Source organism: Podarcis gaigeae (assembly GCF_964106915.1).
Source record: "Podarcis gaigeae genome assembly, chromosome: 12".
Taxonomy (NCBI): Eukaryota; Metazoa; Chordata; class Lepidosauria; order Squamata; family Lacertidae; genus Podarcis; species Podarcis gaigeae.
The window spans coordinates 21,738,480-21,872,292 of NC_139688.1; the positions used below are offsets into that span (position 1 = coordinate 21,738,480).

General features: G+C 43.0%; 1 protein-coding gene across 1 annotated transcript; it reads right to left on the minus strand.

Moving 5' to 3' along the window:
* Positions 1–1,181: 1,181 nt before the first annotated feature.
* Positions 1,182–106,840, minus strand: MYO3A (myosin IIIA). Its single transcript, XM_083704604.1, has 36 exons — positions 106,411–106,840; positions 101,306–101,488; positions 99,560–99,694; positions 86,153–86,257; positions 85,263–85,362; positions 70,965–71,041; positions 68,331–68,476; positions 66,771–66,836; positions 64,224–64,379; positions 56,639–56,738; positions 55,044–55,160; positions 54,511–54,615; positions 54,337–54,420; positions 53,615–53,817; positions 52,643–52,741; positions 52,397–52,511; positions 49,535–49,661; positions 47,512–47,722; positions 45,619–45,766; positions 40,276–40,429; positions 38,886–38,974; positions 37,864–37,993; positions 33,879–33,958; positions 33,676–33,717; positions 32,968–33,045; positions 30,411–30,616; positions 28,271–28,382; positions 25,430–25,592; positions 24,047–24,133; positions 21,884–22,007; positions 19,177–20,599; positions 18,622–18,760; positions 9,471–9,580; positions 7,607–7,647; positions 3,910–4,053; positions 1,182–1,631 (listed from the first exon to the last, which is right to left on the minus strand). The coding sequence occupies exons 2-36, from the start codon at positions 101,471–101,473 to the stop codon at positions 1,517–1,519; spliced, it is 5,499 nt and encodes a 1,832-aa protein (XP_083560730.1). The 5' UTR covers positions 101,474–101,488; positions 106,411–106,840; the 3' UTR covers positions 1,182–1,516.
* Between the last annotated feature and the right edge of the window lie 26,973 nt (positions 106,841–133,813).

The following is a 133,813-nucleotide window of genomic DNA, read 5'->3' on the forward strand; positions in this document are numbered from 1 at the left end:
TGCTATAAAACCCTCATTTCACTCATTGGCACAGCAGTCCAGCAATGTCGGCCAGCCTTTGCCAACCTAGCATCCTCCATCACATGCTGTCAGGGGCTGATAGGAGTTAAAGCCCAAAACATCTGGAGGGGGCCAGACTAGCAAGGGCTGATCTAGGTCATTAATATTCCCCAGTTGACAGATAGGGAACAGGGAGATCGTAGCTTCCTAAAAGTCATCTCCTGAGTTTGTCTCTGTTTGACTGTGGCTCAGTTGCCCCCTTTGGTCTTGCTTCTTCCCCTCTTTTTTGTAGAAGTATGCTAATGAAAACAGAACCTACATTTTAAAGGGGATTTTCAGTTTCAGCAATTGAACACCCCTCCTTCCAGCAACTTTCAAATGTACACAGTAAAAGAAAGAAAAAGCATCCACTCACACGCATACCAATGGAATGGAAAGTGAAGAACTGCTTTTAAAATGGTTGTGTGTATGCCTAAAGAATGGCAGAAGGGCTGGCTGGCAGCACAAACCTCAAGTAGCTTCTGAGAAAACACCTGGTTTGAAAATGGAAGTCACTGTCTCTTCCCCTCTGTGCAGAGAACCTACCAGTCAATTATAAATCACTGGTGCAGAAACTGGAATGCTAACAGCATTCAATATTTCCATTTGTTTCAAAATAGGTGAAATTATTGAAGAATCCATTTCTCTCTCTTTTGCCCAAAGTAACCAGCAGGCAATAAACCAATTCATATTTCCCTAACCGTTGTGAATCCCAACAAAGACTAATGGTTTTCAGGAGAATCTGGATCTATACCAAACAGATTAGAAGCAAGAAAAAGCAGGAACACTTGTCTACCTACAACCCATAAGAAACTGAATGGTGTTTTGCGTTCTTCCCACGGAATCCTTCTGGCAGAATTTTGGTAGTAAACACACTTTGCATTTCCTGTTTTTTTGGTTACGAACGGGCACTCAGTATGCTGAAAGCTGGTCCAAGTTGGTTCCTTGTTAAATTGTACCAGATGTTTATGGTTTGCTTTTTGTTTATGTATTTGCGTGAATTGAAATAGCTCCATTTTAACAAGGTATAATGTGTCTGAGAGTTTCAAAGGTCAGCAGACAAACCTAGTCTAAAGGAAGACCCACATTTGAGTTTTCACTGTAGAAAAATGATAGGGGAGAAAAAGAGAAGAGAACAATGATTTGCTTTTTCAGTTATCTGGACTTTTAATAAGTTACAGCATACTAATAAAATAATTTTTCACACAATTACATTTTCTTTATTTTTTAAAAAAAACCCCACCTAACAAATTACAGTACTCTGTAAACCCTGACATCTTTCCCTGTAAGGCGCTACAATCTTGTGTGTCCACAAACGTAAGCACACAGTTGATTTAAAATGCCAGAGAGAATTGCGGGGCGGGGGGAGAGATTAAAAAGAAAAGGACACAGTATAAAACCATACAAAAAAAAAAAAAAGGAGGAGAAGCTTATGCTTATGAAAACCAAAAAGCAGCAGCAGCAGCAGCAGCAGCAGCTAATACTGCTGGATAAGGCGCCGGCGCTGAGAGGTCTTCCGTAACAATTTTTGATAGTCATAAGGATTATCCTTGCTTTTGTTCTCTTCCACTGGAGTCTCTGTGACCCTTGGCCTAGGAAGAAGGGAAACAGAAGTGCTTTTGCAATAAGAAATCAACACATTTACTTTGGAAAACTTTGTTAATCAACTACTTAACCTTGACCTTTGGCAATAAAACAAACCAAACCCTCACCCCTCTTCTCCCTGCAGCTGTTTCACTCTCCCTCTCCCTCCCAGCCCCCTTTTGCAGCAGGTGGAAACTGCACAATGTATGCAGTGAGAGAGACATCACATAAAAGCTGGGAACTAAAGCAGGGTGCAGTGAAAATGTTGACTTGGCAGGGAATGATCCTCTTGGTACGATCCATCAGCTGTGTTATCTGTCTTCTTAACCCCAACTATGCTAAACCATAAGAAATGTAAGACTTTATGGACCAGATCCAGATGCTCTTTGAGGAAACCAAGATATTACAGAGCACCTCTCACCATATATTTCTTTTTATTTATTTTATTTAGACCATTTCTATACTGCTTAATATATAAAAAGTATCTCTAAGCAGGGTGCAGAAATGTAAATCAACAAAAGGCAACTTAAACAACAAGAAACACAGTTACATTCACACACATTTCTAATAAATATAGACCAGTATCAATTCATTCTCTTTCTGATACACTTCCCTTCTCGGCCTTCTGGCACTCAGTCAGGACTCAACCCATCCACTCTGGCTCTCACCCAGGGCCCAGACTCACAATTCATCCACAAAACCTCATGTAGAAGAGGGACCCCGGATACTGATGACATCACCCTAACCCAGGGGTCAGCAAACTTTTTCAGCAGGGGGCTGGTCCACTGTCCCTCAGACCTTGTGGGGGGCTGGACTATATTTAGAAAAAAGAAAGAAAGAACGAATTCCTATGCCCCACAAATAACCCAGATATGCATTTTTAATAAAAGGACATATTCTACTCATGTAAAAACATGCTGACTCCTGGACCATCCGTGGGCCAGATTTAGAAGGTGATTGGGCCAGATCCAGCCCCCGGGCCTTAGTTTGCCTACCCATGCCCTAACCTCTCACTTTTGGCTTGCTTTGTATGGGAGGGCATCAAGGTGGGTGGAGCTTTATAGGGTTGCCCATAGCTGGGACCCATTCAGCAGTATCCACACCCAATGATGACTGGAGCATCATACCTCCAGATCCTTTTTCTTTTCTTTTCTTTTCTTTTTTCTTTCTTTCTTTCTTTCTTTCTTTCTTTCTTTCTTTCTTTCTTTCCTCCCTCCCTCCCTCCCTCCCTCCCTCCCTCCTTCCTTCCTTCCTTCCTTCTCTCTCTTTCACTGTGAATGGGGCCTTTTCAAGTGACTGTCCTATGGACATGCATTTATTTTTCTTCACCTCTGAGCTCCAGTTCAAGAGCCTAAGGCTTCTTGGTTCATGAAGGCCTTTGGACAGGCTGAAAGAGAGCACTAGAAAGGCCCGGCTCCTACTGTGAACATGGCTCGTGGCTTGTGCCACTGTGACTTTTGATTAGGGATGTCAGAGAACTCTGATGAAAACAGGAATGGAAAAGGCCAATGTTAGCTTATTTGTTCCATGGCCAGAATGGAAATCAATCCAGTGAATGCAATTGGTATTCGCTGTTGCTTTCGGTTCACAAATGATACGTAATTTATTACTTTTGCATTGTGATTCCTTTGCATGGAAATGACTGGGGTGGAATAATGTAATGAATTACAAAAATTATATAATTCTGCCACATCACAGAGCAAGATGAATAATTTAGCTTTCGGCATAAGGTGAACTGCAATGGAAGAGAAACAGTGCATCATGCTATGAATTTAGGACAGAATGGAAAACAATGCTTTCTTACATCCCTGCTTTCAGTCATGCAGTCTGTTTACATGAATGCAAGACCTGAATGTACAAAGATGCAAAGGACTGCAGCCTGGGTCTACCTTTTAATATTGATTTTTGCTGTATAAAGTATAGTTCGAGACCAGTTAAGCGGAGCTTAGACCTCACTGAAATAAAGGAAACAGTTTAGTCTTGGCCTGAAGCCTCCTGATGCTAATAGGAACTCGGCATACAATCCATATCTATAAGTGTCTTTGAATAACATTGTGATGAGCTAACTTGTGTGTACCTCAGAAAAACAGGATGGAAATAGTTTAGATAAAATACAATATACACGTTTGCAAATTAAGCTGTCTGTAGTTCCTTCTTCTGGCTAATCTGCATGATCCAGTTGCAGCTAAGCAGCTAAACTACTGATTTCACTGGAAGACTTGAGGATAGGTCCCATTTAATTCAGTGGAATTTTAAAGTGTTTGACAATTGTTTGGTATAACTTACCCTTCACTAACGCTTAATGTTTCAGTTCTGGGCTCTGTTGGTGGTGTCTTTTCTCGTGTGCAGGTATTACTTGCATTTGAGATTAAATCAGTGGATGAAAATTCTTGGTAATAGGGATCTTCTACATCTAGTATCTTGCCCAGACTAAAACAAACAAACAAACAAACAAACAAACAAACAAACAATATGGTATATTCCTATTCTGTGTCATCTTATACAGTCAAAAGACATTCTGCAATGGAGATGTCATATCTTGGAATATGCAGAGATGGCAAAATTGATGGCACTGATAAAATATACACATTTAGAATATGTTAAAAAAGGCTGGAAACCCTTTCTAGTCTATATAAAAAGTTATTTCCCATATGTGAAGACCATAGTGGGGTTTGAAGTGTAAGAAAACAGCAGAATATATTAAGAAGCGTGTTAGAGAGGATGAAATTAGATAAGACAGAACCTTAAGACGCAATTGTATGTAATTTGGGTTATAAACATCAATGTCGGGTGAACAGGAAGTCACTAATTTTGTGAAATTGGAATATAATATAATTGTTGAGCAACAAATGTAACTTTCTATATGGAAAAGAGAAGAAATTATGATTATAAGAATACAATGGAAATGTCATACCTTGCTTGGAATATATCTGCAAAGCAACAGAGCAGTACAACAAAAGACAGCTAGAAAATTGCTTTTCAATATAAAAGTATGTAAAGCTACAGTCATTATTTTTTATCAGCTACTTAAAGAGCTACATCACATACCTTATATGGTCTACAAAGTATTCATTCAAAAATCGGCAGTGGGATAATATGCATGTTTATTGATAATGGGGGCAGGAGCATCGTGTTTTTAAAAGGCTTTGAAAGCCCGTTTGTGAGCATCTACTTTTAGTTATATCCATACAGATTTGAATTTGGGAGGGGGCAGTGGAATCTACTATTAATGAGGAAATGGATCCCTTTGTGTCCAAAGCGAAAATGGGCAGGAACAAGACTTGGAGCGATCTGTCTGTCATCTCTGCATTGAACAGTCAAACATCCTTATGATGGAAATATGTTTTTCTACCAGATATTTTTTAATGACCATCTTCTAACAACGCTGAAAGGCTGGGCAAACTTCTACATCCTGCAGAAGGTCTGATCCAATAAAAACATCTCACATTATTTTACTCATTCTGTATGTAACACTTTTCTGGGACATACAGACATAGAAATTAGTATCTGTGGGAAATGGACCTGAGGTCGTTATTCAGTCTTTGTGCATTGCTAGGTTTAAGGACAGTTATTAAAAAGCACTCCTGAAAATTATATTGTGCCTAAAAAATGTAGTTCTTGAGTTCCAGACAGATGCAATGGGAATCCTCAGAATTCTGAATAAAAAATTGCTCCCCCAAGTCTTACTGCAGGATAGAAAAGCAAAACACTGGTCATTTAAAACACCCACTGCTGTTGCCAGAGATGGGGTCTTTTGGAAGGTATACAGAAAATCTGCGCTGGGTGTACTTCAGCGCTGTATCAGGACTGAAAGGCTCTACAATTATTGGGCAATTTTCCGCAATGCTACTCTTACTGATATAATTAGGGCTGTATTAGAACTCCCTTTATAAGCCCCTATTTCTAAGGATTTATGCATTTAACACCAAAATGCACTCCACTTTGCAATTTCGTAGGCAAGGCTTCTGCTAAGCCAAGGCTGCAAGGCATTGAAATTCAGCATTTTGCGGTATCAGTGAAAATGTGACATTATCAGAGGCAAGTCAGGCTCAGAAATGAATGAATGCCTTAGGCTGATCAATAAGGAGCACAGAGATAATCACCATCTCTATGTTTAACTGTTTCAGCACAGGGCCGGAGAGCGCTTATAAAATAAAAGAATTTGATTCATGTACAGCACCTCCTGCCACAATCCATGCCACTGATTTTTATTTTATTTTCTGTAAATTATTAGTAGATCTTGGTGGACGGTACTGGAGACCACAGCAAAGTGAAAGGCGTGCTGGTGTTTGCACAGTTAGAGGAACCCTTCAACTGGCTGCAAGAGGGTGATGAGGGCTTCAGTCAGTCTGACGGCAAAGAGACCACACTACATGTTGCATACCCCACAACATTTCTCCAATGAAAATAAGGATGCCCTAAGGAAAAGTGGACGTGGGTGGCGCTGTGGTCTAAACCACAGCGGCTAGGGCTTGCTGATCGGAAGGTCGGCATTTCGAATCCCCGCAATGGGATGAGCTCCCGTTGCTCGGTCCCTGCTCCTACCAACCTAGCAGTTCAAAAGCACATCAAAGTGCAAGTAGATAAATAGGTACCAGTCTGGCAGGAAGGTAAACGGCGTTTCTGTGCACTGCTCTGGTTCACCAGAAGCAGCTTAGTCATACTGGCCACATGACCCGGAAGCTGTACACTGGCTCTCTCAGCAAATAAAGCGAGATGAGGACTGCAACCCCAGAGTCGTCTGCGACTGGACCTAATGGTCAGGGGTCCCTTTACCTTTACCTTAAGGAATAGTGGGGTGTTCTGGGATCAAATCAGAAACCAGGACGGCTTCTGTAAAACTGGGTCTGTCCCTGGAAAATAGGGACACTTGGAGGGTCTGCGTAAGAATATTAAAAAGCCCTCTTGGATGAAGGCAAAGGTTTGTCTCCTTGAACATCTTGTTCTCATAGTGGGAAGCTTGTAAGCAGGACATGACTGCAAGAATAGATTGTGATTCTCAGCAACAGGTATTCAGAGGCATACAACCTCCAACACTGCTAAACACTGGAGTTTCCTGACAGGAATCCCTAACGTAACATGCTTCTTCAAAGGCAGCCATGAGGAGTATGGCTGATGGCAGTGGGGCGAGGAGGCAAAGACCCAATGTTCCCCCCTGTGCCTTCGTTGTGGGTCAGATCCCCTGCCCCCTCAAATGCTGTTAGCCTTAGAGGAGAAAATGTAACATGTATAAAGATTGTAAATGAAAATATGGACATTTAAGGATCATCAATATTTTTGTTTGTTAAGCATTTTCTTTGATTTTTTTTAAAACTAACCTAATTTACAGATAGGTGTGTGATGCCACAGTGAAACTGTGATATAATTTTATTTATCTTAAACACTGATAGACCACCTTTGAGCGTCAAAACACTCTCAAGGGGGGCGGGTGTTCTATAGAATATATTAACATTGGTAACAGCAACATCAAAAGAACCCCCCACCTCAAAAATGTGATAACCACTTATGGAATCAGCCATGGCACTGAGAAACATTCACCTCAGTAAAATACTAAACTCCATTAAATATTACAGCTAAAACCAATTCAATTCAGAAACCCAATAAAAATTATTTAAGCAAATGCAACAGAGAACAAATGAGTCGTTAAGGCTTTCCCAAAGGCCTGCACCTTGGCCATGACTAGATTATGCTTGTCTACCCTTATCCCCCACAATTTATTTTTATTTTTTTAAAAAATTGGTTTCCTGTTCACGTCTTTCACAGTCTCCCTGGGGCAAGTAGATGGGATGCATAAATAAACCAATGTTCAGAATTCAGTAACAAATTTTGTCCTAATCAAAAGGCAAGAATTCGACCCTGCAAATGTTTGTCTTCAGCAATGATCACGTAACAACATTCCTTTCCTTAAATATCAATTAACAATTCCCCCTTGTTGTCACACCAACATACAATTGTGCCTTTCTGGAGCAACAAGAAAAGCTACCTGTTTTTTCTTGGTTTCCGCTTTTCATCCTGGACTGATTTCTGAAAACACAAATTTTGGAGTGGTTATAACTATGATCATATAGTCTGTACAAATGTTGATTTATGGTCCTTTTCTGTGACCCAAAGATGTGCATGGTGGTCTCATCCCCTCCCCTCTGAGACCCACTCCTTCAGGTTACAGACTCTTCCATGCCACTCCTGAAACTGGAGGGAATTCTCTGTGATTTCTTTTTTTTTAAAAAAAACTGATTTAAGATTCACAGATGGCTTGACCTAACCCTCCAGCCCAACCCCACTGTCTATATTTCAGAGATGCCACAATTTTTTTTGTAAGCCACACTAACTGCTATGGTGAAACACTGAAGCATGCAAACACAGTGGCATTTGAGAAGATGTACCTGGTGAAACATCAATTCTTGGACAATTGTAATGTCCTCTTATCCTCAAAAGCTTTTAAACCATCATTATTATTACTTTAATGCAATATATTTCTTAACCACTGTATGCTGAAGAGTCTGGCTTTGGATGCCATGCTAAACCAAACCATGGCTTAGCTCAGTGCGTCGTAGAGGCAAAATGATTTGGGAGGAGTGAAGCACCTGTGATGTCTTGTCCAGGACCAGCATGCTAAGCCATAAAGTAAAGGTAAAGGGACCCCGGACCGTTAGGTCCAGTCGTGGTCGACTTTGGGGGTTGCGGCACTCATCTCACTTTATTGGCTGAGGCAGCCGGCGTACAGCTTCCAGGTCATGTGGTCAGCATGACTAAGCCGCTTCTGGCAAACCAGAGCAGAGCACAGAAATGCCGTTTACCTTCCTGCCAGACTGGTACCTATTTATCTACTTGCACTTTGACGTGCTTTCGAACTGCTAGGTTGGCAGGAGCTGGGACCGAGCAACGGGAGCTCACCCTGTCGCGGGGATTCGAACCGCTGACCTTCTGATTGGCAAGTCCTAGGCTCTGTTAACCCACAGCGCCACTCGCGTCCCTATGCTAAGCCATAGTTTGGGCTTAATGTGACACACAAACCATGCCATTGTAACAGACATGGAGCGTGTCCATTCTCTCTCTCTCCCTATTATGTCACAGGATATGATGCCACAGGATACATCACTGTGCCTTTCATCTCATGCCCTTGGCTTACATCATTGTCTCCCAGTGGTATGGAGGAGAAACAAACAGGGCAAGGATGCCACAGCATCAGGCATTTATCATCACAGATGTGTGAGAAAGAGGGAGCAAAGATACGTGAAACGGTGGCTGCTCCAGAACATCTAGTTCCACCCTTGTTTTGCTCTCCTCTTCTTCCAATTCCTTGGCTGTACTTTTGAGTGCCAGCAATAGCGGCAGCCTGACTAAGCAAATGTATTCTGTCACCTGCTGCTAAGTAGGTCAATAGTATGCATGTGCCTCTAGCAAGTGGGCTTAATTGCTCTTAAGAGGAACCTACAAAACAGCTTTTTCCATTTCCTTCTGACATATCTGATCATCGTCCCCCCTCCCCTTTCCCCTTTTAAGCAGCAGAAGGGTCAGATTTGGAAAGCTGTGCCAGATAGTTGACCTCAGTCCTCCCCTTTTGCGATTACCTTTCACTTTGAGAAAATAAGTTGCAGCGCTACGACGGTGACTTGGTGCAGATGCTCAGAAATAATGGGATTCCAAAATGTGGAATTGCAGTGAACATTCTGGTTTCGGGGTACATATCTAAGCCTTTGAAGGCCAGAGTTTTGGGGATTGACCTTGGAAGAACATACATCACACCAACATTCAACTCACCAATATTAGTCTTGAATTAGAGCTGCTCATTCAACTACAAGCTAAAGGGGCAGATTTTAGCCATATCGTTTGACAGTAATGCTTACATGTATGAGAGTGTAATATGTTGAGTCTTCAGGGTTGTTTAGTGTCTTCGGTTTCTGGGGCCTCCTTGGGCTCCTTTGCACAGAGTGAACATCCTCTGATTTGGAAGCAACTGCAAGAGAGGAAAATACCTTTATTTTACACAAGAGAAATATGGGCAGGATTCCTGCACTGAAGGGATTTGGACTAGATGATCCTCAGGGTCCCTTCCAAATCTACAGGCCTACGATTCTATGAAATCCTTTAAATTAAGGCAGTGCCCTTTAAATTACGGCAGTGCATATTTCCAAGATCTGCTAACACCATCAAAACCTATAGAAGATGGCTGTCTCATATCATTGTTTCCCATGGCTGCTATTACGACATTTAAAGAATTAAAAAGATGGCACAGGTGGAAAATTCTTTTATGTTCTTATATTGCTTCTGGAACAAACTCCGTCATGTGCACACGCTGCAACAACTATCTCAGCTTATGTTTAGGGGTTCTACATGTTCAGCAAAGCCACAAATAACCAGTCACTTGACTTATGCCCTCAAGACAAACAGCGACAGAAGCTTTTGTAAACTGGAAGCAGCTAGCCAGACACCTCAAGGTTAGGAAAGGGGAAGAAATTGGTCTGTGTTTTAATGTGACCTTACTTAATTTATTCTTCCTGAAATGGTACACAAACCGAAACACAGCTATCCTTCAGAATTCTCTGAATTTGCTGATACAGTTCTTCAACCCCAAAGTACGACATTTGGAGTGTGTATTCAGAAGGGACTCTTGCCTTCAGAGAGCATTTTCTCCCTCTCTTTAATTCAGTGGTTTAAAAAAAGTTAATAAAGCAGAAAACTGAATTAATGCATATTTTAAAATCTGACGAGTTTCCAAAAAAAGAAAAAAAGAAAAAAGAGGTGGTGTGCATTTGCGTTTATAGCTCTTGACATTATCTCAGTGCAAAGGAGTAAGACCTGGGCACTGTTCCTTTCCAATCAGCTACAGCCATACACTCCAATTTTCCACTCATATACTTCAAGCAGTTTTCAATAGCTGGTAACCTCCCAGACTGCTATTCTGCCTGGTCTTGCCCAAGCTAAGCCTCTCAGAGACTGATATTTAGCTTTTCATTTACACCTGGAAATATACATTCAGATCTGAAAAGGAAATATTGCAGAGTTTAGCCTTTATTTATAATTGCAAACATAAACCTAATTCTTCTAGAGGTGGTATGCCTGTGTCTGGGACATGTCACTTCAGGCCACAGGTGTTGGAATCTATCCCGGAACAATCTCCAAGACATCTATACACATAGGAAAGCAGTATGTCAGGGAAAAGGCTCAGATCATGCATTGCTCTTTGGTGTTTGTTTTGTTTTATGCAGAGGGATTTTTTTCTTCTCTAGAGAGGGACAGAAACCCCCAATGACTAGGACACAGTTACAAGACCTTCAAGCAGAGACACATTTAGGGAAGCACAACAGGTTTGACCGCACTGGGTGTGGAGTCTTGGGGGGAGGGCACAACTAGGATGTAGAATGGAAGGCAAGAGGTGGTTGTGGTGGTGCCAAAATTTAGCATTGCAAAGGGCGGTCCTGAAACTTCAGGCCCAAAGGTCCTCCGCTACTTTAATGTTGCAATATTGAGTTGTAGTCAGCTATGTTCTACTCAAAGTAGACCCACTGAAATTCATGGACCTAAGGTAGTCGTGTCCATGAATTTCAATGGCTCTGCTGTGAGCATAACTAGTGTTGGACCCAATCTTCAGTCTGGATTGTGCCTGGGACAATCGCCCCCTTTGCCCAACTGAAGTTACACCATCTTAATGCGACATACTCAAATGAATGGCACCCAAGCTCTTGACTGAGTTCACCTTGGTTTGACCTATATGGATAAGAAAAGGAAGTATTTGCTCTCTTATGCTTTCATCCCTGGTGGTAAGGAAAATGCTTTTCATCCACCACCATAATACCATTTTAATTAAGAAAGTGGCACAAGCATTTATAATCAAAATGATCAGCAATACATCAGTGTAAGCACCAGCAAAATTAGCTGTATAACTTTTTCTTTGTTATGTGTGATAAATGCAGCCTTGGAAAGGTCACTGATATATTGGAGGACCAGAAGGAATAATGTTAATTTACAACGTAGTTGAGTAATGATTACATTTATTGTTCTAGCTTCTTATCTGGAATGCAGACGGTGCCTAATTTAATGAATAGACAATTATCTCTTAACATTTTGCCTTTTGAAGAACAATGGCGCTTTTCTAAACCAAGGTGTAGTCAATTTACCTTAGACAATGAAATTTCAATGCAATTAATTAATTTTACTACACTGAAAGCAAATATGAACCAGAGTCTTTAATTTAAAGTAGATAGTCAGTGCTAGATTAGAATCTCACTTAAAACTCTTTCATTGGGACATATACATACACATACACACACTCGTGCTGTTGCAGTGTAATGACTAAGGCCACATTCAGATATCACAACAAATCGTGGTTTGTAGCAATGAGAATATGCTGTAGTGAGCCCCAGGGCCCACATCCTCAAATTTTCCTTTCCATCTCCTTTGTACCTGGGAGGTGAAAATGTGAAGGTTCTCTTAATCTTTGGAATCAAACCACCATTTCCCATTTCATATAATATGGGGAACCACAGGCAGTTAACAAACTGGAATATCAAATAATGGTTTGAGATCTTGGCTTGTTAACTATATTTGTTTAAGCCACAGTTCCCTGCATTCAGGTGAAACAGGAAACTGTGTTTTGTTCCAAACCATGAATGGAAGTTTCAGACAGTGGGGTCTAAACTGATTATGGTGACCTAGGAAAATTATGAGAGTTAATATTATGTTAATATTCGTCATACCAATTCCATGTACTGATAAATGTGCCCCTGTGCAACCAAGCGCAGGACAACAATGCTCCAAGACCTCCTCTTCCTTAAAGTGGCTATTTAAAAACATTAAATTCTCAGCCATAACACATCAGCTTGTTTCCCTGCTACCCTTTCACCTTGGGTGGCCAACAAAAATAATCTACAGGAAATATAGCTAAAATCAAAAGTTAACACAATAGCCATCGTGGGTTGTCAAAGATGAGTAATGTGCTCCTATTCATAGCTAGAGGCAGACAAGCATTCCTGTTTGGCATACAAAGTACTATTTTTGGATTCACATATCACAGCTGTAAGATGACATACAGAACAAGTGAAGTTGAAGGAAACATGTACAATTATCACTTGAACTATTACAGTAATTATGGAAATTGAAATGCCAACTGATTTAAAGGAAAACAAAAGATTAGCAGTTGTTGCCGCTTGCTGATTAATGCCTTTATCAGAAACGGGTTCCACAAGGATGCTATTCAGCAGGAAATTTTCTTGAAAAAAGTATTTGCTTTCTAAAGGGTAGGAAAGAAGACGTGTTGGTTTTAATTCATACTCCACTTAGAGGCAGGTCTTTGTCCCTGATAGGTGGACCAGCTGAAAAAGCAGAATCATTGCTGTGGGGGGGGGGCAAATATTTTTATTTTGTTTATTAATGAAGAAAAGGTCAGGATACCCATTTCATTGATTGTACAATCAATGTTTCTAGTTATCACCTAACATATTACTTCATCCCCCCATTACAGTTTATTTTTAAAAATCCACAATAGATCATAATCTCTATATTACAAGACACTAATAACGGAAAAAGAATGTATTGCTATTATTTTTTTTAAAAAAATATAAACTGCCCATCACTGATTCCAGGGCAGTATACCAAGAAATTTAAAACTACAGAAATACAATATGGTTAAGAGGAATAAATCCATTTAGCATGCTCAAACTTTCTTAAACTAATATGTGTGGGCAAATAAAAAGGTTTTATTTTAACCTTGCATTGAGAAGACAACTATGCCAGCATCAGGCATGCTTCCATCAGGAGGCCACTACAAAAAAGGCCCTCTCTGCTGTACATACATATATAATATACTAAAGAAGGGACATGGGAATACAACTGTGCAATGATATAAGAGCTCAAATTTGTGACTTTTTGGAACTGTTATAATGCAAACTATATTGTTTAGACGGAACAAAAAAGGAGACGGGTATCATTTCTCCACTTGTACAGTTGACCCCCATCCTAGATGCACAGTTGTGCTGCAACTACTGTAAAAGGTAAAGGTAAAGGAACCCTGGATGGTTAAGTCCAGTTAAAGGCGACCATGGGGTGCAGCGCTCATCTTGCTTTCAGGCCAAGAGAGCTGGCGTTTGTCCACAAGCAGCTTTCTGCGTCATGTGGCCAACATGACTAAACCGCTACTGGCGCATGGAGGACCGTGACGAGTGCCAGAGCGCACATAAACGCCACTTACTTTCCTGCCACAGCGGTACCTATTTATTTACTTGCACTGGTGTGCTTTTGAACTGCTAGGTTGGCAGGAGCTGGGACAGAGCAACGGGAGCTCACTCTGTCACGGGGATTCGAACTGCTGACCTTCCAATCGGCTAGCCCAAGAGCCTCAGTGGTTTAGACCAAAGCGCCACCCACATCCCACACTACCTGCATGTTTACTGGTTGTGTTCAGGGACATGTGGAAAACACTCCAGAACAGTTGCTTACTTTTGGGTTGAGTATAGGACTAACCCCAAGCTAATGGCACTCAGTACTGCTTAAGAACATAGCTATGTAGCATTTATTTGTGGGGTGGTGGTGGAGGCAGGGGCTGGTGCACTCATGACACGCACTGGATGCCTACAGTCCACTTCAATCTCTCCACTAATTCCAACAACCAAGGGGAGCAACTGTGAGCCCAGCATGCATTCTGCCACCTTAACAGCCAGATTTTCAGGGCTGATGACGAATCAATCTAAGATAAAGTTGCTTTCATTTTTTTTTTAAAAAAAATACCCAATAGTTTATGAGGGTTTTCACATCATTACAATAGAACAACAGATTTCATTAGTCTCCCTCCCCTAGCCCAGCTTCCCCCTTCTTTCCAAGCTTGACCCCACCCTCACTTTTTAGCTGCAATAACATTTCCTATTTGTGCATTTAAATGACGTTTATGGGAAGGTGCCCTGCCGGTGTCTTCAGGAATTCTGAAGCAGGTAGTTGGGTAGCTAAGCTAGTTAGGTCTTGTTTTTCCAGTTCCTCCAAGTCTCTGCTGTTACCTGGGAGGCAGAATGGAACTCTGGCTGCCCCCAATTGTCAGGCCTTAAAGGATGGGCTCAAGTCACTTCCAGGTGAGCTGTTTATTGAGCATTCATCCTGATTTGCTTGGAGCGCAATTAGACAACCCTGACTAGTCAATGGCAATTCATTCGGAGTTGGATATGGGAAGGTTAGAGGCCGCCAGGGCTTTTTTCCAGCTATAATTCATTGGAACTTCTCGGCAGCGGCGCCTGCCCTGTGGACTGCCCTCCCATCAGATGTCAAGGAGATTAAGAACTGCACAGCTTTTAGAAGACATCTGAAGGCAGCCCTGTATCGGGAAGTTTTTAACCTCTGACGTTTTATTATGCTGTTATATTCTGCTGGAAGCCACCCAGAGTGGCTGGGGAAACCTAGCCAGATGGGTGGGGTATGAACAATAAAATTTATTACAAGGTGTGACTGGAAAGTTCGATGAATGGTCACAGAAATCAGATAGCGAGAAATATTTGAACATGCAATCGGCATTGGAAACCCACGAAATGCTCACAAATGTGTATGGAGATGAAGCTGTAACTCGAAAGACAGCGTATGAGTGGTTTAAGTGTTTCTGTGAAGGGCGGCAAACCACTGAAGATGACCCTCAGTCTGGCAGACCATCGACGAGCAGAATGGAGGCAAACGTCAACAGAGTTGGTGAGTTATTGATGTGGGATCGCCGTTTGTCCATCCAAATGGTGGCGGAAGAATTGCATATTCTGCATGAAATCGTTACTGAGGTTACTGAGTTGTCCCACCCTCCATATTCTCCCGATCTGGCCCCACCAGATTTATTTCTTTTTCCAAAACTGAAATCTGCACTGAAAGGGCACTGATTTCCCAACATTTCACATGTCCAAGCTGCTGTGACGAGAGAAGTGAAAGCAGTACGAAAAGAGGACTTCTCCAAAGGTTTCCAACAGTTCCACAAATGTTGTCAACGGTGTATTGTATCAGAGGGGGCCTACTTTGAAGACCTGTAAGGTACGTATGTTTGAATATTTCTTGCTGTCCGATTTCTGTGACCATTCACTGAACTTTCTGGTCACGCCTTGTGTTATTATTATTATTATCATCATCATCTCCTACCAGCACCTCTCAGGTGGGTTCCATTGCCATTATAAGAAAACAAGGGAGGTGGGAGGTGTTTATAGTGAGTTCCAGGACCTCTGGAAGCTGCTGTATCAAAGTGAGCTTTATCTCACACTTTACAGTGCATCTTTTTCCTGCTCTTGTCCTTATCACCCAAAGCCTGACCTTTTAAGGACGCAGGTTGGTTGCACAAGAGCTCCAAATCAAATGAGCAACCTGGATGTGTCAAGGTGCGATTGAATCCCATCCCAACATAATGACAAGTGTGCTCTCAGGGCCATAGCTCAGTGGTGGAGCACCTGCTTTGCATGCAGAAGGTCCCAGGGTCAATCCCTGGCATCTCCAGGTAAGGACTAGGAATTCCCCCTGCCTGAAATCCTAGAGAATTGCTGAAAGTCAGGGGAGACTAGATGGTCCTTTGGTTTGGCTACCAGTATAAGGCAGTTTTGGATGTTCCTATGAAGTGCTCACAGAGGACTTCATTACCCCTTTCTCCCACAAAGGCCTGCACTGAATACATTTGTTTTAACCCACCACACCAAAAATGGGCCAATTATACTTCTTTCAGAACATCAATGCCTTTCCAAAGGGCAACAGAACGTGAGACATAATGCCTATGATTTTGTGCCTCTGGGGCTCCTAGACTGTTTTTGCCAATAATTGAATGCTTGAAAGGTGCTATTATTGCTCCTGATTCCACTCCAAAAAGCAATTAAACCATGCCTTTCCTGGGCAAAGAAAAACAATGAAAGACAACTTTAATATATATATATATATTTTAAAAGATACCATTGCCTTTGATATCAGGCTTCTCAATCAAATTATTGCTGAAAAGATAACTACCCTGCAGGTACATAAAGAAAATGAAAAAGTAGCATTTTTAGAAGGTTTAAAATGCAAAAAAGAGAGAGCCTCATTTAAAACAATATTTTTAAAAGGGCACCTAGACCTTTTTTTTTTTTTTAAAAGCAAACTGCTCGCAAAAGCATTTATTCAGTGAAGGCCATATTGTCCCTGAGTCCAATCAAATTGCTGCTGAGTTCAGAAACATTTGTCCCATTCTTATTTATATGCAGTTTTAAAAGGATAAGGAGAACAATTTTCATTTGCCATATTGTGGGTAAGAAAAGAAAGTATGAGGTAAGGGATGGGAAAATAATACATTCAATGCATATTACAAAGAAAAGGTAAATTTTGTGTGTAGGAGAATTTTTTTTTTATTGTAATAGACGTAGATTTCATGAACATGCATTATAAACAGGGTTTCCAAGATTGCTATACAAAGGCTACTTGGACCAAAATATTCACTTTTAAGTGGCTTTAATCTAAGGCTGGAAAGCAGACAGGCAGTTTAATTTGGTTTAATACCTGCTCAATGGTTCAATCCTATGCATGCGATTCTCACTGAGTTCAATAGGACTTGCTCTCTAATTCAGCCTTTCCCAGACTGGTTTTGGACCACAACTCTCACCACCAAGTTTTCAAGGTATTAAACACCTTGAGTCCCTTCTTTCCTTTTCTGCCATGTGTGAATGGAAAGGAGAGGAAATGTAGTTTTAGCTATGCATTCTCTTATCCCTCTCACGTGTGTTCTATGAAAAGTGGCATTTGCTACTTTCCCAAAATATTATTTTGAACATTTAATCCGTATTAGCTGGGAATGATTACTCATGCTGTCAGGCCTCACTTTAAATTTAATCCTAGAATTCGGCTTAAAGCTTAAAGTCATCGGCAAATAGAGCATGATGAAGGTGAAAGGTCCTGCCAAAAATAATGAAGAGAAGCTTTTGATTCACTTTTCTCTCTCATGGGTTTCAGAAACGAAGAATAATTAAGATAACCAAAATGCAAACTTCAATTTCCATCGGCACTGGATCTTTTCATTATGCAAAGGCATTGCTAAGTGGCAGCAAAATTGTACACATATTTGTTCCTCACAATAGCTTGGTCCACATGTAATGCGGACCATAGGATAACTGGAAACAGAGGAGCCTCTGTGGACCTGAGCAAACGGAGAGACATTCACCCTCCCTACTTCCTTTCCATTTCCTTCTGCACACTGAGGCCAGGAGGAAGACTTCTGTCAAGTTTAGCTGTACTTTCAGACAATTTGAGCTTCCTCTCATGTATGAACCAGGAATCCTGGGTTTAATGCAGACTTTGGTCTGATGCTAAACAAATCAACTTCCATCCATGAATCATGAAGTTGGGTTGGATGTAATGCTAAGCTCAGAAAGTCTGAAAATGGAACTGAACTTGGCAGACTAAACTGCTCCTGGCTGTGCAGAAGGAGAGGGCAGGTAAATTGCACATGTCTGACACCTTGGAGAGCCATAGGTAAAGGTAAAGGGACCCCTGACCATTAGGTCCAGTCGTGGCTGACTCTGGGGTTGCGGCGCTCATCTCGCTTTATTGGCCGAGGGAGCCGGTCATGTGGCCAGTCACGTGGCCAGGTCATGTGGCCAGCATGACTAAGCCGCTTCTGGCGAACCAGAGCAGTGCACGAAAACGCCGTTTACCTTCCCCCCCGGAGCGGTACTTATTTATCTACTTGCACTTTGACGTGCTTTCGAACTGCTAGGTTGGCAGGAGCAGGGACCGAGCAACGGGATCTCATTCCGTCACGGGGATTCGAACCACCAACCTTCTGATCGGCAAGTCCTAGGCTCTGTGGTTTAACCCGCAGCGCCACCCGTGACCCTTGGAGAGCCATACATGTAATCTAAAGCCAGGCATAGGGAACCTGTGGCCCTCCAGAATTTCTTGGAGACGCATCAGGAATGAAGAGTTGTAAGGCCACAGGTTCCCCATCCGTGTAGTTGCAGAGTATATTCCATTTAGTCAGATTAATATTGCCTTTCAATGCTGAGAGTGATTTTTTTTTAAAAAATTATTTTTTACCAGGCTGGCACACACGAGGAGAGAGGTGGCCATTTGTTTGCTTGTCTTTGGAGAGCATCACAGGCCTCAGTTGATGCGACAGAATCATTTCGTTCAGCTTCTGCTGCAGCACCAAATAATCTTCTGATAATTTTGATATCTAGGAAATAAAAACACCAAGCTTTAATGCAAATCAATGCTGGGCAGTGGGAGCAGGAGAAGCAATGATGGAGAGGGAGGGAGACAGAGAATTTTGCTTTTGTAGATAGGTATCCTGACAACCTCAACAACCCTTACTGCTGAACTCATACTACTTTCAAAGGCATTACTATTGTTATTATCAAGCATATTTTTAAAATTCAGAACAGGAGCTGATTTCACCAACCCTTAAATACACCTCGGGATGTGCGAGGATATAGAAAATAATCTACATTACAAAGGTAAAAATCGCATTCATTGCTCTACCCACTTTTTCCTCTGGCCCTACCTGTCGCTGGCATGTGGCCCTCAGAAGGCTGCCCAGAATGGAATACAACCCCCAGATTGGGAAAAGTTCCCCAGCTCTAATCTCCTCACCTGCCTGGAAAATGCTGCCAGATCAGACTTGTCCTTCTCTGGGCCATCTTCTGGAACATCATTTGATCCCTCAGCCTCAGCGCTGGATCTCTGCCTCGCTATTGTTGCCTTTGGACCAGGATTTTGACTGCTCCCTCCACCATTCCCCTCATGGTGTGCTCTCTCTTGGTTCCCACCCGGCAATTTCCCTTCTTTCCTGAGCTGTCCTCGCCTTCGGTATCCTCGATAATTACTCTGAATGACTAAGGCTGCCTTCTCTTTGTCTCCCGAGATTTGCTTGCTGGCTTCAATATGTTTCTGAGAGCCTCTCGCAGAGCTTTTCCTCACACTTGCTTTATTTTCAAAGGGAGGCGGCTGGCCGTGTTTCAAAGAACCTCTTTCCAGGTGACTGCCATGGGGAACAATGGGAGATGGCCTTTGCACCTCCGAGCCCCTTCTTCCATGCAGAGTTGGCTGGCTCAATTCACTTGCCTTTCTGATAGATGCTTTCTTAGGCAAGCCGTCGGAAATGGCCTTTTTCTCACCTTCCTCTGGGAGCTTTTGTTTCACAGAAGACTGCCGTTTCCTGGGAAGTACTTCTTCCTTCTCCTCTGGTGCCTTCAGATCTAAGTCAGAGATGCTCTGAGTAACAACATAAGCTGCACTTTTTTGGTCGACACCAGCTTCTGCTTCTTGCACTGGTTTGAGGTTCTGCTCTGAAGGTGGTTCTGGCCCTGCCACATTCTTGCCGCCCTGCTCCTTGACCTTCTTTCGTTCTCTGTAACCGCGGTAATTACTCTGAAGGATGACAGCGGCTTCCTCTTCACTTTGGGGAGGAGACTTGTTGTGTCCAACAGCCGTGTTACTCTCTATCTCTGTAAGTTGTACATCTTCTTCAGTCTGAGGTGGTGACTTGGGCACAGCAGCTGCACTGACGTGGACCCCTGGGGGTGAGGTCTGCCCCTTATCTGTACTTCCCAGTTTCTTACACTTCTCATCCTTAAACTTCTTCCGTTCTCTGTAACCCCTGTAGTTACTCTGGAGAATAACAGCCGCCTCCTCTTCAGTGTGAGGCGGTGACTTGAGCTCAACAGTTGCGTTGACCTCAACCTCTACAGGAGAGCTTTGCACTTCATCTGCATCTCCCATTTTCTTACAATGGTCCATACCGGCTTCAGCTTCTGGTGCTGGTTTGAGGTTCTCCTCTTGAGATGGTTCCTGCCCTGCCACGTTCTTGAAGCCCTGCTCCTTCACCTTCTTCCTTTCTCTGTAACCACGGTAGTTGCTCTGTAGGACGACAGCGGCCTCCTCTTCACTTCGGGGAGGAGATTTGTTGTGTCCAACCGTCGTGTTATTCTCAATCTCTGTAATTTGTACATCTTCTTCTTCCTTTTCACTTGGGGTAGCTGCTGTTTCAGCCTGTTCCTTCCTAAGAAGTGACTCCCTGACAGAAACATATTATATTTAGGAGATATTGTATGCATTAAAAGGTTAATATGATATGTGCAATTTTAAAAATGAGAAGAATATAATTATTTATTATTTACACCCCGCCCATCTGGCTGAGTTTCCCCAGCCATTCTGGGCGGCTTCCAATCGAGTGTTAAAAACAATATAGCAATACAGAAAATGTTGGGGGTCCTTTTTTTGTTGTTGCTTACAAGAGGAAAGAGAGTAGGGGGGGAAACAATGAAGAATGCCCCCTACTCAAAGTAAAAAGGTAAAGGGACCCCTGACTTTTAGGTCCAGTCACAAACGACTCTGGGGTTGTGGTGCTCATAAAAAAACCCAGCCATTTCAGATTGTTTAAAAGATAGTTGGCATCATTCACAACGAGGTTCCCCAACCCTGCCCTAGTACACACATTTCTGTATACATTACATGGCTGGAGAACTGAACCTCAAAATATGGAGAAGTACAAATTTCAAAGTATAGACTAAGTTTTGGTCCACCTATCAGTTTAAAAAACATGACATAAGTTTCCTTTTTGATGTGAACTGAAACAATTTCCCTTTCTTCCCTACCACAAACTGTGGTTACTCCTTTCCCCTAGAGATACAGATGGCATTTCCATCACCAAGCACAAACTTTTTTTTAATTCTTTCAGGATTTGGGGGTAAATAAATTATTGAGGCTTACTGCCTTTTATTTTTTATTCTACTGTGTTTTGTCAATTGTTTTAAATTAATGCATAAGTTATGTATTCAACTGACCTCCCTGAGATCAGGGAATCTGCTCCCGAAACTTTTTTGCTCCTGAATCTGTTTTAAAGAATAGATACATTTGTTGCAGTTAATTGTACCCTAGTTTGAGTGTTAGGTAAGGAGATTATTCAACAATATTTTCTTGTTCATGCTCCCCCCCCCCGCCCCCTGTGTTGAGCTCTCAATATCTGGCTGAAAGGCCTTTTCTTGTTTTAATGCAAATGGAGCCAGGAATCCAATATTCAGATTTAGAGCTACCAGACCTTTTACAAATCAGATGTGGATAAAATGTTAGCAGTCAAATATCATTTATTTGCATCCAGTGTTTTTAATGGAAATCACATGCCCTTCTTTGACACGTCCACTGAAAACAAAATGCAATATAATGAGATATATCTCACCTTGTCTGCACGGAAGAATGCAGTTCGTCATGGTCTAGGATATATTGCTGCTTTCTGACTATATTTTATTGCAGAAGGAGACGGCATTTAACAGAACAATCACAACGAGAAAGCAAACAGTACCTTTTCCTTTTGAAGCTCCTTCGCTCCCTGTATCCCCTGTAATGACTCTGAATTGTCGTTGCTGCTTTAGAATTTGCTTCCTTTTCTTCCTTAATTTTCCTCCTGATTAAATATCCTCTTGCAGCTGATGTAAATTGCAAGAGGAACATAACTCAATAATTTGTTTATTCATTTGAGCTATTCATATGCTGCAGCCTCCCCCAACCTGTTGCTCTCCAGATGTTGTTGGACTACAACTCCCATCAGCCCAAGCTAGCATGGCCAAAGGCCAGGGATGATGGGAGTTGTAGTCCAAAACACCTAGAAGGCACCAGGTTGAGGAGGGATATGCTGCTTTTCAGGTGGACTTCATAAAGTGGTTTACATAAAAATATATATATTAAAAATTAAGCAGTATCAAAATATATTCGGAGCTGTGTGTGTGTGTGTGTGTGTGTGTGTGTGTACACACACACACACACACACACATATATAATCTTGAAGAGACTTTCTGCCTCTTCTTTCTCACTCGAAGGCAAGATAGTTCCTCATGTGGCAGTTTGGATAGGGAACATCATCACCAACTCCAACAGTGTTAAATAGCACATTATGGATTTTGACTGAGTTGACCCTAACAAAGAACTATGCCTGTTTATTTCAGTTATCTGTATTCTGTCCCCAGAAGCGGAGGACTCCTTTTTCATCAGAATGTCTTCTTATTTAGCTCCATATTTACGTGAAACATGTTCACTCCCGTATCAGAAAACTGGACTGGTTTGTCCCACACACTTGGCCTGGCAGAATCTGATGGTGGAGCCCTAAGAATGGTACATTGGACTATACTGCATCATATTGCAGGTAAGGGGGGAGGGACTGATAACCATTTTTGCATGGTCTCCTATGCAAATAAAATGATAGCCCATTGGGAGGGGGTGGGGAAGTTCTCTCCCAGGCCACTTCTAAATGTGATAGCATTGCAGTTTCAGGGAAGTTTCTTTCCCATAGAGAAACAGTCATACCTGATGGATTGATCATGCTGGCTAATGGGAATTGAGAGTTCAGTAATATCTGGTGTTTCTCACTCCTACATTAGAGGGTTCCTTAGCATTGGACTGGCTACATCCAAATAGGCAGGGAGGGTTGGAGAAGAATTCCTTTTTTTTTTTTTCCAGCAGAGCAATCTGATCATCTAACACTCCTGAAATTGCTTCTGGATATCTCAGTCAGATTATGCACTTATCCAGATTTTGTAATGTAGCTCCTTTGCACAAAAGGATGCACAAAATATGTATTTTACACATTAATGCATACAATATGTGCTGTTTTATGGGGGGGGGGAGAATGGAAAAGCACTTTAAAATGTGTGTTTTATGTAAAGATGTGTATTTGACCACACATTTTTTATTTTTATTTTTAAAAAACACCCACCAACAAACCTGCATGAAACAGGATAGAAATGACTGGTGGTCGAGCACCAGTGACACTGGAACGATATAAAATTAGACTACAGCAGGTTTAGTCATTGCCTCTTCTCAGCAGGGCTAAGGAAGCTTCCTGCTCATGCAGAGATTTTCCCTGGTGAAGACCAGTCTATCATGACCCTGATTCATGTTCCCTGGTTCTGGTTCCTGACTCTGACCTCCAGCTTCGCTTCTAGCTCCCATTATCATGTTCCCCACTATCATGGCTCAGCTCTTGACAGACACAAAAGAAATCAAAGCCGGAAGTTGCAGATCTCCCATCTAATCCAGATACATAGCCAAGCATACTGATGGTGTTACCCTCAACCTTTGAGAAGAGCTTCGACGAAATACAAGCCAAATTCTTTTCTAGCCTACCTACCTAGCTAAAGATGTTCAGTAACATCTTGGGGGGGAAACCCATCTGAATGTCTCACACAGCACAGATAAGTGGTGAAGTAAAGTAGGTTTGCTTTTATTCCCCACCCCACTCAAAATTCTTAGACCCTCCAAATATCCACGTCCTGCTTTGGAGGGGAGATATTAATGCATAATAAACACACAACACTGGTAATGACTCTTTTTGGATAATTTAATCATTTGCTGTGATCTTTGTATAAGGCATTCTGCAGCTACGGTAGATACTATCATGTATGTTTACTCTAAGCTGTTTTCATTTTTCGAAATCAACAAGAATTATTTACAAATTATAAAAAATACTTGCCAGCCTGTAGCTTGGTAATGCACATTTCGATTTTGTATGCTGCCTTTGCATTTGAATACTGCTTGCGAGTAACATATCCCCGGTAAGCTAAAGAGAGATAGTGAAAGCTTTTTTAAGCAGACACAATTATTTTCATTGCTCAGAGTAGAAACAGAGAAGAAATACATTCGGAACCAGGTATATAGATGAGATGTTACGCAGGTTCCATGCTCATGATAAGAAAGCACATTTGGATCAATATAAACACAGTTTTCTATGATCAAAATCAGCCTTCCCCCAAATTGGTACCCTCTAGAAATTGTTGGACAACAACTCTCACCAGCCATGGCCACTGTACATACTAGGTGAGGCTGATGAGAGCACCAGGTTGAGGAAGGGTGCTCCAAGTTCAGGACCAAACTATTAGTATTATTCTCTTGACACAAAAGCCCATTCAGTTTTAATAGGGAACAAATCTTAAGTGTGGTGAATGGATCAAAGTTCCACCCATCACATTAAAAGCGTGAAAGCATTAACCATCAAAAGGGCAGATTCTCCATATGTTGTGATAAAAGTTCTGCTTGTAGTTAACACAATAAAATCATAAGAACCACCTACTGGATCAGACCAAAGGCCCATCTAGTCTCGCAGCCTGTTCTCACAGTGGCGAACAAGGTACCTGTACAAAACAGGTCCCAATACTGATCCTTGAGGAACTCCACTTTCTATTTCACTCCATTCAGAGAACTGTCCATTTATTGCTACTCTGTGCTCCCTGCAACTTAACCAGTTCCTGATCCACTAGAGGACATCGCCTCTTATTCCTTATTTGCTAAGCTTACTCAGAAGTCTTTGGTGAAGTACTTTGTCAAAAGCTTTTTCTAAGTCCAGGTACACGATGTACTTGCCTTGTCTTATACAATGAAATTTTCAGATGGTCTTACGCTTAGATTGCTCCTGTTCTTAAAATAACATGTCATTCTTTAAATGGGGCCTGCCATTATATGCCATTAAATTAAAAATACAATTTTCTGAAAAATAGCCCATGCGGAGTGGGAACACAACTCTAGGGTGTGTGTGTGTACCCATTAACCCCATCCCAGCTACAACTGAACCTTCACCAGATATTCCTCAGGCCACCAGTTCAAGGTGCTGTGGGCTTCACTCTTGACATCACCATGCAATATATAAATATATATATATGTTAAAATATAAAATATCACCACTCAGGATGACTAACAACAGCATAAAGGTAACAAAACAAGATAAAATATTATCCAACAACCAATCAACCGCAACACAAGGAGCACCTGCTGTGTTACACCGAATTTATTTCACATCTATATGCACAGAAATATGAACAAATATTTGCACATAATTATGTTTATTACATTGAACCATTACCTGCTTGTATTTTAATTGCACTTTCTTCCCTTTTCTCCTTTATCTTTTTGTATCTCTTTGAACCAAGCCACCCTCTGACATACGCTTGAATCAAAACAATCCTGTTAATGGTCTCCTTTCGCATTAAGTTCAGCTGCTCTACATGATAGTATTTGAGAAATACCTGTAGGAGGTAAAAAGAGAAGAAAGAACTGCATGGAAGGCTGATGACTCCTTCCATCCATAAATGGCACCCCAGTGTTGGACTCTCCAGAGTTTAAAATAAGCAGTTGTAGATCTGCCTTAATAATGGCTATTTGTTCTTGAGGAATCTCTCTCTCTATCTCTCTGTCAATCCTGGGCCCCATCAGAACAGGGAAACTACTGACAAACACAATAACTTTTAATTCCAAGCTGGCTGAAGTGCATGTGAACTTGCATACCACATCATAACAAAACATAATGTACTTATCCAACACACTTTCCCTCTCCTTGGATCTGACTGTAATGGCGGAGCAGTCAGAGAATATGGGACAGTCTCCTTAGGAAGGCATTTAGTTGCACCCAGTAGAGGGGGGGGGGGAGCTCGGAGCACAGGGGAGGATTAAAGCTAAAACAATAAAGAAGGAAAAATGGAGGTAATAACAGTGGTCAGCAAGGAGGTTTGGAAGGAGCAGCCGGCCCCTGAAATTGTGGATGCGTGGGAGAGGGGGGGAGCGCAGCATAAAGTCTGTTAAGGCAGAAAGGTGAAACGTTGCCCCCCAGAAAATGCCCTGACCACGTGTTCCAAAACACCAATAGACCAGTAGAGGAGGATGAGTTAAGATGGACCCTCCTGCCTGCAGACATTCAAAGCAAACACACAGACACCAGCAGAATACACACCACGACCATCTTAAGGACAAACAAAAGGGAAGGATTACAGCTAAAGCAATAAAGAAGCAAAATGGTGCAACAACATGATTTTAGTTAAATAAACCCCAAGGGGCAGAAGCAGCTTTGCCTGGCAAAGCCCGTCAACAAAATACTATTTAAAAGGCAAAGAGAGGCTGGGTTTAAACACACAGAGTCGGCAGGCAAAAGGAGGAGGAGCGGCAGAAATGCAGCTGGAGAAACTGGGAGAGGATAAGCAACATTGTTCACAACCACGCACAAACCACTTTAACAACTATAAATGGTGCAGCAATGGCAAAGTAAGGAGCAGAGCTAGCCTCGATGCTATGTATTAGTTGATATAATTGACCCCACCACAAACACACACACGCTGTGACAAACCCCAGGTCGGCAGTGGTGCCCCATAACAGCTGACTAGCAGCTGAGATTCAAAAGACGTTTCACAGCTCCATACATTCACAGGCAGGAAAATTTAAATACAGCAAGCACAGCGATACTGCAAGCACACAGGCACACACACAGACTGTCCCTCCTTAGATCGCCAGGGCGCTGAGGAACAGCACACACACATGCACACACAGAGTGGCTATCCACAGGTCGGAGGAGACAGCTAAATAATACAAATAAAAGGAAAGTAACCAGGCAGTGAAGAATACTGCACTGTGGCAAAAAACAAAGTCGCTAACCCAGCAACAAGTACCCAAAAGAAAAGGAGGACTTTAGGCAGTATAGTCGGGAGGCAGAGAACACTAGAAGTAAAGTCTTAAAGGGTAACGTAGAATTTCCGGAACTAAATAAGCTCAGCAGACGGAAACAATGAGAATAGGCTTTGGAAATCTAAATGAGAAAATAAGGAAGAATGAGGGGGAAGCATTAGGGAAATACAAGGTACAGGCAAGGGGGGTTAGCTTGGACAACGGCAACCACATGGCGAAAACTCCCTTTAAAAAAAAAGTCCTCTTCAAAGTACAGGCTCCACGTGGTCGCTCAGCTGGGCACGTGAAAGAGGAGATCCTGATGAGATGACTCGCCACGGGACAACGATGAGGAATGAGGCCAGGGAGAGGCTAGTGCTGCAGCAAAAGGCTGCTGAACACGCCCCCTCTGTGGCACCTGGTTGGATGGCCACAGGAGGGGGCGTGAGCACCAGCCAGGTGAGCTGGAGGCAGGGGGCAAATGCCCCCCTGCTGGGCGGTGCTCGGGCTCTCGCCCACAACCACTCCCCTCTCTTTCAGGGAGGAGAGTCTTTATCCAACACACTTTCCCTCTCCTTGGATCTGACTGTAATGGCGGAGCAGTCAGAGAATATGGGACAGTCTCCTTAGGAAGGCATTTAGTTGCACCCAGTTATACGGGTGGAGCTGAGATCAAAGGATCTGGGCCCAGTTACTGCTTCAGCTCCAACATGATGTGAGAATTTAGACTGGACAACTTTTAGTTTATCTACCTTTTACTCACCCACCTGCCCAAAGAAAAGAATGAGGGTGTAAGGTGATGTTTTATGAAGTGCAATGCACACATGATTGATAAGAGCAATATATCTAGTGCTAGTGAATCTGTAATCCTCAACAAGAGACTGGACGCCACACCTTAACAGGCCCCAGTGGAATTTATTTATTTCATAAAATGTATATACTGCTTTTTTTTTTTTTAAAGCCCCAAAATGGAATTTTCTGTCTTCATCTTTCCTGTCTTCTCTGCAGCCCATAAGATTACAGTAGGGAAAGACTTACTGTACCCAATGTACAGTAGGTGGTACATTGGGTAGTTTTGTGAGAAGGGCATGGATGGATCTGTGAGATGGACAAGGAGCTTTTGGGACCATGTTGCCCTTAGATCCCAAGCCACAACAAGATGTAGCCTCATTCCAACTTGTATTAGCAGAAGCAACTCTTTTCAAATCCATCAATATAGTCATTTATTCCATTTATTTCAACAGGGGCTGCATCTAATGAGCAAAGATACTACCTTAGTTTTCCCAAGTATCCAGTTATCAAGCTGGGCTTTTTCCAAGATGGCAGCGCACGTTTCAGGGCTTACAGGGGGTTTGTCACTTGATTTGTAACAAAGGAGATAGTATCTAAGACAGAGAGAGAGAGAGAGATAAACCCAAATCCTTTAGTATTGCATTTGCAAAAGACATTCAGTGCCAATCAGTTAACTTTTATTTCATTCATACAAACTGTGAACTTAGATGCAGAACAGTCCACATTTGAATTGATCAGCACATTCAGAAAAACCATGAGGTACAGCCCCCAGTACGGTGCCACGTTATGTCAGTGGCGAATGGCAAGTCTGAATGGTCTCCAACATAAAAACGAAAGAAGTGTATATACCAGATATCAAATATACCAGAGAGAAGGCTAAACAACAAGTCTTCTTCCTGACAAACACAAGTTTTGCACAGGAAGCAGGTTTTCTGAATGGGAGAGCATTCTGTCATATGTTTCCCCAGCTGCCTTCTGATGTGGTGCAGGCTGAGAGCAAGCGTTTTTCTGAATATATAGATTTAGGCTTCACTCCAACTCCAATTGGCGCTGTGGGTAAAAGCCTCAGCGCCTAGGGCTTTCCGATCGAAAGGTCGGCGGTTCGAATCCCCGCAGCGGGGTGCGCTCCCGCTGCTCGGTCCCAGCGCCTGCCAACCTAGCAGTTCGAAAGCACCCCCAGGTGCAAGTAGATAAATAGGGACCGCTTACTAGCGGGAAGGTAAACGGCGTTTCCGTGTGCAGCTCTGGCTCGCCAGAGCAGCGATGTCACGCTGGCCACGTGACCCGGAAGTGTCTCTGGACAGCGCTGGCCCCTGGCCTCTTAAGTGAGATGGGCGCACAACCCCAGAGTCTGTCAAGACTGGCCCGTACGGGCAGGGGTACCTTTACCTTTTACCAACTTACAATGCTCCCAACTTGCTTCTGAGTCAAATGACTCTTTAGAGCTAACCTTCACCACTCGCACACACAATAGAATAGCACAGGGGTCAGCAACCTTTTTCAGCCGTGGGCCGGTCCACCGTCCCTCAGACCATGTGGTGGGCCGGACTATATTTTTTTTGGGGGGGGGAATGAACAAATTCCTGTGCCCCACAAATAACCCAGAGATGCATTTTAAATAAAAGCACACATTCTGCTCATGTAAAAACACACCGATTCCTGGACCGTCCATGGGCTGGATTGAGAAGGCGATTGGGCCACATCCAGCCCCCAGGCCTTAAGGTTGCCTACCCCTGGAATAGCATAACTGTTCTTCAGTGTATTGTTGGTTGGCTGTATTTATTGTTTTCACTGCTCCTAATTTATTGTGAAGGAATTGTTTAAGCTCAATTTTACTGTATCCGGAAAGCTGCTTCTTTGTACAGCACAGGATGTTTAATCTGTGCGGCATTCCTGAATCAAAATGCAATGCCTGTTCTCCAAGCACATTTCACCCCCCACTTTTTCAGAAGCTTTCCCGGCATCAAGGGATGATTCACACATGCTTGTCAATGCTGGTTGACTTTAACGGCAAGCGATGATTTGCATGTGTGAACAGATAGCTGGAGGGATGCGGGTGGCGCTGTGGGTTAAACCACAGAGCCTAGGGCTTGCCGATCAGAAGGTTGGCGGTTTGAATCCCTGCGACGGGGTGAGCTCCCGTTGCTCGGTCCCTGCTCCTGCCAACCTAGCAGTTCGAAAGCACGTCAAAGTGCAAGTAGATAAATAGGTACCGCTCCAGCGGGAAGGTAAACGGAGTTTCCGTGTGCTGCTCTGGTTCATCAGAAGCGGCTTAGTCATGCTGGCCACATGACCCGGAAGCTGTACGCCGGCTCCCTCGGCCACTAAAGCGAGATGAGCGCCGCAACCCCAGAGTCGGCCACGACTGGACCTAATGGTCGGGGGTCCCTTTACCTTTTACAGATAGCTGGAGATGTAATACTGCAGACAAAACATCTGTATTACCTTGTATCACTGAAAGGGCAAGACTTTTCAGTGGTGACATTTCCCACCTTTAGCTGGCAGTTGGCCCATGTTCAGCAATCCAGTGTAGAAAAGCCTAAGTGAACCAGAATCTGGTTTGGTACTAAAATGTCACTTCTGGACACAGTCTACCAAAACAACATTTGTAAAGGACTTACCGCTCTATGAAGTTAGCAAAGAGAATACGGTGAGAATAACCCTGTCTCCGGATCCGTGCCGTTTCCAGAATTCCCGTGTAGCGCAGCTGTACCAATACCTTTTCTCTGTCATATTTGTTTGCCTGTCGATCATTGTTCGGTTTAATGCAGCGCACAAAGTGAGGTTGGCCAACCACCATTTTAGATAACAAATCCATGAGCGAGTACTGAAAAGGAAATACGGGGAGAAGCCTTTGGAACCCCTTCCTTACAGTAGCTTTCTTGTGAATGCTCAAAAGCTTTGTAAAACTTGTATTCTTTGAGATCTTTTTGAATTTTCCTTGCACCAAATTAAGAAGATTATGGGCCTGCCCACGGTTTCTGTAGGCAATTATACAGTACACTGTCTTTGCGGTACCCCTGTAATGCATCTGGTATAACACATGTGCAGAAAATTCACCTATAGCAGGAACTAGTACACTTGCACTGTTCCCATGCTGAAAACACCTATATCCTATCACAGGCACATAATTTCACAATTGATTACTGCCTTAAACTGTACTTTTATGGCAAATTCTAGACTCCAAAAGCAAGGTTTGCTGCCCTAGTAGTTGAAGGTGTGCAATCTACATTTATTAAATTTATTAAATAAATAACACTTTTTCAAATAGGTTGCATATGAGCTTTTGATTGTTCCAAAGAAACTGAGAACATTCATTGTGTTGACTTTTCCAACAGGTAAGTAAATCGTGGGGTTGCTTTATGTACTGTACTGAACTGGTTTCTAAAACAACAATGAAATTTGTAAAAGTTAGTGTTGTAAATTGCTATGTAGATTCTTAATAAAGGCTTGAAAAGCAGTCCCTGCAGCTTATAATTTACATTTGCCAGGGATGCTTGTGTCATCTTCTGGCTGATATGTACACTGTCACTTTGAAGCAATACTTCTTGGTTGCATACTTCTATGCTCAAAGTCATGTAAGAAATCTGAGTATGACCTTTAGTGCTCAGAATTATTAATCCTATTTTGTTGTGGCTCGTGGCTTAAAACAAAACATTATAAAAGGGTCCTGTGGCCCCCTGTCTATTCTGCAGCCTTTATGAGCAGATGGGCGATGTAATTGCCTGTTGACAAGAAATTGTTAATGGCAGTTATGGCATAAAATGATGTTCTGACAGGTGTTCTGGAGAGTGTTTCCAATGGAGATTCTTATGCAAAACCAAGGAGCTAATTGTGCATCAGGTTGACTCAAAGGAAAATAACAGCAATAATGGAATAGCGCATTATTCAAATGTAAATTCAAAAAGTGCATTATGTTCTCTTTTGGTTGTGTACTGTAGAGTACCAATTTGGATGCGTACCACAGAATTATAATATTATCAGTGACATAATAATGAAGGCCAGCCAACATGGACAAAGCGACTGTTAAAATGTTTGGCAGTGACACATTTAAGTGCTGTTATGAACATTAAACATGCTAACAAACTACAGCCAGACTCTTTTTCTGACTGTCATTCTGTCCCTGTGCATTTCAGCCTCTTATATAAAATAGGGTCTGTTCAACCAATAATATCAACTATATTGTATTTTGCTTAGGGCAGTGAAGCTCCTGTCTCCCAATTGGCTAAGCTGCTATAGAAGCATAACAGCTTCAGCTTTCCTGGGATCTAAACGGTTTTTGTCATTTCTATGTGAGGAAAGGAAAGTTGTCAGTTTGATTGGGATTGAAATCCATGGTAGCCATAGAAAAAAGAGCTAAAAAAACACTTCCTGTGTTTTTCTCCTTCACTAGAAGGACCACCTCTCCTGGTATGTCCCATGGAGGACCTTACGGTCTTCAAACAAAAACATATTGGAGGTCCCGGGCCACAGGGAGGTTAGGCTGGCCTCAACCAGAGCCAGGGCTTTTTTGGCTGTGGTCCTGATATGGTGGAATGCTTTGTCACATGAGACTAGGAAGATATCTCCTGAAATGTAAACATCTGGAAAATGGCAGGGTATCAGTTTGAAGAAGAAGAAGAGTTTGGATTTGATATCCCGCTTTATCACTACCTGAAGGAGTCTCAAAGTGGCTATCATTCTCCTTTCCCTTCCTCCCCTACAACAAACACTCTGTGAGGTGAGTGAGGCTGAGGGACTTCAAAGACGTGTGACTGGCCCAAGGTCACCCAGCAGCTGCATGTGGAGGAGCAGGGACATGAACCCGGTTCACCAGATTACGAGTCTACCACTCTTAACCACTACACCACACTGGCTTGAGTGAACCAGGGTGCCCTGAAGTGTTTTTCCTCAGAGAGAACCTGTGGCCCTCCAGATTCACCCCCCCCACTACATACTGGTCATGCTGGCTTGGCCTGATGGGAGTTAGAGTCCAACAACATCTGGAAGGGGACAGGTTTACCACCCCTGCTTTGGATATTCTAATGTCAGTCTAAAGGCTTTCAAGTTCCAAGCGAATTATCTTATCCCTAAGGAGAAATAGAACTATTGCATCTATAGAGACGGGCCCAGAAATCAGCAGGCTGGCTGCTGCATAAATCATATATATTAAGAGGAAGAATAACAGCTAAAGCTTACTCTGAAATATGAAGCAACTGTCTGCGTTTTCATATTGGTTGTTTCCCTCGGATGATGCGTGGAATCCTCCGGCTCACTCTATATGTATCAAGAAAGAAAATAGCACCTCTTATCTATACAGTGTCTGAAGCTTATTGCACCAGTTCAACAAAGTGTCCTCTTAAAGAACACTATTAATAATAAAAAAATAGTCATCCTAAGCTGCAGATGCTACTGAGTAATCACTAGGAAAGTCAGAGGTTATTACACTAAAAACATTACAATACTTTATCACACTGTACACACATGCAGAAACACACACATATACTGAACACAGTTTGATAACTGAACATACAGATAGATATCTGTTGCAAACGCATTTGAAGGAAAAATAGTTTTTCTAGATTTCTCTCTTTCTTTTTTAAAAAAGATTAGGACTGTTAACATCCTACAAATAATAATTCTGCACCCTTGTCACAATGGTTGTTTTCAACAGAGCCTGATTAACCCCACAGCCAGAGCCTTGGTATGCTCTCATTTTAAATAAACATACCAATCAGGAACACATTTACTTGGAATTAAGACTTCAGTGTAGTCCAGGGAACATACTTGCAAGGAAGCAGGCTTAGGGATGAGTGCTAAGGACAGTGACAGCAGAGAATTAATTTAGCTTTCCCTGAAGTAGTTATAAAAATATAGTCAGAAAGAAGGGAAATGTAGGTTTTTTACCTCACGGAAGGAATACGAATTGCACAACACAAAGAAATCCAGCTAAACAGAAAAGAAAACAGGAGAGAGAAAGAGAGAGGGAGAGAAACCAAGGTAGGGGTTACTTGCTTACTTTTTTTGGTTTTGTTTTAGTAGCAACAACAACATTGCCCCTCTCGACTTCAATATACAGGTCCAGGCGGCTGCCCATGCGGTTTCCTTACCTTAGTTTGGCTGATTGATTTCTGTGGCGTCCATGTCTGGTAATTTATCGCACTCTTGGTTTTCGTATGTGCCAAGTTACCTAAGAGAAGAAAGAAGGCACCTTACTCAAAATGTCCACCCCTCTATATATTAGTCCAGGGATGAGCAGAAGGCTGATCTACTGGGATAACTCTGGGAGACTTGCAATTGATCCGAAAGATTTCTGACTCCCAACTGTTTGACAATAGCAGTGGCAGAACGACTAACTCTCCCTATGACTGATGAAGTGGAGAAAGCTTCGGCAGAGGTCGCACACTCAGGAGGTCAGAGCCTCAACACTCGCTTCCCAGCAGTGGTGTTCTTGCTGTTTACCGGAGGGAAAGGGCTGAGGGAGCAGGGAGATCAGGAGTGTGCGGGTGCGCCGGCAGGAGTGACAAATTGTTTCCACTGGTGCACTTGCACTGTGCAGACCTCCTTGCTCCCTCTCCCTCTGATAAACAGCAGTGACACTGCTCCCAGGAAGTTAGCATTGTGGTTCCACCCAACTGGGCAAGCTGCTTCTGAGTTTGGAGCAACCAGGAATAGCTTTCTGGGTGGAACAAGGGTACATTCAGCTCAGTTCTGGTACTCAGAAGAAACCCCTGTGCTCAGCATCTGCTTAAGCAGCACCATATTCTTTAGTTCCAAGTGAATGTATTTTGCCTCTCAGGGCTCTTGTAAAAAACAACCACCACCAGTAGTTTCTCCCCCTAAAAAATGTTTGGGGTACTCTCATTTTCCTACTCATATTGAAATACTGTTCCTCACTGAGGCCAAACTTAGATTCACAAAATGTTTAGGGGTATGTGTCCCCCCAGAAGAAAGCACTGACAACAACACAGCAGATTCCATAAGATTGAAGTCTGCTCTCAATGTATGATCATTATTAACAAATTTATAGACCAGATGAAACTTTTTATGTATGCAAGCACGGCTGTGCAGATTCTGTTAGTCCAGAAATGGAACTATGCTGAGAATAAGAAACCAGGAAGAGGAGGTCTTTAATAAAGAATGGGGAAAGTTTATAATTTATTTGAAAAACTATTGCAAACTATTACACACATTGGTAAGATTGACAGAAAACTTGTATCAAAAATTTGAACTATGGAATGATAAACGATTTATCAGAATAGTTATGAAAGAGATGCAAAGGTGAAAATCATTATATTAAGATCCACAATGGGGGGAGGGAAGTCAAAGGGGACAATATGTTTATTTATCTTTTAATTCACTTGTTTATATAAAATAGAAAATACAAAAATAAAATTTATTTTTAAAAACATAATACATGTAGCTTTCAATGAGCCACAAGCACATTCCTCGTTTCCCTTTTGCTTGCGAAGAGAGAAGATCATGAATACTTGGCATTTACGTTTATTCTCCAAATCTTATTGATGTGATTACAGACACCAGAGCCCCCCTTATCACCCTCGCCTTTTGTGGAACTGCACTACCTTAGAGAAGTGACTGGTGTGTTCTGCATCATTTTATCATACAATTTTATGATGGCCTACTAAGCTCTAATATAAACAAGGAACAAGTCTTAGAGTGCATTGCCGACATGGTGCAGGAAGCAAAGAGGGAGGCTATATTAATGAGCGTTTTAAATGCCCTTATAAAGGGTTTATTTTTATGTTTTGCATTTATATCCAACTTTTTTCTCCAAGGAGCTGGAGATGGCATACATGGTTCTCTCCCCCCTCTCTCCCCCCACAATAACCCTGTGAGGTAGGTAAGGCTGAGAGACAGTGGCCCAAGATCACACAGTGAGCTTCATGGCTGAGTGGGGATTTGAAAACCTAGTCGCCCAGATCTTAGTCTGACATACAAACCACTACACCACAACTGCCTCCATCCCCTGCAACTCTATTGACAGGCCCCCACCTGGTCCCAGAGCCAAACCCCAGCTGCACCATTGCCTGCCTCCTGACGGACAGCTGGAGCAGGCTTTTGCTAAACTTTCTTCTTTGTGTGGACTATGGTAGCCTGCAATTCAGATAGGGCAATGCGGACCATCAGAGCCTAGTCTGCTTACTATGTGATTTGTGGGGACTTGATGCACCCAGTTTAGAGCATTTGCACCAAGAATTTTTAAAACCCTTGACTATAAAAAAATTCTAACCCCAAATGCCTTCCATAAAGTGACTTCCTCATTACAATTCCAGAAGTGGCTTCAATTATGCAGAATTTAAATATAAATTAATCTTGCAGTTGGGTACTTGGGGGAAAAAACACCACCATATACACTTGTGGGAAAACTAATTATGTGCTGGCTGCTGAAATAATTGACAAATAGTGCATAAGCATAATTTGCATTTTTCATATTCTCATGCCATATTTGAGGTGAGCAGTGACAAATATGACCAGAATGGCTGACCAGCATTGCCGTCAGCTTCCTTTTCTGGTCTCAGCTCTGCCCCCGGGGCCGCAGCCGATTGGCTGGTGGTGAAGGTCATCTGGATGACCCACAGCCTACGGGGACAGCCCAGGGGTCAGAGCCACGTTGGCATGACCCCCTGGGTCAGGGGAGCCAGTGCTGGGTCACAAAAGCTGCCCACATCATGACTGGTGAGTAGTCACTGCTGGTTTATTTATATGTGTGGTTGGTGGATAATAAACATGAACCAAGCACTATGCATCCTTGGGGGGCAGAGGGTACAACTGGAGCCTGAGAGAATGTCAAATGTAAAGAGAAAGAAAGTATCTTTTTTTCATATGTGGTACCACATATGGTCCTATAAGATTGCAAAAGCCTTCTGGGAAATGATCCATAATGAATTGAACAGAATGTTGAAAAAAACTTTTGTTAAAAAAACTAGAAGCTTTTCTTCTAGGTATACTTGGAAAAGAGGTGCTGAAAGACCAGAATAAACTATTTATGTATCCAACCACGGCTGCCCAAATGATATATGCCCAAAACTGGAAAGAGGATTTGGCCCCCAAAAGAGACCATTGGCAATTAAAACTGATGGAATTCACAGAGATGGCAAAACTTACTGGAATATTAAGAGATCAAGACAATAGACTTTTTGTAACAGAACGGGGAAAATTGAATACATGGAAACAAGTTGGAAACAATTAAAAATGTTAGCAGGATTGATATAAACAAGAGCAATAAGAAATTTATAGGAATTATAAAGGATAAATTTGTAAAAAGGATAAATTTGAATATGCAGTAAGAAAATGACAGAAAAACAAGAAATTGCAGAAGGGGAGGGAGGGAAGTCGCAGAAAATATTTTTGATTTGTGTAGATTTATATTCATTGTTGAATATTGCAAAATGGAAAAAAATATATTAATAAAATAAAAGAATGTCAAATGAAGAGTTCATATTTTTTCTTTTGAGTCCTTCCTTCATTATACTACAGCCAATTTCCCCTGCAACATACTGCTACACAAGTGTAGGGGCATAGAGTTGCACCTTACATTTTTTTTACTGGACGTTAAGCAAATAAGTCGTTTCCCCATGACTTTTCAGCTCAGCTGCTTTGCCCACAAGAGGTCAAAGGCTGATCTCTTCACATCTCCAAGTAGGTATGCCAGAGACACTTGCGATAAACCCTGAAGAGTGGCTGCCAGTCAGTGTAGACAATAGCAAGCTATATGGACCAATTATCTGACTCAGTGTAAGGAAGCTTTCTTGGTTCCTAGTCTCTGAAACCCATGGAAGTGCAACAGCTGAGGCACAGGGGTTCTGCAGCAGACCGAACTGTGTGGAAAGAGTTCCCAGAGGGTAGGACATGTGGAAGGACGGCTTGTAGGGAATGTTTCCTGGATGAGGGCAACACATCCGCTGCGTAGCCTTCATTCCACTGCTCCTTTCCTGTGGTGCTCAGTAACGTGGCAAATGCCTGCTTCCTTCCATGGTAAGGTGGAAGATGCTAGCCCAGTTGTGAACAAAAAGGCAGGCAGCACCTAACACTGGACCTGTCAAAGGGTAGCATTAGTACTGTAAGACACATTACCTGTTTTTGTAAGAGGGTGGATTACCAGCTGCCGAGTCAAATAGTTTTCCGAGGATCGCAAGAGCAGTACAATGTCAGCTGGTAAGGTGTCTCGGTTTTTGTTCAAGAATCCACTTGCGTTATATAGAACCTATTTTTTTTTATTTTAAAAAAACAGGACAGCAAACGTTATACAGCAAATTTCCTTATGTTGACCAATACTTCCATGCATTAGGCCTAGTGGTTCCAGTATCAAACCATTCATTAAAAGCTACAAAGTGGTAACAATCTACAGCAGTGGTGGTAGTGTGGAGATGCTGAGCTGTTCTCCTGACACCGTCCTTGCTGCTTACCTGTATGGGGCTGTGAACAGGGTGGTGGCATGGTCAAAACTGGACCTCTACCACCCACCCAACACTCCTGCCGATGTGCTCATGTGCTGCTGACATTCACACCGGCCTGCCTCATCCCAGTGCTGCTCAGGTATGCTGCAGTGATGCTGGTGTTAGGAGGGCACGTCTGCCTCACCACATGCTTGGCTACTGGTGACATATGAACTGGGCCTCAGGCTGTAATCAGAAAGCTGAATCACTTGCCACCTCACCCACCAAGTGATCATCAGCATTCTTCTGATCCAAAAAACCCTAACATGCCTACAATGGGTCTGTCAGTGAGTGAGGCGCTGCTTCAGGTAGTTTCCAAATTTGTATTCCATTCCTTTGTTTTTACAGTTGCATTGCTTATGCATGCCTTAAACAGCAAACAGGATGCCATGACTGTTTGTTTTTGGGCTGCGATACTGAAGGATTTCTCTCCCAGCAAAACTTTTTTCCATTTATTGGGAAGAATATAAATGATTATTCTCAACCAATTATTTTTAATTATCTGAAGTCTCATGTCCTCATGTGCCAGAAAGTAAACATGTATCATGATATATTATTGAAATTATGCAATTTGACAGAGTTCTATAACCTGCTTTGGAAGAATTCTGCTTTGATAAGTAGCCTAAAAATTATTTTTAAAAACCAAACAAATAATTTTACCTTCCCTGCATAATGGTAAATCCCAAAGGTCAAGTCTATTCTTTTTGGTCTCCAGAAATATTTTGATTTCAGGTTGTCTTCAAATTTCTCTGTAAGGGAAACACACAGGTTTTCTTCTAAGGGAATAACATAAATGCACTTATGCCCATGGTTGCTTTCCACCACCTATTCCTTCTCCATCTGCAGATGAGTGGGCATGTGCAGATGCTTCCATAAAAATGTCTAATGCCATTTCGGTGGTTTCTTCTCAATTGATGTCATACAAATGGCCAACTGGTGGTGGTGAGCATAAGACGATTAACTGCAGAGTCTAAAATTACCTGGCTGCACTACTGCATGTAACTCACCCCTGCTGTAGACAACACTGAGCTAGTTAGTCTGAAGGTGTCTTTCAGTAAAAGGCAGCTTCCAATGCATGCTCTTCCCAAAGGGACAATAATAATAATGAATAATAATAAATTTTTATTTATACCCAGCCCTCCCAGGCCGAGACCGGGCTCAGGGCGGCTAACACTGAATATAAATACAGTAAGGTAAAGGTAAAGGTACCCCTGCCCATACGGGCCAGTCGTGACCGACTCTAGGGTTGCGCGCTCATCTCGCTCTAGAGGCCGTGAGCCGGCGCCGGCCGAAGACACTTTCAGGTCACATGGCCAGCGTGACAAAGCTGCAACTGGCGAGCCAGCACCAGTGCCGCACACGGAAACGCCGTTTACCTTCCTGCTATAAAGCGGTACCTATTTATCTACTTGCACTTAGGGGTGCTTTTGAACTGCTAGGTGGGCAGGAGCTGGGACTGAACAATGGGAGCTCACCCCGCCGCGGGGATTCGAACCGCTGACCTTACGATCAGCAAGTCCTAGGCACTGAGGTTTTACCCACAGCGCCACCCACGTCCCTATAAATACAGTAAAAACATTCAGAACAAAAACACAAACAAAAAAACCCCAAAACACACACACACACGCACACACACACACACAGTTGATTAAAACATAGGTTAGAATACAGTTTAAAATGCAGCCTCGTTTTAGTGGTAGCCTATAGATCAAAGCCATAAGGAGAGAAAACGTCAAACATTCTCCGGGGCCAACTATTCATGCTTGTGCTACATGGATTTTTCCCAGCGAGGGAAAATTTATATACAAATCCAGGGGTTCCATTAAAATAAGTAAATAAATAAATGAGACACAGAATTGCCACTGGCACCCTTTGGTCTATTCTGATTGGCAGTGGCTGTCCAGAGGTTGAGACTGAAGTTTTCCCCGCCCCTAGTTGGAGATAGCAGGGATTGAACCTGGAACCCTTTGACAACGGAATATGTAAACACAAGGAAATGCTCTTTAACTTGGACCAGTGCACCTTTAAGAACAAGCTGCAAACGGCTTACCCACAAGCGTCTGATCAGTGGCGCGAGGAAACCGGCTTTCCTCATCAAGCAAGGACAATAACCCCATCGGTTTTTGCAGGAACATATCTAACAGGGGCCTGTTGTCTTCATACTCAATAACTCGTGCATCAACGCCTTCGTACAGGTATTCATTCTGCAACAGAGGACAAAACGTGCTTTGCTGAGCAACACTGCAAAGTGCTCATGTAAATGAAGAACACAGAAGGGAGTCGGTGCTTTTAGCACCCCCATCCCCGGAAATAAATCTCTTCTGCAGCAAATCTTTCATCCTTAGTTTGGGGAAAACTAAAGCCCCTGTTTCCCGTCAAAGGCATTTTTATGACCCAAAATCTCCACACTAAGTATTTTTAAACCTACAGACATGATTCTGAGATGACTAAAATATCGCCATGATCCTCACATGCACCAGAACAAACACTTCTGTGTCGTGCTGATAAAAGGTGTTCCTAAAATAGTCAATTCTTGTGAAAAGTAGACAGGTTGACAGGGTTGAAAATGCAGGGGTGTGTGGGATATTAAACCACTATTTATGAGTTCTCAGTCAGCTTTTGTATGACGAAAGCACAGTGTCCCCACTGATGTGACATGCTGACAGGAAATGGCCACCACGCAATAACCTCCCATCTTCATTAAGTCTCTGGATTCTCCATCAAGATTACCAAAAGCAGCATCAGTGAGCACTAAAGGTGTAGGTGAGGTTAATACCTGCCTCTTACAGTAAAGCTGTAGAGGAGTACATTGAGTGGGAGCTGGTTTATGTGATTTGTGGTGGCTGGTGATTCCCCAGCGTTTTCTCAATGGGCCGAAATTGGCGTTTTTGCTCCAATTAGCAGGATAAGTGCCAATTTTCATTATATTTTAGCAATATATTCTATCTTGTTGGGTTGTTGTTGTTTTTTGTAAACCTCTTTGGAAACTTTGTTGAAGGGTGAGTGGTTAATTAGAATTATAAAATTGTAGAGGTGAAAGGGACTGCTAGGGTCATCTGGTCCAACCCTCTGCAATGCAGGAATCTGCTTGAACATATGACTCAGATTAAGAGTCTCCTGCTTTCCCAACTGAACTATGGGTGGTATCTCCACCTCTTTATATATATAAATGCAAATATGTGATAGGTTGTCATAGCCACTATGATTTTTCCAGTTAGCATTGCATACATAGGAGCTGTTACATTAAGTGACCAGTGCAAAAGCAGCTACAGCAAATAGCTTGTATCCGAGCCATTCAGGTTAATACAGTAGTCTCCTTCTCTTGGTTATAATGATATGCGTTACGTGGGTTAAGTGCATTTTACAAATATAAATATATTCTGCCTCTAAAGCAAAAGACACATTAAGCAGCAGAGTAGCCATCTGGAAACCACTTATTCAAAGTGCAGTTAAAGGAGTTATTTTAGATTATAGCGTATTCCAAAGGGACAAGCCTATTTATTACCTTATTTGGCACTGTAAAAGCCTACTCTTCCAGGTGAGAGCTGTTTTTTCCTCACTTATTCTTGTGGTATGAAACTGGGAAGAGTTTTTACTAAGCCACCCTTGAAATGGCAGGATGCATGCTGTGAAGTGGGGGAGGGGTGGAGGGAAAGAATAACATCTCTCCTTCTTCCACTGTAAAGGGAGACTTCTGGGGAGTAGAAAATGTACCCTTTATATGGCAATTAAGCTGCACTTTGGTTCAGAGCAGAGAGCAAGCTCCGAATCTACAGCACAGTGGAGGGAATTTTCAGGCAGGCAGTAGAGAGGTCCTTTCCTTTCTCTTCTTCCTCCACAAACCCTCCCCCAATGCTCTCCAAGTCTCCTGATTTAGGCTGCTAAGAGCTCATATTAAGAGTCTGGGGATATCTAAACTTAGGGTTCTTCCAGATGACCCTTTTCAAGCATTCATCATGGCTTGCTTGCACAAAGCTTGTGGGAAGAATGTAAGCAGGACCAGAGCTCAACAACTGAGATGCTTGACATATAGCAACTGTTCCATGACAAGCATCCATCCTGATTTGCTTGATGAACTTCTCATTTGTTCACCCTACGTGTTCCAGTGCATTCCACTGCCATTTTCCTAACCGCAAAAAAGTCAATTTCTTTGCAAAAGCGGATTTGTTGTGCTGCGGCAACAGAGTGCTTTAATCCACTTCAATGGCACAAACCCAGCTTGCCCTGGTACGCTCTTGAATTCCTCCCACAAAATACTGACGGTCTGGGGGGCAGCATAATAAAAAAAGGAGTTTACTAGATTGAGGCTTATAGTCAGCAGTTTCTGTAACATTTGCTCTTTTCCTTGACTGGGGAATCTTTTCCTAAACAAATACCCCACTGCCATTTTAAACTGTTAAATATTCATTTTTCACCCTTTTAATAAGCTCCTGAAGTCTGTTCACTGACCCTTCAAGTTCATTAGCATTTTGGTAATTGCACTATCTCATTTGGCATCTGTCTTAAAAAATCAGATTAAACTGTACAGTCAGACTAACCCCCCCCCCACACCTTTTGAATTGCAATAAATTTCAAAACTGAAATAAAAGCAAATTGTCATTTCCCTCTCCCACAGAATATTCATGGTTAATATGCTTGTTGGCAAATGATTATAAAAGTTCCAGGTTTTTAAAGAGCTGCTCTGTATGATATTCACTTTAAAAAAAATATTCTGCTGCTGAACTATAAATTACACAGTACACCTTATTCCTCATGAAAACAACATAGCATTTGCACCAAACCTATTATCACTGTGTTCTGTTGCCTGGATACTGTAAATGGGAAGCCTAATGTAGTTTTAGACGGACATTTAAATTGCAGAAAGCAATCATACAGTTCTGCATAGAATGTATTATAAACAAAGCATTTTACAGTCTTTGGTTGTTCGTTGGCTCTCCAACAGAAGCTGCGGGTAACTTCTCCTAGATATAATTGGGTATGGGTTCAAAATTACCAGGCTCACTTTCACCACACCAACCCACAACCTTTTAGCCTTTGCGTTAAATGCTCTTTTTACATGTAGAATGACCTTGTCCTTAAAAATTAGCGGGGTAGACAAAAGAAAGTACTTCATGCACCAAATCAGGTACTCCCTTAAAGAGGAAATGTATTGCAGTGAGACTTGGAAAACCGACACCCTGTGGTGGGTGGGTACGATTGGTCAGCCACAACACCCGATTGGTAGGTCCCTTGAAGCTGTGTACAATCTGGCCAATGGGACGCAGTCCAAACAGTTTGAGGGACCTATTTATGCCCATGCACGTGACCCAGAGCTTCCTCTTTCGGTGTGTGCATTCGGAACACCCGCCCACCTCTCCCTACTTTTAGGGCTTTGCGCTTGACCTTGCTATGCCGTCGTGTCGTCTGTCGTTGGGACAGGGGCACAGCAGGAATTTCCCCCACTTGGCTGATTGGCTCTTGCCATTTGGGTTTTGCCTGCTGCATAGCAAATCGTCACAACTTGTAAGGTTGCAGATAAGCTCTGGTTCATGTGATAGGGATGGGAGAACACTCTCTCCATCCCTATGTGAAGGGTATTCTATTAGAGGAATCCAGGGACTCAATGGTTTGGTCAACCCCTGAGAGGGGGTTGTGCCTGTGCCTGAGTCCAGGGGGACATTTGGGTGGTGGAGGTAACCCGTTCCCAGCTTTCCACTTATCCAGGTGTTCACCCTAGGTTGACCTATGCTGGAACCCTGGGTCAGCGCTACCTGCATGGCAGGGAGCTAGTCGAACCAGAGCCTATGCAACCAGTCACTTTCTGTAATCAATAAAGTTGTGGCCTAAATTCTGCCAAAAACAAAATTTTGAGTCAAGTGTGAATTTATTTAGGGGAGAGGTTTCTGGGTCTGAACTCGCAAATAGTTAAACTATGAAATTCACTCTCAGAAGTAATGGTGGCTACCAACTTGGGTGGCTTTGAAAGAGGACTAGACAAATTTGGTTACGGTAAAGCTATCCATAGTTGTGAGCCACAATGACTTCCTCATGCTTCTATTGCTGGAGGTTGCAAACCTGTGAATACCAGCTGTTGGGAATCACAGGTGGAGAGAGTGGGGCTGCCCTTGGTCAGGGGCTTCTGATGAGCATCTGGTTGGCCACTGTGAGAAGAGGATGCTGGGTAAAAGAGAGGCATTTCGTTCTTATGTCCTTAAACGGGACTTGGGTGCTGCTGTGGGTTAAACCACAGAGCCTAGGACTTGCCGATCAGATCGGCGGTTCGAATCCCCACAACGGAGTGAGCTCCCGTTGCTCGGTCCTTGCTCCTGCCAACCTAGCAGTTTGAAAGCATTTCAAAGTCCAAGTAGATAAATAGGTACCGCTCCAGCGGGAAGGTAAACGGCGTTTCCGTGCGCTGCTCTGGTTCGCCAGAAGCGGCTTAGTCATGCTGGCCACATGACCCGGAAGCTGTACGCCGGTTCCCTCGGCCAATGAAGCAAGATGAGCGCCGAAACCCCAGAGTCGGTCACGACTGGACCTAATGGTCAGGGGTCCCTTTACCTTTACCTATGTCCTTAGACACCTCCCAAGCAGGGGAGGTAAAGAGACTGAAAAGGTCTGCTTGGTCACACTTGTCAGCCCTGCTTCCACCAGAGAGTCTTGCACCTCGGGGGGCCTGACATGTGTTGCACATGTGCTGCTGCATAGTTAGGAGGAGGCTGAGTGCAGTGCGATTTCCTCTCTTGTGTTCAGGAGGAGCCAGCCACTGAACTGTGCCTCGCTTGGCTGCGCACTCAGCCTCCTCCGCCACCTCAACATTGAGGCGGCCCGGCCCTCTGCCAGCCGATATGGAGGGGAGTAAAAGACACCTCCACCTCTAGGAGTTGGCATGCCTAGCCTCCACCATATTCCTTGGGTTGCCATACATTCAGAATGTGTGAGAAGGAGTCCTATACACATAGATTAGTACGCTCATTAAGCATGGGGCTGAGGGATGCATTAGCTGAGAGGCGCTCTCCCTGTCGGTGTGCAAAAGGTGTTGATTCGAACACTTGAGGCGGCATTCAACCAGTTTTACTCGAAGTTAGACCGAGTGAAGTTAATGGACCTAACGTAGTCATGTCCATTGATTTTGATGGGTGAACTCTGAGTAAAACATAAGCTGACTGAGAGTCCTACCTCTGTGTTTGCCTTTAGCGAATGCATCTTTTTTCCCTCCTGGTTTTTTGAGTGGCCCGGTAATTCAATAGGCAATTTGATGCTGTAATTTCAGTGATGTCTTTATGTGATTTTAAAAACTGACCAACTCTTTTGGTTTTGTACGATGCTTTGAGCTGGTTGTTGTTTTTTTTAAGCAGCATAAAACACTTAAGATAAACAAACACAACACAGACACACAAATTATAGCACCCACCTGCTCCCATGCAAAGACATGTTGGTTGAAGTAGAACTGGATCTGCTCATTGGCAATGTTGATGCAGAGCTGTTCAAACGAATTCTTTTTGAAGTTTTCAAAACCAAAGATGTCAAGAATCCCAATGTTCAGCCCTTCGTCATTTCCGCTGAAATGTACAGAATTTGCACATTAGATTCTCCAGCGCCGTTTGGTTATTTCACATCAGCTTCAACCCCACAGCTACTTCAAAAACATAACTATTACATGTCTGGTTTAACACAGCTGGGAGTCAGCAACTGGGCAGGGTCTCCTCCAGTTTGAGGTGTTGACAGAGTCTAATGTGCTATGTGCCAAGGAGAGTTAGCCGGAGACCGAATGTCTAACTACAAGCCCTTTATTTCTGAATGTAAGAATGGCCACAAGATCAGCCAGTCCTTGCTCCTGGGCAAAAAGTGTTCATAGAAGGCACAAGTATTTGCATATCCCGTGGGTTAATTTGCATTGCAAATCTGAATTTACAAAGGCATCTTGCTCTACAGCAATGTATCCCGGCTGAATCAGGACAAAACCCCCTTGCTTAAAATATATGTAAGAGATTGGCAGCAACAATTAAACGAGGTATTTAAAGAAGATAAAAAAAGGATTCAGCTATACTTTATCTAGATTCCAAAGTGAAATCTTTGAAGATAATACAAAACTCCTAAGGAAAGCATGTAAGTTACTATTAGAGTGGGAAACTAAAGACGAGGAAGTCAAAAGTGTGATGATAAAGTGGGCACAAGACCTGGGACACAATATACAAATGGGAGATTGGGGAAAATTATGGAAATCTAATTTAAAATTTGCTGATTGCATATTGTTAAAAGATAATTATATGAAGATGATGTATAGATGGTATATTACACCTGTAACAATGGCAACAATGTATAAAACAGGCTCTAAAAATGTTGGAAGTGTAAAGAAAAAGAGGGTATGTTTTTACATATGTGGTGGAATTGTAAAATAATCAAGAAATATTGGGAAATGATATATAATGAAATGAAAAAGATGTTTAAAATAACCTTTGTTAAAAGCCCAGAAGCCTTTTTATTAGCCATTATAGGTTAAGACCTTGCTGAAAGGTGAAAACTAGTCCAGGGTCTGCTGCTACATTACATTGGTTTGGTCCATTTTCTGCAAGGTGGAGAGGAAGGAGCACATCTGTTTGTGCGCTATGCAAATGTTATCACTAACCAGACAAATGCCTGAGCCTAAGATAGCAACCTGTAGTGAATTCTCAGGGCAGGTTTATCATGAATGGCACATGAAGGCAGATTGAAACTGCTTTCACTGCAGCTGCTGCAACACACAAAATAGCACTGCATGGATCACTCTGATCACACTGTCGGTTTTCACACCTTTGGCAGCAGCTGCCAGAAACACCAGCTGACAGCCAATCCACATGGTGAACTCTTCTTTTCACCCTGCTGCAGGCATAAGCTACCACACACAGAAGCCATGGCCAGTGCATATCACAGGCTCCTTGCAATGTGTAAATCAGACCTTATACTTGCATACTGGAAGGAAAGGAAGAGGTGAGGCTTCTATATGCATGGAGTGGTGGAGTGAGCCCAAACTGTGAATTTAAACCTAAGGGAGGGATAAGGCAAGGGATGTGGCTAAAAGAGACATGTTTGTGCTGCTGAGAAGAACAACTACAAATAAACTGTTCGCTCTTGTTCTTGCTTCGTTTGCAAGGGCTTAGAATAGAATATCTTAAAAGTTGGGTTTGGGAATAGCTAATGAAATTGGTACTGTATTCCATTTGAAATTTCTGGTCTGGATGACTGGGGTTGCGGGACATTCCAGATACTATGCATTTCACATTGAAACAAGGTTCTGTTTCTTACGAGAGAGAAAAAAACCCCTTACCTTAAAAATGTACCTGGCTTGAGCAGCGCATTGATGCGGTTGACTATCCAACTAAAGAGACGCCCGTACAAGGCTTTGGCTGTGGCATCTCTTACATCGAAAGCTTTTTCCATTGTGTTGGGCCGTATAATAGTTTCCCCTCGGGCCACCACACAATGAGAGGTTAGAGCTTCTTGCAGTTCATCTGCCTGTATACACAGCAAAGATGCGGCTGGAAAACGGAGGAAAGGTGTCACATCCATAATGTATCAAACATTTCTTAATTTTATATGTAAAAGCTCCCTACAACAGGTGAGGGGGACCCCTGGACCACAGACTGGATACCACACGCATTTCATTAAGCACGCTGGGTCCCCTTCTGCCCATCAACTGTACAGTGGGAAGCAGCTGAGAAGGAAAAGGGCTTTGATGTTGTGCAAAGTATGAATACTGCAGCTCCTTGCTCTGCAAGAAGATCAAAACAGAGGGGGAAATACACCAGCAAAGAGGTAGACGTGTGTTCCTTACAAATATACATAAAGAGTCTTTGCGTTTTGCAACTGCGTATTTGTAATTTTCATGATGCAATTGCATTTGGCTGTTTGAGGCTTTAAATAAGGCAGGGCTTGATTTCACCTGTGCTTTTCATTATTTGCATTCTTCTGTAAGGGCTATTGAGTTCTTTTGGCTTCATGCGATCTGGGCCAATAAAGGGTGCTGTATAGGGTCCCTGCCAGTTTTATAGCCTTGTCCTCATGATATCACTTCCCAATGGCTATATCTCCCTTTATCCATGATCACTGAAACTGGGGTGGGTTAACAACAGGTGATCCTTCCCCAAATGCTTCCCAAATACATTGTGCAAACAACAACAGCACACCAACAAAATCACCCACAACTAATCAGCCCAGAAGGCACCTGACCGAACTGGGAACAGTGTTACTAAAGTCCACAGAGCTCACCAAGTTACTATCATGCTAGAGCGCATCTACTCCGCCACTGTCTCACACCAAGGGAGGACCAGCCTTCTGTCAGTTACAGACTCTCACTCTGAAGGCATCTGGTGTCTTTCTTTGTTGCACAGGCTCTCACCCTGTGCAGGAAACCAGACATGCACCTTAGGCCCTCCCACTATCTAACCTCCTCCAGGTTTATGTTGGGAGAAATAGAAGGGGGTAGTGTTCTCACTGTTGGGACTCCTGAAGAGATGAAACTCTATGGTGTCACCCCTGTTGTGTAGACTCTGCCAGCAAAGGGCTGCAGGGCTTCTATGTTCCCTGACCCAGCAAGGAGCTGATGCAAGAGGCTGCAAGATTGAGTGCAGCTTCTCTCTGGACTATGGACCAGGCAGGTGGTCCCATTCCTTACCACACTTATCAGGGACCTCAGCTGTCCCCAAAGCAAAAAACTAATCACCCAGATGCTCAGGTACTCAGCCTCAGGAAAGATCTTCTCCAGTCCCCCAGTGCTACAGCTATTCATCTCAGGAAATAATCTCAAGGTTGAGGGTTACAGGAGGAAAGTCCCTACTCAAACTCTAGACCAGTGTTTCCCAAACTTGGGTCTCCAGCTGTTTTTGGACTTCAGTTCCTATAATCCCTGACCACTGGTCCTGCTTAGCTAGGGATGATGGGAGCTGTACATCAAAAAACTGGTCTAGGCTTTCAAAAAATTCATGTGGCCTGTTGTGGGAGACACTGAGCTTAGCTCAGCTGGTAGAGCATAAGACTCTTAATCTCAGGCTCATGGGTTCAAGACCCATGTTGGGCAAAATATTTATGTATTGCAGGGTGTTGGACTAGATGATCCTCACAGTCCTTTCCAACTCTACAATTTTATGATTCTATGAAAAAACAGGCCATCCCAGCCCCATTAGCTGCTTTAAAAACATGTGAAGTTTGTTAAGAGGCTGGGCCCACGCTGTGTAGAGCTTTTCAAGCAATGAGGTAAGATTTCTGCAATGTGCAGATAAGTCTGGAGCTCATAATTATGGAGGCAGTTCACAAAAGGCATTTAATTATTATAAAAAGGAAAGAAAACTCACAGTTCTCCAGAGGCGTTGGATTGGAAATGATGCTCTTGTCAATCATGTACTCGGTTACTACGGAAGAGAATTCGATGTTGCCCACGTTTAAAATGGCAGCAAGGATGCTGTATACGCTCCCTAGTTCCTGAAAGACAGATGCACAAAAACATTCCAATTCATAGCCTTATAATTGACACCCCAGGCAACAATCACAGCATTCCATTTCTTCATTTTAATATCCATCTTGCATTTAGAGAACCAGCGTTCTACCAGGGGCTGCACCCTCTTCAATTTGCTTTAACTTTACAGTGCAGCTTGAATGTTTTTTTTTTTTTAAAAAAAAGGTATGGCGTGGAGGTTATATAGCTAACAGAGTAAGAATAGTTCTATTCAGTACTCAATGGGTATGTTTTTCTGGGTCTTCCCCCCCTTAGGGATTTTCTTCTAAACATTTTTTTGATTCTGCAAATCTTAGGGGTAAGGAAACAAACAAACAAACAAACAAACAAACAAACAAACAAAAGACCTACTACCCATGGGCTTGTGTTTTGATTCTTTTTCTTTTGAAGAAATAATCACCCACTATGTCTATTTGTAAATTATTATGATAAATGGAATGAAATCATTATATTCTGATTACATTGACTTCTATCATTACACCATGTTACATGTATTGCAGCTAACATCTTTTGTACCCTTTCCTGATTTCTTGTAAGGCGTGATTACTTTTATTCCCAACAGCCCTTTTCCTGCATCATGTGTGTGTGTGTGGTGTGTGTGTGTGTGTGTGTGTGTGTGTGTTATCATGTAACCTTCAGTTTGATTTTAAAGGAGCAAAGGAATATATAGGCTATGTGTTTACAGCACAGGGACCTCCCACTCTGTTAAAAAGGGAGAGATTTTCTGAAATGCTTAGGGGGTTGTTTTGACCATACTGCAATCAAGTTCTGCCCCAGAGCCTTTCTAAACATAGCAGAATCTGGAGGAAACAGAAGTCTAAAGAAGACATTTCTGGGGGCTTCACTTTTCACGCACTGCCATGTAATTTCCCCCCATCCTGTGCACCCAGAAAAGCAGAATGCTGTCAATGGAGAGGCAAAACCTGCTGTTTGTGTGGCTATAGCTCAAATTCCCTCTTAAGGGAGCACAAATTAGACAAGCCAGCCTCTTCTGTTTGGAAACAGGGTACATGAAACCTAGAAAGAAGACATTACAGCTCATCCCGCTTGTGTGTGCTTCAAGGGCTAATTTTGTCTGATGAAAAGCTTGTTGAAATTACAGTCTTTTGTACTAGCTGGTCCGAAAAAGCCAAAGCTGACACTGAACACGATTTCATGGCAGTGTTCACAAATCACAGTAAGGCATTAACTATGCACAAGCAAATTGGACAGGAGTTGCTCCTCCTACTCACACTGGGACAAAAGAAAGCACAAGTCCCTGGATTAGCTGCACATATTGTTACACGCCACCCCAAACTCTGAGCAGTGCAAGATTCTGGGGGTTCCAGGTGCTTATCTAGGGCTCAGATTTCCTTTTGGGAACGAGGCACAGCAGAGACTGTGGTGTCTTTATGATATAAGGTTTATTTACACACATCTACAACCTGAGCCTTCGATAGAGGGGCTCACAGCATCAACACCAAAAGAGCGTCTTGCTTCTCCCATAGCCACAGCCTTGGATTCTAGCAGAAATCAGGCCTGGCACTCGCTCTGCCTTTCCAGACTTCTATTGCATCCACTTTCTAGCTCATATCACTCAACTCTCTGCTTTGTCTTTCCAAACAACAGACAGCTGAGGGAGGGAGGCCTACCCATTTGGCCTCTGGCACAGAGTCACTCTTTTTGTTCCCTTAACAAACCATACTTAGTGGGCATTACTAGGCTGGCTTGGGTATTCCAGCAATTGAATCCATGCTGGATCCAGGAATTAGAAGGGAAGCTCTGACATACAGCCTATCTGTGTGCCCCCCCCCCAACTCATAGTAATATGAGCTAGGAATTGTAGTTTGTTTTGCTACCAATCAACCGTGCTCCATAGTCAACTGATTATGGTTTGTGCAGACTCACAACTTAAAGCCACCACCAGCTGCCACCTTTGGGGAAGTACTCTAGAATGGGGTGGTCAAGCTTTTCTGGACTCACTCTTTGGCTAGAAACTGAGGGCTAGAATCTTAGACATACAGACCCTCATCCTCAGCTAATCCATGCAGATCAGCTGAGAAGGGGGTGTTACATACCCTCCAACATTTCTCCAATGAAAATAGAGACGTCTCATTCCCTACTGATAATTTTACTATTTATACCCCATGCATCTTGCTGGGTTGCCCCAGCTACTCTGGGTGGCTTCCAACGTATATAAAAATGTAATAAAATATCAAACATTAAAAAACCTTCCCTATACATACCCTCCCATATTTCTCAAATGAAAATAGGGACATCCTACTATACCCTCCAACCTTTCTCCAGTGAAAATAGGGACATCCTAAGGAAAAGCAGGACATTTCAGGATCAAATCAGAAACCGGGACGGCTTCTCTAAATCAGGGACATTTCAGGAAAATAGAGACAGTCTGGTGTTATTTCCCTCTCTCTGCTCATCAAACAGCTGATCTGATGACTGGAGAGGAGGTGATTTGCATTCCCATCAGGGCAATGGGTTTCAGCCACTCTAGAACTGTGTCAAATGTATTCCCCTTCTTTTTGCCACTGCTTCCAAAATTAGTGGCATCTTGGGGGGAGAAATTAGTATGGGGGTTTAATCAGGCCCCTGAACTGGGAGTGAGACACCAACTACTCTAGAAATTATTGGCAACCTTCATACTGTCAATCAAGCCCTACTTCTCTCTCTAAGGTGCACAAGTTAAAATATCACTGACACTCACCTCCATCGTAAACCCAATCACCTTGAAGCACTGCTCAATTAATTCAAACTGGGATTTGTAGAAGCTATTGTTCATGAAATCTTGTACAGTTCTGAGATGTTCGTTTTGTAGATACCTAGAGGGATGATGGGGACAGGGAAAAGAGTATGAGAAATTGTGAATCCACTCTATGTTTCAAAAGGCTCAGTCTAGCAAAGGCTGCCCACTTATGCATTTATCCTAAAGAATACAAATGGAATGTTATACCTGGGAGGTTTATTTTCTGGCAATTTGTAATGAGCTAGTTTTTTCTTCTCAGCCAAACCAGCATAGATGTAATAGAAAATATGAAAATTCTTCTCTCCTCTGAAATGGAAAAAAAACACAACACCACACACCTCAATATGGCAATTATTGAAACACAATCAACATTGAACCAGTAACGTCTAATTTCTGATTGTCTTCTACTATTATAAAATTTATTTTATTTGAAATGTTTTCTCACTGCCTTTCAGGCAACAAGCCCTCCTAAGACAGCTTGAAGTAGAATTGCAACAGCTAACAAATGCAATAAATGGTAATAGTAATCATAGAAATAGCTTAGCCCAACTCAGGTGAATGCAACATCATGATTCCCAGTCCACTGTTAATGCTTAACCCAACTATATCAATGTGTTGGTCATCATAACGTTTACACATAACTTAGATCAGGCTTCCTCAAACTCGGCCTTCCAGATGTTTTGAAACTACAATTCCCATCATCCCTGACCGAGTTTGAGGAAACCTGGCTTAGATGTACAGGCCGAAGCTACATGGGCATTAGCCTACATAAAATGTAAATAATAATAATAATAATAATAATAATAATAATAATAATAATAAACAACATTACACAGTTCAGGTTATGCACAATGCAGTTTCAGAGGCTACATCCAAGGTGTCTGATTGGGCTAGTCCAGGCACCCCCGAACTCGGCCCTCCAGCTGTTTTGGGACTACAACTCCCATCATCCCTACCTAACAGGACCAGTGGTCAGGGATGGTGGGAATTGTAGTCCCAAAACATCTGGAGGGCCGAGTTTGCCTATGCCTGCTAGACTTTAGAGTGCCTGGGCTAGGCAGATGGAGTCCCACCCCAATGACATGTAGGCTGTACCACCCTTAGAGTTTGTTTGAACCAAGCCTCCCTCTCTCTTTCTCACAGCCAGAAAAGCACCCCCTTTGTTTTCCTTTTACTTACACAGCTTGATGTATGACTCTTGACTTTTCTAGGAGGTATTCTGAAATCAGAGCACTTACAACAGTTCCACTGGAAGTGAACTTCATTTCTAGGTATTTCCCAAATCTGCTGGAATTATCATTAATAATAGTGCCTGCATTTCCAAAAGCCTCCAACAGATTGTTGACTTGGAGAATTTTTTCTTGAAGTGTCCTGTTATTAGCCTAGATACGCATTCCAAAATAACAACAACGACAATAAGGAAAATGCACAGAACTTTAAAACACAAACGTAATTTTTCAGAGCAGTGACGGAATAGTACTCCTTTCCTCTGTGGGGTTGTTAGAATCCTCCTTATCTGGGGATGTTCACCATCAATAACTAGCAGAAAGTAAGGGCTAGTTCACCTATTAGTCCCTTAACTAGGGGAACATATTTATTTGAACCACTCTCCATCCTGTTGGGGATTTGATCATGTCTAAGGGTGTAAAAGGAAGATGTGGCAAAGGCTTTATTTACAAGTTGGTGGCTGAGCTGGCATGGTACAAGATGGCAGAAGGCAAAGACCAGGCATAGGCAAACTCTGGCCCTCCAGATGTTTTGAGACTACAATTCCCATCATCCCTGACCACTGGCCCTGTTAGCTAGGGATGATGGGAATTGTAGTTCCAAAACATCTGGAGTGCTGGAGTTTGCCTATGCCTGGCAAAGACATAAATAAGGAGGTCTAGGATATGTCTTACCCTTCCAAGGACAGTCAACTGCTGAACCAGAAGATGAGCACTTTGTGTCTTCCCTGCTCCACTTTCTCCAGATATGACAATACACTGAAGGCAAGAGTGGAAGAGCACATGCTATAACCGACTATCTTCACAACCCAGAGGGGTATATCAAACCTGGCCCACCATTACCACTACCTGATCAGAGCTGAATGTGACCATGGACTGGTATGCGATATCAGCCACAGCAAAGATATGAGGAGGGTTGGCAGTCCGTTTGGCCCCAATGTACAGTTTGGAATGCTGAAAAGTTAAAAGAGAAATGCTATGTACTCCTCTGTTTTAAGACTATCATCTTGTGTCACTGGCCTCATGAGACTGACCAGTTATGAGCAGTGATGTTGCCAAAATTTATAATTACCTGGTTCGGAATGCTCATTTGCCTAGCTCTGAATGCTCAAAGGCAATATTCCACTCAGTGTTCTCTTCCAATTCAGAGTGGGAAATGAGAATTTGCACAACTTCTTCCCTTGTGGCCTGTCTTTAGTCCAAGTGTAGGACATCAATCACTTCTCTGACAGTTCTAAGAAAACAGCTCCAGGGAAGACTTTGAAAGCTCCAGGGACATGTGGTCAAGCCCAGTGACGTTACCAAGGTGTGTGTGTGTGTGTGTGTGTGTGTGTGTGTGTGTGTGTGAAATCACTCAAAATTGCAAGATTTTATTTTCCTACCTGAGTAGCGTAAAGGTCTAAGTTGCGGAAAGGATTGACTGCAATGAGAATGTCCCCCACGTAGGTGTAGATCTGATTCTTGGCGTAGCTCTTTTGCAGTTGCTCTGTTACTGTATTCTGTTGGGGGCGGGGGGGGGGGCAGAGAAGGACATGTCTATTGGTGTCTGGTTTTTAAAATTTATTCAAAGGAATTAAGAACCAGGACTTTCGGGCATCTTGATACTACACAGACATCAGAAACGTTTTGGTGTCTTGAGCCATATTGCCAACATGTAGAATTGTGTGTTCCCTTACTATGTGCTCATTTACCTTCAGTTCTGTGCATCTGCATTAGTGATTAGTAGCACAAAAATGTATTAGAGCCCCAGGAGACCTCCTACTATGTCACACAGTGAGTCCACCCAGCTCAGTATTGTCTGGAATGACTGGCAGCATTTCTCCAGGGTTTCTGATAAGTGACCTTCTCACTCAGCCCTACCTAGAGATGCTGTGGTTTGAATCTGGGGCCTTTAAAGCATGCAAAGTATGTGCTCTGTCACTGAGTTATGGCCCATCCTAACTGTGTCTGACTTGCTCTATCTAACTTGTCAACTCTCACCGCCATTAACTTTCCAAGAGTCTCCTGAAATCTATTTAAAATTAAATGGTGACACCAAGGATGGAACTTGGAACCTTTGGTGTGCGAGGCGTGTACTCTACCACTGAGCTATGGCTCCTTCCACTGAGTCTACTCACTCTCATATAGAATACGCACTTGGGGATCTCCATCATTTCCTCAGTTGCCTTATTTTGTCATTTTCCCCAAATAAGAAGTAACAGACTGACTCTAATCTAATTTAGCCACTTCAGGTAACATTATGTAGGAGACCCTAACATATCAGGCCACAGTTCGTGGATATACAGCACTTGTGTTGGCCTTGTGTTGCCCATGATTTTACCTTCACTCTTATCATCCACCATGTTTTTATACCTGCCTTGCAAAATTCACACAAGACCAGAGAGAAGAGGAGAATTTTGCTACTTCTTTATCTCATTAGCTACACACGCTATCACATTTAATGACTTTTGCCTTTTGGCAAAAAAACAACTTCTTAGCATATGGCTCATCATAGTGCAAATAAATGTTTGGATGAGAACCTAACACCTTAGATTAATTGCATCCATTAGTTCAGCTCCTGTGCCATTAATTGGCTAATGTTGGCAAAGCTGTTTCAAAAGTATAAAACACTCTAGAAATCGACTAATAATGACGAACCACTGGCTTGGTGAGTATCAAAATCAGAGGCTAACAGCATTTCCAGGTGGTAGGATTGATTCTTTAAGGCTCTCCAAATGTTGTTGTACTCCAGATCCTATTAACCCCAACCAGCATGCCCAATGGTCAGGAACATCAGGAACTATATAGCCCAATAACACCTGGTCCTATAGTCCACTGACCCCCATGAGGGAAATACAACCCCATCCAGAAATTTAAACCACAGATTGTCCTATCACTGAAGACTATTACCCAGGGTGGGTGCCTGTTCTCAGCATGCAGCTTCCCCAATCTACAAAATCCCCTAGCATTTTTTTCTTTACAAAAAAAAATGTCTTACCTCATCTAGTACTTCCAAGGTTGCCAGATCATCTACATCTTCCTGGTTGGTAACTGGAGACCTACTGTAATTCCCTTTCTTAGTATGAATACGCTCAAATCTGTTCAAGAAAACAAAAACATGGAAGGATGCTTCTACATGCAAAGAAAAATGCAGGAAGAACAGTTGCGACATTAGCAATAACCCTGTCCACACCTTCTACTCATGTTTAGAGCCAACCCAATGAGTTGAGGAGAGCAGGGGTAATGTTGCTAAGCTCTGTCCCCATCGCCATCTCTCTTTACAGGCTGAAGGGTGTGAAACAGGGGCCTCCTGAAGAAGAATAAGAGTTTGGATTTGATATCCCGCTTTATCACTACCCGAAGGAGTCTCAAAGCGGCTAACATTCTCCTTTCCCTTCCTCCCCCACAACAAACACTCTGTGAGGTGAGTGGGGCTGAGAGACTTCAAAGAAGTGTGACTAGCCCAAGGTCACCCAGCAGCTGCATGTGGAGGAGCAGGGAAGTGAACTTGGTTCACCAGATTACGAGTCTACCACTCTTAACCACTACACCACACTGGCTCTCCTGTATTTGTCAAGACTTTTTGCTATTCAGATCCTTGATCTTCCACCATAGGAAGCTCTCTACTTCAGATGCTTCCTCTCTAACTTGCGGAGGGTGACAGTAATGGTGACAGTGGGTGGAGCTTATGCACACCATACATTTAAAGCACATTCAAAGCATCTCTGCCCCTGAAAGACTCTTAGGAATTATAGTTTACCTTTCACAGAGCCACAATTCCCAGCATGTGCACACACATCTGCTCCCAGCCCTGACCTCGGATCCCCAGAACAAGATCTTATGCACATTCTCACAAAGAACACGAGAAAAGCTCAAAGGTGACATGAGCCGCGGGCACCAAAACGTCTTTTGATAACGCCCTGCTGTTCAAATGAAAGGTCACGGTACGTTACATGTACATCCTAAGGAACTGCAGGCGGGGGAAAGTATTATGTTGAGGCTGCAGGCATTTCAATATGGGCAAGTGATGTTCGGCTTTCACACAAATCTGTAATTTCTGAATCCATTTGCTCAGCAACGCTGTACATGAAGGTCATCTCCTTTCCAACGCCTGTCCTGTCAGCAGGGTGACTTTGATCAAGCAGCTGCCCACAAACGATAGATGCAGGAAGTGACAGCTTATCTTTCCCATTCTATTCTATTCCCCTCCCCCCACATCAAGAAAGAATGTAGACCTTGAGTCAACTTGTCATTTCCCATTCCTAGTGTCAACCATTACATACTGTGATTTTTTTTATTATTATTAAAAATATTGGAATCATGCTGGCAAATACATAGAAGTGTTGCTAAAATAATTGCCATTATGGTATATCACATTCAACCCACAGGGTTTAGCAACGGCTGTAGCTGGGGAGAAACAGAAATAAGCCAAGAGGCAAGTGGAATCTTCTGTTCCTCCTCTTGCATTTTCCTTCTACCTGGGCTTTCCTCTAAGAACGCCAATTTCATTCCACCCGTTTCACGTTCACTGACGCTGCTCATATATTCAGCTTTCAGAGGGAGTTCTTCCTTACTGATGCTTTTATGACTAGCTTTAGAAACCAGCTTCATCATGCAACGTATACAGAAGAGACAGATATGAGAACACAATGTTTTCCCTGCTCTAATGTGAAAGGGCATGGATCCCTCGAGGGGTGTGAATGATGCCGCTTCTCTTCATTTGCCCCCAAAGAGTTGATAAAAATAATTCTCCCATCTGACGTTGGCGGATGGATTTCCAACCTCCCCCCATCCTGCTCACGGGCACTGTAAACAAAAATATCACTCGTTTTCCTATCTTAATCTGTGGAATTTTATTCTTTGCATTTGCCACAGACGTTCTGTTCTAAAGGCACTTCCAAAGACCTGACAGGCTGATTCATCAAGGCTGTATCGACAACAGAATGACTCAAGACAGTTATTGTTTCTGCTCAGTTTCTCTCCTCCCTGCCGCTACCCCCACTTCATCCCTGCCTTTCAATCAAAGCAAAACGAGGCCACTGGAGCTCTTTCAGTTTCAATTGTCAAAATGAATAAAAGTGATCTTTGATGGCTCCAAAAATAGCATGGAAAATGCCAAATCCTTGGCAATTTGTTGCCATTTGTAAAGTAATTAGGCTGACATTTATCCCATCGGATCCCAGGGCAGTGTGCAAATGACAAAAACCAAACAACAGTATGATGCTTAACTGTGGGTGGTGTTCACCATGGTTTATTGTTTTAACAAGTGAAACAATGGCAGTCAGAGTAATCTAAGGCATAGTTTAACTGTGACGTAGGTTACCAACATCCACGGTTAAGCATCATACTGTTTTGCTTTGGTCATTTGCACATACACTGCCCTGGGATCCTATAAGAGGCATAGCAATCTCAAAGTCTTCTTCTTCCTCCTATTCCAGTGGTGACTGAAATCTTGGTATTAGCCCACCCAAATCATTGGGCAGGTGTGGATACAACTACCTACATCTCTTTCATATGGACACACTGTGGGATGATGCAGAATCCATTTGCAACAAGCTTTTATTTTCAGAATGAAACCTGGTCCTCAATAAGCACTTTTTGTGGGAGCTTTGGGGGGGGGCGGGAATATGCAACAGATCTAGATGGTGTGTGGGCTACATAGAAAAAACAAGCACTCAGCCTCCATTGATTCTGGAATAAAAAGTCACATGTACACGGTAGTCTTCTCTCAACACATATTTCCCAACATCTATTGGTCACACCCAGCTCCTTTAACACATCAACAAGCAACATGCTTTCTAGATCTTTTTTTGTTTAAAGTTCTCCCTGTAAATCCTGTCCAAATGCTTGTAGGGCTGGTTTATGTGTGTGTGAATAATCTTTTGTAGTGAAACCTAATTGGATCAGCTACAAAAACAACAACAAAAAACCCTAAAGCAGAAGCATCACTACAATCCTTCTTGGACTGGCAAACACAAAATGGGCAGATGAGACAACAGAAGACAAGCTGATCTTGCCAGATAATGCTTGATGGAATAACCTCCTTGTTTGAGTGTCACTTTTAGTCATCTAATTGCAATGCACTGGAGCATGTTAGGATGAGCAAGGCTGCTTTATATGGGTGAACTGTGGAGGAGGAGTGGGAGTGTTGTAAAAGCTGAAGGTAGCCTTTTGCAAACACGTTGAAAGTGTCGGAAGATCGCTGATTGTGAACACTGATGTGAATGTGATCAAGGAACATCCCATGGATTATTATGACCTCAAATCAAATACAGGAGAGGGGTGAAGTCAAAATGAAATCTGATTCCATGCGCTGGAAGAGTCTTGGACCACAATAAGTGCACTTTAAAAGTGAGTGGACCACACAAAGCACCTTAGAGTAGGGCTGCCATTTCCCCAGGCATTACTAGGATTTCAAAGGTGGAATTGATGTCCGGGAGAACTTCTGAAAAATTGGGGGTTTTCTGGCAATTTTTGGGCTCAACAACTTTGGGATTTGTCTGAAAAAAACTCAGAAACTTTCAGAGTGTCCTGTCCTGGTTTTCACTTTTTGAAATATGGCAACCCTACCTTAGAGGTAGATATGAGCTTGACACTCAGGAATCAAAGGTCACAGAAATCACCTCTCAAGGGTTGGTTGCCTGTGCTGCAGCTTCACACCAGAGTGTAGCATTGGATATCAAGTAGCAGAGAGCCAATGTCTTCAGAGTAACTGGGGGAGGTGCAGGTTTTAGCCCTTATGGCTCTGGTGTTAGTCTTCAAAATGTGCAAAATCTGGTAGAGTTCTAGGAGTCTCTTAATCCCCACACAACGCTGTGAGGTAGGCGAGGCTGAGAGGCAGTGACTGGCCCAGAGATTTTGGGTATAATATACAATATGATGATTGGATGAAATTATGGAATGAAAGGTTAAAATTTACGGCCTGTACTGCATTGAAGGAAAATATAATGAAAATGGTATACAGATGGTATATAACACCAGTAAAACTGCCCAAAATGTATAAAACATGTAATAAGTGTTGGAAATGTAAAGAAAAAGAAGGAACATTCTATCATATGTGGTGGGAGTGTAAAAGGGTGAAAGGCTTCTGGGAAATGATATATAATGAACTGAAAAAGATGTTGAAATATACGTTTGTTAAGAAACCGGAGGCCTTATTACTAGGATTGGTAGGTAATGAAATAAATAAGAAAGATTGCAAACTTTTCCAATACGCAGTAACAGCAGCGAGAATACTTCTGGCTCAAAGATGGAAACAGGAAGAAATTCCAACGGTGGAAGAATGGAGAACGAAATTGACTGAATATGCAGAATTGGACAAACTAACAGGGAAGATTCGATACCAGAGAGACCAAAAGTTCATCGAGGACTGGGGGAGATTTACAGATTATCTGAAAAGCATATGTGATGAACAGATAACGCTTGTTGGCTTTCAAGAGACTCTGTGAAAAATTAAGAAATATTGTAAAAAAGAGAGTAAGAAGGGAGAGATGATATTTAAAGGCAATATTAAGTTTAGAAATGCATTAACAATATAAATTTAAACAAAAGATTGGCAGAGAAACTGAGGGAAGTCAAAAAATCGACGAATGTGTGATAAAATGTGAATTGATTGTATAAAATTGTTTTGAAAATGAATATATATATATATATATATATGCTTTCGTAGATTTTCACGGGTACAGGAATGCAGGTTTTGGTGTCCTCGGGTGTCTTCCCGTGTAAAAGTTGGGGTGTCTAGGCGACGTTTCGACGAGGTCTCACTCGTCATCTTCAGGCTGGTGCTTTCGGCTTCTTGTTACTGGAACAGAGCGGGATCTCAATGTTTGAGTTCCTATAAATACTGTAGAGGGGGTGTGGTGTCTAGCCTCCTGCCCAGAGGACACCAAAACCTGCATTCCTGTACCCGTGAAAATCTACGAAAGCAAATATCTTACCTCTACGGGGAGGAAACCTTCCTGAAGATGACGAGTGAGACCTCGTCGAAACGTCGCCTAGACACCCCAACTTTTACACGGGAAGACACCCGAGGACACCAAAACCTGCATATATATATATATATATATATATATGAATGAGAGGCAGTGACTGGCCCAAGGTCACCTACTGAACCCTGGTCTCCCGGGTCCTTGTCTGACACTCTAACTACTACTACTACACAACAATGGCTCTCATTTTGGGCACCTATACCTTTGTATTTCATTCAGTGCAATTTGCATTTGAAATACACATTCAGTGTTTACTACTTGTATGTTTTTTACAGGGACAAGTGACCACTTGTCCCAGTGTGTGTAGTGGTGTAGTGGTTAAGAGCGGTAGTCTCGTAATCTGGGGAACCGGGTTTGTGTCTCCGCTCCTCCATATGCAGCTGCTGGGTGACCTTGGGCCAGTCACACGTCTTTGAAGTCTCTCAGCCCCACTCACCTCACAGAGTGTTTCATGTGGGGGAGGAAGGGAAAGGAGAATGTTAGCTGCTTTGAGACTCCTTAAAAGGGAGTGAAAGGCGGGATATCAAATCCAAACTCTTCTTCTTCTTCACATTATCTGAACTGGAATGCTGTAGGAGGAGAAAATGAAGGAAAGGCTGCCATGAAGTTATTGGCTAGCTGGCTTGTCAGTCAGAACTGGGGCAGAAGGTAGCTGCTTGGAGGAGGGACCTTGAAGTGCATGATTTGCAGGCAAAAGATCCCTGGTTCAGTCCTTGATATTCTCCATGTGGGACTAGAAAAAATCCCCCACTTAAAACCTTCACATCAAGAGCTAAATAGAAGATGGATAATACTGATGGACCAATGGTTTGACTCTACACAAGCCAGCCTTGCCTCACATGATCAAACTGAGAAGAGGAGGGAAGATTATTTTGATTATCCCCAGTTTTGTCACTGTCAACATTAAATAGCAGCACTTAAGCAACTGTGTTCTACACAGTGTTCACAATTTCAGTATTAAGGTTTGCAGCTTGCATCAACTCATACATATAATTTGATTTCTTGGCTTTGAAGTTCAGGCTCTCTTCTTAGTCCAATGCACTGGATTTGTTCTTGGCCACTGGGACTTTATTCCTGCAACAGCTTGTCACTTCTTGGTTAAAAGAGTTTTTCAAAATGCTAAGGGTAATTATATTCATTTGCAGGGGGGCGGGGGGGGGGAATGCATCCTTATAAGATAAATTGCAGACTATAAAAAGAACAAAATAAATCCTCAGATCTCACTGGAAGATTGCAAAAACAAAATAAAACACAAACCCAAAAACATTAAGCCACCAAAAATATCAATAAGAAGAAAATCAGCTAATCTTAATCAGATTTCTCTATACAGCTCATTTGATGTGGGAAAAAGGAGACATTGACAATTGAGACTGTTAAAATAGCACTGCCTTTTATGTTCTATGTGCTATTTGATCCCCCTCAAAAAAACCTATTATCTGTTACCTTGAAGCAGAGTAGAAATATATCAATATTCACCAATGACTAAGTCTTACATTCAGAACATTACTTTGATGAACTTGTTTCAGAATTTCTGAAACAGAGCCAAAACACTTTGGGCAATTTCATACAAGGCTCGAAGATTATGAATGCTTCATAATGCATAATTACTTTGCTAAATACTGTTGGAACAAGGATGAAAATATCCCCGTCTAAAAGTGGCATTATTTCTGGCAACACTTTTCCTTTCCTTTGGAGGAAATGTTTTGCCAGAAATAATGCAACTTCATAGAGGGGGATATTTTGGCCACAGTTATTCATGTGGAAGAGCTTCAGTGGCCTCAAACCTGTGAGAACAGTTAACAGACATCACTAAGCGTGTATTCCACAGCTGAGCAGATATGCATGGTGGACCACTAAGGATTGCCTGACTGGGATTGTAAGAGCAGGGAGTTCCCAACACCTGGCAAACAGCCACACGTGAGCAGTTCGGTTAAGTCACATATTATGCTTATCTAATATTACATAATCTGTTCAAGTCTTAGTTGAAATTCCAGCTTCCTCACTGGTTTAGAGATGCTTGCTACTTAAGTGGGTTGCATTCATAAAAAATGAGGTTGTTGCTTAAAATAAAAATTTGAAGAATAATTTAAATGGTCTTCAAGATCACATTTTCCCCCAGTAGTGATGTATGGAAGTGAGAGCTGGACCATAAAGAAGGCCGAAGAATTGATGCTTTTGAATTATGGTGCTGGAGGAGACTCTTGAGAGTCCGATGGACTGCAAGAAGATCAAACCTCTCCATTCTGAAGGAAATCAGCCCTGAGTGCTCACTGGAAGGACAGATCCTGAAGCTAAGGCTCCAATACTTTGGCCACCTCATGAGAAGAGAAGGCTCCTTGGAAAAGACCCTGATGTTGGGAAAGATTGAGGGCACAAGGAGAAGGGGACGACAGAGGACGAGATGGTTGGATGGTGTTCTCGAAGCTACAAACATGAGTCTGACCAAACTGTGGAAGGCAGTGGAAGACAGGAGTGCCTGGCGTGCTCTGGTCCATGGGGTCACGAAGAGTCGGACATGACTAAACGACTAAACAACAACAACAAAGACCACATTTTGTTACATGCAGACAGACCCTCCCCCCCCCAAAAAAGTACCTTGCTTTTTCTGTGATTCCCATTTGCTGGTGAACATCAATGAATTCCATTAGCTGCATCTGCAAGACAGTCTCTTTGTCCTCCACTTGCTTCACAAAGTCATGTTGCAGCAGGTCAGACACTGTTGGGCGTTTCTCATAATCTTTGGTCAAACACCTGCACCATTGGAAAAAGCACAGCTTTTAGGAAATGCAGTTATGTGATAAAAAGACAGGCGGTAGCAGAGAACTAGGGAGGAAGCCTGATTTCAAGCAGTGGGGCATGGAAGAGTCCTGTGGGTGTAGTGACCTCCCCTATGGGAGCAGGTGGCACTGTGGTCTAAACCACTAAGCCTCTTGGGCTTGCTGATCGGAAGGTCAGCAGTTTGAATCCACATGACACGGTGAGCTCCCAATGCTCTGTCCCAGCTCCTGCCAACCTAGCAGTTCAAAAGCATGCCAGTACAAGTAGATAAATAGATACTGCTGTGGCAGGAAGGGAAACGGCGTTTCCATGCGCTCTGGTTTCCATCACGGTGTTCCGTTATGCCAGAAGCGGCTTAGTCATGCTGGCCACATGACTCAGAAAGCTGTTTGTGGACAAACGCCGGCTCCCTTGGCCTGAAAAGCGAGATGAGCACTGCACCCCATAGTCGCCTTTGACTGGACTTAACCGTCCAGGGGTCCTTTACCTTTAGTGACCTCCCCTCCTGGCAGCACCATGTTCACCAGCATGAGAACATGGCAGGGTGAGGGGCAGAGGAGCTGTGGCTTAGTGATGTTGACTCCAGGCAACTTTTTATGTCTTCAGCTCCCCTTTTAATTGGTGCTTTTATAATGTTGCTGGATTTGTGTGTTTCTTGTTTGTGGTGTGGTCAGTCTGGATGATACTCATGGGTGTCCCTTACGAACTTGTGATCCAGTGTAGGGGAAGGTAAAATGTATATGAGGAAACCAGCAAGATTTGTTGAGGTGACAGCCTCCTCCATCCTATGATCAGGTTGCGCATACATTTAAATGAAACCACCCTAAAGACACAATACAGTCATACCTTGGTTCTCAAACTTAATCCGTTTCGGGAGTTCGATTAACTCCCAAAATCGTTCAAAAACCAAGGCACGGCTTCCAATTGGCTGCAGGAGCTTCCGGCTAAATCGGAAGCCACATCGGACATCCAGCTTCCGAAAAACGTTCAAAAACCAGAACACTTACTTCCCTCTTTTCGGCGTTTGGGAGCAAAAACGTCTGAGTACCAAGGCGTTAAAGAACCAAGGTATGACTGTAGTCTCCACTAACCTACATTCCAAGGAAACAAAATTTTGGGCAAGCGCAGGCACCCCTGAGTCTCTTGCCATTCAGAAATTGGAGTGCGCACAACAATATTGTTTTTCTTTTGTACAATGCTCAGAGAACAATATTCATAAGTTCAATGGGCAAACAAACATACTTTTTTTTTAAAAAAAAGAGGAATATGTTACTGGAATAACATGATTTACCTAGTACCTGTCTCCTCATGCCCTTTTTTGGCAGTTTCTAGGTGTGGGCTTTGTATTCTCTCTGTCACATCCACAACAGTAGTTTGCTAAGGGTGGTGACCTCACAGAGCTACAATTGCCAGTTCTCTTAACAAACTATTATAATTTCCAGGATTCACTATGATGGTTAGGAGTGCTATAAGGTGGACGTGACCCAAAAAAAGGTGGTGTAACCCACCAATTCCCTGGGGATTAGTCTCTAGCCAATGGACCAACATACACAGAGCATAGGAAGCCACATTATGCCAAGTAGGACCAGTGGCCCACCCAGCTTAGTATCATCCACAACGATTTGCAGTAGCTCTCCAGGATTTCAAACCAGGGATTTCCCCAGCCCTTCCTAGAGATGGGATGGAGTCTGGGAACTTTGGGATGCAAAGCATGTGTTCTACCACAGAGCTACAGCCCCATCTCAGATCTTTGCCTCTGTCCATGGTGAAGCTACTGCTATGGCTCTAAAGAGCATTATGTACTCCCAGATATAGTAAAAACAAGAGCATGGTCTGAGGGCCCAAGATGGAGCCACCTTGCTAATGTAAATCAGGTCTATGTCTGCCTGGGTAGGAGACCACCTATGAAGCCCATTATGGAACCTCTGTGATGTCTTCAGTTTCATGATGGACGAATGGTAGGATATAAACGTCCTAAACAAAAATAATAAAGAATGAAACCTATGCTACAAAGACATTGCTTTAAAATTCATAGTTTCTGTATATTGGAAATTGCTCTGAGTTTTCTGAATAGTAGATCCTGTGTAAAAATTACAATGGTTTACCTAAGCATTAATGGTGTAGGAGCAATAAAATTGCTAGTCCATTTGCAAAGCTAAGCAGGGTCCTACCTGGTTTCAAATTGGATGGGGAACTGTATTGTAGGGGATTGAACTAGATGATCCCCATGGATCCTTCCAACTCTATGGCTATCTGAATATTTTGGATGCTATCTGACTACTGTAAATGTGGCTACATTATTTTTAACTGCATGGTGCTCCTTTATGCATTGATTTATTTTTAAATGGCTCCATTGTCACTCACTTGCTGATAAAGTCATTGAATTCAGATGACCATATCTCTGGCTGCCGCAATGTAGGAGGCGGATTTCTGTGGAAGATGACATTAAAATAGGTTTACATGTAGAATTACAATAAGCTTGAATAAATTTTCAACCAAATAGAGTGAGAGAAGTCAAGCTGAGTAATGGATTTCTGGAAGAGTCATTAAAAAATACACAGATTTCCTCTAGCTTAAAAGGAGCATTGTTTAGAAAAGTATAATGCACCACTGATTGTCTTAATGTTATAAGTCTTTGGAAAAGGGGGATTTAAAATCTCTATCAAATAAATCAAGAACTGCAGTAATTTTCTAGCATTCAAACAAAATGATACAACTAATGACCTATTCATCATTATTTATGTGTGGTGGCAAGTCCCCTGCAGTCCTAAAAGCAGTAGGCTTTACAATTCTTTGGTTTGCTAACACTGTCATGAAATTCAGTTGGATTAAATATCCTCTTGGAGTTCACTCCAGCCAATGACAAGAGGCTGAAATGGTTGAACAAGTTAATTTTGTTAAGGAAATGGGTCTGTTAAGTGTCTTCTTTGTTATGTAAGCCAGGGCCAGAGTGTTGCCACAGAAACTAAATGGTTGGAGACAATTCTGGAAGGTGAACAAAAGAGTCCATGTGTTTTCTATCATCCTCCCCTGGCTGGAGTGATGCTATCATAGTGTCTATATGTGTTTGAGAGAGAACAACAGACTTGCAGTCATGGAACTGGGTCTGAAAGAGACACAGAGAGGCTGATCTGCTCTCTGTGAGAATCCAATGTTATAGCACAGGGTGGGGGGGGGGGCACAGAGAAGCTTAATGGGGAAGTGGGATCAGTTGGAGAGTTGATGCTGTGAATCTTCAATCGTATGCTCAGCCTGAATATGTGTAAATAAAATCACAAAAATGTCGTAAGACTCCAGTGACATTCATTCCTAGGAAACCAACTCAGGGTACATACAGGGACTCTGTGAAACCTCTCATTAATGGGGGTACACATAAAAAAAATTTGTCAGGATTACTTCTAATTCCATTAGGATCATAATCCACCTATTGGTCAATTGCATGACCCATGAAGAATTCTTTAACATCTAAGAAACAGGTACATGTCTGGCATCACCACATGGGCCTGCCTCTGCTGGGTCAGATGTACATGGACTTCAACTCCCATCATTCCTGACTAGTAGCCATGTTGGTCCTACCACATCGGCTGCTGCTAGTTTAAATGGTTAAAATGGCACCCAGCACTATATTTATGCATATATCTACTTGCTGCCAAAGTAAGTATTTATTCATGGCTTCCCAAAACAGGTTAAGTCCTAGAGTCCAACATCTCTTGGCTAGAAAGTTCCATGCAGGACCCAATGAGCTCGGTTTTCTTTCTCCAATTAAATTTGAGGGAAGAAGTAGACAACGCTACCACAAGAGCCTGCCATTGCGTGGATGAAATCACTGAATACATTTTACAGAACTGTTATTCCTCCCCCCACCCCCACCCCATTGTGGTCAGGTAGCCTGCCCAATGAAAGATATGTGGAATAAGACGGTACCTTGGTATTTTGAACAGAGCTCTCATAGGATGCAAATCAGCCAGTGGTGGATCTCCATCGCCTAACTCTATAGCGGTGATCCCAAGTGACCAGGCGTCACATCTGGCATCATAGGAACTATCCAGCTGCTGCTCACATGCAATTACCTGTTAAAATATAAAATTAAATAACAGCATCTGAACTGGAGGTGCTGCCAGAAAGGCATTTCACAACCATCTTGCTTGCATCTGAAACATGTTCCTAAGCCTTTTCAGCAGAGCTATGAGAACAGGCCATAATTACAGGCTTTTTAACCTATGAAGTGGATGTATGCTGAGGAGGCAATTATTTAAGCTGCTTTCTGGCCTTCCACACTGCCTGCCAGAGAATGACAGTTGTGAGGCCGAAGCACCTCAAACCGTGACTCTTGTATGGCAATAATACGCAGAGGGTGGAGGGAAGTGCTCATCCATGTTTCCGCAGCTGTCGCCGTGGCAACAAAATGTCTGCCTCAGCAACTAGCTTAGCCTCCCCTTTAAAAAGGGAATTGAATATTACTTCCTTCTAGGATGGATTAGTAAAATCCAGGACCAGGTGAAGTCTTTGATACTGGGTCCAAAAACAACTACTGCCTTGAACTACAACTGTAGCAAATAACTGAGGAGGTCTCAGCAAGGCACTGACCTCATAAGCTTTGTAGTGGCAAAATGGCCTCTTCATCACATTTTAAGGATGAGGCGCAACCAGGCTTATTCCAGAAAAGTTACCTCTGCCTGGGCAGGTTTCTGGGTCCTTGTTCTACACTAGGCCTAAACAACTTCAGATTCTCTAAATGAAATACACCAAAGTTCAAAGAAGTTCTGTTTTTACCTGCCTGGTACTGCCGACCATGGGACACAGCTGGGGGAGGATTGGTTTAGCTTTAAAAGAGGATTGTGCAGATTTATGGAAGATATCAGCAGGCACACTGACTCTAGGGGGGGGGGGTCAAAGGCACCTCAGCTCCCTCAATATTTGTTTTAAAGGGAGTCAGCCCTTTAATGCGTACATGTGATGTCACATGTGCATGTGATGTGTGCTGGGCCCCCTCAATCTTGGGGGCAACCTGGTACTACTGGCTGCCAATAGCTACTAGCCCAGAGACTATTCTCCCTCTACCATCTGAGGAAGTATACCTCTGAATGCTAGTTGCTGGGAATCACAACCGGGGAGAGTGATGTTGTGTTCAGGTTCTCCATGCAAATTTCCCATAGGCATCTGCTTAGCCCCTGTGAGAACAAGATGGAGGACTAGATAGAGCTTTGGCCTGCCCTTACAGTCTTTTGTTGGTAGGTCATGTTGTGTAGGATGGGACGCGGGTGGAGCTGTGGGTTAAACCACAGAGCCTAGGACTTGCCAACCAGAAGGTCGCGGTTCGAATCCCCGTGACGGGGTGAGCTCACATTGCTCAGTCCCTGCTCCTGCCAACCTAGCAGTTTGTAAGCACGTCAAAGTGCAAGTAGATAATAGGTACCACTCCGGCGGAAAGGTAAACAGCGCTTCCGTGCGCTGCTCTGGTTCGCCAGAAGCAGCTTAGTTTTGCTGGCTACATGACCCGGAAGCTGTACGCTGGCTCCCTCGGCCAATAAAGCGAGATGAGTGCCGCAACCCCAGAGTCATCTGCGACTGGACCTAATGGTCAGGGGTCGCTTTACCTTTACCATGTTGTGTAGACGTCCCCAGAGTAGCAGTCCTTTTGTTAACATTCCATTGTGATCCATAAAGGAGACCAATTTCATGAAAAGCATTATTATTTCAACCCTTCAGTGACCGAAGTACCAGCTGGATAGCAGAAACTAACAAACCTCTGCATTGCCTCCCCCCTGCCCTGAGTTTCAGCCCCAACAAATGAGCAAGCGAAATAAACAGAGTGTTGGCTTGTTGTCTCTTTTGACTATACATTTCATCACACATTGCCGTTCTCTGAAATCCCCTGGGATACTCCGTTAAACATTTGGTTTGGTGGCTGAATATTGGGAGAGGGAAAGAAAACATTTGGTTTTCCAGGTCTTATTTAATTTTTCCACGCGGAAATTTATGCAGAGAAGATGTCATGCATCGAGTGAGCTGAAGAGGCAAGTGAACATATTAATAAGGCTGCAGGGACACACCATACATTTAATGTTCATTACTTCTCCCAAAGAAACATGGGAACTGTAGTTTGTTAAGGGTGCTTGGACCTGTAGCTCTGTGAGAGGTCAACCAAAACTTCTAGGATTCTAGGGGTGGGGAATTCATGTGTTTTAAATATGTGGTGTTTATGCAGCCTCGACACTTATTATGTATGAAACCTGACAGGGTTATATAGATTTCTGCAATAAACCTATCAACACCAATTTAAACATGAACGAAGTTAACTTCACTGCCAGGGATTTATTTTACTGGACCCAAATGAATAATGCCAAAACATGAACTTGGCTGCAGTCTGTTTTAATAGTCTTAACACAGATCAAATGCAAAGTCCCCCCCCCTCCCAAATGGCATAGTGTCAGAACAGAGAGAGCTAGAAACTTGGGGTGGGTATAGCAAAGGATTTAGAAAGTGATAGATAGAAAGAGAGAGAGAAGCTCATACAGACACAACCCTATAGTAGGAGTTAATAATATTTCATCTAACCTCAGGAGCCATCCAAAAAGGAGTTCCCACAGATGTGTTCCGACGGAGACGACTGCTGGTCAGCTGGGCTGATACACCTAAAGGGAACAAGCAGATTGACACATCTATGCTTAATGAATTCTATGCAGAGAGTATCACATCTATTGTTCTCATAATTTTGTTCCAACATGGCGTTTCTCATTCAAAAGCTTAGCAGCATTTTTTCAGCTCTCTGCCAACAAGCAAGCAAGAAGGCTGGTAAATGTCGCATGCCCTCCTTTCGCCACCCACCCTGAGTTTCATTCACTGCCAGCGGCTTGAAAGGGGTTTGAATTTAGTTCTAAATTCGGGTTTATACAAGCAATCTGACTGCACATTTTTTGGGACCGATGATTACAGTTTTTCTGTTTCCTATTCTTAGTGGGAGGAAACCACAACGGGCATTTGAGGGAGTCAAACTCGCTCTTTCGTTTAAGGCATACTTTTAAAAAAAGAAAAAGAAAGACATTAGCAATACTCAGTGCTTTTTTTTTCTAAAAAAAATGTTTAGGGGTACTCTCATTTTCCTACTCATATTGAAATACTGCCCCTCAATGAGGCCAAACTTAGATTCACAAAATGTTTATGGGTATGAGTATTCCTGCGTCCCCTCAGGGAAAAAAAGCACTGGCGTTACTCTTTTAAAGCCAGCACCAGGAGTGAAAGAAAAAGAAAACCTCAGCTACATTAATAGTTTGTGCATTCATTTCATTTCATCCTCAGAAAACATCTGAATTGCACGCATCCTTCTGCTAAAAGCACGATTAGTCGTAAAAAATAAAAATAAAAAAACCAAGATGCATGAAAACTGCACTGAGCAAGGCTGCTCAATGACTCCTAGCACATTTCTGCTAGGATGCAATGACAGGCTGAAACACATCTAAATGTGTACACCATTGAAAATCCGCTCACATGGAACACAAACTGTTGTTAAGACCTACACTCTAACCTGCACAAATGGTTTTAAAACTTTTGACTTTCAGGGGATTTGTGCCCCATTGATTTCTCATGCAATAACACAAACAAACCTAGTTTAACGGCTTAAAACCAAACAGGAGAGAGACCGATGCGTAAACAAGAGAAATAAAAATAGTAGCCTGCAAGGCTAAAAATATCTCCTTTCTACAAAGGTTTGCTACAATTAACTTACTCATGGCAGTTAAACCTATTTCTTGCTGCAGCCGCCTTCCCAGAAAGGGTCACGAGGGACACAGAAACAGTCAAAGAACCAGCGTGGCTACTGCCATGCCTACATACTCCTATTTTTCCCATTCTTAAGCTTCAGAGAAAAGTTTTCTAAGAATGTTGGAGCAGTGGCAAAGAAGGCAAGGAAGAGTTATTCAAACACCTCTGCTAGGAGACCAGCTGCTGCTTTTGCTTCTTCTCAAATGTCACCAAACATCAGGCTGCAAAGCAGAGGGAGAGAAGATGTTCCTCAGTCATAGAACCATAGAGTTCGAAGGGATCCTGAGCATCATCTAAGTCCAGCCCCTTGAAATGCAGGAAGATGCAGCTGTCCCATACGGGGATTGGACCTGCAACCTTGGCACTATGAGCACCACACTGTAACCAACTGAGCTATCCAGGCATCACTGTGCAGCAACCATTCCATCAGGCTACCTGAACTGACCCCCCTCCCAGCTGGTTGTTATAAGAACTGTCACTTTAAGAAACTGGGGCCACAACTTCTCCCCTCCCCACATACTTTTTTGGTTGTGTCTTTTAGATTGTACATGCCTGAGGACATTGTGTTCTAGTGGTTAAGAGCGGTAGATTCGTAATCTGGTGAACTGGATTTGCGTCTCCGCTCCTTCACATGCAGCTGCTGGGTGACCTTGGGCTAGTCACACTTCTCTGAAGTCTCTCAGCCCCACTCACCTCACAGAGTGTTTGTTGTGGGGGAGGAAGGGAAAGGAGAATGTGAGCCACTTCGAGACTCCTTCGGGTAGTGATAAAGCCGGATATCAAATCCAAACTCCTCCTCTTCTTCATAGCGCAGAACTTCAAAAGCTGCTCTGGGAGCCTTTTCAGCTAAAGCATGGGATTCTCTCACCCTTTAAATGTACAGTATTCAGATAAATACATAATGAAAGATGCATAGCGTCATGGAACAGGGAGTGCCACATATGGGGAGTCACTACTAAAAAGTCCCTGTCACACAATCTTGGGAAGTTGGAGACTGTGCTCCATCTGAACTAATATCAGGCCACAAACACACCATACATTTTAAAAAAGAATCCTGGGAACTGTAGTTTGTTAATAGTGCTGGGAATTGAAGCTCTGTGAGGATTCTTTGGGGGAAATAATGTGCTTCAAAAGTATGGTGTGTCCACAGCTAGTCATTCACATTTTGCAAGGGTATTCAGTGACCACTTCCATGCCCTTACAATGGCAATCCTATTGCAAAGGACACAGGGAAGGCAGATCTGAGAGTTTCTTCCAGCTAGATCGCACCCTCTCCCCGTTGAACCTTCAACTATCAGCTGCCCTGCCAGGACAATCTTGATAATATTTCATATATTGCAATCACTTGTTGTGATTCTTAAAATGAATTTCGGTGTAACTTATAAGCTGCTTTGCCAGAATTTCTGCCTCGAAAGGTGGGATATAAAGGATTGTGATAAATAAACATAATTGGGAAAGGGGGAGATGCCATCTTTTCCTCGCCTGCTATAGATTGTGCTCCTGAATTAATTTCATTCACTTAGGCTTGGCAAAGGCAAAGACATGGACAATCATGCCCAAGAAGCAACTGAGTTATTTTTTATTATGCTTCTGTTGTCAAATTTGATTACCATAAATTGCCTTGCAGAGGAAAGGGCAAACATAAATCTAACATTAATTTGCAAGAGATGCTCAGTTGAAATCACGGCCCATTCAATTATTCTAAAGTGCCCCAAAAATATTGACAGGGCACGTGGATCTCATATATATATATATATATATATATATATATGCTTTCGTAGATTTTCACGGGTACAGGAATGCAGGTTTTGGTGTCCTCGGGTGTCTTCCCGTGTAAAAGTTGGGGTGTCTAGGCGACGTTTCGACGAGGTCTCACTCGTCATCTTCAGGCTGGTGCTTTCGGCTTCTTGTTACTGGAACAGAGCGGGATCTCAATGTTTGAGTTCCTATAAATACTGTAGAGGGGGTGTGGTGTCTAGCCTCCAATGTTCTGGGCAGAGAGGAAGTTCCCAGGCTAGTGTGCTATATATATATATATATATATATATATATGTATGTGCAACACAATGCATGTTTTAAATCTGAATGATGAAAAGTGGCTTTCTGAAAGCTGACTTTTAAATTTATTAGCATTATTCTTAACCTTTCGCTCTTGGCAGCAAGCTGGCATTTCAGTCTGTGTCATCTGCTGAACAATATTTCCTTAAGCGCTTGCCTCTTGCAAAAGGATGGTGATGTTATGCCACACTTGGCTGTACTCTCTTTCAGCACCTTGTCAGCCAGTCAAGAATAAGGCCAGGCTTGAAAGTTTTCTAACAGCAGCTTTTCTGAGGGGAAGGCGGGGAAGAGAGGTCGAAATTATTTTTGGAAGAAATCTAAAAATACAGCAGAGAAGCATATGGATCAAAACCACAGTGCAAATCTTTTGCAGATGAAAGGTTTCCCAGAGCTAGACAGTTATGCCAGACTGAGCAACTGAAACTTAATCCAGATAAAACCAAGGAGGTGCTGTGGGTTGTGAGCTTGACTGAGAACAAAGCCATCACTCCTGCAGTTGTATGTTGTTTGGGAAAATGGGTAACACTGATGCCTGGTATTACCACACAGCATCCTTGGATTCTCCTGAAGATACAGGGCAGCTTTCATTACAATTAGATTTTCTAGAGTCATAGAATTGTAGAGTTGGAAGGGAAGCCAAGGGACATCCAGTCCAACCCTCTGCAATGCAGGAATCTCAACACGTGGTCACCCATCCAATTTGAAACCGTACTGGGCCCTGCTTAGCTTTGTAAAGGTGTTAGCGGTTTTATTGCATGAACGATATACGATATACAATATATTTATTGTCATTGTCCCATACAGAACAATGAAATTGGAAAACTACATAAAACATTCAAAACCCCCTAAAAACTCTGAAACCCCATTTTAAAACACACTATACTATACTAGAAAAACCCCTAAAAACTCTGAAACCCCATTTTAAAATACACTATACTATACTATAGAATACACTATACTAAAAAAATACACTATACTATAGAGACCCCTTATGCTGCGTTTAGAACCAGAATTGCATTTGCGTAGAAACTGTTTCTCAGGCGGCTAGACCTGGCCTTTATAACCCTATACCTTCTTCCAGAAGACAGAAGCTGAAAGAGATCATTTCCGGGGTGCGTACTATCCTGCACTATCTCTGCCGCTTTCTTATGGCACCTGGCAGCATAGATTTGATCTAAGGTGGGAAGAGTGCACCCAGTTATTCTCTCTGCAGTCTTTACAACCCTGTAAGAGTAAGTTGTTTTTGCTGCACCACTCCCCCAACTGCTCAACTTCCTTCCTATAGGCCGTCTCCCCTCGTGATTAAACCAACCACCGTTGTATCATCTGCGAACTTAATGATCTTATTACTGGGGTATTTGGGGGCACAGTCAGCTGTATAGAGCGTATATAAAAGCGGGCAGCCAAGCAATGTGCAACAAGGCCCTCTGTGATGGCACCAAAACTGGGGAACTAGGGGAGCTAACCTTGTTTCACCCTTATTATCTTTGAGATGACAGACTGAGTGTGAGGCATTGCTACCCATCTTTACTATTGGATATGTAAAGCGCAGTCTTTTAAAAAGCCTGGTCTTTTTATTATTCCAAAGCAAACTTGTCCAGAATTGCCATGCCACACGCAATGGACAAATTATCTGGTGTGGCGCAACAACTACACAATGATCCCTGATTGGAATCAGCGAGGCAGGCAGTTTTATTTACTGATACATGAGACCATGACTAAAAGTAATCACAAAGCCCTTCTCTGACTCACGCCTAAACATCAGCTAGGGGGCACAGAGAAACGTCTTTTTCTTTTGGAACAATTTCAAGTGAAATTGCTTTAACTAATGGTTACGCCTTGCAGAATGATTCACACAAAGTTTACAGATAGTGAAAGCCAACAGCGTTCTGAGTACAAAAGGATGCCAACTCATTGCTTCAAGACAACAGAGGCTCTGTCAAACCTTTGGAAAGCTTTCTGAATGTCACTATAGGCAGGAATAACGTGACACTGGATGGAAGATTCATAGCAGAGATTACAGGAAATCAGAATTATAGAGCAGGGGTGCCCTTGGGAGCCTCCCTAGGCCTGTTCCTCTCCACAGACCAGGCCTCTTGGCAGTCCTGTTCTGCACCCTTGGGTGTTTCTGCTTGGCTGGAGTGTGTCCTTGGACTCTGATAATGCCTCTTGCTTGCCAGGATGCAGGGTGGAGATGTGTCTCATTTTTGCATGACTGCACTGTAACCTACTGCACAAAGGAAGAGTCACATCCATTGCTTTGCCCTCTTTTGCCACTGGGCCCACCAGTCACTGCCACACAGCTCCCAGAAGGTGTCCCCATGAGGGAACGTGACCCTTGACTCAAATAAAGGTTCCCTGCCCCTATCATGGAAAGCACATTTGCATTGGAACTCCTCTCCTCCAATAACATGCTTGAAAGCAGTTGTTTAAAGAAGTGTAGGCCTGATGGGGGTTCATGGTAGGACTTGGCTGGCACACCTCTCTCTGGGTCATGCAGACAACACAGTCTATACTGGCTCTGCTAAATTCTCCTTTTGCTGAGCAGTCAGATTATTTTGTGTGGGGATGAAAATTAGGATTTGCAGACATTAGACGCATGGAATGTGCACATCTAATAATTGAAGAAGAAGAAACCCGAAGGATTTCCCAAAACCATAATGTGGCATAGAAGGTGTCAGGAATGAGCCAGCTCCAAGTGTAACTTTGTATCCAGCTGCTGAATACAGTCAGGAACAGAGAAGTTTGGAGTCGACGCTGGCTGGGCAGAGCACACAGCTGCCAGAGTCGACTCCCCCTGATTTCGGATGACCGGTTACCAAAGGAACAACTGAGAGTGGGCTGGAACACAGCCAAAGTTCTCAGGAAGCTCAAAAAGGCGCAAACAGCCACAGAGACAGTTTTTTAGAACAAGGGAGAGGCTGTAGCTGACACAATAAGTCTGAGGCGGTAGCGAATAGTGGGGCTGCTAGACAGGAAGCAAAATAAGAGACGAAAGGGTTGGAAGTTTAATATCTTCTGTTGACACCGGTAGGAGTCTTCATGGGTCATCTTGAGTGATAATAATGGCGGCTTGGCTAGAGCTGTCCAGAGCTATCTGTTCATTTTTGCAATGAATCCTCCTTTTTAATTACCTACGCTTACCGTGTTATCAAGCCAGGAACCTAGACTCCTGACAAAAGGGCATCTCAATTTATTTAAGTTTCCCCACTGACACCTTACGCACACCCACACCCCTGTCAAAAACCACAAATCCAATACAGCAAGTGAGGGAACGACCTAGCATCAAGAACGCTTCTGAGATGACCGACAGTAATCATACAAGTGACTCTGCCCATTTGCTGGGCAGAGTGCACATTGGTATGAATCTGACGTACAACTGGCCTGCAGCATGTTGCAGATCCCAGAATTTATACCAAGGCAAGTGTCTGACTTAAAAAACCAATCTGCAGGTCTGCACCAGCACAAACAGCAGAATACATCTGCATTATCTGCACAATGGTTTTCCATGGAGTCGTGTCAGCAATGCTCCAGATATACCCAGAGGACAGAGTGAGGCATTGGGACAATAAAACAAATCAGGATAGGTGAAGCAAACGACTTATGGCATATATCATATGAGAAGATGAACAAACCACATGCTCACGAATCATCTGGAGTTGAAAGAATAGTCACAGTAAGCCTTAGAGGTGATGGTTCAAATAGACAAGGAGTGTAAAAGCAACTCCTTGCCCCCTGAGCCATGCTTCCAGAGAGGACACCAGTCCACCTGAATGTTTTCCCAGGCCTTTGAGCAGAGGAATCCCACCTGAAGGCAGGGGAGAGAGATTCCAAGCAGGAGGAACCACCCAACCCAAAGCTCTGCTGGACTCATGTTGGTGGAGAGGATGTTTCTCCATTATTTTCTTCTTCTGTCAGCCTATTGCTTTTGGAGGGAGGGTGGCATTTCACCTCCCATTGGTCCCAGAGCTGAGATACTTTCCCTCTCACTCTGGAGATGTTAGGCAGAAATGGGAGGGCCTGGAATTTTAGGTGTGTTTTAGCACTGACACTGTCATTTTACTAGCAACCATTGTCCTCTGTCCTTCCTTCTTACATCTGGGACCCCAAGAGGTGGGAAAAACGAAAGAAGATGGGCATGTTTGGTTGAGCTAAACCTTTATATGAGTCTCCAGCTTTATATGAATTTGTCAGTAACCCACAGGGTTTACCTAAGACATTTTGCTACCTGAGATGTTCCCTTGCCTGTTCTATGTACTGAAGTCAACTGGTCTGCTAACTGAATCTTATTTCAGCACTGGTGACAAGGACAGTGTCTTCCACCATACCTGACAGCAGCAGGCTAGCTTAGAGGGGCAGCTTAGCCCACAAAGGACACCCACTGCTGCTGCTGCTGCCCACCCACGTCCAGCATCTGCTGCCTGAGGCTGCTGCCTCATTCTGCCTAATGGTAGGACCAGGTAGGACCTGACTCTTATACACCGCTTTGCTGCCATAACATCTAGATTGGCTCCAAGTTCCACAAGCAGCTTAGATAAATTGTTTCAGTTCAGCATTCCCCTGGTACTTGCGACACGCCAATGTCAAATATTCTAAATAAAAAGCCAATTATCTTCCCTCAGCTTCTCAGAGATGATTCATAGTGGAGTCTGAGCCTCTGGTTTAGTCACGCTGCTTGATGCTTCAAGCAAAGCTGTCCATTTCTGTTCTTTTGATTTGGTTCATTCTTTAATTCATACCCTCGACTTTACCTCATTGGATTACTGTAATTGTTTCCTGTTTGGTTTACCTGGGTCTTATCTCAACCCTTTCATTTCAGTGACAACTCAACTGAGTTACAGGCAAACCACGGTTTGGCCACCACCGTGATGGTGTCTCAAGCTCATATTTTCTCCTCTTCCCATGGCACGTTCAAGTTTCCCTCTGCACTCCCTAGCTTGGATGGACAACTGTTTTATTTATTTATTTAGAGCATCTAAATTTTAACATGTATTAGTATTTTAACTTTTGTATGTTTTAAAGCAAGGTTGTATTTTTTCCTTAATTTTACTGTTTCATGTTTTGTAAGAGTTTGTTTGTTTTTTTAATATCAAGGGGCATATAAATGTAATGGATGAATGACTGACTGACTAAAATACCCTGCTCTTCAGTCAAAAAAGACCCCCTGAGTGACTTACATACAATCAACTACATGAAACCAGGATTTTAATTTGTTTTTTTAAGAGAAAGAGATGAAAGGTCAAGTTAAGCTTGTTGTTAAAGAAAAGAGCAGGCAATGTTTCTTCAAAAGCCACATGTGCTACTGGTTCAAACCTACTTTAGCTATAATCTGGGACTAGATGAGAGACAGAGCAAGTATTGCTGGCACCTGATGTTATTAGCACGGCTGTCTCATGAAACTCCTATAAGGTTGATTCAAACAAAGGAATTCTGACAGATTCAACTTCTCATACAGAGGTGGGGAAGTTGCACCTGCTGGAATTTATTTTTCGACTCAACAAAGAGAAGGCTCAGGAGCCTTGCCTTCCAGTAGATTCACCATATTCCATAAGACACACTTTTTCCCTCCTAAAAAGTAGGGGGAGTGTGTGTGCGAATGCAGGTGGGAGGCAGGCAGGAAAAGCCCCCGCACACACACTCCGTGGGGCTCTTGCGGGCTTTTCCCCGAGAAGGGAGTGCTACTCTTGGGGGAGCCTTAGCCAGGCGCAGCCTCTCCCAGGCTTGCTGTCCTGGCTTCTGGGATTCAGAATATATTTTTTTTCTTGTTTTCCTCTTCCATAAACTAGGTGCGTCTTATGGTCTGGTGCGTCTTATAGAGCGGAAAATGCGGTGATCATCCTAGATATTACTGCAAGATATAGTATTGCAGTAAATTTTCTCATGTAGTAAATACACTTCTGGTTAAATACAATGACGGGTCATCATGGATGGAAAGCACATTCGCCCACACATTGTATTTCACTGATCCTCCCGCCATCCACTGTAGCTCCTCACACGCTATCTACACCTGAAGTCTGGGGGGCAGTCTGCAACAATATGGGATATAAAATTTGTAGAATCATTATCTTGAGCATCCCCAGTGTGGGTAACTGCTGATAACTTGTTAAGCCACAGACCTAACAGATTAAATATGAGCTGAAAATATATCAATACACAGAAAGAATTTTAAGTTATTGTCCCATTCAAAGATCCAGGTGCCTAAATATGTAGAGATAAATTTTGATTTCAATAAAATGTGTTGCAATAAAAAAATATTCACTAGTCACTCTGAAAAGTCCTCCAGCAGTTGTTACAATCTCTATAAAACAATTCTTGCATTTCAAATCACCTAAAATTAGCATAAGCATTCAAATTCATTTTTTTGAGGCTGTCAACTTCATATTCCAAGTAGGGTCACCCCAGTTACCTATCTATTTATAGCTCACTATTTGAACTTAATTAGCAATTAGTTATTTCCGTTCCCTACATACGTTAACTCTTTCCTGTAAATTGCAGACCTAAAGTACATTACACATTACACATGACACAACATAAAACTAAATGAAACAACCCAGTCAAATCAAGCTAATTAAAAACCCCTCAAATCTAATTATTTGTGACTAGTGCTGTTTACATGCCACATGCCATGCCTTAAATAACACCAAAGTAAACTACGGCATAGTAAATTAATCAACAAGGTTTAAATGGATGAACACAATGTGAGGTCAAATTATGCAAAGCTTGCCTCAGTTTGTGAAGTGGGGAAGTGGGAATCACATCATGTAAAGCCCATAACACACATGTGATGTCATGAGTTATCCCACAGGAATGTGCCTGGGAATGCTTCAGGGTGGAGCATGAGTGCATATTCTGACCGGGCCATGACAGAGAAGCATGAGGATGACTGAAAGACTACAGCAAGCTCCAAAATATGGGGCTCACACAGTGATTTTTTTCTTTAAAAAATGTTTATGGGTACTCTCATTTTGACTCAAGAAAATAAGCATTTTATAGTTCAAATCGGGGGAAATAAATACAAGAGTACAAAGTACAAAAGCACAAAGAACATGCATTACCTCATGATGATGAAAAATAGTAATTTTTCTACGCATATTGAAATAAAGCCCCTCAATGAGGCCAAACTTTCATCAGTAAACACCACACATCCACATTCCGCACTGTTTCACACATTAAATGCTCACTTCCGTCTGAGACTCTGGAAACACCAGGATAGGAAAGGAAGCCTCCATCAGAGGTGGTAACAACAAAACTGACTAATAACTGTGCTAGATTCCAACTCCTACTTCACACATTAAACGCTCGCTTCTGTCTGAGACTCAGGAAACACCGTGACAGGAAATGAGGCTGCTATCGGGGGTAGCAACAGAACTGATGATTCACCGTGCTAGAGAAGAAACTAAAAAATTTAAAATTTTTAGTTTCTTCTCACATTAGAATCACAAAATGTTTAGAAGCATGCATACCGCTGCGTGTCCCCATAAAAAAAGTACTGGACTCGAACATTGCAGAAAATGTGTGCCCGAGAGCCAGCGGCAAAAGTAGGGCATGCAGCGTAAGTGGGAATAAGTAGAGTGGCTGAAATCTGGATCTTTACTACTGTGGCGCCATTGTCTGTAATGGCTGTACTAATCCAACAGTGTCTGGAATGACTGCTGCGGGACGAAATAACATGACAGCCAAGAAAGAAATGTACAAAAGGTGCAGGCCGTTCACAAAGGCTAGCATCACTGCTGTGCAAAATAAATTGGCTTAGCAGAACAGGAAAATATTATGTCCCACAATTCAGAAGTTCACAAGCCACAAAGGGAAGAAAAAGCCAGTTCTGTTATCAAAGGTCCATTAACCTGCCTATTATTGACAGCAGCTGTCATATGTGATGTCAAGCTGGCAGAGTACAAACCGACTAGTTGCAACAACAGAAAAAGAACCAGCAAAAGTCCTGAGGAAAAACAGCTGAACTTTGACCTGGGAGATCCGAGATAAAATCCCAAACTAGCCACAGATATACTGGGAGGCTAGTTCTTAAAGGCACAACCAGCGAAAGAGAAGCACATTTTGAGTTTGACAGATTTAAACAGAATTAAGGCTGTTCTTAGATCTTGTCCACTGAAATGCAGTGAAATTTACGAGCGTTTAACTTTGCTCATATTTATTTAATTGAAATATATTCCCTAACGATCTTATATCAGCTCAAACCACCAAACGACGAAAGAATTACAGTAATGTGAAACAAGTAAAACCGCAACCAATCATGTCAATCCTAGGATGGACAACAAGGTCAGAAAAATCACATTTTCTTTTAAAAACCTCTGTATAGGTAAGAATGTCTCTTTCCTTTTAACAGCTACTACAGGTGTTGAGCTCTGTCAGGGCTCCTGAGGGAGGTGTTTCCAAGTACAAATCTTGTAAAATTAACCTTGGATATATTCTAAGGCAGGGATAGCCACCGTGATGCCCTTAAAATGTTATTGGAATATCCATCATACCCAACTCCCATTATTCCTGAATGATGGTCAAGCTGGGAGCCAGAGCACACCTGGAGGGCACCACATTGGCTATCTCTGTCCTAAGGTAAGTCCCTCTCATTCAACATTAATTCCCTAACTGTATAATATCCATATTCATCCCAACTGGTAGGACCGGTGAGATAGTGTCTCTCCATGTTTTGCAATAGCCAAGCAGACAAACGTAGGCTCCCCCGGGCTGTAAAGTGAGATGAGCGCCGCAACCCTAGAGTTGTTCATGACTGGACTTAAATGTCAGGGGTCCCTTTATCTTAACCTATGGGTAAGTATTTATTGAAAATCTCCATAGGTTTGGCTAGAATACTGAAGTTAATGGAAAAGTAGCTCTAGATGCAGTTATATTCTAAAGAACCAAACTCATTCCAAACACTACATGAAATAAGAATCTGGTTTTAATTTAAGATAAGCCAATATCCATGCCAAAAGCAAGATTTTAAGACTTCAAGCTTCTTACTCCTGGAAATTTATCTCAAAAATTTACAGCCTCCTATTCATGGTCAACATGGGTGCTTCTGACCAATCAGCTTTAGTCTTTGTTCTTAATTCATTTTACAGTTGAATGAGGTGTTCCCTTTCTGTTGTGAATGGGACACTATCACACAGGGCTTGACCTAATTAGTACTGAGCGATATGGCCAACCTCATTAACATCAAAGCTGCATGAGTAGGCACAGTATCTTGAGAGGCAAGAGAATATTTTTCCAAACCTTACAGCAATCAGGACTTCCCAGCACACCCATGATTAGTGTTTTTAATAATCATATTTAGCATTTCTACAGCACTTTTGAATGTTCAGAGTGATCACATATTAGATAGAAACACACACACACAACTTGTTATCCTTATAATAACTATGAAAGATAAGTTAGTAATAAAGGTAAAGGGACCCCTGACCATTAGGTCCAGTCGTGGCCGACTCTGGGGTTGCGGCACTCATCTCGCTTTATTGGTCGAGGGAGCAGCCGTACAGCTTCCGGGTCATGTGGCCAGCATGACTAAGCCGCTTCTGGTGAACCAGAGCAGTGCACGGAAACGCCACTTACCTTCCCACTGGAGCGGTACCTATTTATCTACTTGCACTTTGATGTGCTTTCAAACTGCTAGGTTGGCAGGAGCTGGGACAATGGGAGCTCACCCCATCGCGGGGATTCAAACCGCTGACCTTCTGATCGGCAAGTCCTAGGCTCTGTGGTTTAATCCACAGCGCCACCCAAGTTAGTAATATTACTTCCATTTTACAGATCTTGAGCTGAGATTGGCTTGCCTAAGGCCAAAACATGCATTCACATCAGAGGTGAGGTTTGAACTGAGGCCTTCCTGATCTGACATATTGGCCACAATCCTGTGCCCAGTTTCCTGGAGGTAAGCCCCACTCAAGTCAATGGGGCTAACTTCTGAATGTATAGGATTGCGCCACTGGTCTCTTAACCACAAGACTCCCATACATTTAGCCGTATGTCAGTGTATATACATCATGATCCTACATAATTTATTTCAAATATTTATATCCAAGTTTAAAATGTTAAGCAAAACTCCAAAGGGATAATAAAAATCAGCCTGCACACAAAAAGTAACTTTATGAACAACCAAGATCAACTCTCAGAACAGGAGACGAGTCATATAATTGCAGCACTGGCAATAACAACACCAGATTAAAAAGGGGATGCAACAGTCTATGCAAAAATCTGTCACCTCACCACGTGGAGTTAATCTGCACGACAGGAACCTCCAAAACACAATTCAACTATAATGTCTGATGGGAGGGGTGTGGGACAAATGGCTTGTGTCATGGATGGGTGGAAATGACTTAAAGGTAAGGATAAAGGTAAAGGGACCCCTGACCATTAGGTCCAGTCGTGGCCGACTCTGGGGTTGCGGCACTCATCTCGCTTTATTGGCTTCTGGGTCATGTGGCCAGCATGACTAAGCCGCTTCTGGTGAACCAGAGCAGCACACGGAAACGCCATTTGCCTTCCCGCTGGAGCGGTACCTATTTATCTACTTGCACTTTGCTGTGTTTTTGAACTGCTAGGTTGGCAGGAGCTGGGACCGAGCAATGGGAGCTCACCCCGTCGTGGGGACTCGAACCACTGACCTTCCAATCGGCAAGCCCAAGACTCTGTGGTTTAACTCATAGCGCCACCCGCGTCCCTTTTGGAAATGACTTAGGAATAACTTACAGAATCCCACTTTTTAGGGGAGACACCAGTCACCCCTGGGTTAAGCCAAAGTTTTATACCAACTGGAAATATACTTTGGTCTTTCTTTTTGAAATCCAGGATACTGCATCATGAACTACTTTTAGGCAGATTCCAAGGTGAAAATCAGTGCAGTATTTGGTTTGAACAGGTGTAACTTTCTTCTACCTGAGGAGAGGGCAGGGCGTGAGTATACTGAAGCCCAAGGCTTGCTCCACCTCACATTGGGTCATGTTTGCCCAGACCCTAAGTTGGCTGCTTTTGACAGACAAGTGCAACATGGCATCTCAAGGGTATAAGGACATTGCAACTTACCAAAATCCACAAGTTTAACACCTCCTTCAGTGGTTAGAAGGATGTTATTTCCCTTGATATCACGGTGGATAGTTTTGTTTTCATGCAAATGCTGAAGCCCCTGAAAAGAGAGTTTATGCTTTTTTAATGAATTTATCTTCAATAAAGAAAATACGAAATTGTCAAAATATTTGTAAACTTAGTAAGTATTCCATTTAATGTGTTTTTAATTCAGGAATATACCTATAGTACAAATCCACCATAGTTCACATGAGTTTAAATTATCTCTCATGGTAAACATCTGCATGGGGGGAAAATCCTTAATGAATAAAACTCATACATTTCCCAAGCCAATGAACCTTACAAACTTAGTGTTGTCCTGAGATTTGCTGTGTCTGTAGTTAGGAAGATGGGGGTGAAGGAAATGCTATACCAGCAATATGTAACAAAATTCAGTGTTTGTATGTAACCCTAAACCATGCTTTAGTGCTATGTGTAAAAGCCTTGGACTCATGCACTCCCTTCCCCTTCTTTCATGCAGCCATGAGACAGACTTGGCAGCTCTTACTTGCAACTTTACAACTCTGAGCAGTTTCTAAACAAGTCAACTTCAAACCATGGTTTACGAAACAGGCTTGTTTAACCATGTAGAGTTTCTATTAAACCATGATCTCCATTTCATATATAACAGCATGCAAGGCTGCTAGAACCTGTTAGGCAGTGCTACCCACTGGACTGGTAGTAAGGAAGAAGGAAAGCAGGTGAGGACTAGGTAAGGACTGGCTGAGGGCAGACTGAGATTGGCAGGGCCATGTCCCATTTCCCTTCCAGTGCTTAACTCTGTACCAAAATTAATTCTCCACCAAAATCAAGAGCCAATATTTGAACTGTTAATGCATTTCCTTACTTACCATCAAGGCTTCATGTAAAATGAAAGCAATAATAACTTCACTCATTCTTTCTCCTCGCTTCAGAAATCCTTTTACAAGGTCAGTCACAGATCCTCCATTACACAGCTATTTGGTTGAAAAGGAAAGAAAAGAAAAAAGTAATGATTACATTTTTTGTTTGTTTTTTATTAGGCTTGTTAACCCAGTTGCTATTCATTCATTTAAAAGTACAGTGGTACCTCAGGTTACATATGCTTCAGGTTACATACGCTTCAGGTTACAGACTCCGCTAACCCAGAAATACTACCTCGGGTTAAGAACTTTGCTTCAGGATGAGAACAGAAATCGTGCTCCGGCAGTGCGGCAGCAGCGGGAGGCCCCATTAGCTAAAGTGGTGCTTCAGGTTAAGAACAGTTTCAGGTTAAGAACGGACCTCCGGAACGAATTAAGTACTTAACCTGAGGTACCACTGTATATTTATAGTCTAACTTTCTCCCATGGATTAGGGATGGATCAAAAGTAAACCATGTAGGACTGAAAGCTTTCCCTCAAAATAGGTCGCCTTAAGACCATAGGGAGCTTTCTTATTTATTCCCAGCTAAAATAATTGGTCTGTCTACCTAAGCATCTACTCTACACAATAGGCAGACTTCTGCTCTCATGAGTACACTTCAGCTTCATAGGAGCTACTTGGTGTTTTACTATAACCTTAAAATCCACCAGCTGGAGCAAGGCACAAGACACATCGCCATAATATTACTACCACATTTATATCCCACTTTTCTTCCAATGATCTCAATGAGGCCTACCTACATGGTTCTCCCTTCTCTCCATTTTATCATCACAACAACTCTGCAACATAGATTCAGCTGAGAGACAACAACTGGCTCAAGGACACCAAGGGAATGGCACACAGGTGTTGAACCCTGGTTTCCCAGGTCCTAGTCCAACACACTAACCACTACACTGGCTCTCTTCAGAACAGGGTTTTGCTTTTGGTTCTAGAGCTGAACAGAGGTTTCAGACTGGATTGACAACGATCTGTAAAAACACTTTAAAAAAAACCCCATGTAATAGAACTCTCAATGCAATTTTCCATTGATAACAGATCACTTCTTTACAGTGCCCTCTGGTGCCACATTTTTATAACACATTTTTTATGTTTTAACTGACAAGTGTAGATGAGTCCATAGTCATTATACACCAGGCATGGCCAAACTTGGCCCTCCAGATGTTTTGGGACTACAACTCCCATCATCCCTAGCTAACAGGACCAGTGGTCAAGTTTGGCCATGCCTGTTCTACACAAGCACAAAAATTGTTCCTGGTTACAGCAAGATTTTGTTAGATCATCAGTCTTAGCTTGGAGGGGGAGTACCTCGTTACTGCTATTATTAAATGACCGGGATTCTAAAATTCTTGCTGATCTGCTGCAAATTACCCAGAACTCCTTTATCAAATTCCTATAATTATTCTCCAGTGCTTTTTGGGTAGAAAATGAGGTGTCAATACTCATATATTAGGGTGTGGGTGTGTGCTGCAAATGCCAGTACAAAATGGCTGCCACAGGCTGTGAAGGGAAAGAAGTTGATACTCCATACCAGAATACTGTCACAAAAAGGAGGCCAGCCTTCTGCCCACCTCTTTTCCATGATGAATGGGATCAGAAATGGGATCCTTTCCCCAGCTTTAGATGGAGATGCCAGGAATTGAACTTGGGACCTTTTGTACGCAGAGTATGTCCTCTACCACTGAGCTACATTCCTTTTCCAAAATGAACTATATATCACACCTCAAAAACTGGGAGCTTTCATATAATTTTAACAAAATACCCTATGCTGTTTTGGAGGAAAACCTGAGGAGATCCCTTATGATTTAAGACATTGTGCTTGTAGTTTAGGCCACTATGTAAGGTATTCCTACTTATTTATTGCAATGGCCCATCTAGAAGGAAGTAAGAGCTATGTTATTCAGCCAGCTCACTCGTTTGTTTTGACCTTTGGTAGCAGTTAGCAGGAAACTTGAGGCCTTGCATGCAAAGAGATATAGGCAATCACTAGAAAAAGTGGCTCCGTTTACCCTTTCCACAGAAATACTTGACTTATTTACCTAGATTTCATGTGGCAGTCTGTTTTAAGGACAGCTGAATGCTTCATTAATTGTCCATGTTTATCTTGTCATACAATCGATGGTGAAGCCAATAAACAAACTGAAACTCAATGGAAGTTTTGCAGTCCTGTGTGAATCTGTGGTGTATCGACTGCCCATTTGTCAAAATAATATGCTGAGGTTAGCTCTGGGCTCTTCAGTGAGACTCTGTTGGGCGTAAGCCATCCAAGGACAGGGCTTCTCATCAGTTTAAATATTTGCAGAAGGCCTGGCCCTTTCATGAGCCACAATGAGCACTCAATTCAGGTGAGGGATCAGAAGTGGTGCGTTACCAGAACAAGCACACATGCAATCTCCCATCCACACAATTGCTCCTCACTGATGGGTCTCTTTCTCTTCTGACTGAAGACACATACCCTTCAAACACATACCCTTAACAGGACACAGTCCAAATCTGGGACGCCATCTTCTGGGTCTGCATTCCCACATGAATGACATGACCCATGCGAGATCTCAAACCCTGGAAAAATGTTGGTTTTTTCAGGCATGGTACCCCAAAATGTTGGTTTTAGGTCACCACGTAAGATTGTGGACCTAAAGAAACTGTTTTGCTGTGCCACCCGAGATAACAAACCCAAAAAATCTGCAAACGTGACATGAAGGCTGGCAGCATCATCAACCCTGCCATGTGAAAATCCCTTGCAGGGAACCGCAGTACCTGGAGACAGGCAGTCAAGTTGTGTACTCCTAGCTGTGATCAGAGGCGAAATGACCACTGGGAGGAGCACAGAGAGAAGAAATGCCATGGTGCATCTGCAGGAGCATAACGGGACACCTTCATCTGCCCCAACTGCAACAAAACATGTCTCTCCCTCATGTCTCTCTACAGGCACAGCAGGCGCTGCAAATCCAACAGCTTGACCACCTCCAAAGGCGCAGTCCTCCATTGTATCCCAAGACAATGGATGCCAGACATCTTGGGTTTACATAGGGACCTAGGAAGCAGCCTCACACCAAGGAAGAATGTTGGCCCATCTAGTTCAATACTGCCTTCACTGACTGGCAGTGGCTCTCCAGGCTTTTAGGCAAGGGTCTCTCCCAGGCCTGCCTGGAGATTGAAGCTGGCACCTTCTGCATGCCAAGCAAGTGCTCTACCGTTGAACTGTGCCCCCACCTTTTTAACACTGAGCATAAATTAAAGGTTGGCATGCCAAGAAACCTGTTAACCATACAAAATAAACACACCTTTCATATAACTCCCTTTCTTAGTATCTGATACTTTAAAAATTATTATTTGATCTTCCTATAAACTGGCACTTTGGGAGGTGCATAAAATGAAGGCATTGAAAAGCAGTTGTCAGGCGAAGTTAAAATCACTGTGGTCCTCAAAGGAAGAAGCTGAAGTACTCTTCAGCACACACAGGAACAAATGTATGCAAAGATGGTTTTTTGCACAGCATCCAGCACATTTATTTGTAGTGAAATTCAAAAGGGGATATTTCAATACATAATGGAAAAGGAATATTTGGAAGCATAGTCCTCCATGTCCTTTTTTGAACTGGGCAAGCAGGACTCCATGTTCCCCGGGTTAATATAAGCCTTGTTCTATTTTCTCCACAGCCCAGGGAAAACCTCATGGGCAAAGTGTCCCCTCCAATTTATTTTTTCTGTTCCTATGTCTATTTTTACTAATTGTGTCAAGACACCATGACTGTCTTTGTAGGCACAGATCAAAGGTTAGGTCTTTACAAACACACAACACAACACACACAGTCAACCATCTAAATTGGTGCAGCTGAAAATACAGCAGTTTAGCAACAATATTCATGAAAATATGATTGGGGAGCAGAAGGAAATGAAAGCAACAGAATTCACCCCCATTTGCCTAAAATAGTCTGCTATACTTATGAATCACCTTTGAATTGCATTTGGGGAGGGCAGTGGGGAAGAGCGCAATGGAACTCTAGCTCTGAGCCAGCAGACTTTTATATAACTACAAACATGTGTCACAATGCTAATCTGACACTCGCTGAACCAGATGTTAACGCAACCACTTGCAATGGTTTTTAAATCACATATTCCCAGTAACAGTTAGCAACAGAGAGGGATGTGGTCATGCACCTAGCCGCTCCCAGTACCAGGGTCAGTGCCACTGCCACTTAGTGGAAGGGAGAGGTTGGCACTGGACGGACGCATTGGCAGGAGCACAAGGGAAGCCATAGTCTAGAAAGCACATGTCCAAGCGGTTTTCTGTTTGTCCCACCATTTCCCCCAGGAAAACCTGATGGGTGTTTGCTCCTGTTCAGTCACAAAGATTGGGTTTTCCTGGGGTGGGGGTGGGGACAGCAGGGCAAGAGGAAGTCTGGAAGGACTGGGGGATGCTGGTCTCCTGTTTTTGTCTGGGTCTAGGCTCTTTCACCTTCGGCTAGCGTTTGGGTACCTGGTTCTGCTTCTCTTCCATCCTCTGCCACATGTGAACACCTTAGCATTGGGGCTAATGATCCTTGAATCTACAGGCACAGCAGCTTCCTAATGCCCGTGTTGAGTCATTGGTTACCTGGGGTGAGAAGAGGCCATGTGCTCTGCTAATAGAAATGTGCCGCCTGTGTTACAGATGAATGATGAGTTAAAACTGCAAGATGAGCTGGATGATTTCGATGATGGGGTTGCAATTTAAAATGACACTTGGAAGCACTGGAAGCAAGTGCTCCATTATAAATTTGGTCATTCAAAAAAATAAAAAAAAATCATTTGGTCACTTGCTTCTCAATTAGCCCATCACTGAGCTATGCTAGACAGGCAAGGAAGATGAGACCCATAAAGCAATAATTTTTCTTTATACCGGAGGGACGTGGGAAGAGGAACAAGTACTGAGGATCAGACATAAGAAGAGAGGAAACTGCCTTATGCCAAATCAGACTATTCACCCATCTAGCTTATATTATCCATGCTAAGAGCCGCTCTATAGGATTTCAGGCAGAAGCTTCTCCTAGCCCTTTCTACAGATGTTGCAGATTGAACCTGTGACCTTCTGTGTGCAAATCAGATGGCTGAAAACTGACAGCCACTTACCAAGTCACAATTTCTCACACTAGAAGCGGTGGGGATGTTCTCCCAAGCTCGGCTTACAAACAAACTTCAGGAGCTGCCCATCTCAAAACCAAGGTGAGCTTTATAGTTGCCAGAGTTATCCAGCTTGTAACCTGTAAGATGGCTGTAGCCCTCTAGATGTTGCTCAAAGGGGTTCCCCCCTCCACACACACTCCCCAAAATTAGCTCAAGGGGTCAGGAAAACCCATAGATCAGCACTTGGGGGGATGAGAGGCAGGGGTGGGGGGTCATTCCATCTGGCAAGTTGAAATGCTTGCCCAGACATAACATAACATAACATAGCTTGATGTTGATTTCTACCTAAAGTTCCCAGCACCCTCAAACTCTTCTTTGTGGGAAATGTCATGTGCTTTAAATTGGATCAAATGTATGCTGTTTGGATCTCTATTCAGCTGTTCAATCCTTCCAGAGGTTCCCACTGAGAAGTAGTTAGAGGCCGTATCCAGGGACTGAATTAAAGAAAAAGAGACCAGTCATCTTGTGTAGCTCAAGTTGTAACTTTGAAAGATGATTCAAGGATTCTAGGCTAAACTACCGGGTACATCATAGACCTTGCATACATTTGCCAAGACATTTTTTTTAAAAAGTCCAATCTTCTTACGGCCAGCATTAGAATTTGCATTTGTATTAGCACATGAAAATATGCAAATTTAGTCTGACCACTCCTTACAACATTTTCAGCAAAGGGGTCTTTTTAAATTGTTGCTCATCATCTCATCTCTCACTGTAGCATTAATGTATACATTTATATATACATATAAATTCAGAACATGTTGAATTTTATCTATTTAAGATATTTATAAATTATCCTTTTTCCAAAGGAGTTCAGTGTAATGCACAACAAACATATATAAACACCAGAACACAAGCAATAAAAATATAACACTGAATTAGCAACTCATCAACACACTGATTCAAATATTGCTGCTGATAGTGTTTCGGGGCTTACCTGAGAGGAGCTCCCTAAAAGTTTTCCCCCATGTTGAAGCAGACACCCCACCAAAAAATGCTGTGTGCTGTTCTCTCAACGCACACACCAATAATAAATAAAATAAAATAAAATAAAATAAGTAATGCAGTCTTTTCCATCTTTTGTGAAAAGCAAAATCAAGCTTATGGGAAATACTTTTGGTGAAAATATATATAAAAAATTGTCGAGTAGCACCTTAGAGACCAACTAAGTTTGTTCTTGGTATAGGCTTTCGTGTGCATGCACACTTCTTCAGATACACTGAAACAGAAGTCAACAGACCCTTATATATAGTGGGAGGGTGGGGTGGGGTTTTTCTCAGGAGGGTAGTAGGAGATGGGTGATTGACTCAATGGGTATGGTAAACCTGTTGAGAACTGTTAACGACTGCATTTAGTCCTACAAGAAAAAGCAAGGGATAGCATGCAGAGGATTAGCATATGTAATGAGACAGGAATCCAATATCTCTATTAAGACCAGGTCTCTCCATAGTTTGCAGTTTAGTGATTACAACTGATTACAACCAAATTACAACTGATCACCTTCCTGAGAAAAACCCCACCTCACCCTCCCACTATATATAAGGGTCTGGTCACTTCTGTTTCAGTGTATCTGAAGAAGTGTGCATGCACACGAAAGCTTATACCAAGAACAAACTTAGTTGGTCTCTAAGGTGCTACTGGACAATTTATTCCCCCCCCCCATATATTTCGAGTGCATCAGACCAACATGACGGCTACCTATCTGAATCTAGAACTTTTGGTCAAGTGAGAAAATTAGTCCACTGCAACTGTCAGGTCTCGATTGTGGCCATTTTCCACAACCCAAGCCCACCCCAACCCACTAGCTGATGTCATTTATGATGTCATCTGAAGGGTGTGAGGACAGAGCTAAATCCTGTGTTGACTGCAGGCCCCTCTTCCCAGCATGGAACGGAGGAGCTCAGCCAAACTGAGCAGGGATTTTAAGCCCCACCCATCAGCTGATGGCAAGCTCAGTATGGCAAGATTCCTTGCAAACCCTTTCCTGACACACTGTAGTCGCCTTCTAAAACAGAGACCTTTCTCCATCATTTTAGCAGGAAATTCCATGGAAATTCCCCTGCTAAAATTTTGCCTTCGCTTTAGCTGGAAATGTTATGCAAACCCCTCCCTGAATCTGGAAGGAGTGTGCCTGGGGCTCAACTGCTAAAAGAGAGCCTCTCCCTCATTGCTTTAGCAAGGGATACCATTCGATAGTGCTAATATTATGGGGGGGGGGGATCCTGTTTAGCAGCATCTTGCGTATGATGTCATTGTCACTTCATGTGACCTACCCACCCACCAAATTTGGCCGATGCTGATATGGTTCTGGGCCATGGAGCCAAAAAAGTCCCCTTTGTATATTTTAAGAATTCCTGACACAAAAACGTATGCAGACAAATAGGTCTGATCTGCCAGCTTTCTTACCTCTCTCAATTTTTTTAGATCAATAGCCCACATAGCATTAAAGGTAAAGGGACCCCTGACCATTAGGTCCAGTTGTGGCCGACTCTGGGGTTGCGGCGCTCATCTCGCTTTATTGGCCAAGGGAGCCGGCGTACAACTTCCGGGTCATGTGGCCAGCATGACTAAGCCGCTTCTGGCGAACCAGAGCAGTGCACGGAAACACCGTTTATCTTCCCGCCGGAGCGGTACCTATTTATCTACTTGCATTTTGACGTGCTTTCGAACTGCTAGGTTGGCAGGAACAGGGACCGAGCAATGGGAGCTCACCCCATAGTGGGGATTTGAACTGCTGACCTTCTGATCAGCAAGTCCTAGGCTCTGTGGTTTAACCCACAGCGCCACCCGTGTCCCTTCCACATAGTATTAGGGGAGGTCAAATTATTTCTATTTTTCGTAACCCAAAACTGTAAGGTCTGCACTAGTGAGCTATCACTCTGAAATATGGCAGGCTTCACCACCTCCCTCAGAATATATGATCATGCCTGCACATTTCATCCACTTCTGTCCAAAAGGAAGGGGGAAGGCTAGAGCTGTTTTGACTCCCCATAATAAGTGATGAAGGGGAAGAGAGAATGGAGCTTCCTTTTTCACTCAGTGGCTTCAGATCCAGACACAAGATCAAACCTGGCTGAACCCAGAGTTCTTTGGGACGAAAAGACTGATTCTCAAAGAGCTGACTCTGGACATAAATCAAATCTTGACACTAGTGATGCAGATACCTGAGAACTCGTACCTGAACTTTCATCTGGCTTTTTGCTTTTCTACATGATGATGAAAACAAAGTGTTAGGAAAGCCGGCCTTTGTTCTGTACCCCAGGGTAGGCAACAATTTATGCCCACAGTCTGCTCAAGCAAGGGATTGTAATATGTAATTTCCCCCAGAAAATTACAAGTATTTACCAGACCTCAGTATTCTAAAGCCTACTAGTAGTCACAAATCTTTGATCTTGCAGAGAAAGGGGGACATAATTTTAAAAGAGCAGAATTACTGTAATTGGGAAGTAAAAAAAGAGGCATTACGCGGCTCATTATTAGAAATGGCTAAATCAAGGCTAGTTTAGAGCCGTAATGGATCAAAGACGGCAGAGCTGGATTGAAAGGAGCAATTATACAGGGCAGCATGGAAAAATACCCAGGTCTGAAGAGTAGGAAAAGGCTCTCTTATATTGGCTCGCACATTTATTTCCCATACACAGCTTCTTTTGAAAGACAATATATTATGTAGTATAATTGGAGCATGCAGCCAAAAGCAAAGCAGCGCTATTTTCAGCGCTATTGCAGTGAGCAGGCATAAGGGTTCCTTAGTGAACCATTTCGTCATTATCGATAAAGTGGGTTCAAGTAGCCTGCTTTTTGTACACATTGTTATTGGGCTATTGTTTCCACACAGGCGGTGGCACAACTGATTAGGCCAAGGAAGGAGATGTACAAGGAAATGTAGTAGGTAGAGGTGGACAGAAGGAAATGCAGTGCAAAATGCAAGCAAGCATTTATAGGAAATACAAGAGGTGGGGTGGGCAGAACTCTTGATTTTAAGTAAAAGAACAGATATTTACTTACTAACTTACTTACTTACAGCAAAGTCACCTGTTTCCATTAGGTGGACTTGATAATATGAAGCAGATGGGGAAAACTAAGGCTGCTTTCTGTATGACATATACCAGCTTCTGCTCTCTGGCAAGTCTCATGAATTGAGAAATAGTTGAAGGAGGCTGCTGTTACCTTTGGTCTTCATAGATCTGGACTGTTTTGCACACTATCCCAAACAGGGTTGAGATTGAACAGAAGCAACATGTGATGGCTCTTTCGTACATATACCTATACCTATACCTATACCTATACCTATACCTATACCTATACCTATACCTATACCTATACATCTTGGGGAAGGGGAATAGCTCAGGGGCAAAGCACCTGCTTTTCAGGCAGAAGGTCTTGGGATCAATCTCCAGACAGGGCTAGGAGAGAACAGAGAATGAAATCCTGGAGAGCTCTAGTCAGAAAATACTGAGCTAGATGGGCCATAAAGAGAGCTGGACCATAAAGAAGGCTGATCGCCGAAGAATTTATGCTTTTGAATTATGGTGCTGCAGGAGACTCTTGAGAGTCCCATGGACTGCAAGAAGATCAAACCTCTCCATTCTTAAGGAAATCAGCCCTGAGTGCTCACTGGAAGGACAGATCGTGAAGCTGAGGCTCCAATACTTTGGCCACCGCATGAGAAGAGAAGACTCCCTGGAAAAGACCCTGATGTTGAGAAAGATGGAGGGCACAAGGAGAAGGGGACGACAGAGGACGAGATGGTTGGACAGTGTTCTTGAAACTACAAACATGAGTCTGACCAAACTGCGGGAGGCAGTGGAAGACAGGAGTGCCTGGCGTGCTCTGGTCCATGGGGTCACGAAGAGTCGGACACGACTAAACGACTAAACAACAACAACAAACAAGATGGGCCAATGGGATCTTCCTATACTTCCATGCCTGGCTTGCCACAGGCTGCGAGCGCCACCATTTATTTACAGTATTTTGCAGATGTATAAACTGCTTCACAGCCAGAAGCTATCGAAGCAGCATATAACGAGGTAGAATACGTACTATAAAAGCAGTAAAACCACTTCTGCAATTAATATTCAATAAGTCGACTGGGACAGACTTCAGAGAAACCCTTCTTCTTAACCACTTTATTTTACAGACAACTGTGGGAGCTTATGAATTGGGGGTTTCTATTCTGAGAAGGACCACTTTTCACTGTTCTGTTTTATAGGCAGCCGAAGGTTTTAGTTACCAAGTTCAAGGGGAAAGGGGAAAAGACTATAACTGAATTCTCCAACCAAGTGTGCTCCAGATATTTTGAACCACAACTCCTATCATCCATGATCAGGTTGGCGAAGTGTGGAGTAGAAAACTTGCAGGATGGGTAGGAAGCGAGTCACAGAACTTGGTGGAAAAACATCCTTATATAACCAGGGATTATTCACTGCTCCAAATGAAGCACACAAGTTTACACAGTGATGTTGGCCACATAATAAGAACCAAGGTGGTTTGCATGATCCTTCCCATAATCTAAATCAATTCTGACTCCACACACATATTCTAAAAAAATCGCAAGGAAGGAACACTCTGTGGCCTCTATAAACTGGCTTGTGAGATCTGAAGCACAGTTTCAGCTATGCAAATATTTAGATGTCTCTGCATATCAAATAGTGTTCAAACATCCCTGTAGCCCATTGTTAATTCCTCACAGAACATTTGTTCCATTTATTTTGATAAAAACCAAACTCACAACTGATAAAGTACAGGCCTACTGAGGATTTTACAGTTAAATTTTAATATTTATACATCTCTCCTGCAGAATTAAATGGGAACAAAATGCAAACGCTTGATGTTAACTCTTAAAAGAGAGCGGGGGGAGAGATCAAAGCCGAATAATATAACTTAGTATCACTTCAGGCAGGGCTTTAAATTAGCAAACACTGCTGCCAACTGGATCACAATAATCCTCCATGATAATTATTCTTTGGGATTAGTAGTGTGTGTGGTTAGCATTATTAATTAACTTCAAGGACTGCTGCAAGGAAGAATTCATAACGCAACACTTATCAGGGCAAGCCTGCAGCTGAACTACAAAGATGAATCATCCTATTTAATGCTCTCCATTCTCAGGGTTCAAGCTATGAGTGTCGATGCAGACAAAACAGCACCATCCATGAACGAGAGGGAAGCAGCAAAAAAGCTCACAGGAAGCCAAAATATTGAAGAAATAATTTGGAAAAAAACAAACAAACAAAAAACACAGGGGGAATAAACCCTAAGAGGGAGGGGGAACTCTCCTCAAAACATCCTAGTGGGGACTGAGCATGCTCAGTGGCCCTGGAATGCTGACTCTTGCAGCTGTGTGTGTGACAGAAAATGGGGGAGGAGGAAGAATGGAATGGAATACCCGGGTAAAGGGCATGGCCGGCATCTAAAACCGAAGCGCAACATTTTGCTGCTGGCCTCACTTGCTCCCCAACAATAATGTAGTAAGTAAAATTGTGGGCGTTAATACGCCCACCCTTCAGAGACTTCCCTAAATGTCTAGCAATTGTTTTCCAAAGTCAACATAGGCATAGCCAGGATTTACTGGGGGGGACAGTTATTATGGGGGGGGTGCAGAACCGAGTTTTCTGTGACACAGTTAGTCAGTTAGTTAAGTATTTTTATTTATTTACTTGATTTTTGGGGGGGGAGCTGCCCCTCCCCCACCCCTGCAAGTCAATGGAGCTACTGTATAACTCTCATTCATTGAAAATGGGGGTTTCTGCAGGAAGATGACTATGGATGCTGCTGCAGATTAACAGCTGACTTGCAGGGCCAAATCAAGACACTACTACTGTCACATTAAATAGCAGCTTAGGTGCTCAAAACAAAGCATAAACAGTCTTTCCTTGGCTGTACTTCAATAGCGAGGCATGAAGATGACAAGCAGAGCTGCCGGCAAACTCTGGCATTTCTAGGTTCTCCCCCCAAGATCTGAGGTGCCCAGTCACTTAATCTTTATCTCACATGAGATCAGCCGATGCCTGGAACAGGCCAGAATATTTTCCTTAAGTCTGTTGGTCCTCCCCAGAGTGCTTCTTAAGAAGGCACTGGGCTTGCCCTAAGCTTACAGGGCTGCATTGATCTGCTGCATTCTTCTCACTGTGAACTGGGCTTCTCTGCTGTCATGAAAAAAGAAAGGTGAGGCTCTGCAAGGGCTTCCCTTCAAGGAAAAGCCCTTCCAAAGCCTTGCCATAAGATGGTAGGAAGCAAGATTTAGCAAGGGCCTTTCCTTAAAGAGAAGCCCTGGCTGAATCTCCCATCCCACCAGGTGGCAAAGCTGGGTGGGAGAATGCCTCCTCTCTCACTGACTTGGTGAGAGAGGGGAGGCATTCTAGAGAGCTTTGCCACTTAGGGGTGCAGGGGAGACCAGTGGCAAAGCAGAGTTTCTCCAGCAACAGAAGTGGTAGGATGGGCAGGATGCTGCCTCTTGTATTTCCATTGCCTGAGGTGACTGTTTCACCCCACCTTGTCTGTGAGCTGGCTCTGGCTATAAGCAGTACATACAGTGGTACCTCGGGTTACAGACACTTCAGGTTACAGATGCTTCAGGTTACAGACTCCACTAACCCAGAAATAGTACCTTGGGTTAAGAACTTTGCTTCAGAATGAGAACAGAAATCACGCAGCAGTGGCATGGCAGCAGCGGGAGGACCCATTAGCTAAAGTGGTGCTTCAAGTTAAGAACAGTTTCAGGTTAAGAACAGACCTCCGGAACAAATTAAGTACTTTACCTGAGGTACCACTGTATAAAACCATCTAAAAGCCATCATAAACACAAATGATCACAGAGGGAGTGGTACCAGAGACTCCTAAGGCATGCCTTAGGCTATTGGGATATGATGGGTCCTGAAAGTCAATTGGATGTAGTATCTCAGGTGTAAACAACATGGCATCTTCCAGATGTTTTGGACTACAACTCCCATCCTCCCTGACTATTGGCTATACTGTCTAGGACTGATGGGAGTGGCAGTCCAATGACATTTTAAGGGTGCCACACAGTCTACTTCTGATATCTAGTAAGTGCAATTAGAATAATACCCTGTGACACTAAAAACTCTTTAGTAATGACATTGAGCGTACTCACTCAATGTTGGGGTGGTCACCCCTGTTGGGGTGGTCACTTAAAAACCAGAAGGAGAACAAAAACCAACCAATAAGCAAAGCTCCTACCTCCAGAACCAGCCACAGCTGGTCTCCATCCTTCACATCTTTCTTGTAGTACAGTCCATAGAACTTGACTACATTTGGATGGTCAGAAAGAGCTTTCAAAATGTTGTACTCTGCTTCAATTTCCTCATCAATGTCCTAGTAACATGGATGGAAAGCCAAAGAAACAGTGAGTTAATGGAACACCTTGTGAACATGTTTTACGGACAACATGTAATAATATACTTATTAGGTATACTTATTGATGTACAGTCAAAAGGTTTTGCACTGCATAGAATCTGAAAACAAATTGGTCTTTTGAGAAAATACTGAAAGATTAAAAGAGAAATTGGGGGAAAGGTTTCTAGCCATAAGTATCTGAAGTCTGAGAAAAAGTATAACCTGAACTCAACACTTCTAGGGGCTTTTCCCCAGTCCAATCCTGTACACGTCTGCTCTAAGTAAGCCCCACTGAGTTCAATGAGACTTATTTCCTGGTAAGTGTGTATATAGCTGGGATGGGAGACCTGTGGCCCTCTGAATACTGTACCCAACTCCCATCAGTCCCAGACCAGCATGGCCAATTGGTAGGAATGCTGGGAGTTGTAGTCTTATGACACGTGGAGGGCACCAGGTTTCTGATCCTAGGAAGTAAGGCTTAGTGCATTTGTTGCAAAGTCCCTTTAGGAGCCAGGATGGAGGTTTTTATAGAAACTGTAGCCCATAAAACAACTGGATATCAATAGTTGGATACTGATAGCATTATTCCTGTTTTTCCACATCGCAGGCTATAAAAGGGGGGTCTCCTTGAGTTCCAACTCACATATTCTTAGTTTTGCTAAGAACGTCCTCTCTTTATATTTCACATATCTTAAAACCGCTGTAAAAATCAAGAAGCATTTAGAAAAAGAAGTTAAGTCAGAAAAAAAAGTAAATTGATAGCAGTTGCTTGGCTTTCCCCCCGTTAGTTATTTCATTTCTTCAGTTCAATCCAGTGCAGTGTTCTCAAAGAAAGATGGAAATTTTCAAGCACCTTGTTTATTGCAATGGCTCCCTCTTCAGACACTCAGGATTCCTTCAGTTTAAGGAAGCGATATAATCTATGCGGTCAGACTTCCACAGATGAGGGCATTACATTCACAGTCCATGAAGCAGAAACTATGGATCAGTTGGCACCTGACACCCCACCTTTCTCAAACAGCAGCCAGCATTTCAAGAACACAAGGGCTTTGTGGCAAATTTATGAAACAACAGAGGAAAAATAAGCTAGCCAATAAAGGCAATGAATATATTGTTTTAGATGGAGGACACTCACCTAAACACTATAAATTAATAAATGGTAGGATTTTGAGTATTTGCTGTATTGAATGGAAGACTGGAGGCCAGTGGAAAAATACAGGGTAAGCTTTCTTCCAGAGATACATTAACATGAGCAAAGGTGTTGGTGACCCATTTAGGAGGAATCTTGGGCCTGGGCAGATAGAAGGTTGTGGGGTGACAGGAAAAGAATCTTTAGCAAGGTGTGCTGGGAAGATGACGGGGGAGAACCAACAGTGGGCTCCATCTTGGGCAGGATGGCTGAAGGCTAGCTCGGGGAGATGACTTTGACGCCAGTGCTGCACTGCTGTGGGGAACAATACCCTCTTGAAATGAACATGCTGTAAGATCTGGACTCCTCCATGCAGATTGAAGGTGTAAATGTGTGAATAAAACATAGTTCTTAAAGCTACAACAGTCTCTGCTGTGTCTCAATTCAAAAAGTAAACTTACGTGAACTGGATCCAAGATTTTGACTGCAGCTTTGCTCCCATTTTTCTTGTTGAACACCTTGAAAACCTTGCCATATGTTCCTTTGCCAATCGTCTCAACTATTTCCCAGGTGTCTGAAGGATCAGGAAAGCTGTCAAATATGATCGTTTTGCCAGTTAAGGGCAGCATCTCAAATGGCAACTCCTGGTGGGAAAAAAGAATTCTGCATTGAAACCATCACTGAGAACAGTCATCCCAATTACAGAGGGAACTGAACAGAAATGTGTTTATACATCTCACTATGTTTCAAAATTAATTTTTACCAAGAAGTATTTGTAATAAAAAAAGTTTCAAAAGGAGTAAGAGACATAATTTTAAAATCTTAGCTATCTGGGGCAAAATTCACATGATAGTGCCAAGACAACACTAGGACCACGTAGTACAGAGGTAGCCATTATGTTGTCTTCTGGATATGGTTGGACTACAACCTTCACAATCATATACTGGCTGGGAATGATGGGAGCTTGGAGGGCACCACGATGGCCACTTCTGGTATAGTGGCTTAGAGGTCAGCCAGGTAGTCAGTTCAAATCTCACCTCTTCACTGATTTCAACAGAGGACTCTGACGAGCCAAAAGCAGTTGGCAGATTCCCTGTTTCTGAAATGCCCTCCCTGGGTGAGATGTGTCAGCCTCCCTCGCTATTAACTTTTCAGAGGAATTTAAAAACATCTCTTTGCCCAGACATGTGATGGCTGAAGGACCTGTCCCTGGCAACCCTGAAATGATTAGTTTTGAGAGTAAATTATTTATTCCAGGAGTTTCTAAAGCTTTGGTCATGTGCCTCCTCCATGAGAGGTACAGAGGGTGGCAACACAAGAACGGGACATTTCTGCAATCATAGAATCTTTGAGTTGGAAGGGACCCATGGGTCATCTAGTCCAACCCCCCCCCCCGTAATGCAGGAATCTCAGCTAATAATAATAATAATAATAATAATAATAATAATAATAATAATAATTTATTATTTATTATTTATACCCTGCCCATCTGGCTGGGTTTCCCCAGCCACTCTGGGCGGCTTCCAACTGAATATTAAAAACAGTACAGCATCAGACATTAAAAACTTCCCTAAAGCATCCATGGCAGATGGCCATCCAACTTAAAAACCTCCAAGGAAGGAGAGTCCACCACCTCTTGTGGGAGTCTGTTCCACTGCCGAACAGCTCTTACTGTCAGAAAGTTTTTCCGGAATTTTAGTCGGAATCTCCTTTCTTGTGACTTGAAGCCATTGGTTTGAGTCCTACCTTCCAGAGCAGGAGAAAACAAGCATGCTCTTTCATGTGACAGCCCTTAAGATATTTGAAAATGGTTATCATATCTCTTCTCAGTCTCCTCTTTTTCAGGCTAAACATACCCAGCTCTTTCAAGTGCTCCTCATAAGGCTTACTTTCCAGACCCTTGATCATCTTGGTTGCCCTCCTCTGCACATGTTCCAGTTTCTCAACATCCTTCTTGAATTGTGGTGCCCAGAACTGGACACAGTATTCAAAACTGTGGTCTGACTAAGGCAGAATAGAGTGGTACTGTTACTTCCCTTGATCTGGACACAAGACTTCGGTTGATGCAGCCTAGAATAGCATTAGCTTTTTTTTTGCTGCTACTGCATCACACTGTTGAGTCATGTTAAGCTTGTGGTCTACCGATACCCCTAGATCCTTTTCAAATGTACTGCCAGTAAGCCAGGTGTCGCCCATCCTATATTTGTGCATCTGGTTCTTACTGTCTAGGTGCAGAACCTTTCATTTGTCCCTATTGAAATTCATTTTGTTAGCTTGCGCCCAGTTCTCCAATACATTAAGGTCATTTTGAATTCTGATTCTGTCTTCTGCAGCATTGGCTACCTCTCCCAGTTTGGTGTCATCTGCAAATTTGATGAGCATCCTCTCAGTTCCTTCATCCAAGTCATTTATAAAGACATTGAACAACAACGGGCCCAGGGCAGAACCTTGCGGCACCCCACTTGCCACTTGACAAGGAACCATTAATCTCTTTGGGTTCGGTCAGTCAAATCCACCTAACAGTTACCTTCACAAGAATATCATGGAGGCCTTTGTTAAAAGCCTTACTGAAATCAAGATACACTGTGTCCACAGCATTTCCCTGATCCACTAAGTTTGTAATTCCAAAAAAAGAAAGAAAGAAAAAGAAATCAGAATGGTCTGGGATGATTTATTTTTGAGAAACCCATGTTGGGTCTTAGTAATCACAGCATCCTTTTCTAAATGCTCACAGACCGACTGTCGAATTATCTGTTCTAGGACCTTTCCTGGTATCAGTGTCAAGCTCACCAGTCTATAATTACCTGAGTCTTCCTTTTCCCCCAGGCAAAAATGTTCCCCTTTGGCTATTTAACATCTTATATCCTTTTAGATTAAGGTCACCAGATTCTTTTTCAATGATTCTGGGGACACTTTTCAACTTCAATGGATCTTGTATGGGGACTGATTTGTAAATCCAGGGACTGTCCCCAGGAAATGGGGATGTCTGGTAACCTTATTTTAGATGCGTGTGGTTTATTTTTGGGGGGAAGGTTATAGTTTTGTTTTGTCCTTGTTTTTATTACGTATTTTGCATTCTTATCTTGTATTTTTAGGCTGCAAACTGCCCTGGGATCTTCAGATGAAGGACAGTACACAAATTTAATAAATAAAAATAAAATATTTTTTTTTTGAGAAGGTTGGTGGTTGGTTTTTTTTACTGTTTTTAAGTTTTAATTGTATTATTTTAGTAGTGACAGGTTTGCCACCTTGGGCTCCTTTGGAGGGAGGTTGGTATACAAGCGGCGGCCATTTTGCTCACGTCTGACAATTGATGCACGACCACTAACACATGCTTTATTTTGGGCCCTGGAAGGGGACGGGACAGGGGTGGGACAGCCTTACAAACAACTCGCATGCGCAATGACCCAGAACGCAACCCCCACACAAATGGGGAGCAGCCTGCATACATTCAATAAATAAATTGGGGGGGGGAGTGGCCCCACCTTTTTTTGGCTCAGGGCCGAGTGGCATGTGGCTCTCAACTGTTTCCCCCAGGGAATGAGGGCAAATTAAGAAAAAAAGACTCCTCTCCCCCTACTCTAAGAACTAAGGATTTGTAAATAGTATTGGACAGTGTTCCCCCGCCTTGGGTCTCCAGCTGTTTTTTGGACTACAACTCCCATCATCCCTACCTAGCAAGCCCAGTGGTCATGGATGATGGGAATTGTAGTCCCAAAACAGCTGGGGACCAAAGGTTGGAAAGCACTGATATAGGAGATGCAGCTGCTATCATTCTGTATGGTGCCCATATTTGTGCATGGCTAAGCAGGGGTTAGGCATCAGTAGTCCATGAACAAACTCACGTTTACTTTCCTCTTAGCAGCACTAAATTTAAGAAACGCAGCAAAACAGAACGAAAACCCAAAGTGATTTTTCAACAAGTGGATGCCCAGTGAACATTTCTGAAGAGCAAGCCAGATCCCCAAGTCTAAGCACCTTTTAATTTTCCTATTACAAGCCAATGAACATTTACAAGTGTCATAAAAATCAATACCTTTGCTCAAGTCTATTTGTCAGAGCTGACAACAACAAAGCATCGGTGGCCAAAGAACTGGGTCACCCGTAACCCAAGAATTGCTTGCTTTATCTGAGTACTGATATCCAAGTTAGAAATTAAGGAAGAGTATCAGATAACCTGGTCAAGGAAAGGAAAGGCTCCGGGCATTAAAACACTGTTACACCTCCAAGTGCACATACCAGTACATAACATGATTAGTTTCCCCAAAGCCAGTTAAGAACAAGGCATCTATAGACCCTCCAGAACAGGCTAGATTAACACAAAAGCTGCGCTTACTTATAACAGCACCAATATGGGCAGTGAGTTTAGACAGCTAGAAAAAGGTAAACAATATAAAGTTAGGATAATGGCAGTTGTCAATATATATTTGTAGCATTGCCTACTGCATACTACATGTTCTCATGGTCAAACCACTCGTGGACCTCTAGACTAGACAAAGTTGTGATGCGCAGAGGTGTGAAAAGTGCAGAAGCTGAAGGCGCCACACCTGCGACACTCAGCACACTGACTTGGAAGCACACTTCATTGAAATCGATGGGACTCAAGGCCACATCATATGCAACAGGTTCCCTTCTATGCAGCAGCTGACCATATCTCATTACAGCCTGTAAGAGGTCTGTGTTTGCACATGGGGCAAGAGAGAAATTGCATCTGCAATTGGATCCTGCTTCTTGTCATGTGTAGTCCACATGTACAAGTGACAAATCAACACATGCATTAGCTACTCATGCTTTTAAAATTAATATTTTGCTATTACTATGATGTCACTAGGATTCACGACACTTCACACTGATACCAAACCGAGGCTACTGCCAAGTTTCCGACCATGGGCATTTGCAGCCAGTGAACAAACTCACTTACTTTCATCTTACAACACACTTAAAACGTTTTATTTGCAGCTTTATAGCTGCAACTCTTTCGTTTACTAGGGAGGCAGCCCGATAGAACAAAGGGGACCGAGTAAAACACCCGGAAGACTCAGTTGCACAAACCCCAATGAAGTCCATTTATCTTACTTTACTCCCACAATCGGTTTAGGATTGCTGCCTACGCACGCAGCCCGATCCTATGCAGCTTGCTCCCCAGCAAGTACGCGCCATGAGTTTCAGTTCAGTCTGATAACCGGGGATTGGCGGTGGTGGGGAGCAGGAGTGCCAGTTTGGCCCCAAGACCGTGGGTGCCCGGGGCCGTGGGTGCCATGCAGCGTACATGGCCCTGGCGCCAAAATTTGTGGGTGCCCGGCCCCTTCGTGGGGAATTCTGTGGGTGCCGAGCACCCAAGGCGCCGGCACCTATGGTGGGGAGATAACACGCAGCACATCCCTTGCTGCCTCAACGAGCAGCAGGGCACACAGCTCGCCGTTCTGGTAAACGCGCGCTCCTTGCGCGGAATCCTACACGCTCCCCGCAAGGGCGATCTTCCTCCCCATCGCGCGCGCTCAGCTGCTCCTCTGCCCCCAACCTTCCCCATCTTCTCGACACCACCCTGGGGAGCGAGGGGGCTTACCTTGCCTGGTGGTGCAGGGCGGAGACAGGAGCCCCACGCGACTCTTCCTGCACCGCTGGAGAGAGGTTCGGGCGCGGGTTCGAGTCCTGCGCGGCCACCAGCTCCCTCTGCCCGCGGGTAGCTCGGCCCATCCAGCGGCGCCCGCAGAGAATCAGGGCGGGAAGGCAGAGATCCCGGCGCCAGCGGCGCTCAGCTCTCCTTGCTCCAGATGGCCAGATCAGGTTGCTCCGGCGGAGCAGGCAACTGTCCAGGGGTTCCGCCCGTCGGATCCTGACCCTTCGCCTGCCCTACAGCGGATGCTTTACCCCGGGGGTCAACAGAAGGCCACGCGAGCAGGCTCTCGCCCTCCTCCTTGTCCTCCTCCTATTTTCCAGGCATCCATAAGGGAGACACCCATCTCAGTCCCCACCACCGCACGCCCCTCGCACTCTTTCCAATGAGACATGCAACAGATTGTTCTTCTCCTTAAAAAAAAAAAAAGTAAAATAAAATCCGCCGCCTGCCCTCCTCCTCCTGGTGGCCTGGATAGCAGCCACCTGGCGTTAGGAGAGACAAGCAATAAGCTTTGCATTAGTAGCAGCAGATCAGCCCCTCCCCGTGTGGATAGTCCTTTTTCTTCCTCGTTGTGGACGTGAACGGCAGGTGCTGCTGCTGCTGCTGTCTGCAGCCGGGCTAAAGAAGGATGCCCATATAGGATGCCCATATATTTTGATAACCCGAAGCAGAAAGCCAGGACTCTGGGAAGGGGCTTTTCAGGCTGAAACCCTAAGCAAACAATTTCTTCATATCCTACCTTCACTCTGGAAAGCTGCAGACGGCGCACACCTGCATGCCATGGTTTGTCCTCCCAACAAACCCTGAGGAAGGTTAGCTTGAGAGACGGCCACTGCCCCAGGGTCACCCACTGTGCTTCAGGGCAACACAGGGATTCGAACTCTGATCTTCTTAGTCAGATATTCTAACCACTACACACTGAGTGGCCTAGGAAACAGAGAAGGGGCGAGGAATATTTTTGGCCCGGCCCGGCCACATCCCACATTCTTGGGCCAATTTTGAGAGGTGGTAGGTGGGGGGTCACTCACCTGATGTCACTATAGGTGGGTGATCCTGCCCACCTGTCAAAGTTGACCCACAGAGGTGGGGGAAAGTGTCTGCTTCAGTGGCGTAGCGTGGGTTGTCAGCACCCGGGGCAAGGCAAGTAATTTGCGCCCCCTAACCCGTGGATTTGGCCCCCTAACCCCCAGATGTTGCTCCTGGTGCGGCCGGGCCCCCTGCACCCCCCACGCTACGCCACTGGTCTGCTTCACTGGCACAAGGAAAGGGCTGGCGAAGCCGTGCCCATGAGAACTGAACCCTGCCCATCAGCTGATGTCACCCAGTGATGACAGCTGTTCGACAGGTCAGTGTGGTTTGGGGAAAATGGCCTCTGGGCCAAATTGGACTCTCTGGCAGGCCAATTGGTCCCTCAGATCATACCATAGAGTAAGTTCCCATTAACTCACTTTACAGACATTACACCATGCTGAAAAATCTCGCTGCCTATTAGCTACTCAGTCAAGTTCAAGGTTTTGTTGTTGACATTTAAAGCCCTAAACAAATTGGGAGCGGCACACCTAGAAGATATATCTGCTGGCATATTTTCCATGGTACAGACCAAGCTGATGATTGATATCTTCTGATGAGACCCTGCTGGGGTCATTTCAACAGCACCCATCCTCTGGAATGCTCTCTCTCAGATAATTCATGAGAGGGAGACAGTGGGGATCTCCAGACATCTCTTAAAAACTTACATGTTTACCCAGGTTTTGCTAGATTCTGGCTCCTAATTTTTTAAAATTTTCTGTTCTGTACACTTTCAGTTTTATGTGATGTATAGTTCACTTTTGTTTTATTGAAATATTGTCACACTGTTATTGCTTTTATTTATTTAGAAATGTTTGGAAACCAGTTCATTTTTTAAAAAAAACCTAAGCTGTAGTACAAAAACAGTATAAGTTATTTTCAATAAAAACACAGGTAAAATCTGCAAAAATTTAAAAGCAAACGTACACAATTAAATAAGTGGGCTTACTGAAATAAATGTTTTCAGCGAACATAACACACAATATATTTGGGGCACCTGTTTTATATTTAAAAGGAAGGGAATTTTATGTAAACTGCTGAGAGGAATTATCACTGTTATTAATATTATAAGCTAGGAAGCTAATTTTGACAGGTGGGTTATTCCACCCACCTGTCAAAATTAGCTAAAGGGGTAGGGAAATAGCAACCAAGCAGGACTGAACTCCCTCCCCCCCACACACATCAGCTGATGTGCAAGAGGTTTAATCCTGCTTTCAGCAGGGCAGCCACATCTTTGCTTGCCTCACACCTGATGTCAGGTGTGCAGTTGGTGAGTGAGTTTTGCATCATGGGTGAAATGTGGTCTGCAGGCAGGGCAGAGCTTTCCCACCCCTGTACTAAATGGTATACATTTTTAGCAAATAAAAGCATGATGCCACCTCCTCTGTTTTTAACTCTACCTGCAGATTAGTCACAGGCGTTCTAGTTGAGTGACAAATAAATTATGTACATGGAAGACAACTAATAAATAAATTCTGCCTTCTGTAAAGTTGTTAAAAATACAGGAGCCCTCTCCTCTTTTGCATTTGGCCTGCTATAGCAGTCTCTACTCTTGAAAAAAACGTCAAGCAAGAGTAGAATTCAACTTATGGATCTGGATCTGCCAAAATCTTAACCACAGATGACTGAAGAAATGCTTGTGTGTTCTGTATAAACCCATTTTAAAAGGCAGCATGTTAATAGGACACATAGTCTTTCATATCTAGGGCATGCTGCTCAACTCCTTCCAAAATGGAGCTATTCTTCAGCACCCAACAAAAGACAGGCTTACTGAACGGCTGGTGAATAGTTGCCCTCAAGTCTTTCTGGGCAGAAAGGCATTGAATTAAAATGGACCAGACAACTAGTAAGACCACCTAGGGGTGGTCAGGTTTTGTTTTGTGTTTTGTTTTGAAGGAGCACATGCACCTTTCAGAATCTCGTGAAATATTTTTCTGTGGATTTCCCTCTTCTCTGGAGTTATTAAAGGTGCAGTAGCCCCCTGTTGTCTTTTTCACCAGGCCACTCTAGATAGTGAGAAACAGAGGAATTCAGCCCCGAGGAGAAATAAAAATGGCTGTCAGTCCAGAACAAGCATGAACTCTTGTGTTTAACGCTGGATGTTGGTTACAGCTTGCTTTGAAGATCAACAAACCGAGGAACAAAATTAGGAGGGAGAGTGTGTATGATGCCTGAGTATTGCTGTCCAATGTGCTCCACATACCAAAATAGGCTGCCCTGAGCACCTAAATGGATTTCCCTCTGACAGCAGACTAAGAGGTGGTTCCTATGGAAACTTGGCTCTAAACCATAGACACCTTAACGGGTCACACAAGCTACAACTGGAAACTAACAGGAAACTATGCTGACTTTGCAGTGCAGGTGTCTCACGTTCCCTGAAAGTTCGGAAAACATTACTTAGGGCGCTTTTGTGTGGAAGAACAGACAGACAATTTTGACAGCTGAATATATTTTTGTCATGGCAGGTATTGAAAGGCAGAGGTGTTCCTGCATGCAAGTGAAAAAGCTAGCAACGTATAAGATCTGTTCACTCTAACAATTATAGTGGACTCAATTATGATTAACTGCACAATGGACTAGGTTTCCATGTTGCCATCCTGCCATCTCACAAATCCGATGCTTTTAGCTGCCAGTCTATAGGTTCATCCATAAATATTCCTAGGTCTTTCACTAATCTCTAGGGGATGTTCCAAAGATAGCCATCTGGAGATTTGGATTTGTCATCTTTTCTATCCAATTAGGGAGAGCAGCAAACAGTGGCACAAACAACTTTATATTTTCTGGAGGATGCTAGGCCTAAAAGGATAACTGTGACAAGAGAGTAAAAGTTTTGTTGGCTCTGCCAGCTTGTTTTACTAACCAGTCCTTTCATAGCTCATTCCTAAGGTTGCCAGATCCAGGCACTGAGAGGGCAAGTTTAAGATATAGATGAAGAATCTTTTTCAATCCAAGGGCCAAATTTCCTCATCAAATTTCTAGACATCCCATGCCATTGGTGAACAGGAGTCCCCCCCTGACAGGGCCTTTTCTATAGTGGCTCCTCTTAACCCAGGCATTTGGTGGCTTTTCCTGGCAACCCAAATATCATTGGGTACAATAATGTTTACATCTTTAACGGCTTTTAATCACATGTGTTTTTAGAACATCTTAACTGCTTTAGAATGTTTTTGCTTCTTAAAATTTGTGTATCTGTTTACCACACTGGGATCCTAGGGGTGGAAAGTTAGTATATAAATTAAACAACAAAAATGATTTCCTACCCAACTTTTAAGGCTGCAGGACTCCTATTTTCTTTTGCATCTGTTCACCCTAAATGGAACAAGTTTAAGTGGAGAGGAAAGAATCTTCTGTACTCTGGAACCAAAATAACAGTTTAGAAAATTGGAATCCTCAAGATTTCCTTAATGCAGTACCTTAGCAGCAATGGGCTTGATGCAAAGTCTTGTTCTGTTTGTATCAATGCATCTTGGGAAACTGGAGGTAAACTAATGGATGACTGTTTCTTAAAACATTTATTAGTGTAATGGCAAAGTGGGTGCTGTATCATGGTGCCCTTTTGGTTTCAGAGGGTAACCTTTTAAAAGAAAAGAAAGAAAGTAGCTTCCCAATACATTAGTGTTAGTAATTTCTCTGACATTTTGCTGTTGAAAGGTGATGTGTGCTTGTTTGTTTGCCAGACTAGCAACAGGGATATACATGGAGCTTAACAGAGCATCAGTAAAACCCAAACCTTTCCCGCTCCCAAAACTGAACACACGGAAGGCAATAATAGATGGAGAGTATGAAGATGGAGGTGAAGATAAGTGGCCCATCAGATATTGTTGGACTCCAACTCCCATCAGCCCCAGGCAGCATGACCAGTGATCCAGAATGATGGGGATTGTAGTCCAAAAAATGTCTGGAGGGCCACAGGTTCCCTATCCCTGTGCATAAGCCATTTCCTATTTCAAACAAAATCCCACTTACTTAAAATCATGTCAAGGAGAAATAACTCTTCGGTTGCAGACATGACTAATGAGCTTTAATTACAGTACTAATACTTCTGCTTAATTAGTTGAAGTGAGGCATATGTACACTTGTACCATCTTGTGCACTGTTTGTGGATCAGAAGCCACAGTGTTTTTGCATTTCTTGGGCCTAGCCTTGGTCCATGCGAACACAGGACAAAACTTCTATTAACGGCAGAAAGGTCCTCCCCTATAAATGCACATTTATTTCATGGGGGAAACATAATATGGAAGGCCCTGGCAGAAGCAGGATCACAGGGTGGGGCAGAGCCACTAGACTAGCTTGCCAGCTGGTGGGTCACAATTGCTTAGATAGAGAGGGAGGGGGCAAGGCAACAGGGAGGTTTTTGTGGTGCCAATACAGGCAGCTGAAGTGCCGGATTGGTTCAGTTCATGCGTTGGCACTGTAACATGTAGCTGTTTCTCTAAGAGACCTTAGGAACACCAGATCTGTGCTCTTGTAGGGATTGAAGGCCTCCCATATCATGATAAAGGTAAAGGGACCCCTGACCATTAGGTCCAGTCGTGGCCAACTCTGGGGTTGTGGCGCTCATCTCGCTTTATCGGCTGAGGGAGCCGGCGTACAGCTTCCGGGTCATATGGCCAGCATGACTAAGCTGCTTCTGGTGAACCAGAGCAGCACACGGAAATGCCGTTTACCTTCCTGCCAGAGCGGTACCTATTTATCTACTTGCACTTTGACGTGCTTTCGAACTGCTAGGTTGGCAGAAGCAGGGACCAAGCAACGGGAGCTCACCCCGTCGCAGGGATTTGAACTGCCGACCTTCTGATTGGCAAACCCTAGGCTCTGTGGTTTAACCCACAGTGCCACCCTTCATATCACGATACACCATCATAATAAGAGCATTCATATTTCTATATTCTTTGTATTTATTCCTTCTGTTTCTGCCTCACCTTTTGGTATACCTCTAACCAATCTATAAAACAGTCATATTTTATTCAAACAGTTAAGGGGAACAAAACACATAAATGCCTAAAAACCAATTAAGGAAGAAGTATACTGAAAGCACCACTGAAATGATTTAGGTTTCAACTGGGCCTATATTTACAGTCGTACCTTGGATCTCGAATGACTTGCAAGACAAACGTTTTGGGTCCTGAACGTCGCAAACCCAGAAGTGATTGTTCTGGTTTGCAAACGTTCTTTGGAACCCAAACGTCTGCGGCTTCCAATTAGCTGCAGGAGCTTCCTGCAGCCAATCAGAAGCTGCACCTTGGTTTCTGAACCATTTTGGAAGCCGAACGGACTTCCGGAACAGATTCCGTTTGACTTCCAATGTAGCACCGTCATTCTCCTCAGAATTTGTCAGACTACAACTCCCATCATCCTCAGGCAATGTGCCCAATGCTCAAGGATGATAGGAGTTGCTAAAGGTTCGGGAAGGCTTCAGGTTCCACATGTCTGAATTCAGTAATTTTGGACTCTGGACTTAATGGTGGGGCCCTTTAGATAGCAATGAGTATCATATCACTTACTTCAAAAAGTATTACGCCAGCTTTGTTGCAACAAACAGCCCTCTTGTCAGGGCCCCTGGACATCTGTCCCTGGAGTCCTATCCTTCCCCACAAAGTCCCTTTCTCTCCCCCTGCTCTGCCTTGCCCACCCACTGAATGGGCATCTGACAGTAGGACAAGAGGCAAAGGCCCCAGGAGTGGGATTTTAGAACTTATTCTAAAGACAGGCAGCTAAGCAATTGCCTACCACTATCATGGAGGCAGTGAGAGATTTTACTTTCTTGGGCTCCATGATCAATTCAGATGGTGACAGCAGCCTCAGAATTAAAAGACGCCTACTTCTTGGGAGAAAAGCAATGACAAACCTAGACAGCATCTTAAAAAGCAGAGACATCACCTTGCCAACAAAGGTCCGTATAGTAGAAGCTATGGTTTTCCCAGTAGTGATGTATGGAAGTGAGAGCTGGACCATAAAGAAGGCTGATCGCCAAAGAATTGATGCTTTTGAATTATGGTGCTGGAGGAGACTCTTGAGACTCCCATGGACTGCAAGAAGATCAAACCTATCCATTCTTAAGGAAATCAGCCCTGAGTGCTCATTGGAAGGACAGATCGTGAAGCTGAGGCTCCAATATTTTGGCCACCTCATGAGAAGAGAAGGCTCCTTGGAAAAGACCCTGATGTTGGGAAAGATGAAGGGCACAAGGAGAAAGGGACAACAGAGGATGAGATGGTTGGATAGTGTTCTCGAAGCTACTAGCATGAGTTTGACCAAACTGTGGGAGGCAGTGGAAGACAGGAGTGCCTGGCGTGCTCTGGTCCATGGGGTCACGAAGAGTAGGACACGACTAAAAGACTAAACAACAACAATCTTCTATCTGATCAAGAGGATTAGGGCAGAAATGTGTTTTGCACCTGCTGTGCAGGAGAGAGCCATTTGCCAGTTAATTTGCGAGGTATTAATAGGGACATGATAACATGTCTTGGATTCCTTTCTTTTAATTTATTGAACAATGGTTGCCGAGGGAGTCTAAAAATAACTTCACCAGCATGCAGGCTGATATTTTAAAAATCCACAGAGCTTCCACTGCCTAGATAAACTGCCATGAAGAATTGCTTCTGAGCACCAAAGTAAAGGTAACACAAACTTTCCAGCAGGCACGGGGGCGGGGGGAAAGATTCCCAGGAGTGGGATTTCAGAGATTTTTAACGTCGCTGTTCATATCTGCCGTTCACTCTAAACTACCACATTTTGAGTCATTTTCACACTTTCCACAAATTCCAGCCCTCTTGGTCCATTGCTATAAAAAAGTGCAACTTCACTTTCACAATAGTTACCCTAAAACAACACAAAGCTGCAGCAGAAGGAGAGATGAGGAGCAGGGTCATTCCATCTGCTCTGCTGAGATTCAGTGACCAGCCCGTTGGCCTCCTCCCTCAACGGTTACCTGGCAACAACCTGAGCCATTGCACTAGTTTACAACAGAGGGAGAGATGGGAAGCTGCTCCATTGGCTCTCCTGAGAAAGATGAGATTCCATTGGTTCTTGGGGCTAGTCCAAACTTCCACTTGTCCCATGCCTAGAAAATACAGGTCCAAGCAGTTTTCTGCTTGCCCCATGCTGTCTAAGCACGGGTCGAGGGATCTTCTTTTTGCCATGCCACATTCCCCTGGAAAACCCACCCTTTAGCACATTGGTTCTGATTCAGTGCTAAGCCACAAGTTTCCCCAGGGAAAAGCTGTGGGGAAACCAGAAGTATGGATGAGCCCTTATCTCCCTGTACTGTTTCTGGTCCAGCTGGTCAATATTACTATTCAACTTCAGATGGTGACAGCAGTCACGAAATTAAAAAAACGCCTGCTTCTGGGGAGAAAAGCAATGACAAACCTAGACAGCATCCTAAAAAGCAGAGACCTTGCCAACAAAGGTCCGTATAATGAAAGCTATAGTTTACCCAGTAGTGAGAGCTGGACCGTAAAGAAGGCTGATCACCAAAAAATTGATGCTTTTGAATTATGGTGCCTCCTGGGAGCCTTTTCAGAAAGAAACTGTTATACTGAGGATCGCGGTGCGCGGATATGGCAGGCGGGCCCGCCCGCGCGTGTTTTGGGGGAGGAGAGAGCTGGCGAGGAAGACAAATGAGCCAAGTAGGACGCGCGCAACCAGGGCTGGAAAAGGCAGCGAGACACTTTCTTGCAGGACTCTTCGCATTTCTTGCTGCGAGCCAAGCAGCTTGTGGTGAGTCACCGAGCGACACTGCACGTGGGAATGAAGGACTCCATCCTAGGAGGAGGACGGACAGGTGCGTTAGCAGAGGTACAAGGAGTCTGTTATATCGAGGAAGGACTGTGATCATATGTGTAAGTGTACGCACAACATCTCAAAAAGCAGAGACATCATCTTGCCAACAAAGGTCCGTATAGTTAAAGCGATGGTTTTCCCAGTAGTGATGTATGGAAGTGAGAGCTGGACCATAAAGAAGACTGATTGCCGAATAATTGATGCTTTTGAATTATGGTGCTGAAGGAGACTCTAGAGAGTCCCATGGACTGCAAGAAGATCAAACCTCTCCATTCTTAAGGAAATCAGCCCTGAGTGCTCACTGGAAGGACAGATCGTGAAGCTGAGGCTCCAATACTTTGGCCACCTCATGAGAAGAGAAGACTCCCTGGAAAAGACCCTGATGTTGGGAAAGATGGAGGGCACAAGGAGAAGGGGACGATAGAGGATGAGATGGTTGGACAGTGTTCTCGAAGCCACCAGCATGAGTTTGACCAAACTGCGGGAGGCAGTGGAAGACAGGAGTGCCTGGCATGCTCTGGACCATGGGGCCACGAAGAGTCGGACACGACTAAACGACTAAACAACAACAAGAACAACAATTCAACTTCAAGGACAGGCTGCCTGAGGGTTTGGGGGTGTTTTCTGGTAGTTGTTTTCTGTTCCCTCCTTGGTTTTTTTGTGTTTTGTTTTTCAAATTGTAAGCTGAAGAGCAGGGTAGAAATGCTATAAATAAACATACAATGGGATCAAAGTGACAAGCTGAAAAACCTTTGTTCTGCCATGATCTCTGGCTCCACACCAGAGACATACATTTATCTATCTATCTATCAATCAATCAATCAATCAATCAAGTTAGTATACCACCCTTCATCTGACTACAGGGTGGTTCACAACATAAAAATACAAAATGAATACATGTCCTGTGGTGCTCTAGAGATAGAATCTTATACTTTCCCCCCAATAAGGATTTAGGCTCAGTAGTTCCAAGAAGGATCTACACACTTTGCTTATTTATGGGAGGAGTGGGAAACCTCCAATGCGCAGATCAACCTTGACTCACCAGGGAGTGCAAGTTGGCCCATGAGACCATTTCCCCACTCGGGACATAAGCTAATGGATGGAAGGGTGAGGTTATATCCTGCATTGGCTGTGACCACCTGTTCCCAACAAAGAACAGGGGAGTGCAGCCAAATTGAGCAGGATTCCATGCAGACCCCTTCCTGATACAGGAAGGAGTTTGCATTGAAATCCCTTGCTAAAATGGAGGTGAAACACTTTATTTTAGTGGGGAATTCCATTGCAAAGCCCTTCATACAGAGTGGGCGGCAGAAATCACTTCATTTTTGCAAGGTGCTTTGAAGGCCAGCCTTTGGGACTTCAAAGCTCTTTGTGCCTGGCTCCATTGGGATGTCAAGTGATTGGTGAGCAACACCACCCACCTGTCGAATTTGGTCCCTGAGGCCAGTCCTGATAAGGACCTGCCCTACAGAGCCAAAAAACTGTTCCCTCCTCACCCCTGACTTATGGGAAGACGTTGACCCGAATGACTTCAAAGAGCTTTTTGTAACTTGATGTTGAACTTCCTGTGCCTATTGTAGCATCATTAATAATAAGTGTAGGAACAGGTAACACACTGGCAGGTCTTTGTATGCTATGGCTAACACTTGGGAACTTCTCAGTTTCACAGTAATAAATAAGTCAAGCATTCCTTATTCATGAAGATGGAAAGGTCACATTTCTATTCCCGCTGTGTAACTAAAACAAATGCAGCTCACTGGACTTGCAAATCCAGGCAAACTCCTGACTTGCTTAGTGCACCATCTAGTGAGAATCCCATCTCAGGTCTTCTTACATGCCCTGGGTTAGTGATGACAGAGATCAAGACCCAGTAGCAGTTTGAAGGAGAGAGGGAGGGTGGGCACATACAGATTGCAAAACAACAACAACAAAAACAAAACCAAGAGAGGATAAAAGAAAGCCCAGGTTTTCAAAGAAAATTTTAAGCATGCCTATTTGTTCATATGTATAGATGCAAATTTAGAAACTCTGGGGTTGCGGCACTCATCTCGCTTTATTGGCCAAGGGAGCCGGCGTACAGCTTCCGGGTCATGTGGCCAGCATGACTAAGTCGCTTCTGGCGAACCAGAGCAGCGCATGGAAATGCTGTTTACCTTCCCACTGGAGTGGTACCTATTTATCTACTTGCACTTTGACATGCTTTCGAACTGCTAGGTGGGCAGGAGCAGGGACCATGCAGCAGGAGCTCACCCTGTCGCGGGGATTCGAACCGCCGACCTTCTAATTGGCAAGTCCTAGGCTCTGCGGTTTAACCCACAGTGCCACCCGCGTCCCAAATTTAGAAATGTACTAAAATTTAAATAGAAATACAAAACATCTCACCGTAGTAGGGAAGGTCACTGTGTGCCTGGCTCTTCTCTGCCAGTGGTTCATGGGCCTGAACTTAGACCATATAGCCCTCCAAACAGAGGATGTTTGGAACTGAAAGCCAGTCCTGAACCTTCGCCATCTATGGTACAGCAGGAGGCTTCAGGGTGAAAGGAAGGTGTTGCTTTTCTTTTCCCCTTTCTTAAATCCCGACCCCAACATGGCTCTCTGAAAAGAGGCATTCTTCTTATGGGATAGGGGCATAGACTGCAACACTTTGTTGAAGTCTCCCCCTCTGTGTTTCCTTTCTAATAATATTTGAGCCTCTATATTTGCATTGGAAGTAGAGTCCATGAGCCTACATCAAACAAGATGCAGATACTTCCATTCCCATAAAAAAAAATGCAGAGGGTATGTTTTAAGAACCGTGTTAAAATATTTACCCCTTTCTTGCATCTTATTTCTACCCCCATAATCGAAAGGACTAAAGCAAGAAATAAGTAAGACAGATATAATGTTTTCTGGTAGTAATACAACCAGTTAAGGAAATTGTTTCCCTGAGTTCTTTCCCTTTTATCATCAGGGACAGTCAATATGGTGCCAACTAGGTGTTGACGCTCCAGTATACCTGAAGAAGCGTCTCCACCCCCATCGTTCTGCCCGGACACTGAGGTCCAGTGCCGAGGGCCTTCTGGTGGTTCCCTCACTGTGAGAAGCAAAGTTACAGGGAACCAGGCAGAGGGCCTTCTCGGTGGTGGCATCTGCCCTGTGGAATGCCCTCCCATCAGATGTCAAAGCAATAAACAACCATATGACATTTAGAAGACATCTTCGGGCAGCCCTGTTTATTTGTACCCCACCATCTGAATGGGTTGCCCCAGCCCACGCTTCCTCAACCTCAGCCCTCCAGATGTTTTTGGCCTACAATTTCCATGATCCCTAGCTAGCAGGACCAGTGATCAGGGATGATGGGAATTGTAGTCTCAAAACATCTGGAGGGCCAAGGTTGAGGAAGCCTGCCCCAGCCACTCTAGGCAGCTTCCAACATACATATAAAACCAACATGATAGATAGATATAGATAGATAGATGATAGATGATAGATGAAAGATAGATAGACAGACAGATGATAGAGATGATAGATATAGATAGATAGATGATAGATAGATAGATAGATAGATAGATAGATAGATAGATAGATAGATGATAGATAGATAGATAGATGATAGATGATAGATAGATAGATAGATAGATAGATAGATAGATAGATAGATAGATAGATAGATGATAGATGATGATAGATAGATAGATGATAGATGATAGATGATAGATAGATAGATAGATAGATAGATAGATAGATAGATAGATAGATAGATACATAGATGATAGATAGATAGAGAGATAGATGATAGATGATAGATAGATATAGATAGATAGATATAGATAGATAGATAGATAGATAGATAGATAGATAGATAGATAGATGATAGATAGATGATAGATAGATGATAGATGATAGATAGATAGATAGATAGATAGATAGATAGATAGATAGATAGATGATAGATGATGATAGATAGATAGATGATAGATGATAGATAGAGATAGATAGATAGATAGATAGATAGATAGATAGATAGATAGATAGATGATAGATAGATAGAGAGATAGATGATAGATGATAGATAGATATAGATAGATAGATAGATAGATAGAGATAGATAGATAGATAGATAGATAGATAGATGATAGATAGATGATAGATAGATAGATGATAGATGATGATAGATAGATGATAGATAGATAGATAGATTAGATAGATAGATAGATAGATAGATAGATAGATAGATAGATAGATAGATGATAGATAGATAGATAGATAGATAGATAGATAGATAGATAGATGATAGATAGATAGATGATAGATAGATAGATGATGATAGATAGATAGATAGATAGATAGATAGATAGATAGATAGATAGATAGATGATAGATAGATAGATAGATAGATGATAGATGATGATAGATAGATAGATGATAGATGATAGATAGAGATAGATAGATAGATAGATAGATAGATAGATAGATAGATAGATAGAGATAGATAGATAGATAGATAGATAGATAGATAGATAGATAGATAGATGATAGATAGATAGAGAGATAGATGATAGATGATAGATAGATATAGATAGATATAGATAGATAGATAGATAGATAGATAGATAGATAGATAGATAGATAGATGATAGATAGATGATAGATAGATAGATGATAGATGATAGATGATGATAGATAGATGATAGATAGATAGATAGATAGATAGATAGATAGATAGATAGATAGATGATAGATAGATAGATAGATAGATAGATAGATAGATAGATGATAGATAGATAGATGATAGATAGATAGATAGATAGATAGATAGATAGATAGATAGATAGATAGAGATAGATAGATAGATGATAGATAGATAGATAGATAGATAGATAGATAGATAGATAGATAGATAGATAGAGATAGATAGATAGATAGATAGATAGATAGATAGACAGACAGATGATATAGTCGAAAAACAACTGGAAGGCAGCACATTGGCTACCACTGATACACATGACTTTGGGGTGAAGTCACACATATAATATTGGCCCTTTTTGAGTGTGTGGAACTCTTCAGAGTGATACCCATCTGAAATGGTTAAAAATGCCCATTTCCAAACATACACACCAGCAAAGAACAGCTGCACTTGGAAACTGAGCAAGATTGGACTAGATGATTCTATGCCTGCACATTTAAGCACACTTGGGTTGTGCCTGCCTGTACAGAGGCAGTACCACATGGGAAGAAATCAAACTGAATTTAGCAGAAGCTATCCCATTCTTAGCCAAAGCTCACTGAAGCTAATGTTCATTTGTACTGATTGGTTCTTGTCCCTCAGGCCCAATAGAATCACTGCGCTTTGTCACATGAGGGTGAATGACATCGCTGATGAATGGTCCATAGCATACCAGCCATTTAAAGAGCTATTGTTGCATTAATACCTGAGGGATTTCTGCATGTGTGGCAGATCATGATTGTTAAGAGGTGGACGCGGGGGGTTTCTCCCCCCCCCATAAATCTCGGAGACATTCAAGGGTAAGAACTTATCACATGGTAAGTGCTTCTACCCATGACTGCTAAAACTAAAAATCATGCCATGTGTGTGATATAAAATCTACACTCGTCACCTTCCTATCCATTAACTGGCAGGAGTCGTTCTTACGTTTTTCAACTAATACTTGCAAGTTTAAAAATTCAAAGCAATTTAGTGATTTGCAAATGTAAAGATTTGGGATATTTATAACAAGAATACAGAGCAAGTCTTGGGGGTTTTTTTTTGTTTTTTTTTTTTGTTTTTTTTTTGTTTACCCTGAACAGGAAAAATAATAAAAAAAGAGTTTTTGTTGTTGTGAGATGTAAAATGCCTTAGTGAATATTCAGTGTGGGGAAACAGGTAAACAAATCCTCGCATTTCAGGAAGCTTATGCAGTATGTGCTACTAATTGGAACTATAATTGTCACTTTCTCTTTTGGAAAAATGCAGACTGTTGTGTGCTTTCAACATGCAGAATCGCAAGCGAAGTCTATGCCATTCTTGTTATTGGTATTCCAGCACTTGTGCTCTTGGTATGTCTGTTTAATTTCTTGCTCCACTGATTTACAAATGGTAGAAGTAGCAGGGGATCATCACAGTGCTAGGCTGAGAGAAAGACCCTAATCTCTGAACAGCTAGCAGGCAGAAGGCCAGAGAGCACTGTTATCTGAAACAGCAGAGTGACAATTGAAAACACAGATGATGGGCGATAATGGGAAATTTGGAAAGCTAGAGGAAAACGGCAGGTTATTGGTGCTGAAATGATTCGCATCATTCTTTGCAGAGGGAAAGCTTTATATTTGGATTAGGGCAGTTGGGGGAAATTATCACACAGGAAGCCTGAAATCTTGATCAGGGAAGGTTCCTAGCCCAACCAAACCCACAGAACAGGAGACACAATGAATCTTGCAAGTAAAATGGTTCAGATATTAAACAGCTGAGAATAATGCATGCACAAATCAAGCTAGGCACAGCTCCAGGTCCCAGTTGGAGGATTTCAACAGAAACAGGGAGTAAGCTCCATTGAATTCAACAGGACTTACTTCTGAGTAGGCATGGTTAGGATTGTGTCTTTTAAGACACCTCCTTTGGGTGACAAGGATTCCTTTCTGGTCTATGACTTGCATCAAGCCTTTATTGGCAGCCATCATCCATAACCAACATTGTTAAATGAATACATAAGAAGCCTAACAGTAAGTAACTGAAACCTTTTCCACAAAGAAATAGGTCAGGGAGGATGCCAAAATACTTTTCGATAAGAGTGCAATATCTCTGTTTTGTTAGACTGTAATATACAGTCATACCTCAGGTTAAAGTTGCTTCAGGTCGAGCGCTTTTGCGTTGTGCTCCGCGGCAACCCGGAAGAAACGGAACACGTTACTTCTGGGTTTCGCCGCTCGTGCATGTGCAGACGGTCAAAATGACATCACGTGCATGCGCGGAAGCGGCGAATCGCAACCCATGCATGCACAGACGCGAGTTGCGTTTGCTTCTGGATGCGAATGGGGCTCCAGAACAGATCCCATTCGTATCCAGAGGTACCACTATACTATCTCTCTATTACTGCTGGAAGAAGTCGATGGTGGCATCTTGCTGCCATGAGGCAAAGATTGTGAATAAGTAGCACCTGCCACCTGAAAAAAATGCAGAGAAGTAGAGCAGAGCAGAACAACACAGCATGCCAGCCAGTTCTTTTAAAAACCCTCATATTAAGTAGGGTTGCTGAGTTAGGAACCTGAGGTGTTGAGCCAAAACCTGATACCTAGAGGCAGTCCCTGGTGATGTCATGGGGCCGGCTCTGGAGATGGAAGTTCATTGGGAGGAGGGTAGCCCCGCCCCCACGCCTGAGTTTCTATGCTATAATTTCGAGCTGGCTCCTGCCAGACTGAAGCTTGCAAGCTCCCTGCAAAGTCTCCAAGTGTGCAGCAATCAAAGGTAAAGAAATCTAGTGAAGAAGATGACTGTGCCAGAGCTGATGCGATTCATGTGAATTATGAATTTTGGTGTCTAACCTCAACCACCAGTTGCCCCAGGAGTTCAGAACCAAAGGGAAGCACACTTTGGCCTGCACCACTGGCCAGGGTACCAAAAGACACTGGGAAGCTGCACCTCCTGTCTCCCAGGAAGATCATCAGCGCTCTGCTGAAACTGCCAGTTACTTGGGACCGCAAAGCTGAAGATCCACACTCTGGCTTTTGCCACCAGTCAGGTGACCTCATGTCACTGGGAGGCTGCTTCCTCCTGCCTTCCAAGGAGAACATCACAACCAGGTGACCTGGGCCCATCCATTGACTAGTGAAAGAGCAGCTGCTCCTGTGCTTGCTTTCCTTTTTCCTCTTCCCTCCTGGTTCATTTTTCTTTTGTACTGTGTCAAGTACAGTGCTTAGCAAATCCTTAGGTGCTTTTGAAAGTTTTAAATAAAATTGAAAATCCCAAATACAATAACGATCATCACCACCATCTCAATGTAAGATGTGTTCAGTTTTACTGTCCATAATAATTTTGGCCCAGTAGGGGGCAATCCTGCCAAAGGGCTTAGTTGTAAATGCACCGTTCACTGAGATCTCTCCCACCCCTCCCTGCAAAGTCCTCTGAAAAATGCATTTCTGAAACCAACAGAACAGCTTGTGGGTTTTTCCCTCACTTTATAAGTGCAGGCCTTCATTCAGGAGGCTGAAGAACTGGACTAAACTAGGAAAGGTCCCTCCTTTCAGGACAGGTCTCTAGCTACTGTAGAGAGATTGTGACCATACTCCTGCCATCTCTAACCATCATTAAGGCTGGCTTTGAGCTCACAACTCACTGACTCTGCTAAGTTTGAGAAGCAGTGGCAACAGCTTGTGGGAAGAGAGTTGCGAGTTAAGAAGACGGAAGAAGAACTGCCTGGTAAGAGTATCTAAGTCTTTTGCTTACCTCAGCAAATCTCACCAAGCTTTTCCTGCCGCAAGCATTTTTGCCACTCAGGGGAAGGAATGTAGCTCAGAGGAAGAGCCCCTGTTTTGGTCCAAGGTTAAGTCCCCAGCATATCTGGATAGGGCTGGGAAAAACTCTCTCAAACTCTCTCAAACCTTGGAGAGCTGCTTTCGGTCATTGTAGATGCACCAGCTAGATGGACCAGTGATCTGAATCAGCACAAAGTCCCTAAACTTTATATCTGGAAACAAAAACAATCGCTTACTCCAACGGAAAGAAATGACCCACTTCTGAAGTCTCCACTGCACAAATTGTTCTGTACTTTCAGATGACCAGCCGTAATGATCTATTTTATCTTCTTAGGATTCCCTGGAGCAGCTAACAATAATAACCAGATATAGACCAGTTGGGGTAACTAAATTATACACAAGCAGACATCATTTATTTTGTCTGCAATCACAGGCAGCCTACACCAAAAGACTTCAAAAAGAGCTAAAATAATTCCATATCAGTGGCAGGCTGAAGACTTGTGACTGGCAGACCTACTAGTATCCCAAAGTCCCCCAGCTGAAGCCAGGTGCCAAAGAGTCATTGGGTTTATAGTTAGTGCCAGATGCAAAATTGAGACTCAGGAGGCAGAGTTGATAACCTGTTGCATCCCATGAACCATGTACTGAGATAACGTACATATATGAGTGCAAATCTAACTCTGAACAACTAAAGACCAGAGATTCTAAAATAGCATAATTAGATCTAGCAGAGGTCCAAATTTGATCTATGAGGCCATTTTCTCCACCTGTCACACACACACACGCAAACACACCCAACATGTGAAATCATGAGTAGGGCAGGTAAAAACATGACTGCGAAGGAACAAATGGGAGCTTGAAGCACATTCCTAGTTTTCCCTTGGCTGATTGGCACTGATAGCAAGCCCTTTGCAGGTGTGGTTTGGATTTAAACCACACCTGCAAATAGACATTTCTGCTCAGACTAGGTTTGCTGGTCTGCGGAGGAAAAAATGTTCAGAGGTCCAAACTGCTTGCAAGTGGACAAAGCAAGGCTCTGTGTCAGAGCTGACAGCTAGCTCCTTTGAAGTCACATGACAGCTTTGTGGCCCCACCCACCTGCCAAAGCAGCACATGGGGGCTGGGGAAGGTCAGGATCCAGTCTTTCCACCTGTAAAGGTTCCCTTCCCCTGTTCTAAAACAAACCTCTGAAACTAGTCAGCAGGGCTTCATAGAAACCTAGTCAAAAAGCAGCCATCCTTGTATTTTAAAGGTGAAGATCACCAAGGGTGCCAGATAATTGTTGAGAACAAAGCTAGGCATGGCAGAGATATTTCCCCCCTCGCAATATTATTTGCTGTTACAGTGGTACCTCAGGTTACATACGCTTCAGGTTACAGACTCCGCTAACCCAGAAATAATGCTTCAGGTTAAGAACTTTGCTTCAGGATGAGAACAGATATCATGCTCCGGTGGCACAGCGGCAGCAGGAGGCCACATTAGCTAAAGTGGTGCTTCAGGTTAAGAACAGTTTCAGGTTAAGTAAGGACCTCCGGAACGAATTAAGTACTTAACCCGAGGTACCACTGTATTAAACTACTGATATACAGGAAGCTTTGCTAACCTACTGCAAATCACTCATAGATCTATGAAAAGATGCCAAGCTATTACTTCTATTGAAAATGTTTCAAATTGGAATTAAAAGAGCACTATATAGCATGAACAGCAACAGCAAAAGATTTTAGCCATACCTACAGCCTGTGGAAAAGCTTACACGTCTCCTCGACAGCAGATCAGAAATATTCGAAAGTGAATATTATTACGGCAGCCAAGCTACTTTAGCTAAGAATGGTTGCATTGTTTTGGCCAGCCAGACACAGGATTTAACACAGGTTTTCAAGATTTATGGTTTGATTCTTTGCATTTAATAGGGTTCTTTGATGTATTTCAAGGCGTTTGTATCCTACTTTGCTTTTCTCCCTAGTAAGATTTAAGTTTTGGGCTTCTGGATAACTGTAATAACTTAAAATGCGATCAGTTACAGATAGGTAGCCGTGTTGGTCTGCCATAGTCAAAACAAAAAAAATTCCTTCCAGTAGCACTTTAAAGACCAACTAAGTCAGTTCTTGGTATGAGCTTTCGTGTGCATGCACACTTCTTCAGATACACATGGGTGTATCTGAAGAAGTGTGCATGCACACGAAAGCTCATACCAAGAACTGACTTAGTTGGTCTTTAAGGTGCTACTGGAAGGAATTTTTTTTGTTTTTAAAATGCGATCGTTATTTTGTATTGCAACATGCTGCTAGGCTGTATCTGACATGCTGCTATATAAAACCTTGTAACTAACTAACATCTTCCTGGATGTCATGACTTCCCCTTATCCCCTCCCAATATGAAACCAGTAGGGTAAAAACTATGAATTGGTCTTACTGGGCAAGTAGACAGAAGGCAGGGCAAACAGACTGTTCGATGTGGCAGATTATTATTATTTGCCTCTATTTTTTAAAATTAGCATACTGACAATGTTGAATGAACCCAAATGACACTTCCCATGGTTCAAGGGCCACTTTGAAGACCCTGCTTTATGTTCTCCCACCAAGAGAGGCTAAGAGGGTAAGGGGCATGGGACATGGCCTTTTCTGTGGCTGCACCATCTCGTTAGGGAAGTTAGAGTGGCTTCATCTTTGTTTTCAGACAGGCCTTTAAAATATTGTTTGTTCTGCATAACTTTTGAGGGAGTTTAAATGTAATTAATTCTTCTACACACACACACACACACACACACACAAACAAACAAACAAGCAAACACACAAACACTCACATACACACACTGATCAGTCTTGATCTTGCTCAGTTTCTTATGATCTTGTCTTCAAGTTAACAGTCTTTAAATTGCCTGGGGGGGGCGGCGTTTGAAGGCTGAAAGGTGACTCATAAAAAACTGTATTTATAAATACATGCTTGCTGAGCTACAATGGTCTCAGATTTCTCTCCAGTGAATAAAGTTCCTGATTTCTTCACAGAAGAATACAACAGTTATTACAGGCAGGCAGCTTCACAGACTCTCCTGAACTAGGCTGGAATGTAGGGCAATTTTTTGCCTGCTTAAAAGCCCCATGAAATAATCTCAACCCCCACAAACCTCCCTCTCTTCTTCTGAGGGCTTTGACACAATGCATTTTGCTGAAATCTTTGAGCTTTTGCATTCATTTTTTATTTGCTTAAAAGCCAAACAAACCATCTCACCACCCCCACAAACTTCTCTGTCTTCTTCTGAGATCTTTGACACAATGCTTTTCTGCAGCCATCTTTGACCTTCTGCATCCATTTCTGAATGACTGTACAATTTGCCTCTAACAGTCTGACACATGTATAAGATTTTTCCCTAGTGCACAAATAAAGTGCAATTTAGAATGGGGGAAGAATATATATATTCTTTTCTATTAAAGTTAGACGCCTTCATGCCACACCTAGTCAATGACATCTGGGATCATAGCATGACCAAGAAAGAACAAGCTGTTTCTTTTATTTCTGCCCGCTTTGACTTCAGAAATAAAGGCAAAAGGAGTGTGTGGCAGGCTGAAAAATCTCCCTCCACCGCCCTTTTCATTTGGCAATAATTGTTTCAAAGCCTGTGGCTTAAATGAAAAACCAATTTTGTATAAAATGTCCGTGTCCATGTAAGCTATTAGTTTGCTGGTGTTTAACTATAGCCTCAAGACTGGTCCGATCGTGAGTCAGGAGTGGGATTGTCCAAATGTGAGTCTGGGAATGACTCTTTGGCTGCCCTAACAGTTCACGATTCTGCATGTAGCGTCAAGAGGTTATATGACCCATGGCCTAACCTAGAACTGTTAGGGCAGCCAAAGAGTCATTCCCAGACTCACATTTGGACAATCCCACTCCTGACTCACGATCGGACCAGTCTTGAGGCTATAGTTAAACACCAGCAAACTAATAGCTTACATGGACACGGACATTTTATACAAAATTGGTTTTTCATTTAAGCCACAGGCTTTGAAACAATTATTGCCAAATGAAAAGGGCGGTGGAGGGAGATTTTTCAGCCTGCCACGCACTCCTTTTGCCTTTATTTCTGAAGTCAAAGCGGGCAGAAATAAAAGAAACAGCTTGTTCTTTCTTGGTCATGCTATGACCCCAGATGTCATTGACTAGGTGTGGCATGAAGGCGTCTAACTTTAATAGTTAGACTCAAAGTGTCAAATGGTCCATATAGCACAGAAGAATGTCCTCCGTAAAGGAGGATGCCTGGTAACCTTCCTGTAGGTAGAGGGTCTTGGGGCTATCAGATCAGACTACTCATTCCAAGTTAGATCAAACTAATTTGCTAGCTGCACATACAAAGTTGGTAGCGATGGTCAGATGGAGAGGCATTGGTGACCTAAGCTGGCTTTGCTCTCTGCAAAAGTGGATGTTGCTCTGTCAGTGGTCTGGGTTGTTTGCCTTAACAGGCAAAGCTGCCCTTGGGGGAGCTTTACCTTGCCACTCATTGGCTAATAAATGCACCATATAGTACAACTCAAGTCTGTGCAAATGTCCTCAAGGAGGTAAAACAATAACAACACTCACTACTATTCATTGGCTAGTTGCGAGTGCCGTTTCATTAAGGCAAGACTTTCTCTACCTGGTCTGCAGATGTTTTTGACTACCACTTTCATAATCCCATTTCTAGAAAATTATTATTTTAGGGAAGTTTTTAATGTTTAACAGACCACTGTATTTTAATATTTTGTTGGAAGCTGCCCAGAGTGGCTGGGGAAACCCAGCCAGATGGGTGGGGTATAAATAAAGTATTATTATTATTATTATTATTATTATTATTATTATTATTATTAACAAGGGGAAATAATTAAGGAAGAGAGAATAATAACAGTAGCAGCAGCAATCTGATAATACTAACAGTGGACTACTGTCAATTCACATTGTCGATACAGTGACCACCAGTGCACAAATATTAAATAAAACATGTAACTTAATATAAGCCCCCGCCCCAGATATACAAATTGGTATCCACACAAAATGGATGCTCATATGAAATATGTTCGAGTGCAGCCAGGGCAGTGAGGTCCTCAGACCACAGTGTAACAGACAGTGGATATTTATCCTTCCAGGCTGAAGGTAGAAGTCCCTGAGCCACTATAATGGCTCTCAAAATCCACTTTGGTTGTCTATTCATTAATCACCCTGCTGCTTCCACAATCCATAATTCCATAATATGTGAAGGGCACCAGGTTGGGAAATGCTGCTTTATTGCAACTTGCCTGCCCCTTCCATTTAACCCTGATAATTATAACCAGAAATCAACTCCACGCTCATGGGAATAGAGCAACAAGACAGAACCTCAAAGAATGAACAAATAGCAAAGCCTTAAAAAAGGGGGTGGGGTGGGAAAATATGTTGATGTCAATGAAATAAACTCAGAAGATGCCTGACTTTGACAAGCTTTATCACACCAGACAGTGTGCATCATATAATATGAAAATAATGGGGAAATAAAACAGTCAAACACAAGTCTCTGTGAATCATTTATCAATGATAAGAAACCAAAAATTGCAAGATAAATCTGAAAGACCACAATAATGATTTAGTACTTCTTTATCAATGTCACCCTGGGCGTATCATAAAAAATAAAATAAATGTCGCAAGTATAAAAATTGAGTTTGGGTGTCATGAAATGTGGACGGTGTGGACTGGGAGTAGCCCTGGTGCCAGAAATGAAGTGGGGGCTGTTTTAAGCAGCAGGGATATCCCTAGATAAGTGTATTGCAGATATTAATATCATGCAGCCTGAGGCAACTGGATGCATAAAAACGGACTCCTCTTGGAATAAAACATTGTCCAGACCCATAAGTATTAATCAAAGCTTTACTAGGCAGAACTTCTTGAAAAACAAGTAGAAAACAATCAAAGATACACCCAAATAATTCCATAAGACAGATGCCTGTCCAAGGCATAACATACTGTAGCTTATAATTAGAGCTGACAAACAGAGCTCTCTCTCTCTCTCTCTCTCTCTCTCTCTCTCACACACACACACACACACACACACACACACACACACACACACACAGTGTCCATCAGCCTGCATTTCATCCCAAGGCTGTTGAGCACCTTGGAGTGAGTCATATACACAACTTTCTCCAATCTAGCTCTCCTCTAGCATTCCCTTGCACCTTCTAGTGTGCTTTAGTGCTCTCTAGCTCTCTCTGTTATATGCTGTGGCTTCAAGAGACCTAGAAACATTGGTGAAATGTTCATTAGAAATGTGCATCATGAAGTTCTCAGCTTTCAAGATTACTAACTAAATACCACATAATGCACCATTTTGCTCTGTCTTTGAAGCAAGCCTACCTTGAATGAGATCCTATGAGCGTTTGCGGGATTACAGTGCGCTAGATCACCATCTGCCGAAGAATTGATGCTTTTGAATTATGGTGCTGGAGGAGACTCTTGAGAGTCCCATGGACTGCAAGAAGACCAAACCTCTCCATTCTTAAGGAAATCAGCCCTGAGTAATCACTGGAAGGACAGATCGTGAAGCTGAGGCTCCAATACTTTGGCCACCTCATGAGAAGAGAAGACTCCCTGGAAAAGACCCTGATGTTGGGAAAGATGGAGGGCACAAGGAGAAGGGGACGACAGAGGATGAGATGGTTGGACAGTGTTCTCGAAGCTTCCAGCATGAGTTTGATTAAACTGCGGGAGGCAGTGGAAGACAGGAGTGACTGGTGTGCTCTGGTCCATGGGGTCACGAAGAGTCGGACACGACTAAACGACTAAACAACAACAACAAGATCACCATCTCCTGAAATTTACATAAACATTTAGCTACACACACACACACCGCAGGATGGGGTGCAAGGAAGGCTAGACCACAAAGAAATTATGAAACCAAATCTGTAGCAAACTAGGAGGGGCTCAAGAGCGCATGAAAGCTGAACGAACAGGCACGCTCTATCAAATTACATCTCTAATGCTGAATCATTAGAATCCATTGCCCTTTCATGGTAATCAATGCCATCCAGACTGATGCCAAGGCATTGCTGCCCTCTAGCCTTTTATGAACATTATAAGCAACCCACGTTTGTTGAATGGCATTGAAAGTATCCCAATTAATGAAACTGGCCAGTTGGTTTTCCTCATTCTCCCCCCCCCACCCCACCCCCGGGCATGGCTAATGCAACTGTAACTGCCAAACATTTCATGCCTATTGGTTTTGTACAAAATTAGCACTGTAGGTTTTAATTGTGGTTTTGGACGTTTCATGCCTGTTGATTTTACCAGCAATCAAGCCTATGCAATTTAATGTAACTCGTTACTAAGCATGGCAATAATCCTACGCGCTTTTCTTTAATGGAGTTCCGACAGCTTCCCCTTTCAAAGGCTGCTCCCAGACTGATTGACTGGCAAAGAGCTTCCTACATGGAAGTCATTTTGCCAGATTTATTTCTCGGCCAACTGTATGCCACTGTGTCGCACCAGCTAAGCATGACGTGGCCGGCTGTGCCCTTGGAAGGGAAGTGAGGGTGAATGATCTAGACTCTAGAAGAACGTGGAGAATGATCTAGATTCTAGAAGAACGTGGAGAGCCCTTCAACCAGCTGACATCGTTCAGCATCTGAAGGAAAAGGGGGGTTTCCTTATAATTCAGTGATGCGGGATATTTTTTAAAAACAGAATAGGCCCTCAATATGACAGGCTGTTCATTTTAACATGTGGCAGGCCAGAAGGCTCCCTGAGGTTCATCAGGCAATCTTTTCAAAACCCTGCTACTTTACAATAATTTATAATAAAAAATAAATTATTATTTATACCCCGCCCATCTGGCTGGGTTTCCCCAGCCAGTCTGGGCGGCTCCCAACAGAATATTAAAAACACGATAAAACATCAAACATTAAAAACTTCCCTAAACAGGGCTGCCTTCAGATGTCTTCTAAATGTCAGGTAGTTGTTTATTTCCTTGACATCTGATGGGAGGGTGTTCCACAGGGCAGGTGCCACTACCGAGAAGGTCCTCTGCCTGGTTCCCTGTAGCTTCACTTCTCACAGTGAGGGAACTGCCAGAAGGCCATCAGCTCTGGATCTCAGTGTCCAGGCTGAATGATGGGGGTGGAGACGCTCCTTCAGGTATACTGGGCCAAGGCCATTTAGGGCTTTAAAGGTCAGCATCAACACTTGGGCTCGGATTGTGCTCGGAAACGTACTGGGAGCCAATGTGGGACTTTCAGGACCGGTGTTATATGGCTTATTGGCAGAAACATTTTAATTTGTACTGCACTTACACTTTATTACAATTGGAATAATTGTTCTCTGTAGCTTTATTACAATGGACATCCCTCCTCTTCGATCCAAGCCTCTAAAATTAAATGGAATATTAAGCAGTCCTATGCCTGTTTACACATAAGGAAGCCCCAGTCCACTGCATTTTATGGGGTTTACCTCCTAGAAAGTGTCTCAGGATTGTGTCCCAGTGGTGTAGTGTGGTTTGCTATGGCCCAAGGTGGGTGGGCGCCTGGGGTGGGGGCAAAGTACAGAGGGTGAACCGAGCCCACCAGCCCAGCCCAGCCCTCAACACTGACTCTGTTGGAGTAGCCCACTGCCACCGGACCCAAGCGGGGCCACACTGTGCCACCTGCCCACTCACCTGGGCAGGCAGGAACCTGGCCGGCCAGCACAGTCCCTGGGTTATACCAGCCTCCCAAAGAGGCTCGAGGCTGGCAGGGCGGCATGAGAAAGATGCAACAGCCATGCACCCTTTGATCCTAACCTTGCAGACATATCCCAGCCTTGCAAACTGGTTTGGACTTCATTGTATGCTGCCCAGAGACTATGGCATGTACAGTGGTACCTCGGGTTAAGTACTTGATTCATTCCGGAGGTCCATTCTTAACCTGAAACTGTTCTTAACCTGAAGCACCACTTTAGCTAATGGGGCCTCCCGCTGCCGCCGTGCCGCCAAAGCACGATTTCTGTTCTCATCCTGAAGCAAAGTTCTTAACCCGAGGTACTATTTCTGAGTTAGCGGAGTCTGTAACCTGAAGCGTACGTAACCTGAAGCGTATGTAACCCGAGGTACCATTGTAGTGGTATATAATTTGTTGAAATAAATAAAGGAAATAAATATGTCCAAAATGGGACTATTCAGTCTGCCTCCCAAGTTCTTACAATTATGTCTGAATTATCTCTTATTACAGCTGTGTTCCATAAAGGGAAGGCATGTCTTTACTTTAGAAATGCTTTGTCTCTAATATTTAGAAACCTCCATGTTTGATTCTGCGCTGTTCCAAGGCTAGAACTTGGCTCATTTCAGCCAAGAAATTGCAGCCATGATTTAGGACACCAGTCTGTTGCCATGGCAATCATTGTGTCATTACGGTTTTAGTGGAACAGACCCTCTGCAGGTAATAAAAATGAAGAAAATGGGCTGGGAAATAGAAATGCCTTGCTTTCGAATGATAAGTGATCATGAAGGAAAAATGACAAGAAAAAGCCATGGGAAAATGCATAGGATCTGATGGGAAAACACTACAAAGGAATTCGTGCTTCATAAAACAGATTAGTGCTTTTAGCCACATTAGCAGCATTTGGTTGCTGTTTCCAACACTCCAGGTTAGGCTATACTGTGAAATTCTAATACACACATGGGAGGGAGAGGGGGGGGGGATTCCTTACAGTGAATTATAATTTTGGCCAGTTGTCAAGAGGCAACTAATTGTGAATCAGGAAGATGAGGATTCACAATATTATGCAGAACGGCCAATAAATGAGTATTGGGCTTGGGTGAGTTGGCAAAGTTAGCATGCTTAATTAGAGGAAAAATCATTGTCAACATTTATTCAGGACTGGAAATTTCTTATGCACTTTTTGCACGAAAGAGAAAACGAACTTGTAACATTGGAATTTGGTTGGATTTTAATGACTGAATAGCTGTAGAGCAGAGAATTGGAAGTCTTTTTATCATTCTTTATCTTTCTTTAATCTCTTATCTCGCCTTTTCTTTTGCTTTCTCTATCTTTCGGTCTCTCTTTTTCTGTTCTTTGTTCTTTTT

Bases quoted from the DNA above. Each gene is read 5' to 3' on its own strand.
- MYO3A (XM_083704604.1), bottom strand. From the start codon at position 101,473: ATGCTGCCCTTAACTGGCAAAACGATCATATTTGACAGCTTTCCTGAT. The intron at 54,421-54,510 runs GTAGTGGTAATG...TCTTGCCTTCAG, and splicing joins TCACATTCAGCTCTGATCAG to TGTATTGTCATATCTGGAGA. The intron at 30,617-32,967 runs GTAAGCTTTAGC...TTTCCTTTTCAG, and splicing joins CAGTTGCTTCATATTTCAGA to TACTCGCTCATGGATTTGTT.